General features: G+C 39.7%; 2 protein-coding genes across 4 annotated transcripts; one reads left to right on the top strand and one right to left on the bottom strand.

Annotated features, from left to right (window-relative positions):
* Window positions 1-56780: 56780 nt before the first annotated feature.
* APIP (APAF1 interacting protein) lies at window positions 56781-73967 on the bottom strand. Of its 2 annotated transcripts, none has more exons than XR_009484056.1 (8): window positions 73937-73967; window positions 68221-68321; window positions 65110-65158; window positions 63683-63800; window positions 62444-62579; window positions 59684-59851; window positions 59181-59595; window positions 56781-57539 (listed from the first exon to the last, which is right to left on the bottom strand). XR_009484056.1 is itself a non-coding variant. In XM_059819515.1 (8 exons), exons 1-7 carry the CDS (start codon window positions 73964-73966, stop codon window positions 59029-59031), a joined length of 702 nt encoding a protein of 233 aa, XP_059675498.1. In that variant the 5' UTR covers window position 73967; the 3' UTR covers window positions 56781-57539; window positions 59006-59028. The 2 variants fall into 2 exon arrangements, 1 of the variants encoding a protein (XP_059675498.1); XM_059819515.1 differs by lacking the exon at window positions 59181-59595 and adding an exon at window positions 59006-59128.
* Window positions 73968-74583: 616 nt separating this feature from the next.
* PDHX (pyruvate dehydrogenase complex component X) lies at window positions 74584-135891 on the top strand. 2 transcript variants are annotated; one of them, XM_059819729.1, is made up of 11 exons: window positions 74584-74671; window positions 86033-86116; window positions 90941-91041; window positions 104230-104435; window positions 106501-106599; window positions 111796-111979; window positions 113573-113720; window positions 120997-121055; window positions 125573-125731; window positions 129292-129356; window positions 131620-134240. In XM_059819729.1, the coding sequence occupies exons 2-11, from the start codon at window positions 86056-86058 to the stop codon at window positions 131882-131884; spliced, it is 1347 nt and encodes a 448-aa protein (XP_059675712.1). In that variant the 5' UTR covers window positions 74584-74671; window positions 86033-86055; the 3' UTR covers window positions 131885-134240. The 2 variants fall into 2 exon arrangements, with proteins under 2 accessions (XP_059675712.1, XP_059675713.1); XM_059819730.1 differs by having other exon boundaries at window positions 74643-74671; window positions 134201-135891.
* Window positions 135892-144179: the final 8288 nt, after the last annotated feature.

Genomic DNA, 144179 nt, shown 5'->3' with positions numbered 1-144179 from the left:
GTTGCAAAAATTAAACCTAAATTAGCGTTTACAAGTCTAATTATAACTGTAAGGAGAAAAAGAAATTAGAGAAATATGCCTATGTGCACTGCATAATCTTACGAGACTAAAAAAAATTTAATTATGAAAGTAAAATGACTGAAGCACTATTTCTGCTGAATAATTTCCCCCCTCTGTCTTCAGAATGGTGTGATATTCTCCTTTGCTTTCATCTCATTTTGAATTTTCAACAACGAGATTCAGTCTCAACACAGGGAATGAAGACGGAGGTGGATGATCTGGAATGCTGTAGCAGGTATTGCAAAACAAATAGGGAAACTATAGCTTCTTCTTCCTAAGTTTTTTGGTTCCTTATTCAGCATTTACACTGTCCCTGGGAACAAGGTGCTTTGTGTGAGGTTGGGGATAAATTCAGTCTAAAGACGTGATGTCACTAAAATGAAAAAGAAAAATAAAATTATTTTTAAGATCGCAAATGTTTCTTTTTCTACAATTGAGGTTCTAATGCATCTGCCCCAATCAGTTACTATACCATGTAGTATTATTTTTCTTCAGAAAAGACTGTTAACTTGACTAGCTAAATCTGGTTTAAAAGGGCTGATTATTTCTATAAGAAATTTGAAACACGCTCAAGTATTTACATTTTTATTTAAGTAACCCTGCATTTTTTCTGCAGGAAAAGACAAACACCAAGATACATTTTATGAGAGTATTTTCACGTTCAAAAGCTCTCATTAGCAAATTTTGTTGCTGAAAACCAAACAGATTTCTAACATATCAGGAAAAGAAACAACACAAAATAAATAATTTTATTTTATTTTGAACTTTTGAGAAAAGGTTATGCAGTAACCTTCCCTTTATCCTTTTGTTTCTGCCTTTTACATTATAGTCATTGCACCAGCAGTGAATCTGATTTAATGAATGGAGTCACCCTTTAAAAAATATTTTGTATTTTCTATATCCTATTGAGCAGATGAAGACACAGGGAAATTTTAATTACTGACAGCACCTGTTGACTATCTTTCTCTGTAAAGTAGACACGTACGTTTGGGACATATGCATGCTGACATATCCTGGATGAGATGTTCCCACAGGAACTGGCTTGACTAAATGTCTTAAAGAAACTGTTACATTAATACGATTCGACTGCAGATCTGTTAAGCAAACAATTCAGCAACGATAACGTAAATTCAAACCTGGTGAGAAGCCCCAAAAGCAGACAGACTGTCAAAGGAAGCTCCAAGCGGAGTGTTGGTGACACTTTCGTACTTCTCCAGTGACTCCCCTGTTTTTAGAAGTTACAAAGATAAACGTAGAGTTGTGAGCGACTTTAATCGCGAAGCTCGAGACTGTATGAAAATCCCATGCTCACTATGCTGCCATCAGAGCTCAGCGTTCAGCTGCGCCTCACTGCAAAATTTGTTCCGGTTTGAGGTTTTTCTAGGAGAACCCTATTAATGAAAATTTCTGGGTAAAAATCAGCTGCACCTGGCAGTTGGAATTATATTTTGCTTAAAGTGTTACAGCTCACAGCAGGTCTGACATAAGCAATTATATTTTTTCATCAAAATTAAACTAATTAAGGATCTGCCCCATGCTTTTTACATCCTGACGGATCATTGCTGCTGCCTTGCTTACCTTCCTTTCTACCACAGGACCTCCATCACTTTTCACTGTCATCCCCACTTCGAATGCTAGAGGAAAAGTGGGAAAATCTCGACACAACCTACAAACATCTCAGCACTGCAAATTTTTTTGCCTCTCAAATCTTGTTGAGGAACGGGGAGACAGGCTGTGCCAGAAGCGCAGTTTCTGTTCCTAGAGCTGGCCTGCAAGGCCTGCTCAAGAGCAACACCAAACGTGCTTTTGCCCCATGCCTTTACAAACAAGATTGCTGCATACGCAATACTTCTTGGCCCTGGGGAATTAGCAATGCTTCATAAATACGTGTCAGCTTGTGTTATACATTGTAGGTATGTCTTGTAGTTGATTTTTCATTTGTATCTGAGCCTGCAGTTTTATGCCACTCTAGATGTTGAGACAGATTCTTCTTCCAGTGCTTTGGTTCAAGTGATTTATTAAGTCAATTAGATCACAAAGTGAGATTAGCAGGTGGACTCCTTATTGCAAATATCACTCATTGTGACGATCACTGTATTTCCATTGGCAGATGCTTCTTGACTGATCCCGGATTTTTACGTAAGTATATGATATGTGCTAGGATGTCCTTGTTTCAGGCTATGGGTATTTCGGTGAGGAGTGAATGCCTTTTTAAGCAACGATTTCAGTATCAGTGACATCTTGTGAATTTTGCAGAGGAGCCTCCCCCTCTCTCCTCTAAGGGTGGTGAAGAGACTGTCATAGCATGGAGATTCTCTGAAAGCCTCCTTCTCGAAACTGAGGGTGTTCAGGGGCTGAACACAACACTTTATAAGATGCTTTTTAAAGCTCCTTTCTGAATCTTGAAAACTTCAGGCAATAATGTGACCTGCAGCATTGTGTGGCAAGGAGATTATTGTGCTTCACAGCTCTCTGGGGAAGGCTGCAGGATGGCTCCATAGCAACCTACGGGCGAGGAGAAGCACTGCGTTTATCAAGATTGCAGCCTCTGGAGACTGTAGGATTCACTGTGTACAGAGGTTTAGTGCCACTGGACACCCTCATCTCCCAGGCTGCAGGTCCTGCATTTCTCAGATGTGCCAGGCAGATGTAGGCTGAAGATTTTTAATATTCTTGAAGAAGCACCCCAAATGCCGTGACTGTGAGCCCTGCAGAGAGGTCAGGAGGTTCACAGGACTGTTGACGCTCCTGGAGGTGATGATGCCATGAGGATGATGAGACACAGCCCTCCGCTGGAGATCTGGAAGTGCTCTGGGAGAGTAGTCTGCACCTTCTGCTTCAAGTCTTGCCAGTTTTGCTTACAGTTTGTCAGCTCCTGCCTCCAATCTTTTCTTCCATTGCCTTTTCCCAAGTGGGGCAGTGATAACATTGCTCGCTGTACCCACGGAAACTGCTCTTTCCCTGGAAGGGAATGTAAAGAGTTTGTCCTTCAGCCCCGTGGTCTTCTGAGTTGGCTTTCATGGGCTAAGACCAAACCAACCCTTTGGCTCTAGCTCACACGGTTATAGGCTGTGAATTTGCCAAGTCAGGGAAATCTAAAAGTGCAAACCAAATCTGCGACCAGGGGCTCCAGGAGAGAATGGAGGATCTCACCACAGGTCTGATGTTGCCCCGTTTCCTGTGGACTACAGTACTTCTCCTTGACACAGTTGTCCCACCAAGCCTGTGCCCGAACACTGACATGAGGAGAAACAACATTCACCACCAAAGACTCACAGGCTGCAGTCTTATGCTGTCTAAGATCCCTGTATTTTCAAAGAAAGCTTAAATAGGCAGACAATTAATTAAAAAAAAAAGAGGGGGGGGGAAACACCTTGAATTTCATCCTTCTCATGGCAGATACAATCATAATGTCTCAGGTAATTATCTTTGCATGAGATGATGATCATTCATTTTAGGAGTATATAAAATCTATGAGTTGCGATGTGAGGCAACCTGCAAGTCTCCATGCATCCTTCTAGAGTTCCCTCTGTACTCTCATATCTCTCTCTAAATCGTACCTCCTCTCCTGGGGGAAGGCTCACCAGAGCTTATCAGATTCAATTACTGCTGTTTCATATCAATGTTCTCATGTGAAACCAGAATACGAATAAGCCAAGACTACCTCCATACCCCCAAACAATTACAAATGTCGATGATTCACCAGTTATTCATGCCAAACCAATATTTTTCAGTATTTTATAGTTCATGAGTGAAACATTTCAGCATGTTCAGGCTGAAATCATTGGCATGCCAGGAGGCATCTAATGGAGAAGGGCACAGGGATGCATGGCATATTCAGCAGCTGTCACGAAATCACATATGGCTTATGGACACTCTCCACTTTTCCAGTAGGTTTGGAGGGGGATAATAAAAGTTATATTTGCTTTCAAGGAAATTTAGAGTTAGATGATAAAGCTAATCCAATCTAATACTTTGCCCTTCCACCTCCCCAGACTTATCCCTGGCGCAGCCCGGCTCCTGCCCACTGCTGTCATCCCTGCCCAGCCATGCCGGTCCCCACGGCTCGGAGGCTGCCCAATGGCCCTGCAAGCTGATGCACTTCTGCAGAGCTCTGATCGAGCTGACGCAGGTGACGGAGCAAACCACCCCATTGTGTCAGCCCCCCTCATACCCGCCACTGTCAGCGGCTGCGGAGGACTGGCAGCATGTCAGGTGGAGCACTTCTTTAATTTTCCTATAAAAAAAAGAGATCAGGGTTGGCAGTGCTGAAAATGTGAAGAATTGGATGACTGCAATAAATTTTGGTGCTGACAATCACCCTTTGGCTCCCTAGAACCTGAGCTCACTACTTCAATGAAGGAAAGTAATTCACACGCTGGGCTGTGTGCTTGTAGCGGTGAGGAGCAACCCAGTGCTATCGAATTTAAGGGGGCAGAGTACAAAGACCCATTGTCAGTGTCCCAGGATCTGAGCAAGCACCAACTCATCCCAAGTATGTTCTGTTGCCATGAAGTTTGGTCTCCGTGAACAGTTGTAATGAGACCTGCCCTTTATCTTGGTTTCCATCAGATGTAATTTTTCAATACACATACAATGAAAAGTTATGTGCTGGAGTTTAAACCCCTTTTTTCTGGTGTGTAGAAAGAATTTAATTCACTATGCACGGATAACCCATTTGTTTATGCTCAAGTTAAGAACAAAGCCACTAATGAGCTTTGCTGTCACCTTTAATGAATGGTTTCACAAGATAATAACTCCATGCGGCTACGCCCAAGGGCCATCAGCATTTTTAAAGCCTCTTTACGTTTCAAGAAAAAGTCGCACTGTAACAGCCAGCAACACTGTGGGAGAAATATTACAAACTGATATTTTAGTCGGACATCAAGGTTACGAGTTACAGGGGACCTGTGGGCAGAGAACCTTTAAGCAGATTCCCCGCCCCAAGAAGGATGTGCACCGGCAAGCCTTTCCTCAGCTTGGAGGAAGGCAATGCTGGAAGTGGGGCCTTATCAGTAGCGTACGTTCCAGCTCAGCCACCATGTGAAACACCTTGAGCTTGATTGCAGATTAATTTAGTCATAGCCTGTTTAAGCTGATGTGAGATCCGTGCTGAAAGGGCAGCTCTGGCTCCCTTGTCTTGTCACTCTGTGCCTGTTGTTGCCTGGTGTTGGCACCAGTACTGCTGCATGGGCTGGCTCCGCTCACTGATAGAGCCCAAAATTAGCCTGAAATGAAAAAGGGTACATTTTTTGGTTGGATCTGCACATCCTGAGGTCACAGGATCATCAGTCACAACTCAAGGGAGAAGGTAGAAACCTGCAGTCAGAGGAGAAGGAGAGGGAGATGGCTTCCAACCCCTTTAGCAGCCGATTCTGGTTAGATCAGCGTAAGCCGGTTTGTGAAACCTCAAGTGATCGCCTGCTTCATGGAGAGGACTGGGGGGACCTGGCAGGTATTGATAGATATAGCAACACCTTTCCTTAAATTTTGTATGGTACTGAAATAATTTTGTGTTTTACTTTTGCCATGAAGTTCTCTGGCCTTAAGCATGCTTCTGTACGCCTAGCGAAGCACAGGTCTCCAGCGACTGGTGAGACTGGGTTGTGAAACTGGGGAACTGCCCCCCCTGCCCCACCACTTAACACAAAATGTGGGAATCCAGGATGATTGCAAGCCTCCTCTGCTAAGCAGCAAGGACGAGTTTGGAGCTAGTAACACAGGGTGTTAGTTTGGGAAAGATACCTCCCACCAGCGAGTGTCCTCACAGGATGGTGAGCAGGTCGTGTGAGTCACAGGGATCTCTGAAACTCTGACATCCATGCTGCCTGGGAGGGTATGCATGGCCCACGCTGCTCGGGCAGTAAGGGAAGAATGGGGATGAAAACTACTGATAAATGGGTTTGGGTGTCTGGGTTTTTTTGGGGGGGAGTGGGAGTGTATATCACCAAGATGAAGAGGTGTGTTGTAAGTGGTAGAATATAATTAAGAAAAGGAGAAACTGTGAAGATGAGTTTTGGGAATAACTTCTTGACTGTGCAGCTTGTCCTTCTGAAGGGCTGTTTGTGTAGCTGGAGGTGCTTGGGCTGCAAAGCTGCCCTGTGCTCACCGTGCTGCAGTGCGCGATCAGAATTAGAAACCATTATAACTGTAATGACTGAAATTGCAGTCTGATGCATCTACTCCTTTTGAACCATGGATGCTGCATTTGCATATTAATATCTGAGAACAATTACCTCATGTCTCCTAAGGGAAGTGGTTGAGGCCCCATCGCTGAGCACCAGTAGGGCCTGATTTTCAAAGGTGGTGAGCAATCACCTATCCCATGAAAAACCAAGATGGAAAATAAACTGCAGATAACAATCTGGTACCAACAGAGGGATAGGATAGGTGTGACCTATTATGGTTTTTTCCATCTCAAAATTTTATGATTTGGCTGTATGCATTCACTTGATATGCTAGTTAAAACAATAAAATAAAAAAAAAAATACTGTGTGATCAACCCACACACCTCAGTTCCTCAGTCAGTTCCCACACCTTCATTCCCCAGCCCATTCAAAGGGCTTGGTTGAAAAAAACCCAGAGAAACCACAAGTGGAGTGGATCATCACAACACTGCAAAGACTTGGTTACAGACAATTAATTTCTTCGGGCTAGATTATTCCCTGGACTTATGCATCTGTCCAAAGGAGCAAGGCAGAACAAAGCATCTCCCACCTGATGCTGAGCAGCGACTACATGTTTGGGTTCAGGTGTGATGCCCTGCTCAGGCATCTGTTCTGCACACGCCTTCCCAAAAGCAAGGGCGCAGGAGTCAGGGGCAGTCATAGCCATTCTTCTCTGTCTCACGCAGTGGAAAAGGGGAGATGGGAACTGCTCTGTGAGGAGTAAAAAGATGCTACTTTCTTCCAGGAAAAGTCAGGAAAGAAAATATGACTCTCACTGAGAAAATTTGAGGGTTTTTTTTCGAAGCAAGATAGCTACAAGTATCCTTTCAATCTAGCCCTACATAAGGACCTCAAGGTAGTATGAAAGGTCTATGTTCCAAATGTTTAGTTAGCAGAAAGTGGAGCTCTTTATAGCTAGGAAGGCTGAGATACTGCTGTAAGAGTGTGCTTCCTCCTATGCCTGCCATGTTCTGGTGAAAAAGTAGGAGAGTGCATTGAGGGTGCCTTACTATGGGAAGGGATAGCATTGAAAGGATTAAAGTTTTACTATTTTAAGATGTTCTTGTTTCTATCTACCAAATGCAATAAAGCATAAATATGATCTGGATCATTAGCTGTATGTGAAAATGTAGCCATGTGATCATACATGAGTGGTTTCCCAGAAAAAGCCAATTATCTTAACTATGAAGTCCAAACTCATTAATCACTCCAGCATGTGTCCTCTCATTTTCTCATCGGCAATGTGCGATTTCTTTCTCCAGCTGTTGTCTTAAGATAATGGAGCCGGAGGCTTCATTGTTTTTTCCTGTAGTGGAATTGTAAATGTGTTTTCCTAAATAAATCATGCTTTTGATAAACAGGATAGTGTGCTCATACCTCTGTGGAGTGCTCTGTGGTTACTTATTAAGGGACTTGTTATGTGTGTGGGACTATAAAATGTGCTGTATTGGTTTTGATTACTTGGAGGGATCGTGCAGTGGATGCTATCAGCCATTTCAGATGGACATTCTCCTGTTTATCACTGTGCCAAGTTGTATTCCAGACACAAATCCTTCTCAATGCCTCCAGTGATTGCAGCTGAAGCACTGCACGCAGAAAGCTGACTTATGACAAATGTATGTGTGTGAGATGTGAGGGATCTAGCTGCAAAACCTAATTTCACTAAATTATTTCTGGAGTGTGATATGCTTGAAAAGATTGTTTCTGCAATGCCTTGAAAATAAAATAGAATCACAGAAACACTAAGGTTGGAAAAGACCTGTAAGATCATCAAGTTCAACCATCAACCCAACCCCACCATGCCCACTAAACCATGTCCCGCAGTGCCATGTCCACATGTTCCTTGAACACCTCCGGTGATGGTGACTCCACCACCTCCCTGGGCAGCCTCTTCCAGTGCTTCACCACTCTCTCAGGAAAGACATTTTTCCTAATATCCAGCCTAAACCTCCCCTGGTGCAACTTGAGGCCATTTCCTCTTGTCCTATCACTTGTCACTTGGGAGAAGAGACCAACACCCACCTCACCACAACCCCCTTTCAGGTAGTTGTAGAGAGCGATGAGGTCTCCCCTCAGCCTCCTCTTCTCCAGACTGAACAACCCCAGCTCCCTCAGCCGCTCCTCATCAGACTTGTGCTCCAGACCCCTCACCAGCTCCGTCACCCTTCTCTGGACACGCTCCAGCACCTCAATGTCCTTCTTGGAGTGAGGGGCCCAAAACTGAACACAGCATTCGAGGGGCGGCCTCACCAGCGCCGAGTACGGGGGCACGATCCCCTCCCTACTCCCGCTGGCCACACCATTTCTGATACAGGCCAGGATGCCGTTGGCCTTCTTGGCCACCTGGGCACACTGCGGGCTCATATTCAGCCGGCAAATCCACGGCTCATTCATGGATGAGACAGCTCAGGTCTCTGGAGTTCTTTGCTCGTAAACCTTTAACTCTACTTTGGACCTGTCAGTTTTATTTCACCATGTAGAAGTCGTAGCCTGGGTACTGAGTATCAAAGGCATACAACACAGCTGTTAAATCTTGATACATGTAGCATGATATGGAAGAGGAAAATTGCTGCTAGTAAGTTTTCCTTGATGTATGTCCCAGGGAATAACAGAAAAGAAATACTAATCTTCTTAAATTAATCACAGGAGTTTTTTTTTTTCCCCCAGAAGTCATGTAGTCATGTTACAAATAAGCAAAAGCAGGCATGACTTAAGACTTCTAAAGTTTTAACATTTTTTTTTTTTTTTAATTCTCTGGGAAGTTTTTTTTAAAAGGTATTATAATGTAAAAAAATGTTATTTTTCAGTTTGGAATAGATTTGTTTTCTTTTTCCTTTTTTCACTGTCCCCATCTGGCTACTGAGAGCATTTTGAACTTTTGAAACTTTCCCCCTGGAAACTTGGTTGGACTTCTGATCAGTGTGCCCCCACAAATTAACATCAGCAAAACAAGAAAATCTTTTTTCAGACTGGAAAGGTAAAAGAATATGAGTTAGATGTTTCACATCAGCTGGTCTTTTCAAAATCCATTCAAAACTGCTTAGGAAGGTGGCTGAGGCAATCTTGGAGTTGTTAACAATGACATTCGAAAAAGAAAAGCAGAGATCTGGTAAATAGAGAAATATAAATACAGAAACTATGCTTTGAAAGGGGATGGTGAGGAGAAGATGACCAAGGCAAATATAGGTCAGGAAGTGTAACTCCAGCTTCTCCAAAACTATTGCTACAAATAATCGATCTATTTGCAAAACACCTGCAAAACCCACAATGGATTTCCAAGCAGCATTCCAACCAATTGTATTTTGTGATAGCATGACAGGCTGCCATTTCTTTGGGAATAGGAGAGAGAATGTGCTAGGTTCAATGTGCCAGGCTTTCGACTTAATACTGCTTCATAGGATACTTTCATAAACAGGGTATGGAAACACGGTCTTGATGAAATTACTCTAAACTGTGTTCAAACTGGTTGCAAAATTGTACTCCAAGAGTGGTTATTAGTGATTCACTGTCAAACTAAGCTGGATTTAATGTGGCTCCACTGTGATCTGTCATGAGCCAAGTACTATTCAATATTTTCATTAATGACTTTGCTCATGAAAAAAGAGTCAATTTACTGAGTTTGTAGGTCATGCCAGTTGGGAGATGCAGTAAGCTCTTTGAAAGAAAGGATGAAAATTCAAAACGATGATGACACATTACAGAAGTGATCTGAAATAAGTAAAAGGCCATTCCAGACAGACAAAAGCAAGATCAATCGCTCAATATGTTGCACAAATATGCAACAGTTGCACAAATACGCGATGGTAAATGACTTATTGGATTGTTGCTTTGTAGAAAAAAGGAATGTGAGGTTGCAGTGGATCACAGGTTAAACATGAGTTGGCAATGCCATGCTGTTGTGAAAAAATAAATGAGAACATATAAATAGGTGTGACAACTGTGAGAAAATAACACTGCCCTTCCAGCCTACTCAGCAGCAGTGAGACTAGCTTTAGCTACAGTATCGTGTCCAGCTTTGGACACTGTACTTCAAAATAAAATAACCAAAAAAACCCAAACCAAACCAAAACAGAACCAGGAGCCTGGTAGTGTAGCAAGAAGGGCTAGAGATCTAGTACACATGTTCTATGAGGAAAGATTAGAAAATCAGGGTTATTTTACAGAAAGATGGTAACAGTCTAATAGTCTTCAAACGTGTAAAAAGGTGCCAGAAAGAAGAAAAACCTTTCCCCATTTTGAGTGAGAAAAAACAAAAAATAACAAGCCTAAACTGTAGCAAATGAAATTCAGGTTAGATGTATGCAAGAGATTTGTGATGGTATGGATAGGAATCCCAACAGTAGACATTTATAAGAACAGGTTAGACCAATATCTTCAGGGAATTACGTAAGTGCAGCTGATCTTTCCTTTGGATGAGGGATGGACTGGCACAATCTTAGATCTTCTCCAGCTTGGTTTTTTATGACTCTGCAATATGTCTTCACTAGTCATGTAGGCTTTGATGAAACAAGAATGCCTCTATGGAAAAAATATTTTTTCAAAATCTTTTAGCCAAGCCGCATGCATTGAGAGTTCGTAAAGTTGCCTTTTGCTAGGATTTCACTGTTGTGTTTGGTCACTTCTTTCTGTATTCTGTCAGAAATTATAGGTGTTTCTGGGACAGAACAGTAGCATATGGACATACCATTTAAATTAGAGTATGTGCAAAATTCAAACTGGCCGCAGAGGACAAGTGGGAGAACAGATCACAATGACCTACTCTGAGCTATGTTTGAGCCTCACCTATCTAACCTGTTAGGTAATTGTTTACTGTGTACTGTTTCCCTGCAGGTGAGTGATAAAGCAAGTTCAAGTTTTAAAAGGAATTAAGAGAGGTTGTTTATGTCATTAGATTGTGGGAAGCATTAACCTAGATTGGTCTATACTTCTACACTCACAGCATCATGTGCAGCAAATAACTGCCCTTCTATCTACAAAAAGATAAGAAAAAAATTTCCTGTATGCGTATAACACTCATATGCGTATAACACTCATATGCATATAACACTTAACATATCCTGCTGTAGTATCCTAAAACACCTTTCAATCCTGTCCTTGAAATATCGCTGGCAGAAACAGAAGTACAATTACCCTCTTTTTACACACCATTTATACACAGAAAATAAAGTCACAATCTATTTGGTGTTTTTGAGATGCTTATGTACCTGTGTAGACTTGAGCTGAAGCAACTTCCTCTAAGTCATACAAATAGAGAGATCCTGAATGCGAATGCGTTTGCCAGATACAGGCAGCTGCCCTGCACTGGGATTGTTCTTTCCTTTCATTTAGCTGTCATGAAGCATGAACTGCCTAGTGGAGGCACTCTCATTTCTAGTGAAATGCTTTTGGTTTTGCTGAAAGTGTTAAAAAAAGAAGGTTTGATTATTTCTGTTTAAAAAAAAATTGTTATGAAAACTTGCCAGTCTGTGCAAAATGGACTGTGGTAAATGAATAGTGCAAGATTCTAGCAAAACAGTAAAAAAAAAAAAAAATATTACAAAACCTGGAAAATGCAAAGTAACATAGACATTTCTGATTTGACAGAAAAGCCCATCCATCCAGTTAATCAGCCTGCCAAGTTGGCTTTTTTCCCCTGGAAAATTCAAACTTTTAGCCAATCCCATTCTTCTTGTTGACTAGTGGGAGACAAAGGAATCCCAGTGGAAGGTGGATATGTGGAAGAAACAGTTTCAAAAGAAACAGAACAAGCTGAAGGAGTTTATGCTATTTTTTTTTCCTTTCGCATCCCATGTGTAGATCATCTCTTTTGCAACACTCTTTCATTCTCTGGTTTCATTCTCTAGTTGCAGTCTTCAGTTGAGTTCCCAATAAGTAGCTGACGAGAAAAGAAGCTGAGAAATCTTACCCCCCACTGAACTTCCATATCACTATCAACAGAACAACAAGAAAAGGAGACGTAGCCATCCAGAATAAAGCTGATACAAAGAAAATACATTAAGATCTATCTTCCAAGCTGAGTAATGCTTGGTATTTAGGAAGGTAGTAACAAAAGGCTGGCTGCAGCCTACTAAGACTAATCATCTGAGGATCGTCTGTAGTCAATGAAAGCTTTGTGTTTGCATTTGTGTTTGGGACATGCAGGATATGCGATGTCTATGTTGAGAGAGTCAGCAGACAGAGTCATCGTGGGTAAACGGCACGCTCTGCACAGCACACCAGGAGGAGTAAAAAAACCTGTGCAAAACATACGATGGCTCTGGTGTCAGACCAGATCAGTTTGTAGCAACTATAGACAAGTGCTAATGACTAATTTACTCAGTACTACCAAGTTAGTCCTACTACTTCAGACAAACCTCTCTCTACTTTGGTGTTCGGTGAATTTCAGCACAAAATCAAAAGAGAGAGGATGACCCAAGAGTTAATAAGATGGAAACGTCTTACTGAACTTGCCAGACCACAGCAAAAAAGATTTTGGATATCTAGAATGACTTGGCACCTGGTACTGTCATCCTCAGGCACATGAAATGATGTGGGATTTGGATGTGTCTGGAAGCAAGGACTGAGCCTCCCGCTGCTATCTTCTAAGGATAACTTGCTCTCTTCCTGATGCCTAGTAGGAACCGGGATATGCCTAATCAGACCAAACAAAAGATGTAGAGATTAAACTGCACCATTAGTATGCAGTAATGAGATGACTGGAGAAGATCTCTCACATGCAACAGATTCATTTCCATGCTTAAATGATTTACTTCTTTATTAAGTCCACTTGAATCAGCATTTCATCCAGGGAAATTAAACGTCTGTGGAAGAACAGTTGGCATCTTGACCACAAGCTATGCTATGGATGCGGATTTAAATACACAAGCCTGCAGAGTCAGATATTACTAATGAATGAAAGAGAGCAGAAAAACCACTTGCATATGCTTACTCTTGCCAAAAATGTTACAGAAATCCTGAAAGGTAAATGAAGAGTAAAAGATAGAAGAAAGCAGAACAATCACCAAATACAATTTCTCACAGCACTACTGTTTCTCTTCACAAGTAGACTACTGATTTCAGCAACATAGGAAATGTGAATGTAGAAAATGTAGGAAAGGTGGCAGAATTATCTGCTTATAATTATGATCCTCACAGCTTTAAGACTCTGTTACTTATTATCTGACCTTCTGGGAAAAAACATATAGCTTGTGAATAGCCCTGTCCTCCCCTGCTCCAGACCAGAAGCAGTCATGATATTTTGGAATGAAATGTTCTATTTCTGGAAACTGCTAATGATTGCTCTGTATATTTCATTATCATTTTAAAATCAGCTCCTGCCTCAACCCTCCTCAACCACAGGAGACAGGAGGAAGGCTGGAGCGGTGGTGCTGGAGACGGCAGTCCTGCTAGGCATCACCTTTGCGCACCAAGGATGATGGCACCGCGCTGGCACCATCCGGCAAGAAGTTTTAGTCATTCCTAACATGGGCTATGAATTGGAGTTGACTGCTGCAGATGAAAGACTCTGTATCCCAATTACTCACTGCTCAGCTATCCAACACACCCAAGGTTTTCGATTTGTAATAAAAACACATTTTGATCTTGATTCTCTGGAAAGAGGGCAATTCGTGAACCATGAACTGATAGGATTGCCTCTTGCCATACCGAACAGTTCAGCTGTGTTTTGAGAGCTTTGTAAATTCACTGTGGCACAGAAACTGGAAACTTCTCCTGATTAGAGTTTTCCCTTGCCTTTACAGGGAAGTCACCTGAAATCTAAGATGTGATGTAACTTTTCAACATGGATTTCAGTTGAATTGTCAGTGAAATGAAGATGTCAAGAAAAATAATAATTAAGAGGCATTTCAAGGTGGTTATGGGAGAAATCTTCACAAACAGCTATTTGCATTCATATGAAGTGCTTCAGATTAATATTTATTTAATTATGAACTGATAACAGATTTACTTTGCTGTTGTAAAACGAAGTTGTAGAGGCACGTGGAGAATCAGTCATCACAACTGACTGAGGAACCTTAAACCCTTCCCAGAAACCGACAAAAAGGGGCGCACAGGAACGCCAGGCGATGCGCTTTGATACTTGAACTTAAAGCAAACACCCTGGAATGAGCCTTATAGTTGGGATCTGAGCGGAGGACGACATATTTTACCGAGGGCAGATCTGCACATTCGCACATTTGCACAGGGGAGGACAGGGGCTGTCCCGGGCCACGCAGGCAGCACCAGGGCGAGGACGTTCCTGTGGCTTGTTTCTGTTAATACGATACGTTTCTGCTCATCATATGGAAGAATATAGTCTAAACAAAAAACCTGGCAGATGGGTGAAGTTTATGAGGTAGTTCAAACTAGCACTGGAAGAATTCTATAAACAAACGCAGGTGATCAAACATTTGAGTGGTTTTCACAAGAAAATGACAGCAAACCACTATTTTTGAAATGCCAGGAGGAAAGGTTTGGCAAAACAAGCACAGGTCACTGGGGAGCTGCCCAGGAATAACACATGTCTCTCTGTGGTCTTTCGGATGCCTCTGAATAAACTTCCAGCAGTGAGCGAGTGCCTGCTGGAGGCTGGGCAATTGCTGGTACCACGGCATTTGCTGCAGAGTCCCTGTGGGTCACACAAGCTTGTCCCCCTCCCCTGGTGCTTGTTTGGCAATGCTATGGTCATTTTTGAATCAGCTAGCCAAAAATAGCTGGAGCTTTGTCCTGAGGTGACTTTGTTTCTCTTGGTTTACAGGCTGTAGTGATGCATGCTCTCGGCGGTGACGGGGAACGGGTTTGTGCGGAGGGCATAGCTGATGGCTTTGCCTTCTCAGTCCCCCGTGTTCAGACGCTCCGTTTCCTTCCACGAAAGCTGTGAAATGTTTGGCTGCTCTATTGGTGGCTGGTGGCGTAACCCGATGGTTACCTTGAAATGTGGGTGCTAAACCAAGCACCTGGGAGGTAAACCTTTGTCCCCTAGTAATCGTCCCCTCTAGTTTCTGTCTATAAAAAGGTTCTTTTCTTTATATCTGTCGTTTTCTTGTCTGTTTATGTTACATGTGGTGATGCTAGAGCAAACTTAATAAGGAGACGGTGAAGTTGCAAAAGGAGTCAGTTTATCTGATTGTATTTGTTTTCCCTCACTGTTCTTTAAAAAATAATTATAAGTGATTTGCAATATTTGCTGTAGCCTGGTGATATGCATAGTGGCAACAGATCAGAGTCAATCTCGACGAAGCCATCATCCTCAGCTAATGTGTGTGGGAGAGGCATGCAGACAACATTTTCAGCCCATTTATTCAGTTATGTAATGGCCTTTTAAACATTTTCCATTTATGGTGTCTATTTAATTTACTCTAAGTCACAATGGTTTCATGTAAATCCAAGCTATAACATATACCAGACAGCTCAACCATAAATCAGACCAACCTTTGGTCTTTGTGCATTTCTTCTTTAATGAAATAATAAAATGTCCATTACCTGCCCTTTAAAACGAGACTTGAGAAAATAAATCATTTTGGTTACTGCATAGAACAAACCAGTTCAGGGAGACTAGGTCTTTGCCCATAACAAATGCAATAAAGGTTTAGGAACTCTTCCTTGTGCACTAATCTTTTGTGTTATCTGATTTCAGTCATGGTGGAAAGAGAAAACATGGTGGGGAAAATCATTCCTGCAGTATAGCTTTCAAACTCTCCAAAGTCAGGAGCTCTTTGGAAAAGCTCTTTTGGAAGGCTCTTTCTGCAAGATTTCCATGTGTCTCATTAAAGGAGGTTTGGACTGGTGTCTACATTAGGGTATTTACTGAACTAAGCAAAACCTTGGCTCTACTGTAAACAAGTCATAGCATGAGTTTCAGCAGTGTGTGCTTCCTCATTTATCTTCACTTCAGCGCTTTACTTTCTGCTCAGCTTTTCCAATCACCACGTGCCTAACATACTAATCGAGGATTTATCTTTTTTTGTTCAATGTGTCAATGGTGAGCTACGTTATGTGGGCTCCAGCCTTGGGAGTCAATGCTTTTCCTTCCATCCCTCCTCCTTCTAGGCTCTGCACTGGAGGCACAAACCAGAACGCAAACCATGAATATGGGAGCTGTAGGGAACATAATCCAAATTGTGTGGTTTCCACCAAAGAGAAGCACAGCCTAGCACAGACTGTGCTGGGTTATGCAGTGCAGTCAGGCCCCTCTGCAAAATATCCCCCATACGCCTCCCCAGAAATGAGCAGAAAAAGTGAGGGAGGAACCTGGTGATGCTGATAAGAGCTGTGTTTTTGAGAAAAGCATCGTGGTGCGCTGAGGCTCCCCTTGTGTCAGAGCCAGCAGGTTCAGCTCGGGTGCGGCTCAGGGGAGGGTGCAGCCCTGGGGTGCCCTGGGTCATCGTGAAGCAGCCAGGCTGGCTACTGGAAGTGGGCTAGCCCCCAAATTAGCACAGCCCCTCCGCTGAACTGCCTGTGCACAGCACCCGGTGCAGTGCAAACACATCCCGGGTGGTTTTACATTTGCTGCCCAGGGTTGTTGTAGCTACTTCATTAGCAGGGTTCATCTCTTACATCGTTAGGTGGATCACTGCTCTAAGAGTAATGTTGTTTCTGGTGTTTGGACTGGCTTGCACACTTTTACGTGGTGCTGTCCTGCGCTCTGACAGGCAAACTGATCCATCTGATCAGATCTTTTGTCCCTGTAACGGGACAATGAAAGCACATGGACAATTACTCCCCTAACTTGTCAACGTAGACAAACTATGCCATAACAGAATATGTCAGCTGGGCATGCAGATGGACCCGAGGCAGCTTTCATTTAGCCCGCTCAGGTACTGGTGGCATTTAAACCAGGAGTGTGTGGCCAACAGCCAAACCTACGTGGGAAATGGGGTAAACCCCTGGGCAATTAGCCCACACAGCGCTCCATGCAACCACAGCTAGACCTGCAAGCTCCAGGTGAAGGCAGCTGGGGTCCGTCTCCACTGTGTTGCCTGCTATACGCCCTCAGGATGCACCCCCGGTGTTGTCGGTGCTCCCGGTGCTGACACCCACGGCAGGAAGGCGAGGGATGGCTGCTGCGTTGGTGAGCCACCTCGTTTCAACACCAAGGGCCAGAGCTCAGCCCGACCCTCTACAACTGCTCTCCAACTTTTCCTGGTGGTGCACCCCACATTCTTTAATGTATTTCTTCCTCGTTAGAAGGGGCACATTAAACCGCGGCAAGGCTTACGGCGGACAGTAAGCCTCTGCTGGCTAACTGATTGTCCGTGTGGGTGCCTCCCTTTTCGCTGCAGGCAGAGCTGGACACAGAGGTCTGTCTCCTGCTGAAGGTTTCTGGAGAGGAGCTCCCAAGAAATCAAGACGCGGCATGGTCCTTCTGCCTGGGGGAGAGGTTGGGCAAGCCCCTTCCATGGCGTTTCTGAGGGCTGTGCACTCTGGTGAAAAAAGCTTTAAACTCCAAACTCCCGATGTTTCAGCCCGAGAGGGTGGTCCCCAAGTCTGTTGGGTTAAGAGCATGTTGCAGAGGGAGAGTGGAACTGCTGGGCCTATTTCTGTGTTAATGAAGACAGGCTGTACCCTATATTTCTTCTCTGTATTGACTTTATCAGATTGAAATCTGATGGGCCTGGTATATTTGCAAGAGGCTTGTGTGCATTGTTCTGCTGTTTGGTTTTGATAAAATGTGGTATTGTACTTGATGTTCTTTAGCTACGTCAAACCTTGCTTCATGGCTAATGCGTGGCATTAGTCCATACCACAAGTTGTGCAACACTTTGCAGCAAAAATATTGATGCTTCTTGGGGATTAAGAGTGTTATTTCAGTGTGAGTTTAATGAAAGAAGGGAAGGCAGACTTGGAGGAAGAATAATTTCACTGCAAAATGAATTTTGGCAAGTTGATTACAAGGAAAAAAGCCCCTCTTTCTTTACCCCTTCAAGCATTATGCAATCATCTATTTCTAGAAGCAAACCTTTTTTTTTTTTAAATTTTCAGTTTTAATTTCAAGCTGAAGCAAAACAGTAATGACAAAAAAGCAAAAATTTTTGACTGGAAGCCCTTCAGAAAGCACATTTAACCCAGGCTAGAGGAGAGAATGCTGAGAAATTTTACAGTAGCCTGTCTCTCTCCTAGTGGGTGTTTTCAGTAAAGTCTCAGGAATTGGGATAGTTCAAGCCAGTATGAACTGTGCAGTGTTTCTCTCACCTGACCAAATTCCTATAATTCTCGTGAAATGAATGGGGTGATAGCGGAGGTGGATTTGGTCCATTCTGCACAGAGGTGGCACTTGGACGTAATCACTCGGGGAAGCTCTAATGGGAACTAAATGCGTATGGCCTCTGTGGCTATATCTAAGCTGCTAAATTAAACAGTGAAGAAACACTCCTTGTTCGATAGTTTATGCCATTACATTCTCACATCCCCGGCACATGTTTTGCCACTTTCTCAAGCAGATCCCGACATGTTGTAGGACCAGCCACTCCCCACTAGCAGCCTGCATGGGACAAGGGACTCTGATGGCCCCAGGGACTGCAGGGTTTAGTTTGCCTACAGCAGCGTATTGGCAGGATCTGCAAACCGAGCGGGCTCCGCAGTCCCGGGGAAGCAGAGGTGACAAAACCGGCTGGCACTTGGCACCCCAGGCTGAAGGTAGCCTTTTTAGCTGAGCCCTTGGTGGGCTTGCAGCGCTGGGGTTTTGGCCTTTACGGCAAGAACGTGGGGTTCATTTCCCCTGCGAAGTCCAAAGCTCCTTCCTGCCTTAGAGGTGCCAAATTTATTCTGCTCCTTGTATTTCCTAGCCAAGGAGGCCCCTGCGCTCTGGAGGGCAAGGACCAATGCGGATGAAATGGTGCTGCTTACAGGAGAAATGCTACCTCCATTTCTCTAGGTAACAGCAAGATAATGCTCTCACATCCACCCTTTGGACTCTGATTCATGAGCTCTACCCATTCGTGCTGGGCTGATGGAAGAGATTAGCAGCATGAAGGGCTGCCACACCTGTCTGCCAGGGCTTATTGCCCCGCAACGGGGGCAACAACAAGGCAGAATATCAGCTTCTGGTGCTCTCTGGGTCATCGGCTGATAAATGCACACCAATTGCTCTTTTGCTTTTGGTTTGTGTTACTCTGCCTTGAAATGAGGTAGTGTGTGGCAGTGATTCATGACCCCTTAGCTGCAGTTAAATAAAATTTGAAATTTTATTTCCAGTGTAAATTCTTTGAGGCTGATTCTGGCTTTTAATATTTTTTTTCACCACAAAGCCCAGTCCCTACTGAGACTGGCAGTTGCTACTCTGATATTAGCACTACTATTATTAACCACAACAATAATAATAGCAGTGAGTACCTACATGAACCAGACAATGTGTTTATTAGATGCCACAAACACTTTTTATCATGCAATGCAAATGCCTATGTCATACAGCCTAAATGCCTTGACTCCAGCTAAAAACTGGACCTTTGGCTTTCTTCCAGAGTATTTCTGAGTATCCACAGAATAGCTTCAGGGTCAGAGTGTCTCATGCCAGCCCAGAGCCAAGCTGTCCGAATCCAGCAGGTCAAAGAGGGATGTTCCACACTTACGCAACAATTTATTCCAGCGAGATCACTCCATCTCACTCTAAAACCGACACTCATACATATTAGAGGAATCTCTACCCACCAGAGTTTGCATGTGGTGTTTTTGCTTATTAAATTCCCGAGTCCTCAGGTCATCATTTGCATTGTGTATCTTCCTCTCTTGGGCTGACGATGTTGCAGTATGAAAACATTGAGGCTAATTGTTCTGCTATTACAAAGGCTTCTTGAAACAAAGCAGGTTTGGAGGATAATTCGGAGCAGGTGCTCAGCACACGGGAAGTGCAGTTGTCCGAGTAACAGATACCAAACAAGGTTACCGGCTCTGGTATTGGTTAGATTGTCTCTAGACGTTTCAAGCCTTCATAAATAGAGAGCCAGCTTAGACAACCTCCATGATCATCTTCCATATCTAATGCAATGAGCATATCATTAATTTATGTTTTGCATAGCTATGCATGTTTTTCTGGAAGTAGGTCTGCCTTTATTTTACTGACACTGTTTTACAGCTGTTAGTATCTTTAGGACATAGATTCAAAACTGCTTTTAAGCACTGTGGATAAGTTGTGTTGAAAAGATGAAGGGAGGAAATCCTGCAGAGTCCAGTAGAAATCTTTTCAAGTCATGCATAAATACTCTCTTTTTTGGTAGGATGTTGTAAACCATCCTACTGAATCTAAAAGAATGCTATTGCTGTAGCAGAGCTTCATAGATTTTTAAATCTTTTACAGAAAGTTTAGCAGTGAAATTCTACAGAATTTCCAGGAGGAAAATAAGAATATACACCTTTATTACAACTATTTATTCCCAGGCTGTAGCAAGAGAAACAAAAACTTTAGCCAGTGAAAGGAGAGAAAGCTGAACATTCCCATTGCAGATTCCTTGCAAAATCTGTCCTTTTCCTTTAGCTGCAACCGTTAATTGGTGGCAAAGAAAAGCAAGCAAGGCTGCAGTGGAGTCAGGTATAGCAGCAACTGGAGGGCCACTGCATTTTTAAAAGTAACCTCTATGTTCATATGTCATCATAAAGGATTTTTAAATATAAGCTTTGATTTGTTCCAGGGGACTTCACAGTTGCAATCAAAATGGAACAAATCTAGGAATGTCAGAAATATTATTATAAATTGTTCATGAAATACCGAAGCAAACAAGATGGAAAATAATTGTAGAAATCAATATGAAGGGCTTTTAGATTTTTTTTTTGTGCTTACATATATTAAAAATATCTTTTTCTTCTTCAATAAAATGTGAGTAACGTAGGACGAAGGAAAACCTAACTACAATAGGGCAATTCCAAAAGAGATCCTGCAGAAGTTGTGCCATGATTTTACCCTGAAAAGCTGGAATATCCATGTTTAAGTTAGTCTGTGAAATTTAGTGTTTGATTCAGATTGACATTCCAGGAAAATTACTTCCACATAATGCCTGTATAGTTCAACTACAAATGCACTGGCAATGTAGCAATAGCCAATTACAGCATTCGATAGTCAAGCAACATTATTTTATGGTAATTACCTTTGATAGCAATTCCTTGGTGTTCGTTCTATGTTTACTTTAAAGCAGGCTCACAATAAAGCATGCTCATAATGGCATGACTTTTTATATGTATTTAGATTCTGTACCTCATCAATGCAAAAAAACCCCAACAAACCAAGGGAAATAGTCATACGTAGCAGCAGAGTGGGTAGGGGAAATTAGAAAAAAAAAAATTCAAAGACTTAACAAAAACCCCAAATCAGAGGGAAATGAACACTTTTCTCTCTTCCTGCTGCGATGCCCAGATGAACAAACAAGAATTACTTTCCACTTTTTTCGTTAACAGATTGTTTTGCAGAATTATGTATGTTTGGTTCATTACAGAATTGTGAGCTGTAATTAGGGATTTCCTAGGTGCTGTGCAATGACCTGGTGATGCATAGTGTTGTAGGGCTCTCACGTTAATCCCCCCATGTATATACGCTTGCAGTTCAGGCAGCGTTAGCAGCTAACTGATGGAGTAAATGAACTGCAATTACTGCATGTGAAGAGTTAATGAAGAGTTGTTAATACACTCTACAGTCATGTTTAGTGTCCTACTCAATTACACACCTGTGAAGAGGAGCTTTCAGCCCAATCAGAGGATAATTTTGTAGATAATTTCTCTTTTTTAAAGGCCTGCTAATTTAGCATTCCTTAGTTGATGGAGTTGATCTCCATAAAAATATGTAGTAAGAATTTGGTAGAAATTATAACTAATTGCATAATGCTTTTGGAATATACATTTATATTACACACATCGGTGCCTACTTTCTAATTGCCGGTTAGGAAACATATGTATGTATGTATATATATGTGCATTATGTGAATGGGTGTATTTATTCATGTTTTTAAGAAAGTTTTTAGAAAGGAATTCAAATATTTGTACTAGTTTTAGGAGCATCATAAAGTTAGGTTTCTTAATAAATAGCTTGTTTTCTTTCGGGTTATGAATCACATTTTATGTTTCTTAACTACCTAGGAGTAGTTCATGAATAATCAGTCATGCAAAGCTGTCACACTTGGATAAATAGCTCAGTCCTGTTTTTACTGCTTCAGTCCTTTATATCTTTAATTACGTTTACATAGCTGATATAAATCACCCTAGAACACATGCCCTCCTAAGCAGCCCTATTTCTGCATGTATTCTGCAAAGTACTGATTGCACGTCTAGTTGTAGTGCAAAACACAACCGTATCTCTTTTTCTTTGGCATGGTTACAGAAATCTGTTCCGTACTTCTTAACCCTTTTATCCAGAAAGAACTCTTTCTTTCCCCCCCTGCTCTTTCTTAGGCATATTTCACTGCATTGCTATTCTTGCTCAGTTGCCTTCTCATATAGGTACACACAGTTTTCTTTTACGCAAAGTCCGTTGTAAGAATATGACATTTTTTCCAGCAGCTTCACTACTGGGGCGAACTTCCTTGGATATGCAGCCCAAAATGCATTAATGGATTCTTCTCCCCTGTTTGCAATTGGATCTGCACTCCTCCGTGTCTAACGAGCTTTGACTCCAAAACTGCCCCACGCAGCCAGTCTCTAGCTGACAGCAAGATACTCTATATTTAAGAAAGCAGTTCACTCAGAAGGGGTTTGATAACTTCAAACATAAACAACATTACTGTCATAATAAATGCCTGGAAAAGCCACTTGGCAACCTAACCTATTCAATTGGGTAGTCGTAATGAAAAAGTGATGATGGGTTAAAGTCATAGTAACTAGAAAAGCCAGTCGATGGCTGCCAAAAACACTCTCAGGCTAATGTGAATGTCACTTTCCATTTATTTTCTCATAATCTATCCGTCACAGTGGACAGACAGATCTGCTATAATGGCTAGTGTCTGCAGATTAAATGTGATTAATTCTCCAAAATGAAAGGAGTGCATCTTCGTGCAAAAAGTTAAGTAGGCTCTAAAAATTGTCTTGCAAATCTCCAAAGGAAAGACAGACAAAAAACCAAAGAAGATAAACTAGCCATATTATTTCAGGATGATAATTTAGTTAGATCTATCATTTCAAATTCTCTCTTTTTTTTTGAATATGTTTTAACTTCTGTTCAAGGACTACAGCTGATTAGATATACATATACATGAATATAAATGAATGACTGTAGCTTAGAAAATTAAGTCAGGTGTCCTATATTTCTGATTCTGTAACAGGCTGGTGACCAAGGACAACGTATTTCACGTTCCGATGGTTTGAACTAAGTATATGTGAGGATTCAGACAAGCTTTCTCTCTCCCTTCTTCCCTGTCCCCTCAAGCTTTCATCCTGTTTTCAAAATTTTCCCTTGAAACTTCCAGCTCGTGAGTAATATGGCAACATCTATAAAAACAATACCTACTGTGAAAATACCTGCTAAGGGATAGCTGCATAATGTCAAACACATCAACAAGTCATTAGCACCCTAAGCTTCTGATGCACCATCTGACATCAGCGATTCCTGCAATCAGACTGGCAGAGGCTGCTGTTCTGGCTGGTCTTGCTTTTTCAAATTCCTCTTTGCATGTTCACTGCCAACCGTACAGAACTGATACGCCTTTTTAATGAAACAAAGGAAATATTATTGGACAAGCTGCTGATAACAATATGTTGTTATTTGCATATCTAAATGCCGGCTTGTGAGTAAGCGCTGTATGCCTGGGAACGGGTGGGTTTCTGTTAGAGTGACTCAAACTGTACCTCTGCCTAGTACAGGAGCTTTAGTGAATAATAATCACCAAGTATCCTCCCATTGTATGTACACAGAAAGGTAGGAGCCACTCTTTCCAGTCCAGGGAAACCTTCATCGCTCAGTATATATAGGAAAAAGCATGCTTTTGCTCTAAAGAGAATTTTTCTTGGTGTTCCATGAAAGCATCGATAATTTTCATCACGGAAAGTTCCATGAAATTTTCACAGAGGTTTTTAACCAGGTTTGGATTTTCTGATACCCAAAATAGCTAAGACTTATGACCCCACTTGAGTCCACTTCTTTGATTTTTCTATTGCAAATGTGTTCTCTTTTCCAGGCCTCAGACACTGCAGCTAACAAGATCATTTGTGCCCCAATCTGAATATATTACCACTTTAATTGGGATCTAGTTCCAATGTTTTCCCCTTCTTTCTCTTTCCTACCCACCTGCTTACCTTACCTGCCTTTTATAGCATTGCCCCTCCACCTTTTTAGTGATAAGTATCAACGTCCCCTCCAGCTGCACTTCTCCAGTTCCTGTTGTGCTTCCAACATTCGATCTATTTTGCTAACGACTTGATAAAGTTGTTCTCTTCCACATTATACTGGGTACACCAGCGCTAATAGTGCAGGGCAAGGGTGCTAAACACCTACTGCTTATTTATTCCCTCCAAACTAAAGCATGCACTTGGGAGTCAGCGTGGATAGAGCAGCTCCGGGTACCCACCCTTTGAAGGGAAAATCCCGGGTAAAAATCAAAATGCCACAAACTCTTTATGACCTGTAGACCTGTTCCTTGTATAACAGGTGTTTCCGACACTGGAACTTCAGGTGCTTTTTGCACTGCTCCAGGCACTGGAGATGGTCCAAAGCCGCCCTTGGAAGACCCTGGTGAGACATAGGCGTATTTTGCGTGCAGTGAGCCGTCATGTCACTTGTCCACAGTCTCTCTGAACTCCATCATTTCCTGAAAAAAAGAGGTGCTTCCTTCCAGGTCCTCTGAGGGATGAAGACCTTTCTCAAGACTTTACAGCTCTCTACCTACAGAAGAAATTAATTTGGAAAAATGTAGGCAGCGAGGCATGAGAGAAAACTCTCCCACCCTGTGTTTAGCTGAGGATCAGGTGCTCCCTGTGCCGTGCCTGGGCACAGGGGAACACGAGCCCCATGGCCCCCTCATGCCCACACCACCCCGGGCTTGTGGGACTGGGACATGGTGGTGATATGCCAGGGGCAGCACGTACCTGGGTTTCACCCTGGTGTGAATTTGTATGTGTGTAGCAGTGTCTGTAATCGGACTCGAGGGCTCAGAAGCTCCCTGACTCCCAGTTTTTATGTGCGTGTTTTACCTCCAGCAAAGCCGTCCAAGTAGGGATGTTATTAAGGAATCCTGGGACAGTGGGGTTTGTGCTCATGGTGATGAATACCAAGCCATGGAGATGACCCGCCTGGGACTTTTTAAGAAGCACAAGAAGCAAGAGAGAGAGGGATAAGTAAAGAATGGGGCTAAAGCAGCTGTGTGCAAATACTGAAGTCAGCAGCTGGACCTTCTCCCCTGTGTTTGTAGTTCATGCAACACCAAATCTTGCCACTGGCATGCTCACTGTAAAAACGCTACAGTAAAAATGGGACCTGGCTTGTTGTATGAGTGCTGCATAGCAGACACATTTATGATGAATCGATGGGAGATGATTCTTGCTCTCGGTCTAACAAAGCTAATCATCTTCACATGGTCTATTCAGCACTTTGTCTTTCCAAATCGCCAGGGCAATTTGGAAAAGTCACTATGTGAGCACTTTTACGGATAACCCTACAAAGAAGTGAGCGTATTAGGCAGTTGATGGATGCCTCTGTTTAGTAGTGCCATTTTTAAGAGATAGTTGAGAGGAGGCTGCTGTGCAGGGGTGGTTGCAAAGCAGATGATAGTTCTAACCAGGGGGTGAGTGCTCCAGGCTCCTCCGGTGTGTGTGTGCTGAATGTTAAAGGGTGCTGAGAGCCAAGTACTCCTGAATTCTCCTCTCTGCTTTGATCCAAATTAGGTCATTTTCATGGTGCCCTGCAGGTCCCCCTCTGCAAGGGCTGTGGGAACAACTGGAAAGCTGAGTTTTCAGAGCTCTGCAGAGGGCAATCCTACAGGCAGCAGCTTAGGTGCACCCATCCTGTTCCCTGGTAAGCTTCTGGAGGGTAGGGTATGAACGCTCTGACCTGGTCTGCAGGCAAGATTGAGTAGGTGATGATGCCCTCTAGTGAATTCCCAAAGAGAAAATAGGATGGTGTAAACAAGGGAATGGTTTTGATCTAGTATAAGACCTCTGATGATAAAGAATTCAGGTCCTCGGTCTTTATTTTTTCTGTCTGACTGAATGCAATTATTGTATTTATTGCCAGCAGCATGTTAAATTGTTCCAACATAACAAGAGCTTTGTGAGATGCTGGGCTTGGTACAGTTTGAGTTTTATCTTTCAAGCCTTTCTGTTAAAGAATTTTGCTCTACTAGAGTAGGGTTTGCATAAAAGAAAATACACAACTATACTAGTCCTCTTTAAATAAGGGAAGACCTTTTTATAATATAAGGGCTATGTTTTCATACAAACCTGCTTAGTCATACTATGACTGGTTCCTTGCCATGGGAATACTTGAAATGCAGGTTAAAAATATAGTAATTGCACCTATTCCCTGCACTCACTTAGTGGACCTTGCTTAACTTTTTGGGATGTCTTCACAATGTCTTTATTTTCTCCAGCTGAGTTAGGTGGAATTTGGATCAGACATTTTGTAACAATAGTGTTAGTTATGCAGGCAGTGTTTTCTGAATGGAGAAGGTGAATCACTTGTGAGGAGTGCAGGAACAGTGGATGTAAAATGTTGATAAACACCCATCACCAGGTTTTCATTCAAAGGAGCTTTGATCCACTCACCCCTTGCCTTTGCTATGCTCTTAGCTTTTCATGAACCCATCTGTTCTGCAGCGACGATCTTGTTTGCTCCCACAGTCCCATGTCTGTGCAGCTTTTCTTGTTTCCCCCTTAAATGAACATTACGATTTTTAAAGCACTGCTTCCATTCACTCACTACTCTGAAAGAGCCTCTTCCCTAAGATCTATCTACACATAATAGTTAACTGTCAGTCTTGGATTACAATTGGAGTTTTGCTGCTTGGTACCCCTTCTCTTGGGAAGAGAGCTCTTTGGTAGAAGGATGTTTTGGTTTTTTTTTGGTGCGTGCTCTTATTACTGAAAATATGTCAATGCTAAGTAAAAATTTCCAGATCATCTCAAGTCCAAAAACTCTAGTAGTTTCCCTGGTTGTTTCACCGTGGTTGTCCATAGCTTTGTTTAGCCTCAGCTTGATGTGAAGGAGTAGGAGAATGAGGAGGGGAAAATATATCCCCTTTGTGCTCAGCAAAGGAGCCACCCCCCTACATCTTCAGTGCCTCTTACTTGTTCCCAGAATGCATGAAAATGGCCAAACATATAGTAAACATAAATAATTTACCTTGTACCAAATCTGCATCCTCCTTGTTTGCTTCACTCCTTGTGTCTTCAAATACTTTGCAAGATCGCTAGGTGAGGACTGTCCTCCCGCTCCGTGGGTTATACCCAGCCCAGCGTGGCCCTCAGCTCGAGATCAGCACCGTACCAGTGGGTGGTGGACGAGTTTGTGAGAGCTGCGTGAAAAACCTACAGGCAATGTGAGTAGCAGGTAGTATTGGTGGTGGGAGAGGTGAGAAAAGATGCAAAAGGTGAAGGGACATGGAGGAGAACAGAGGCAATAAATGGAAAAGAGGGAGATACATTGGGCTTCCAATTCAGCCAAGTTCTTTGTATCTCAATATTTCTCCCAAAAGCTGGGAAGAAGAGGCACCATGTTCGCAAGGGGTGAACAGTAAGGAGGGAGATAAAGGAGGAGAGAAAGAGAACAAGGAAAAGTGTGGTGGAAATGGGGCAGACCAAGACCACGTACGTGTCACAAGGTACCTGAGCATTTTATCTTTGCCGTCACTTGCCAAATGACCATCTGAAATAATCAGAGGGTATTAATTAGATTAGCAACAAGAATTCAGTGGGTGGAAAAGTGGGACAATCTGCTTATATTATGCATGTCAGCACGTATGACTTCTGCGCTAATTCAAGGCGTCTGTTTTGCCAGTCCTGGGTGTTCCTTCAAGCTGACAGAAAAGTGCTCTGGGTGGAAACAGATGTACTTAATACAACAACAGATTGGCAGCACCAATCTGTATTTTACTATTTACAGATCTCAATTAGAAGAGGGTTAAAAATGTGCTAGACCCTGTACTAATAGGTCCTGTACGAACAGGGCATCATGCCTGCAGAACCTCCCCTCTGGGAGGATGAAGTGAGGAGTGAAACACAGGGAGGTGTCTCTATTTATTTGGTGTTTGGTGTCCTCAAGTAAGACCGTCAATTATCAAAGTCAGTCTTATGCTTTGATCATACTTTTTTTTTGGTGTAGGGGCTGTCTCTTTGTTATGTACACAAACCCTTTAAAAAACTAAGGCTCTACCTTGTTGGTACTACTCTAATTCAATTTTTTTTATTAGTAGCTTTTTGTGCACAGGTTATTTTTATATGTAGATAATGTTCCTGAAAAATGAGGCGAGTTCATGCAATTCTGGAGGAGGAGAAAGCAAGCCTCTGCTGATGAGTTTGAATGAGCAGGGCTCTTTAGGACATGCCTTGCACAAGCTTAGGACTGTGTTATATGGTCTTACTGGCCTTTCTGTCTGCGCTTGTGGACATCCCTTCAGCAATCGCTCTGCCCAATTCCCCCCTATGGAAGAGCGTTCCTTAAGGATGTGCCTCGCCATTAACAGAGAACTGGTTCAATACATCCGTTGTTTTTCCACATACACAGTTATTACAGAGGGTACAGGTGCAGGACCCTACACCTGAATGCCCACATGGGGTGAGGCAGAAGAAGAAAGGTTTTCTCCTTGTCAGACAGGGTGACACAGAAGCAGAAAGACTTTCCTAGACATGGGCTAAATATTGGAGCAGTGACTGATAACAGAATTGGGGAATGCCTCACTGTTATGTCCCTTTTGTCCTTCGGGGAAAAAATATTGAATGAATTAGTAATTGACTTCTATGAGGAATTGTTGGAGGAGGTGTTATTTGTTTAACTTATCCCAGTATAAGGGTTTACTGGGGACCTGGAAAATTTTATTTCTGAGTGCCCACAGTCCTCGTGTGTTAATGTGGTGGGGGTTTTGTTTGTTTATTATTATGTCTGTTTTGTTTGTATTTTAGTATCAAGTAGTCATCTTTGAAAATCAGGTCTTTAAAGAATCTCAGCACATGTACTCAAATCACAGGGCTTCCAAGTTCCCTGTTTTTCCTTGGTTTTCTTTGGTTCCTGAATGTTGTGGTTTGATGGATCAAAATCAACCCTCAGGTTTTCTTAAAGACCATCCGACACTGCCTCCATTAAGTTTTAACCAAAAATGCTGTTCACTGCAGTTCCAGCAATCAGCTAAGAACAACTCCCAGACTTCAGTTAGGAATTACTGTTCTAAAATAGCCAACAAAAATACTGTAAACTCACCAGATGATACTGCAAAACAAAACTATAACCTCTGCTGTTCTTGTCATCGGGCTTATCAGAAGTTCAGTCCCTGAGTTATCAGCACAGAATCACAGAATCACTAAGGTTGGAAAAAACCTGTAAGATCATCAAGTCCAACCATCAACCCAACCCCACCATGCCCACTAAACCATGTCCCGCAGTGCCATGTCCACACGTTCCTTGAACACCCCCAGGGATGGTGACTCCACCACTTCCCTGGGCAGCTTATTCCAGTGTCTCACCACTCTCTCAGTAAAGAAATTGTTCCTAATATCCAGCCTAAACCTCCCCTGGTGCAACTTGAGGCCATTTCCTCTCGTTCTATCACTCGTCACTTGGGAGAAGAGACCAACACCCACCTCTCTGCAACCTCCTTTCAGGTAATTGAGGAAGTCAGCTTCTTTTAATAAGGAGCTTTTGTTTTTATTTTTCCTTCCTTTGGTCCTTGGAATGTCAGGAAAGTAACTCTTTTTTGAATTACAGTCATTATTTAATTACCAGTTCCTCACAATTGCATCTTTTCCCCTATTGTCTATATTGTGATTATTTTGACTTGCTTACTTTTTGGGTCCTTGCTACTTCCTGCACAGGGTAACTTTGATATCAGTTTTAACCTTTAGCATTTTATGCTTTTGCATCTACAGTTACTTTTATTGGTGAAAGTTCCTTTGATTATTTCAGCCAAGTGCCGCACTCTGCCAAGGTAAAATAATATAGGAAATAAACTCAAAATTTTGGAAGTTAAGAAAAGTCCCACTGTCCGTTTTATTTATATAATACTCTACTTTTTCAGGACACACTTCACATACCAACTAGTCTTCAAAGTAATTCTGTTTAAAAAAAAATAAATTATTTCGTACTGGTTTTGCTCTGGTTGTAATGATGGAGGAATACAGAACGATATGATGGTGCTTGCATTAGAGAGTTCATATTCTAAGCCCGAGATAAGAAATGCCAGCGGGTCGCAGAAGAAGAAAATCACAAGATGCCAGCAATGTAAACATTATTTTCTTCAGTAGGCATTGCAGCTAAGGAAGATAAATGAAACTTTTGTGAATGAATGAATGTTTTTATTTATGCTTTTTCTTTATGCTGTAGCTGAAAAAGCAGAATAGATAAGAGGAGCTTATCACCTTTCCAAGGGAATCAACACTTGGGAATGGATGGCTCCTACATTTAAGCAAGTTGTTCTTTGCCTATTGTTGATATATCACAGAAAGATTGAAAGGAATAGGTCTGTGCAGGTAGAACTGGGAGCAGAGTTTGGCTGCAAAGCCTTGATGACTGGTGGGGGTACACAGAAGGGCAAGGACCTGTGTTGTATTTGCATAACTGACAGTTGAAAAAAACAACGCTTTCAATTATAAACTAAAAAGTGCACAAGAAACACTGAGATAGTGATTCCTTTAATCCTACACTTTCAGTCACATGATGGGACAGGACCACACTTTGAGGCTATCTGATTTTCTTCCCATAGATTTAGGATTCTGCTGCAGTTCCCTAATTGCTGTGGAATGTTGGTAATAACAAGCAGGGCATTATCACTCCATCTGGATTGTACAGTACTAGAATAGTTTGCATTTCTTTAGTCTCATTTACCATGGGGAATTTAGACGTAACCTGACTGGTGAACCTACGTGATTAATATTCCCTTTTTAGGAGTGCAAAAATTCAGATGAACGGTGCTGGTATTTTTTTTCCTCCATGCTGTACAGTCTAGGAAAGCCTGAGATTGGAACAGGGTCTTCAAATCCTTAAAGGGTTAATTGCTTTGACCCCTAAACTATATGTACAGCTTGCACAAAAATCGTCATTCTCAACTTCAGTGTCTTGGGCATACTCTGAAGAAATACAGAATAGAAATTTCTTTAATGGTGTAACACAGTACAAGTTTTCTAAGGCTTTCAAAATATATTGCATTTTAAAGGAATAAGCAAGAATTTATATGAATACTGAGAACAGACATAATCTCTTATTTCTGAGACCTGCTTTGTGAATACTTTTATGGCTATCATGGTTATTTGAGCGGTTGTTCGTAGTTCTACCATTCCTTCTAGGGTCTCCCTCTGTAACACACAGAATTCACGTGCTTCTTAGCTGACGGTTTTGACTACACTGTAAGACAGCAAAAGATTTGCACCAAGTTAAACTTTTAATGCTATAAAATCCACACAGATTATTTCTAAATACCAGTTTCTTTTGAGCAAAATATAGTAGGATCTTTACAACAAAATGCAGGCTTTCAGTTTCTCAGAATTAAGATGCAAGAAAGGTGTTGGCTGTTCCACTCTTCTGACAGGTGGGATTTACAATTTAAGTGAAAGTGTGTCATGCTGACTACTTTTAAATGCTTTGTTATTTATATCTCCTTTTTTCCTGCTCACAATGTAATAATACAACAGAGTGGTCTGGGTGGTGATTACCCAACAGTGGCAGAGAAAGAACTGAATATATTAAAGACAAGAGGACCATGTGTGTGGCTTGAACTCTTTCTGTGAAATGCTCTTACCATGTTAAGGTGCAAGGCATGAGAAGCAAAATGACCGTCTCTGCCCTGCATGCAAGTGTGCAAACAATGACAAACCCTGTATTTAGGAGGAGGAGAAAATGTCATAATTACATGGGTATTCTGTTTCCCAGTAGCACAGTTACCAATACTTCTAAGAGCGCATTATACATTATGACCCTAAAAGTGTAAAATCAGACTCGCAAAGAAGTAGCTTTTTGTCTGAATTAGCTAGTGAGAGCTCAGGACCCTGGAGGTGCCCATATTTTGTATCCCCCTCTCTCCTCCTTGTTATTCTGAAGGATGCGTACTGAAATGACCAGCTCATTTCCCACAGTCTATCAGCCATCTGATGACCGCTACTGACCTTGACTAGACTGGAATGATTATTTAGCCATTTAGCTGTGGGAGATAACGTTAGTCCAAGTTCTTGGACATACTTCATCGGTTTCCGGGCTAGTGCATGTAGGCATGATGAACCTATCACAGCTGTGGTTTAATGGGTATAAACAATTAAGTAATTATAAATCAATGACCTCTGTAACTCTGGTATTATAATAATTACATTTTAAAAAGCACTACTTAGTTACAACTCAGGGATTATTTACAGGCGATAATTAAGGTCAAACTGACTTCCTCCTGTTACACAGAGTATTTGTATGAGCAGCATGTCAAGCAATAATTAATTTAAGGCAAACCTAATTGCCTAGTGTACTGAAGTGTGTCATTATCCTAAAGAATATGCTCTTGTGTCTATCACTGGTTATATTTTAAAGAGAAAAGATGTCTTTTTTTAAAAAAAATGTAAATTGTCTTAATATGTTACTTTTCAGTTAGAATGGTATAATGTCCTTCAGGGTTTTTTTACTCAGCCCACAGGAAAGGGAATAAAGTAACAGGAAAAAGAGTATGGCACATTCCATGTGTGAAGCAATCCTATGAAGAAAGAATAGATGGGAAAAATTAGTGCAATCATTTTACAGGATTATTCCCCACAGTATATTTCCCAGTGCTTTGTCTGGTCTAGTTTGCAAAGATGCAAATGATGTCGTTTTTATTGCTTCCCTCGGGGGAGATTATTCCAGTCTAATAACACGTACAGTTAGGAAATTTTACTGATGTTCAAACTGTTTTTCTTTACCTGACTTTACCCCATTGCTCCCAGTTGTAAACTCCCCCAGGCAATTCAGAATAGTTCCTCTCCTTCCTGGGTGTTCTGAGCCAAGCAATACACAAGTATTTCTTTTAATCTTTCATCGAAGTCTATCTAAATGATGGACGTTTGGGCCTTGGAGAGCCTCCAAGTTTGAGTGCAGCCTGTGCCCTGTGTCCACCTGCATGTCTGTGCATGGACACATGCATGTGCAGAGACATGTGTGCTCATGAAATGCTTACCCCAGTCAATGCCCCCGTGATACCCACTGACTGATGAAGCATGCTCTTGCAAACGGATTTCTTTCCCAGTTAGAAGAAAAGTCACCTCCAAGGATGGTAGCCTTGAGTAAAGGTGAATTCATAGGGTCAGCACAGAGTCATAAAGCTGGGAAGGGATCCCTGTAGGTCTCTGGTCTGACTCCCATCGCAAAGAAGGGTGAACTACAAATGCAGACCATATTCACAGAATCACAGAGTTATTAAGGTTGGGAAAAACCTGTAAGATCATCAAGTCCAACCATCAACCCAACACCACCATGCCCACTAAACCATGTCCCACAGTGCCACGTCCACACGTTCCTTGAACACCTCCAGGGATGGTGACTCCACCACCTCCCTGGGCAGCCTCTTCCAATGTTTCACCACTCTCTCCTTTTTCCTAATATCCAGTCTAAACCTCCCCTGGAGCAACTTGAGGCCATTTCTTCTTGTCCTATGTTGCACAGGGCTTTGCCCAGTTGGGTCTTGGAAGCCCTCAAGGACACACGTTCTCCAGCCTTTCTTGGTGACCTGTTTGAACACTCCATTTTCTCACTAAAATACTTCTTCCTTTATACCCAGTCAGAAACTGATCTTGTATTTGGTAGTCTTCTGGGATTCATTTTACATTTGATGTACACTTTTCAGCAGAAACAGCAGCTGTAAAAGGTGGCAGCATGAATAGTGTCTCATGAGCTTTGAAAGGCAGCACAGACTTCTCCAGTTTCAGGTCAGATGAACATTGTCAAGTTACCTTCCTTCTCTGGGTTTTGCTTTCCTGTCCACTGCTAATTTGTTTAAATCATCAACCTGAAAAAAATAGTCTTTGGAGTAACATCTTGAAAAGGCATACTTAAAATGGTCTTGTGTTAAAACACTTTAGAATTTAGTCATATTATGAGAGCCATTTCATAAAATGTTAAAAAGTTTCTGCTGTTTGATGAAATACCTAACATTACACGACCAGTGCAGTCTTTCTGCATTATCCATATGAAAAGTGGAATCATCCACAGGAAATAACTTTCTTCCTGCTCATGATGCCCACATCAGATCACCCCAGTGACATCTCCCAGGGGGTTTCACTTTCAGACCCTGGTGGTACAACTAATTCTGTCTCCATGACCCCATGCTTCATTCCTGCTCAGTGCTCCTCTGTTTTCTCTGCACTCCTACTGCTGAACAGGCACCGAGCCTTTCCCAGCTCCATCTCACTAGCACAAAACTTCTCTTTTTCATCACTGTTGGCACTGGATAATTCAGTCATCTACTGGTGCCTCTCCCTGAAATATATCAATATATCTCACAGTTCTGGCAGACTTGATTATCACCTCGGAATTGCATTCCTCCCTGCTGGAGCTGTCACTGACAAAGAGCTAATACCTATCCTCTTCGCAACAGCAAGTGCAGCGAACATTTTTTTTTTTTTTTTTTTTTAGCTAACAAGCTCTAGTTCTTGGAGTCTTTTGAGGACCCCTGCCCCTTCTTGCCCCTTGTTCCTTCCAGATGCCATATTTGTTGAAGTGAGGTTCCCAGTCCTAGGCTCAGTATTCCAGCTAAAGTCTTAACTAACACTGAAAACAGCTATTTCATGTGTCTGCCAGGCCCATCCAAGGGTGATCACATCTCTCCTTTTTTTCTTGTGGCAGCGTAATGTTTACTCAAGTGCTGCCTGTGCTCGGATAGATCCCCTGCCTCCACGTACTCAAAAATATTTTCTGGACAGTTATTCCCCATTCCAGTTTTGTACAGTTGAACACATCTGTGTAAGTGTAGCATCTTCCACTTGACCCTGTTATTAAATTGTATTCTATTTTTCTTCCAGTTTCTTGAATTTTTTTATTGATAACTACAACAGTCAGCACCGTTTTCTGAAGCTGTTCCATCTGTATTTTATTCAGATGGAAGGGTTTAGTAAAATGTAGTTGCAGTACTCCAAAAACCAACAGAACAATTAGATTAACACATGTCAGATGTAATTCTGTTTTGTAAAAGCCACGTTATTTGTAGTGGGGAAAATAGGCATTAGTTTAGGAAGAGATATATGTGAAAAGGGAATAAAATAGCATGCCTGCTTTATAAATAGATGCAATGGAAGAATGACATGTCCTTACGATATAAAGTTTCCAAAAACCAAGGGTGAACTATTTTGTACAAAGGCTGCCTAGGAAGCCATTTCAAAAATAACAACATGAAAGAGTTGTGTTCCAAAGTGACTGCGTTTGTTTTTCATTTAACAAAAAATTGGGTTTACAATACGATTATTATGTAGAGATCTCCAGATACACATAGAACCCAAAATAATAACTGAGGGATGCTGTAATATTCTTTAGCAGAAATATTTCAAAGGGGACAGGTTTTTCAAAAAGCTTGGCTTCTTTTTAAGAACCAAAACAACTAGCAGCATTCTTAGAGACTTTCAGCACGCATGGCTTTGAGCACTTCTGAAAATTTGCCTATAGAGGCGGATGCCGAGCACTTGAAAAAATTATCCTTGAGCTCTTTGGAAAATCTGGCTACATTTTAGACAAATGCCTGTTCTATGATCTCTTGCCCTTTGATATACCAAAGCTTCACATTGCTATTTGATGAACTGCTTGTTGACAGATATTTATCAGTTTTTAGCTGGCTTAACAAAAAATAAGGGGGGGAAGGGGAATCTGGGATTTTGTAGAGATGTAGCTAAACTTCATATTTAGAGGGAAAGTCAAATAGCCAGTGAAGCAATCAATCAAATTTCTCAGTTGCTTGAGAGGACCTGGAGCACACAGTCCAAGTGCAGGCCTGGAGACTCTTTCTTGCACTTCGATCCTTAGTTACATCACGGTTTCATGGTTTTACTAATGTTACTGAGAAATGTTTGCACATATTTTTTCCACCACCAAATGGGGAGAAAACACAGCAACCTTTTATGCTCATGCAGGGAATGATTAGCCAGTTTGGAAAGTACGTTACAGGTAAGTACCATAACTAATCCCACTGCAGAATAAATTGTTATTAATAAAAGTAATGGTAAAAGTACGTATACTTGGATGCATCCAATATTTCACAAAGAGATGATTTTTAAATGTCACAGACAATTACAATATTAATCTAAGTTTGGTGTAGCACCCATTTACTAAGGTTTCTGGATTGCATTCATGTTTTTCGGGTATATATTTTGACACAATACGTCATTCCTATTTTCAGTCCTGCTAGTGCTAACATTACCTGGGAGTTCTTTTCCAGCCTCCCACCCTCTGAAGAGCATCTAAACTGAATGTACAGAATACGCGTTCCTGGAGAACTCCTTGTGTATTTAATTGGCAATTAAAATCTTGCCGTGGCTTTCCTGCATTTCTGAAGATATAACAGCCAAAATGCAGCCTGATGCAAATCCAGATTGGATAAGCAGGAATATCTTGGCTGGCCTGAAAGTGTCCCAGGTGAAACTGTAAGGCTACCTGTTGAATTATACTCCCAACTGCTACGTGGGCAGTAGACAATGCCTGACAGGCTGCCTGGAAGAACACTGTTGCATCCTTTTTCATTCATGTATATAAAAATGGCCCCTTTTTTTGAACATATGCCTCTCTTGCTGTACTCATGGACCTTAAACTTACAAGAGTAGTAATTATTCACAGCACTAGATGTTTAACTTGCTCTTGTATCAACTACCAGTCCTATCCTGATTAATCAGTATGTAATTCTGCATTCCACATCTCTATTGACCTTTAAAAATACTTTTTGCTACCTATCAGACAGTTGTATATAGTAGGAATTATTTTAGATCTTATTTGGACAATTAAAATTCTTTGGTTTTCAATTTGGTGGAAAGGGTAGACTTGTTCAATGCATTTCTCAAAATTACATGAAGGTAGTTTCCGAGCAACAGAAGTGGCAGAACTGTGCCATGGGTGCGGTAATCTGGGCTTCATGATAGAAGAAGACATTAATGCTTCTTTTTAGAAGTTATTTGTTTACTTATTCCCTGTAGCCTCTTCCCAAGATTGTACAAGAGATGCTTAGCTATAGCAGCAAGGTGAAGATATGATTGCATAATAGATATGGTTTAGGATGACTCTTAATCTTTACTGAATCTTCTCACTAAATAGTGCATGATATGTAGCTGATGGAAGAGATACAGGAGAGAAAGAGCAGCTGGTGTTTTGACTGATTCTATGATATTGTAATTACGTTTCTAAACCTGTGCCAGGCGCTTTAACAACTCTAGCTAGGTTTTATTTTATGTGGATGTAAATAAATAAAGACTGTGGTTAATTTTCCTGTTTCCTGAAAAAAGACTTTATAGGTGTCAGTGAAAACAATGTAATTGAGGCCTAGAAAAAATAGGAGACAATTATTGGAACTCTGCAACTAAAGTAATGGGGAGCTTGAGAGGTTGACTGGGTAGCTAGGGAGGAGGTGATTTAGCAGGCTATTTATAGTCCATCAAAGGGTCTGTATTTGTCTTTTAATAAGGACATGAAAGCCAGGAAATGACTGAACATAGCCTTCAAATACTTACGACATGAACACATGGTGTGGACAATGATTGGAGCTAGCATGGGTGCGTATTGTGCGGATAAGTCATAAACCAATTGAAAAATGTGTTGTGGATTGATGACAGAAGCTAAGCAGTAGGAAATACACGGCTAAATGTAAAAGGAACAGATTAGATGTAAATAAAGGGGGTGGGGGTGGGGAGAAGAGATTTGCATACACATTTTTTGACTCAGTTGCTTGAAAGCTTGACCGGTGTCATGCTGCCTTACTTACCATGCTACAGCGGTGAAGGAAACCTGCACAACAAATCTGGTCTTGATTTAAATATGTGGTTAAAGGCCACGAGGTGAGTGAAAGTTCCTGACAGGTGGGAGAGGAAGGCTCCTGCCAGGGATGCGGGGCTAATGGATGAACAGACAAACCTGGAATCGCATCCAGGGACCTTGGGGAGTCAGTGGTAGTGGGGCATGGAGGGGGAGAAAGGATTTGCAGCTGACAATGGCACACGTATCAATTTTAGAAGAGCTTAATTGTTATATCCTTAAGAGTTTAACTTGATTTAAATTTAGATGTTTATTTTAGTGCAACATAAATCAGATAACATTGATAATAATATGGTATTATCGGCACCCAAATAACTGTATTTAACACAGACTGGAATTGTCTCCGCTGAAAGCATAAAAGTAAGTGGGAAAGAAACGATCTTGTTCAACTCACAAAGGAAAAGACTTGAGATTTTTGTGAAATGCAGTCGTATTTTCTATTTCACAGAATATTTTTTGTATTTATTGGTTTAAAATATCCTGTAAAGCCATACGAGATTATAACAAATCTCATAATTTTCCCTTTAAGTCTCTATGATGATGGTTATTGTGCAATTTGCATTTCGACATACAGTTATGCTTTCTGGACTCCAGCCCTACTGGAGCACGATCAACTTCAGGATAAACAACAAAGAGAGGATATAATTATATGTACTCAGAGGAGATGAAAATTAAAACTGTTTTCCAGTTTATAGATGTTGAGTCAATTAGCAAAATCATCTTTCACCATAGGTTATAGCAATTAATTTATTAAAGTGAGGGGTGGTCACATAGTGCAACTTCTTAAGAAGTTGTGCCGCTTTCAGTGATAGGCAGAAGTCTTAAATCTTTTCTCTGCTGCAGCACCTAGCAGCGGAAACCGGTCCTTGCCAAAATCCATAAAGCTGATGCCTTATCCTCCTCTAAATCCCTCCTCAGAACCTTTTTCTGCTGTGATGCTCACGAACCACTCCCATCAGTTAGGCAAGTAGTGAGCTGTAGTGAAGTCTGTTTGCTTTACAGTTATTCAGTCTTTCCAATCCACTCCCACCTTGTGGTTTATCTGTTCCATCCGTCGCTTTTATCCAGGCCGATAAGAACGCTGTTAGATCTCTGATGCAGGAACTCTTTCTTATTATTGTTTGCAAAACACCTAACTAAATTAAATCCTTTCATTTGGGGTTTCTAGGTGCAACTATAATATAAATAGCATATAATAACTTTGTAAGATTAGCATTATCTCTAACCCAAAAATCTGAAAATAAGACTTCAGTGGTAGGTGATTTGCAGTGCGCCGACAGGAACTAAGCAGCGGAGAAGGCACTGGGTGCCACAACCAAATCTCGTCACCAGACAAATCCTGCCCAGTAATACAGAGGAGCACTAATAGGGTTGGGGAACTGTGCATGTGTAAGTCTACACAGCTTGCTCTCAAAGCACCATCCAGCCTAGGAAGTTAGAACAAAAAGTATTTCCATTGTAAGAGCTTTTTAGTACATAGCAAATTAATTTCTCCATACTTTGGTCTGATTTGTTGGTTGTTACTAACCTCTGGTTGACCACCTGCGCACAAAAAGCTTCCCACATTAATGGAGCTTAGGAATAAAATATAACCTGGGAGACCTCATATTTGAACCACAGTATGTTACATAGCTTGTCCTGCCGTGAAGAGTGTTTCATCACAGAAGTGAAGAGATCCTCAGTTTAACCCTACAGGAGAGGTTACATGTGAAAGTCCTGGGTCATAACCCCAGTGTGACTTGGCTTTTAGCATGTCTCCTTGGCTGTGATATCAATAATTGGGTCAAAACCAGCAATAAAAATGAATACACAGTGCATCACTAAGCCAGGAGGAGAACACTACGTCTTTTGAGACCTCTGTGTAACTGGTCATACCTGTTCTAAAATGAGTACATACTTTGAGAAGCATTAAAGGAAACTGACCTTACCTCAGTGTCTAATCATAATAAATGACAGGCTGGGTTAATTATTACTTGGCAATTCTTTATTTAAACTTTGTACTAGGATTCATTTGCAGTATATTCTTTCATGCAGAACATAAAAGATGTAATTGTGTGCAGAGTGGGTGTGGTGTTTCCCTAGGTCAGGTAAGGAATAATTTGTTTAGATACTTGCCCTGTATGAAAAAATCCATGCACGCTGTACACGAATATCCCAGTTTATAGGAATGTTTCTATTAGTTCGCACAAATTGAGGACAGTCACTTTCTTAATGCTTGGGGGTCGCTTTTCTTCCTAGCACGATACAAGGGAGCAAGATAGAAATGTGTTTGCACAGTGCAGCAGTGACTTATTAAAACCTTCCAGATCCAGTCTAGATTTTCATCCTTCCCCACTCTATACATCCGTATTCCTAAATTAGCTGGGCTGATTACTCCATTTTATAGTCTTGTAGGACTCGTCAAAAAGTCAGGTCCCAGACTTTGCTTCCAGGCTGTTGATTAGCCATCCCCAGGGATGAAACAAAGCAATTTGTACTGAACCCTTTTTACTCAGCCGACTGAACCTGGCGTTCTGCCTTCAAGAAATCTGTTATAGACAGTACCTCACTGGATCACTTTTTTGAACCAAAACATATGTGTAGCTTTTGTATGTGCTTCACATGTATAGTTGTTGCACCAAGGAATTTGTGTGAATTAACAGAGGCAGTGGACGTGTGGAATGAGACATGGGCAGGTAAAAGTAGAAGTCACTTTGGAAAACACCAATGTAATTTTTACAAAATAAAGCAGTATCTTGAGAAAGGGGGAATGCTAGCTAATCCTCAAGGGTTTTCCTTATTCTTTTGCAAAATAAGATTCTTTTTATTTAATCGCCCCCCCCCCCCAAAAAAAAAACCCCTCTAAAAGCTTCTGAACCTGACTTCCTTGGATTGCCGTTAGGTTTCTATCAAAAACAACAGGATCCTGTTGAGATTGAGACAATTCAATGTCAAAATTAAGGAACAAAACTAAGGAACGTGTGGACGAGGCATTGTGGGACATGGTTTAGTGGGCATGGTGGTGTTGGGTTGATGGTTGGACTTGATGATCTTACAGGTCTTTTCCAACCGTAGTGATTCTGTGATTCTGTGAAAATTGTAGCTAATTCCCAGCCAGGCATGAAAGACTTCTTCCAGCAGATTGCTCCTTACACCCTTTCTCCCAAAGGTGGCTCTTCTCTTTATTCCCTCTTCCTACAGCCCTCACAGATTTTTTGAGCTGGAAGCCCTTGGCCATTCCCTACCTCAAGAACTGGTGACAAACTGTACCACCTCCCTGTGCTTATTCTGGATTTTTTAGACTAGCATGAAGCTCACAGTGCATGAGGGAGGATGAATGAGCTGTCAACATCAACACAAAGGTTAAGAATGAAAAGTCAAAATCAGTCACTTCAATCATTGCTGGCTGACGTTTGTTCAGAGTGTCTGGGCCAGTACAGGTGAATAAGAGAAAACCAACAAAAGCCTGAACTCTATTGAACTGGTAACTTCAGAAGTTTCCCCAGAGAGTCAAAAGGAAGAAAAATAATTACCTTTGCTGCAGGGGATCAGGAATGATGTGCTAGCTGCACCACGTACACAGAAACAAACTGTAAAAGTAATCTCTGACCATCCTGTGGAAGACTGGAACCACACTTTTCAAAGCTGCTAATCAGCCACTTTAATTAGTGTTCAACTTACTAGCCCTCAAGGCAACTTTCTTTAGTAGTAGCACTTTTCTGCAAGTATTTTGGGTTCGCAGGCACCTACCCTGCTCTTTGGGGATCTCTGCACTGTGGAGCTCTCATTATCTCAAAAGGGTCCAGGGTGTTTGGCTATATCACAGAGAAATGCAAGCGATTACGGAGGAAAGAAACTTGTTCTTCCAGCATGGGGAAAATGGATGGTCTGCCACAGGGTACTCATTGTTTCATGACACAGCCACTGTTTTTTCTGTTATCAGCCATATTTAGAAAGTAAATGTTTTTCTAAGCTCTGCTATTTTTCTGCCCTTTAGATACTCTTGTTCTAAGTCCTTCATGCCATATTTTTTCTAATGTTTTCTTTTTTTGTATGTCGTAATGTCCCCTTGATATCTTTAAGTCTTTGTCATGTTTGACTTTTTCAATAGGCTTGCTTCTTCCTTTTTCATTTCCTTCCTTTATTCTTTCCTGCATATTCCTTCCTCTTTTCGCCAGTATTGTATTTATTTATTAACTGCACTTAAGCAGTTTCAACTGAGCATGAGGTCCTATTATGTTGGTCACAATCTGCAAAGCATAGCAGAAAGGAATTTTATCGTCCTTTCACAGATAAGGAAAACATGACTCTGGCCAGTCAGTGTCTTGAACTAAGCAATGTAAGGAAGCCAGATGCTTTCAGGCTTGAGACCATTTAGAATAGAATAGAATAGAATAGAACAGAACAGAACAGAACAGAACAGAACAGAACAGAATATTTCAGTTGGAAGGGACCTACAGTCATCATCTAATCCAACTGCCTGACCACTTTAGGGCTGACCAAAAGTTAAAGCATATTATTAAAGGGCATTGCCCAAATGCCTTTTAAGCAGTGACAGGCTTGGGGCATCGACCACCTCTCTAGGAAACCTGTTCCAGTGTTTGACCACCTTCTCTGTAAAGAAATGCTTCCTAATGTCAGTCAGGGTTTATCTATCTCTCCTGACCCAGCTTTGAACCATTCCTACGCATCATATCACTGGATCCCAGGGAGAAGAGATCAGCACCTGCTTCTCCATTTCCCCGCCTCAGGAAGCTGTAGAGAGCAATGAAGTTGCCCCCAGCCTCCTTGCCTCCAAACTAGACAAAGCCAAAGTCCTTAGCAGCTCCTCATAGGACATTCCTTCCAGCCCTGTCACCAGCTTTGTTGCCCTCCTCTAGATGCATTTGAGTACCTTAACATCCTTATTAAATTGTGGAGCCCAGAACTGCACACAGGACTTGAGGTGAGGCCGCACCAACGCTAAATACAGTGGGATAATCCCCTCTCTTGACCAGCTGGTCATGCTGTGCTTGATGCACCCCCGGATGGGGTTTGCCCTCTTGGCTGCCAGGGCACTCTGCTGACATATGGAGCCTGCTGCCAACCAGCACCCCCAGATCCCTTTCTGCAGGGCTGCTCTTCAGCCACTCCTTTCCCAATTTATACTTGTGCCTGGGGTTACTCCGTCCCAGGTGCAGAATCTGGCATTTGGACTTGTTTTGTGATGTTAATCATTGCCCAGTGCTCCAATCTATCTAGATCCCTCCGCAAGGCCTCTTGTCCCTCAAGAGAGTCAACAACAGCACCTCCCAGTTTGGTATCGTCAGCAAACTTGCTAATGGCACATTCAAATCCTGCATCCAGATCATTGATAAAAATATTGAACAGAACCGGCCCTGGGATTGAACCCTGAGGGACCCCGCTGGTAACTGATCGCCAGCCAGATGTAGTCCCATTCACTACAACCCTGCGAGCTCTGCCCTTCAGCCAGTTCTTCACCCAGCGCACCATGAACCCGCTCATCTCACAGTGGGACTTGTCCAGAAGGATGCTGTGAGGCACAGTATCAAAAGCCTTACTAAAATCCAGAAAAACTGGAGTTTTCATGAGTCCCACTGATACAAGGCTATCAGTCATCTCTCTTTTTTTTTTTTTTTTTTTTTGTAACACAACTTTTGCCTCTGTGTGCTCTCTCTTTTCTCTTTTCTTTTGTACTTTTCCAGAGAGAACAGTTTATTCTCTATGGTTACTAACCCTTGGCCACTTTGCTGAGCGGATATCTTTCCACCCAAATCAGTGGCAATGATCTCAGGTTACAGGATGTTTCATCAACTACAGAACACCTGTATTGCATAACTCAAGTTGAACAGTACACCCATCTTGAAATAACACTAGGCACACAAGTTAATTGCATAGTTAGTGTGGAAAAAAAATCAAAAATTAATTATTTGGTGGTAACTATTCAGTGACTCTATCAGCAATGGCAGTAACTTGCTTGTTTAACTTAACAGCGCTTGCTGTTTTCCAGTAATCATGTAATTGACTGGCGTGCAAACAAAACAACGTTTTGGAAAAAAGCTTGCACATAAAGTCTGATGCTAACACAGCGAGAAAAGGTTACTCCTACTCCCTCCATAAACATTACTGACAGCAGTTAGAGCTTATTCAAAATAAATGGGGAAAAAGAGAGTAAGTGCCTTCATTGAATTCCACCCTTGTTCTGCTGCAGGACAATGGGGAAAGATGCACAACTGGGGGAGAAGGAGGAAGAAAAGAGGGACTTGATTGACCTGTATAAATGAAGATCAAATAGTCTTTTTGGTTTTGTTGTCCTCCTCTCTGGTAATTGATTTGGGTGAGGGAAGGTTATTTGAGTTACATGGTGAAAGATATGCTTAGTTCTATCTCATTTACAAAGCAAAAGGACTCCTGTCTTGTCACTTTGAGTTATTACTACCTCTAACTCTCCAAACCTAAACTTCTAATTCTGAGAGCAAGATAGAACCAGCTTCTGTTAATGGGAGTGGAAATTAAATAATCAATGCATCTAATAATTAGATTCCAAGTTTCTAACACAGAAATGAATATTTGGTTGATAAAAGAGAAAATTGAACTTTAGTCTTTCTAAAAATTAAAGAACGAAACATTTTTTGGTCAATTTTCTAAAAGCAGTTTTGAATCAATAGGTTATCCTGATAGATTTTAGCATCCATGTTTGCATGTGGACAGAAAGAACCATCTACAATAAGGGTCAACATCATAAGGGTCAATCTACATAAGGGTCAACATCAATATAAAGTAGGGCATGAATAAGAGGTTGTTTATTCAAGTCCTAAAGTGGGTATTGCTATTCCAAGATAAAAACTTATCACTGTTAAGTCACTTCTTTAGACTAGAAGGCTCCACCAGTTACAATGACGCTGCGACACAGGTACAACAAACTCCCTTCCTCTGATATGACACACTCAGAGGGGCTTTTTCTGCTTTTATTTCAGTTGAGCTTAAGCCCTTTCTAATCAGAGCAACGTAGTATTTAACGCAGTAACATTACCGTATTCACAATGGCACGATGTATCTGTCTTACTGTATTGTCTTGAAATCGCATTTACTCACTTACATGCATGTCAGCATTTGAATTGGGCCTGTTATTGTTTTTCCTGGGTGTCTGGAAGATTGGGATGCAGTGTCTTGAGTGCTAATGTAATACAGAGATCTTGCAGAAATAGTATCTACTAGAAGTTCACAGCAGCTGTTGTTCTGTCTGTATTTCGTTAAGGTGTTTCATTATTAATGGAAATTCTAAGGGAGTTGTTATCCCATATTAACGCATAACAAGAGATTTCAATCTATTATTGAGTCATAATAGCTACTGGCATGGTGCTTTTTTCAGTAGTAACTGGTTGGAGAGCAACCTTTGGACATGTTCCTGCAGCAACACCCACTCTTCTAGGGAAAAGGATTATCAATGCAAATTACAGGGGTGTGTTTATTAAAGGTTACTAATTTGAAAAATGAAAAATTTGCCGAGGTGAATGATTGGTAAAAGCATCTGTCATCCATTTCAGGACCAAAAGAAGATTATAAGAACCATGGAAAGCAAAAGAGGTTTTTGTTAAAAGGGAGGCCTACAAGCTGTAATTGCTCATTTCTTTAGAAGTGTTCTAAAGTGCCTCCATTTCAAGCATCAAGGACTATTCTCAAGCATCTTAAGTATTTCTATCAGAGGTATCTAATCCATAGGTTTTTCCCTTGTCATCTAAATTTCTCCTAGAATTGTGTACAGGCACCAAAAGCCTCGAGTAACCAAGCACCTACATAAAACCTAAGCCTTTCCAGGAACCGGAGTCTTGATATATGTTTGGAGGGTGTGAGCACATCTGGCTCAGGCTCTGAATAAAACATTTCTCACAACTAAGTGACATAGAAAAGTAGCTTTTTATAACCCACGTTACATAAATGACACTCATTCAAAAATCTCCAATACACTTTAATTCCTCCTGCTGCTGCAGGGTCTCCATGTCTGTATCTCCCATGACAAAAGCTTTGCTGGGTGACAGTACTTTAACTTCCTTCTGCTGACTCATCTTTCTCTAGTTCAAGCTGAAAAAGAAGTGGGACACAGATTCAAGTACCTATCTATAAATTAAACACCGATTAGAATTCAAGACTCCCCTTCCCCATGGGGAATGGGGATGATCTGTTGGTTGCCTGAGGATTCATAGGTGCCCACTGTTATCTCTTTCTGAGCCAGTGGATAGTTTCACAGCACCTTCAGCAAGAAGGAATGAGGGTACTCCCTCCAAATTTAGAATAACTGAAGTTTTCCCTCTCTTTATGGAGATGGGAGATACTTGGTTGCACCTCCTCACTACAAAAAGGTACCAGGTTTTCAGCATTCTGAATGAGACCCTTCACTGCCTGGGTACAATTTGAAGGAGCTGGTACTTCCTTCTCCTCAGGAATAAATTAATAATCCATGGTTACATTTCTTTCAAAGGTAGTGCTTCGGCATCCATCTTTAGTAGTGGATTCTAGGCTGAGATTTCTCAAATTCTAGGCTGAGATTTCTCCCTTCTGCCCGGCAGAAAAGGACCTGGGGGTGTTGATTGACAGCCAGCTGAATATGAGCCAGCAGTGTGCCCAGGTGGCCAAGAAGGCCAACAGCATCCTGGCCTGTATCAGAAATGGTGTGGCCAGCGGGAGTAGGGAGGGGATCGTGCCCCTGTACTCGGCGCTGGTGAGGCCGCACCTCAAATGCTGTGTTCAGTTTTGGGCCCCTCACTCCAAGAAGGACATTGAGGTGCTGGAGCGTGTCCAGAGAAGGGTGACGAAGCTGGTGAGGGGTCTGGAGCACAAGTCTGATGAGGAGCGGCTGAGGGAGCTGGGGCTGTTCAGTCTGGAGAAGAGGAGCCTCAGGGGAGACCTCATCGCTCTCTACAACTACCTGAAAGGGGGTTGTGGTGAGGTGGGTGTTGGTCTCTTCTCCCAAGTGACTAGTGATAGGACAAGAGGAAATGGCCTCAAGTTGCACCAGGGGAGGTTTAGGCTGGGTATTAGGAACAATGTCTTTCCTGAGAGAGTGGTGAAGCACTGGAAGAGGCTGCCCAGGGAAGTGGTGGAGTCACCATCCCTGGAGGGGTTCAAGGAACGTGTGGACATGGCACTGCGGGACATGGTTTAGTGGGCATGGTGGTGTTGGGTTGGTGGTTGAACTTGATGATCTTACAGGTCTTTTCCAACCGTAGTGATTCTGTGATTCTGTGAAATAGGAGGAGGCTCCTCACTGCTGTGTTCAGTCTAACACCCAGATATGGCTTAAGATTAAAGACCTACTGTTGCTCATGATTGCTACTGGTTGCTTATTCTACTTCACGTACAGCTTGTAGTTTAAAAATGTAAATCTTCTTATACCTTTGAATACAAAAGTTTTTACAAGGAAGTCCATTACAAGTATCAAAAACCTACCTCCTTTTTTTGGGTAGCACTTTCAAGCTATAGGTGCTTGAAAGATGCATAAGGAAGTACATAACCTTCACAGAGCTCAGGTGGATCACAGACAAGTCAAAGGCCTGATATTACTTCTCTGAACAGGAATAGGTTTTTAGCCAACTGGGAAATCCCACCTTTATCCTCTAAGAACTCAAGCATGGAACTCATAGTTTGAGGGAGGTTGTGATTTTATACTGCTGTCGTGCTCACTTGAAGCTGAAATGACCAAATAGGATATTTTAGATAGTCCCAAGAGACTGGGTTATAGAAGCTAATTCCCAAGGACATCTACAAATCCTGAGGAAGTGTTGTACCCTCTTCTCCTGAAATCACTGCCTTATGCTCAGCCCCTAACGGAGAGCTTGCAAGAGTTCTGCAAGGAAGGCTTCAGTTGCTTACATTATTCTCCATCCTGGTGAAATTACCTCCATCCTGACCTTAGCCTTTTTGACATTTTAGTCTTTGTACCCAATATAAAGAGAATAGAAGACAGTGAGAATTTCCTCTATCGACATTAGCAATATTAAAAAGTACAATTTCAGTGCACAGCTGACAAGGTGTGAAAACACAACTCATGAAACTATCCTGACTTTAACCTTTCCTGGCTAACAGCATTTCAGTGACCCCTGCTGCACTTCAGCTCTCTGTCTTTTGTTTATTTCTTTGAAAACAAGTTTCTTCTCTTATTTGCAGAATTTGAGCTCTGTCATTTCCACTGGACCGATTCTCTAAAAAAAAAATACAGAAAAATAGAAATGAATCTGTCTCAGTCAACTGTAATTCAAAATGGTAGCTTAAGGATTTTTAACAAAACATGCAAATCAGAAATATCCTGAATCAATTATTACTATCTTTTTTTAAAGGAGAGAATAATTACAAGTGTAAATAAGGTGATGTTGGTGGGATGGCCCATAGTGTTCTTGGTCTCTCTTAGCTTCTGAGCACATTAAATTTGCATCTACGTCTTACAGCTTATTGTGTGATAAACTTAATCCTGCAATGGGAAATCTTCTTTTGACCTAGCTGACAGCTGTAGCACAAGGCTAAGTCTGGCCACTTAGCGATTTAACTTTGTCAACTTCATGACATTTCTCCTGAGCTCTTCGTGGCTGCTTTTCTCTAACGTGTGTCTTCTCTTCTTTTTCACGTGCAAGATTATTTTTATGTTACATTCCCTGGTGTGTTAATTTGAAGTTCTGGGATTTTAACACCCATTCCCTATGGTTTTTAGCTTTCCCCTTCCTGTTCATCTGCACCATATTCCTCTGTTCAGGAATCCTGTGCTCATTCCTTGTGCTCATGATGGAAACTTTTTACTGCATATGAATAGTCCGTATTCCTTCTTTCATCCTGAAGCAGTTGTCATGTGTGGACACTTCTTCCATGGAGAAATCTTTGTAAAACTATCCCCTGTGTTGTTAGGATCAATTTTGAATATGGTATGAGGAAAAAAAATCAGAGAGCTGTCAAGATAGGTAAGGCAGCTAGGAACGTTGCAGAGATTTAAAGAGCTTTGGAGGATTTCTGGAAGTGAAGCTGTGAATGGCCTAACATTAATAATAAAGGAAGGAAGCAACATAGTTTCGGGGATATTTTTTTTTTTTCCGAGACATTAAGCCTTCTGATAAATTTCTTCATACAGATTTCTGCATAGATTTCCACATACACAGACACATGATTAGGGAAAGCTCATGACTTGCATAATGCTGTTACATGGCATAATGCCACGACTTTGGTCTCACTGTTGCAGCCTGGGAACCTTTGTCAAGTTAGAGTTAAACATAGACTATATATTATGGAGAGACATTAAACTTAAGTATAGCCGGGTTGACTGTCTCCCATCCTTTGTCTCCCTATGGGAACAGGTTGCAATGTATTGTCATTTCATTTTATTTGGTAATTAATTTTGTGCAATGTGAGTTTCGGGTTACATTAAGTTATCGAGGATGACAGTACCGAGTACTTGATCGGCCATTGTTCTCTTCTGGTCTAGTTAGAATTAATTCCTCATCTTCAGTATGTGATAGTTTTGTTTTTAACGTTTCCAAAATTTAGGAGGAATCTGTGTTGTATTAATTACTTAAAATGTCTAGACCTTCTCTTTCAAATATAGCAGTCTTCCTTACTGAGGACTAGAAATTTCAAAGAGGACAATACGTCTTAGTGTAGGTTAGTATACGACTTTTTATTAATAATATTGGACTAACTATTCAGGCTACTAGGATTGCACTGTTTTAATCATAGTTAAAGTATAGTAAAGCATGGTACTATTTTCTAGTACAGTGAAAGTGTTTTATTAGTGCTTTGACTGCAATAGACAGTGGTCATCGTCCTATTCATTTAACTGTGCTTATCCACTAACGTTGCTACCATTGCTACTAAATGCTTTCTTATTTAGGTGTCTGTGACCTTAATTATATTCCCTCTTCTTGCCTGTACTAGAATTAAATAATTTGTCATCATAATGTTTGCCCTTCCCTCACTTGAAACATTATTCCCCTGTTGTGCTATGGCTTGAGGCTTGATAGACTGCGCTGTCACTGAAATGCCACTGAATGGGTTCTCCTCCCTCGGTTGCTTTTCAGCAACAGCAGCTGCCCTCTTTCTACTCCTACACACCTCTTTGTATCCCCACTCGTTTTAACTGTGGCAAGCAAGCATGACAGTAGGGTGGGTTTTGGTGTTTTTTTTTAGTTTTTTCTGGCAACTGGACTTTCGGGTTCAAATAACTTACTCATCCAAGTTGAGTAAAAAAACTAAATAACCCTTCAGACACCCCTACAGCACCCCAGCCATAAGCCTCTAAGCATGTTCACATGGAGGAAGTATCAGATGACAAGTGTGACAAATTCTTTACTTTGGCAATGGGATTCTCCAAATAAAAAGTTAAAGCATGCAACTGGATTTCAAATGGAAGTCAGGGACCTCCAGCCCTAAGTATTAATCTGTTCAGAAACATTTAAGTGCCTTGATTTTTAATTGCTGATGTATTTTCTCTCGAGGCCCTTCTACTAAACTCCTATGCGGACACTCCTTTATTTATATACAAGTTGAAAAAACTGCCTGCATTATGAAATCTCATTGGTTTTGGCTACGTTTTTCATAGGTGTAGTCCTGAACTCTTGTTTTTGTGGTGCATGCGATATTTCAGAAGTTACCATATCCTGAAGGCGAGGGCATGAAATAAAATGATGACCCAAGAAGATGCGGTAGCTTGATTTTGAACATGTGACACAAGTCATAAAAGGAATAATTTTTTTATTGTATGAATTAAGTTGCAGAGACTGTTAAGTTAAACTTAAAATAACCCTTTTAAAAGTTGTTGAGGATAATGAATTAGCCAGGAGGAGTTAGAGCCTGCTGCTGCCAACTAAAGTGCTTGGGGACTTGAGATAGAAGTGAGTGATAAGAAGCAGCTTTCATGCATTAAAATAAATTACATGTTGGGCTTGGCTTAATCCTGGCATCAGAATGATCTCTGGGGTTTTCCCTACATTATCTTAGTCTATGATTATGCAAATATCCTTTTAATGTAGCGACTCCTTAACAGGAAATTAGTCTCTCACTTGCTCATATGCTCTTGCAACCAACAGACATTTGCTTGCAAAATCCTAGTGCGTCTGAGGTACAAAAGGCACATTAACCCTTTAAGCACCAAAATTTTGCAAACATGCAAATAACAGGACATGCTACGATATGTCAGGGATGTAGCAGCTGAAGCAGGAAAGAGGTAAGTTTCCTAACACAAAAATATTCCTGGGTTTGAAAGTTCAACCAGAATGCAAATGGTATGAAGTTTACATTTGGTTTCAAGGATAGTAAGGAAAACAGGGGAGGGAGAAAAATCTTACAGAAAAGCAGGATTAAAACTGAATAAAACATGGAAATGAGACAAAGCATAAAGACAAAAGAAATGTAATCATTAGAGTTAAATGCACAGCAACCTGCTGAGCCCAGGTAGTCTGCCATCATCATTCATGCGTATAGACGTACTTACATTTATTGCAGTGATGGGTTTTTTCGGGAACTGCACCAAAATGGGGACTGTGAAGGTAACCTGCTTTGCCTGGAGAACACGAACTTAAGAATGGGAATCAGGTGTTTCACCTGGAAAGACAGATGGTTGGTATCCTTTGGGAGGGGCAGCACTGAAGTCACAAAAATTGTGTCGTGTTACTTGTGGTAGTATCAATGTACATCTCTGAGTAAGCAGGAAAGCTCAGTTCTTGATTTCTTGCTTTTGTAAATCTCTGCTAGGTGAAATTATCTTGGGTAACCTTTTTCTTAAACTAAAGGTTTCTAGTATAAGAGGTCATCTTTCTTTTTAGGAAAAAAAAATACCAGTTAAGCATTTGATGTCAACCTGGGATACACTAGTCGTAAGTTGGCAGCTAGTACTCGAGCTGCCCCCCACGCCCCTTTTCTTTTTTACCTCCCCGATGGACACACTGAGAGCTAAATCCTCTGAGTTACAGGGGAGCCTAATGAAATTAAGCACCTACCTTTCCAATGGGATTTAAGGTAGTATCTGATTCATTCAAGCTCTTTTGAAACTCCCATCAAAGTGAGCTGTTCAAGGCATGACCTTAAGGTAACACTTGAATCAGCCACAAAATCTCGACTTCCAGCTCTTTGCTTTAAATGTAAGACCTATTCTTTCTTCTATATCCAGTGTATTCTGTTTGTAATTACCAGAAATTACCATTAGAGAAATCGGAGCTAATCTGAGGCCCATTAAGGAGCGAGAATTTATGATTAACTATTTAAATAAATTCTTGTTGATCTAGTTTCTGGAGATTAAACTCAGTAATTTTATCTGTCCTAGATGGGAGAAACTTGCTAGTACAACAGCACAGTATCTTAGAGTAAAAAAACCCAACACACATACGTAAGTACAGAGAGAGTGAGTGTTTGCAAATGCTATTCAGGCAATATGAATTTCCATGATTCCACATTAAATCCCATCTAGTCAAACACGCTCAGTCCATTTTTGGTATTGAGCACTAGCCGGTCACTATTTTTTTCTGACTGCTCTAGCAAAATCTAGCAGATGCTAGACTAAGTCTGAAGACATATAGAAAAATTTAAAAATTTACTGTTTGGAATTGATTTTGGTTTCAATAGATTAAAATCCTAAGAAATAGCCAACTGTTGTGGTTCCACGAGAAGTTTCACCTCCAAAATAATTTCGCAATGGTGCACTCAGTATGCTGAACCACTAGCATTCAAATTTAGCAGAAACAGGTCCCTGTGCTAAGGATGTCAATCAAAAAATAGTGAGATTTTATTTACCATCTGATTTATGTAGTGAACCGTCGGGTAGTACCAGGATAAATGCCTGAGAGCTCTTTTTCAGACACGGGGACTTACTCAGAAATTTGCTTTTTTAAAAATCACGTCAGGTAGCATTCTTCTGGAGTAACATTAAGCTTTTAACATTAAGCTGACTTAAAATTAAACCGAACACACAGTTTCACTAACTTCTGTGAAAGCTTTGATGAGCTGGTAGCAAAGCGCAGACAGGGGCAGCTCTATATTCTCTGTTACAAAAGTCTATCTCAGCTCAGAGGGCTGTCCTTGGACACGACCGGCGTCTGTAAGGCATAACTTTCATTTCACCTTACACGTAGTGAAAGAAAACAAAACCAAAGCCCGCAAAGGTTCACCTCCCCTTATAACAAAAGGGAACTGCAAATCCACAGTGGCTTCAAAAATGAAGCATTCTCCCCATTTCTGTATTGCTTATGAATCTGTAGAGTACATGACTCCCTTCAGTAGGGATACCTTAACTTACATCAGCTCAGAGGCTTTTTAATGATTTTGAAATTAAGCAGCATTAATATCAAACTATGTATTTTCTTCTCTTCCTTGATACAGAAGTAAGCCATCTAAAGTGCTCCAGGTTTTTTTTACTGATTTGCCATCTTCTGTAAAATGGCAAAAAATTGCTAAGGACATATTTGCCAAAAAGCATGGAATAAAATAATCTAGAGGAAGGCAACCGGTTTATTTGTGTTGTTCCACTCATCAGTGGGCTTTTTTAGATGTTAATTTTTAAATGACAATTTCAGAGTTAAAGGAAATAGGATGCCAGTTGTTCAGGCATTCACTAGAGGACCTGTACTGGCATCGTAACTGCTTACTGTAAGTTAGAGCTCTATCTCTTCATGTTTCAAGATGCTGCATTCTGCAGTTTTATTTCCTTCTTGGAAAGCAAGTAGGATGTTTGCTAGGAAATTACTTTTATTGGGAAATACTGGAACTTAATTAGTATTTTGGATGACCCACTTGAAATGGGAATTATGTCATTTTTACATAAGCCTCTCTGGTGATACTAAACCTAGATAATCGGCTTCGATGGAGATCAAGTCTTCGATGCAAACGTATAAAAATATCTAGCTGGCTTATTAGCCTACAATTCACATCAGAAAAGGACCTAGACTTAGAAATGATGGGAGTTTAGAAGCTTTAAATCATATGGGAAATTGTCATATTTTTGTTCTACGTAATTGGAGCTGAACTGTAAGAGCTTTCTGAACACTTTGGGAAACAGTAATCATTTCTCAAGTTTATGAAGCCACCAAAGCTGTGAAGTCATTGATTTCTTTGCTGAGAGTTCACACATAAACAGACGTGAGAAGAGCATATTTAGCTCATTTCCATACCACTGAATGGGACTCCGAGCATCTCGGAATCCTATATGAAAGAACCTAACTAATCCTATAGAAATTTGATATTTCACACAGATTTTAGAAAGGCTACAGAGTGGCAAATTGTAGCTGGATGAGGAAGGAAGTATTTGTAATTAACATGACCCCAGAGGAATAAATTTGGCAAAAAATACCTTTCCTTGTGAGTGTTTTTTTTGTAGTTTTTCATTATACATGCAGAACAAAACAGCACCAAGTGTAAAATCATCTTTATCCTTACAAAACATCAGTATTATGGAATGATGCAATTATGTCGTATTCTGACAGCATCATCAGAATACCACAGGAATTTACTTTTTGCAGAAATCTAGCAGTTTAAATACAGAATTAAAGGTCACAATCAATAGATGACAACTAGATTTCAAGACTAAGTGGATTGTCACATCAAGAAGTATCTTCGTTAGCATGCCCATAGGGAAGAAAAGCTAACGGAAATAGAATCCGCTTTCCCTTCACGTCACTTGCACCTCTGAAGTCTTGAAAATACTTAAGAGATGTGTTTTGTGCTTAAGTGGCGCCGAGGAGTATGCAGCCTGTCCAAAGTCACTCTGATCTAAAAAACAACATTTTTCGCCCAAGTTCTTACTGCAATCCACATACACTCGCAAGATGTGGAGTCACTGCAAAATATTTGCCACTGACAAACAAGTCTCTAATAATGAAAAAATGTATCAATAAACATATAGTCAACAACCTGCAGTAAGTACTATTTCACAAGAATTAAGGCACCTTCTCCCTAAGGTTTAAAGGTTGCACACTGCAGGTACAGCACTATGTACAGTAGGGAAGGACAAACGTGCCTAACGGTCACAAGACACTGATCTTAGTAAAACCTGCCAGTCTGTCAGCATAGCACCACTACTCTTGAGGAATTTTAAGAATCAGGTAGCGCAAGCGTTTGGGGAGGGAGTTCAGAAATAAAGTCAATGGCATAAACGACAAAACAGTCAATGCTAGTCTTGTGTTCCTAAAATGTGTAAGGAAATCCAGAAAAGAACTAAATATGGTTATGCCTTTAATGTAAGAATAGAATGGCAAAGTTTTTGTTCAGTTAAATTCACTGTAATCGACGCTGGTGAGTCTTGCAGTCCAATCATCGGGGGAAAAAAGAGACCTATCTGAACTATACGGCAATTCCTTTAACAACTCTTAAGTTGATATCTGACTGACAGGGACAGGAAAATTTGAGAGCAAAGCTTAGGCATTTCCTTTTGAGAAAATTTGAAGCACCTCAGAGAGGTGAGGGCATGTTATCTTGGTAGATGAGTACTCAGCAAGTTTGACGGCAGATCATTCTATAATGAATCATTCCTGTGGAGTGGTAACTTCATCAGCTGAGGTCCTGATGTCATCTTTGACAGCTGCTGTTGGTCCGGTAGCAGCAGATGCTGAACATGCCCTCTTGTGCAGCACAGAAAGACAGGCTGTAGCTGCTACGAGGATGTGGAAATAAGAGCGATCTGGTTGCTGAAAAACTGGCAGCATAGCAGCAACAACTCTGGTGGCTACACCAGGCTGCCATGGCACAGGCGACCACAACCAGCAGGTTGGATCAGGTCAGCAGGCACTTGGCTTATACCATGATGCCTTATTGCAAGTGAGTTTTGTTGGAGCCCAGTGACAGACTGTTACGTGGGGACACAAACATCCACCAAGCCAAAGCAGGATGTTTTTTGTACAAGTTCAGTACAACGCAATTACCAGTAACTACAGAGACCAATGGCGTATGTTGTGCTATTATCAGTAGTCTGACCTACATAACTAAAGAAAAGTCAATGCTCATTAATGGGTGAAAAATATAATGAGTGAAAAATATAATGAGTTTCCTCCTGACTTCTTGGTTTAGAATACTTTCCACAGATTTCAGTTCTTTCTGAACTCTTTCTGAACACAGCAAATGTCTGCCCACAAGTAGCCGAGTAAGTCTGAATAGTCATCCCCATGGAATGGTGGAAGCGTTGTCTGCCATCTCTGGCTTCAGCCATCGCCTCTTTTGCCCCAGCTCTGGTTCTCTTTGGACCACTTCTGAGTTGACTCATTATTTTACCAGCGGCTTATTAGGAAACAATATAATAATTTCCCTCCCCCCACCTCCTGCAGTAGTTTTCTCTTAGGTTGAAGAGTTAATTCACCTCACGGAAGCTCAAAAAAGTGCCAGAGATGATGCAAGGGGAAGTGATGGGAATGCATGGCCCCTAGCAGAAAACCTGGTCAACTGGCGCTCACCCTGTCCCAGTTCACCCTTGGGACTAGAGTCTCAATGCTCAATCAGAAAGCTGGTCAATCAAGGCTTAGACTGATGCCACTGGAGGGCCATTCCAGGAGATTTTGAAAGAAGACACTAAGATACATAAATACATGCCACTATATTTTAATGAGCAGTTTGACTAAATCTACCTTAGACTGGCTAATCATGGGTCATTAAAAGCTGTTTTAAAGTTGTAATAAACAAAATCTTACTGAAAGTGAATGAATTTAAAGAGGTAAAAAACAGACAAGACGCAGAGCAGTCTCTCAGTAACAACTTCTAAATGCACGCTATAAAATTATGTGTTTCCTACTCATTACAATGACAATTAAGAGAATTTAAAAATACATATGCTACAGGCTTAATTAAAAAAACCATGCTATTAACAGGGCATGAATGAATCAACAGTTCAAACAATGCTTTAAACTTTATACCTAACTTCTAATTAAGGGGTCGTCCTCACTTTTTTGCCCAAGAATAAAGGCTACTGTGACTTTCAGAAATGGAGACCTAGAACAAGTTAAATGACGTAGCAGTAGAGCAGGATCAACAAATGCAGGTTGTTGAAACATGAATTTTTAAAGCACGCAGACAAAACATCACATTAGCTCTCCAAAGCTTTTTTCAAAATCTTGTTTTGCATCTGAATTTTCATTCCTCCTACTGCAGCATTTGACAGGATTCATAAATAGCAATGATCGTTCAGCATTTTTTCTTTGTTTGTTTTAACTCTCCTTTTCTTCTTGGATGTGTTCAACAGTCAAAGCTGACTGTGACACCTGTCAATCAGCCGAGTGTACCAGCGCCCCCTTCTGGTTTCGACCGCGTGAGGCAGAATCTGGAACTAACATCATCATGTAAGAAACCTGTATAGGAGAAACGAAATGGCCACAAGTTGCACCGGGGGAGGTTCAGGCTGGATATTAGGAACAATTTCTTTCCGGAGAGAGTGGTGAAGCATTGGAACAGGCTGCCCAGGGAGGTGGTGGAGTCACCATCACCGGAGGTGTTCAAGGAACGTGTGGACGTGGCACTGCGGGACATGGTTTAGTGGGCATGGTGGTGTTGGGTTGGTGGTTGGACCTGACGATCTTACAGGTTTTTTCCAACTGTAGTGATTCTGTGTGATTCTGTGAGATAAAAGTGAAAATATTCTAAAACCAGGTAATTACTCATAAGAACTCGGTAAAGGAACATTAATGCCACTACGTTAGCCCAACCTGTTCAAGTGCAGGGGCTGAGGAGCCATTTTAGAATGGTTCTCACTGGCCATGAGGTAGCTCTGTGCAGGTGTGGTAGCCAGCGTGTCTTCATCACTGTATGCAGTGGCAGCACTCCAAATACCTGTTCACACAGAGGCTCACTTGACAGCAAGTCTCCTGTCCCACTGCTTCCTCTAGTGTGGGCATAAAGGCTAATGATCCAAGTACCTGTCTGTTCTGGGCTCACCATTTGTCATCTCTTCTGATGCAAACGTGGTGGGTGGAAAGGTTTATCTGATGGGCCAACTCTGTGCAACAAGTTAGCCTATCCTGTTTAATTAGACCACCACTTTGGCCTAGCAACTCCTTTATAATCTCAGTACTGGTATCTTTAAACTTGCTTAGATTTCAGGAAGAAGTGTCCCAGACTGAAACATTACGCTACCACTTGTGTTTTGCCACACCAAGCTGTATATTGCTTACGTGAGAATTGTTTCAGGTAATCCTTCATGTAAAGTACTGCGTGATCATATTCTGTATGTGCTTTTACTTTAAAATATTTGTCACGAAAACATTCAAAACATGGATCATTGCTACATTAGAAACTCATGGAAATTGCTGGACGAGGTAAACAGGTGACACTAATTAATGAAACAATCAAATTGCAACCAGCCATTTCTGCTGAAGGAAGAAAAAAACCCAACAACTCACCATGTAAGTAGTACCACTGAGACGGACTGAAATCAAACCTGATCCTGCAAGCTGAAGAACAAAAGTGGGTGTTCAAGCATCTCTGTAAAGACTAGCTTACTAGGCTAGGGTCTTTTTTCTCCACTGGCTTTTTCTGCTGATGCTTGATGCAATTTAGTTTTAAAAAGCAATTGCACTCCATGATGTACATAGGTGCTAAAATATGCACAGGACACACTTAACTATTAATACATGGCTTTTTGTTGCATTGTGTGGTAAAGGAGCATTATTTCAGGCATAGATACAATTGCAGTGGTAATGGAGCAGAGTGGGGGAGATGTGTAAGACTGAAGCTTCCCGAGTGGGAAAGCAGACTGAAGTGACAGTGTCAGCTGTAGTCTCTCCCTCCAAACAGACCATCGCTACAGATAAATTCACACCTGAATACAAATGTTGTTGTCATTTACAAGATCCCGTTTTCTCCTGCTGGATGTTTTGAAGGATCTAGCCCATGCTGCTTCATCTGCACTGCGATATCAAACAAGTAATCGTAACACTCACACCTAAAATTAAAAGGAAAAAAAAGTGAAATGTAAAGTAAGGCTCAAGACTTACCAGGTTTTGTGACAATTAATCGTGTTCTTCCTTGAGCTTCACATCACCAATGCGACGGTCTGACTGGACAGCTCTGTTATCATTTATTTCCATTACTGCGGTATGGAAAGTGCCCAGCATTTTTGCCACATGGTCCTGATTTGCTGCATTTCCCTCAGCAAATGAAGAAGTGAATTACAAAAATGGGACTAGGGAAGACTACACAAACAGTATTGGCAGGTGTCATATAAAAGCAGAAATTGCCTGCAGGTTTCTTATGAGGAGGGACTTGTCTGTATGAAAGGAAAACGTTGGCAACCCTTTCGGCCAGCATTGATATGAAAGGCAAACCAACCGGTGGAATCATGGATGAACCCATTCCCAAAAGCTCCCTATACATTCAGCGAGGCCAGAACTTAATGTTCTGAATCATTGTCTGTGGGTTGGAAATACACAGGACATTAAGGTCATTAAGATTTTGAGGTACAATGGCAAAAGATACCATATTCCTAAATCGTACTCACATCGTTTTGGCTTTTTCCCACGTTTCTCCCCATACATAAACTCCATGACGTCTGACCAATACAGCACAGGAGTCTGGGTATTTTTCCACTGCACGTGCCATTCTGTCCTTGAGATCCTTCTCTTCTGGTGTATTCTCAATAATGGGAACCACTAGTGTATCATCGTATCTATAAGAAAAATGAATGTTCGTGTATTTAAAAAAAAGCTGTGTTTGGATGTATGAAGCTTTTCCCTACGAAAGAGATTCTCCTTTGACTGTGTAAAGATGTTAACAAATTCTCAGCACTAGTGATCTTACACTCTTCTCTTGTGAGTCACGCTGTAACATAACTCTCATGAACATCTCCCACTCCCAAACGTATGCTATGCTGGCAATACCTGAGCTACACTTGAGGCACAAAAAGAAAACACACTTCAATGTATTAGGTGTAGCTGTTTGTTCACTTATCACTTTGTAGTTGGGTCCCTTTACAACTTTTTCAGACTCTCTTCATCCTGTATTGGCATCACCTACAAGCTTTATCTCAGATTAAATTATTTAAAAGAATCACATCATGAAGAAGGAAATGAAGCTGTTTGCTGGAGAGCAGAAAAAAATTAATTTAGGTAGTCCAAAAAGCCCCTGGAAATAAGATTGTCCTGCTAAGGCATATACATAGAAAGTAGAGTCAACACATGAAAAATAAATTCTCTGTGATGGAGTCACTGGTGGGCTATATGTGATCTTAAGAGAGCCTGAGAACCCCGGTTCCAAAGACAAGATGATGCATGTTACTCAGTGGAACTTGCCTAAGAGTTTCTTCTGAAGGAGGACTGGGATATTTGGCATTGTTTGAACCTTAATTAACACTGGCAGAAACTTGTTTAAATAGTTTTAATAAGTCCCCAGTTCAGGTTCAGATTTATCATTGAGATCACATAGATATTTCATGAGTGGATGCTAGTAGTACTTACTTTTATAAAACACAGAGAGAAAGCAATGGTAAAAATAATACAGCTTGTACTTCAAATCAGATATTTAGAAAATTAAAAAGTCTCATCCCTTACAATTTTCAATGCTGATGCTTTCCCAAGGAAGTCTATAAAAACAGTGAATGAAGAAAAAGTGGTTTTTTTAGGTTTACTTTGACTCTTACATATTCTGATCACTAAAATTAGATTTGGAGTGTTTGCAACTAGTGAGGCTAGATAAGCTAAGGGATTGGTTTCCGAGGTTCTGCTTTCTACTTGGACGTGAACCATAACTGATGATTTGTAATCATAACCATAAGCTTTTTATCAAGAACTAGTATCTCTAAAAACCCAAGAAGACTGTGAATGAGTTAAATACTTGATCTCTCTTTAGTTTTATTGAAATATGAGCAGCCTACATTTAGTCAAACCTTCATATAAAATACCTTGGGACAGCCTGAGACTCTCAAAGCTATTTACTACAGATCTAGTTTTCCTTCTGCTGAAGTCAAAGGTAAAACTATTCTGGCATCACTAGGATCGTATTTAGGCCAACAATTATTCTGATTATCATATCTGTAGCATTTTCCTGGATAACTTCCAGAAAAGGTTTATGTAATTAGAAACAATATATTGTCCATCCTTTTTTTGAAAGATCCCATTCTGTACTATCAAATTTCTTTTGAATTCAACGGGGAGCCTTGTGTGAGGCAAGACAGCGGAATCAGTCTAGTATGGATGAGTATGTACTTAGGAACCAGGTATTCTGGAGCTTTGATTTCTTTAGTTTTTCTGGTAAATTAACAGGATGACACGGGACAACTTGGAGATATGGAACCCAATAAATACAATCTCTCCTGAATAACACTTAGGAATGCTTGGGAATTCAAAATGCATACCCAAAAAAGAAAATTGTTGTGGATTTTTTTTAAAACCAGTGTTGTTAGACAATTCAGTACAAAAGGTGTCTTTTGCCACATTAAAAATACAAATGCTAATGCTGACAAGAAGGTAAAGCTGGCAAGTCAATGAAAACTGAATAAAATATGCCCGGGCATAAAATCACACACCAGACATATGGCTTGCTCCCTTGCCAAAGGGCAATAGTTAGTTACAAAAATTAACATCAAAAAGTGGAAAGAATTTAGCATTTCAATTTTTCATCTAATTGTCACATATTATATAAATGTTGTTTGCAGATCCCAATTCAACACTCTGTGGGTGGAGTCCTCAAAACAAGCCATCACACATAATTTGGAATAACTCAGCACTTACCTCAGAGCTCATCCTTGAAAAGTAATAACATTATCTTTAATGAGCTGTTTATTCTGAATTTTCTTTCAAAGTCTGTCAAGTAAAATCTGAAATCCTCTACTCTCTTAACATGCCCTAAACTAGCACAGGCAGTGATATGTGAAGTCCACCCAAATGTAGTTTGTACGGTATCAATCCAACCTAATGTTGGTTGGTTCCAGTTTCAGTTTAACGTTGTGTAGATGTGTTAACATTTCTGTTCTTGAGATATTTGTCAGGACATAGCTCTTTATTCGGTTTGTTTCTGTAGCTCAACAGACCACAGTAGTCTTGACATTTCAAGATTTTATCTCAGATCTCTTCCATAGGCTTGAGACTTTCTTAGCGAAAGCCAATTATTTATTTATTTATTCCAGAGGTCTTTTCATTTCTTATTCCTAATACTTTATATTACACACTTTAACACACAAAACTCAAATGACTTGTCATCTATTTATATTGCTGAAAACAAGTGATGAGATAGCATGTCTCTTTTCTTAAATATAGAGAAGTACCGGTAATAGCCTCCTGAAGTACACTTCTGGATTCCTTTTATCATCTCCTGATGGGTAATACTGAACTCACTCCCCGGGTAAAGAAGGGTAGCCATAACAGCAGCCTTGGAATGAGTATGGATCACTGCACCTGCCCCTAAAAATGGAAAAAGAAGAAAAAAAAAGTATTTTTAGAACTAATTTTAAAATGTGCCTATTAAGAAAATTTTATTTACGTACTTGATGTAGTTCCTTTGGCTAGGTATCTTAGCAAATGGTGATCTACTGTATTTGAGGAAAAAACATACAGCAACCTAAATAAAGGTATGAGATAATTACTCATCTATAAAGGATAATTATGGATTGTCTTAGGACACTAGTATTAACTTTTAGTTAGTGACAAATTTCAGGAGAGAAACTACTTGCACAAATTCAAGGAGAAACACTACTTGTACATTTCTTTACATACTGCAATGACTGAAACACTCTGTTAATTTTATCAGAGTTCTGAGATTCTAAAGAATTTTCAAACTTATTTGTGAGACAAAAGTTAAAAGTCTTTCACTTTCTTTTTATGCTAGTACTCTTCTTTGGTTATCCACTGCTTCTCTGAAAAATTATTTATTGTTTTCTTATTGTATCATGATGGAAAGATAGGTAGACGATAATTATAATTTACTTATAAAGTTGCAATGTTGCCGAAAATATGAAATGAGTTTTCCTCAGGCACACATGTAAGCCTCTTGTGCAGGAAGATCAGAAGAGACTCCCTAAATCCTTTCTAAAGTAACAGATGCAAATCTTACACAACAGCAAAAGCTCTCTATTACTGTCCATCTCCAAAAGAAAAAAGTTTCGTACTTTTTTCACCTATCCGTAATTTAGAACCTTTGATGACAGCCAATGGTTGTGAAAGGATCTAAAACATAGTTGCTGAATAGGCAAAACTACTGGTATAAAACTGCTGTAAATCCCCCAGCTCCTCTGCAACCTACTAACATACTGCACTAAAAATTAGTGCCAAAAAGATGATCACAGGTATAGCTACATGACAAATTAAGATGTAAGTGACATTCGCAGGATGTTGCCACGAATTACCTTCCATTGTACATACTCCTTTGCAAATAAATTTATTTTATAGTTTCATGTTTATTTCACTGTAACTTCCACATATAAAGAATATGGTATTGAATTTCAATTTTGTTCATGTGCATATACAGTGTTTCAGTCATCGCTGAACTAAAAACATTTGCTACACACCTCTCATAGTGTAGGCATTCATAAAAAGAGGTGTGCACTGGCTTTTCTTTAGTTTCTTGTGCGGTGGAGGACCACTGATGTCCTGTTCGTTCATGTCGCAAACAAACATATCTTCTGGCTGTAAGAAAGAAGAAATTATTTTGACCTGTGATGACCCAAATCATCTTATCTTCCTTCTAGGGAGACAAATATATACATCATATATTTAATACAGAATGTGATTTTAACTTTGTAGAAGTGCTGTAATGCACTGCATTTATTATAGATTCTAATACTATTTACTGACATTGTGTAATGTGAATTATTACTAGGTACTCTTTTTATTCAGACTGCTGCCAAGCAGCTATTTGTAAAACTAAAATTTTCTCGGAAAGGAGACAGCCTGTATCTAAGTAACAGACAACAGATCAAAAAGAAAAAAGTAGTAACTGATTCAAAAAAAGAAATGTAGATGTACTTTTCCTTCCCCCCTTAAAGAACCAACAAAGGACATGAGTTAACTTACGTGTAATATATTTAACTTGTAGAACTATTTTTTTAAACCTTGCTTTTAGTAGCTTTACATGAACCTTACCTTTGCATCAATCAGCTACTTATAATAGTACAAAGAATTGTTCAGGGCAGCAATAAAACTTTCTTCTTTAATGTTATTTTAAAAATCAGCAGGAAATACAGTTGCAAGAGATTTCCTTACTCACTGCACTCAATCCACTGCTACTGCTAGCAAAGAACAGACCATCATGGTCTTGCCATGTTATGCCTTTGCCTGCCTAACTTACTAACAGCCCCAGCGAGCACTGCTGCGAAACCCCAGTTTCTATCAGTGAAGAGATTCCTTTCACTTCTCATTGTATTTACCCACAGATCTGTAAAACAACAAATCCTTTCCACACATTATTCTATTCTGAGGGAGTTCCTGATGTCATAAAATAGTTATCATTTACCATTCTCCCCTCCACTTATATTTTGGGGTTTTTTTGGAAAGGAGACAGATAAACAAGGTCACCTTTTCATGGGGAGAGCCCATCTATTTACTGAGAATATCAAGACAAAGATTTGTAATCACTCAGATGAAAATAAATAGAGATGAGGTGTTAATGCTTAATTACGTATGTACCACAGTAACTTGAAACAATAGCCATTCAAGCTTGGCAAAGAATAAAGCTGGACTTGAGTAATGTTCAAATCTCACAGTCTTCTGTGTTAATTTAAAGCAAAGAGATCATCAAGACTAATTTGCACTGGCCACTGAAACACGTTTGCTTGTAATGCTAGCGGAGGACTGGGTGAAATCCTCAGTTGTTTCAATAAGGCAGTCAATAGTATAACAAGTTTCTAACTTTACATAAGGAAAAATGAAAGTCTAACCAAAGGTACTTTCATCCACCTGAAGATGAGCTCCGAGGTAAACCCACAGTTAAACGTACCTGTATTCTTTCCTTTTGGACTCCTGAAGGAGCGATGTAGATTTCATTCCTAAGAAAAGTTACAGACAGGGAAAATCGATAAACACAGGGTCGTTCAACTGCACGGGCATTAAAGCTCTCAATCCACTGAAAAGGAAATAGCAAGTCTAGCCCCTCATAATTTAATAACTTTCCTGCTCCTTTCATAGATGGACATGTAGATGGTTTTCAAAATACAACCGAATCATACAAGGGCATATGAAATCTCTAATTTGCAGGGGTATAAAACCGTGCTTTCAACTTGACAAAAGATCTGGAACACACGTAGAAAGTGCAGCCTTATTTTTCCTACAAAGAAAAACATACAGCCTCCCCCTGCAATAATTCCAAACTTAAATCCCCAGAATTCAGAATAAAAATGGAACAAGAGGAATTGCAAGCAGATACTGATCTATGACAAAACAGATGACAACACTGTTACTTAAAAATTCACAGACTACCTACAAACAGTATTAATTATCTGTAGTATTCTACAATGTAAATACTTTTGGATTTTGTTATAACTGTGTAGTTTAGGTTTTTAATGCATTTATATATTTATTTGTATCAATAAAAACATAACACTAATTCAATGTAATTAAACGCCTGAAATTCAAGTAGAAGTGCATCACTTCTTGCAAGGTTTACATGAACAAAAACTATAAAAAATTGATTTAAATTGAAATGATTTTAAGATGGTATCTGAAGTATTTTCAGTAATAGCAAAAAAAAACCCCAGAGCACCTCTCAATTGTAATCACTGTTCGGTTTCAACATTAACATACTAAATTCAGGAGCACAGAGACATCTAGTGAATAATTAGTCAAGTTACACATACATTTCCTAAGGACCATGAGATGTTTATATTTCTGGACAAGAGCACTTAGAAGAGCGACGAAGCTGGTGAATTGTCTAGAGCACAAGTCCGATGAGGAGTGGCTGAGGGAACTGGGGTTGTTTAGCCGGGAGAAAAGGAGGCTGAGGAGACCTTATCGCTCTCTACAGCTACCTGAAAGGAGATTGTAGCGAGGTGGGTGTCAGTCTCTTCTCCCAAGTGACAGGACAAGAGGAAAAGATTGGATATTAGGAAAAACTTCTTCACGGAAAGGGTTGGCAGATATCGGAACAGGCTGCCCAGGGAGGTGGTTGCATCACCATCCCTGGAGGTATTTAAAAGATGTGTGCATGAGGCGCTTCTGGACATAGTTTAGTGGGGGACTTAGCAGGGTTAGGTTTACGGTTGGACTTGATGATCTTAAAGGTCTTTGCCAACCTAAATGATTCTATGATTCTAACTCTTCCAAAAATACAACTCTTAAGATGATGTACTCTTCATAGTGGTATAACAGCTGTGAAGCACATCAAAATATGGCTTTATCATATTTGTAACTTTTAACATTAATGAATTAACACTGCCAACATTGCATTAATTTAGTCTTAATTCCTTTGCATGAGCAAGATGGTTGAGAGCGCAACATACCGAGAAATCAAGTGGTAATTTGTTTACTAATGAAAGACATATGTTTTTTCTTAAAACAGATTATTTTCATTTTTAGAAATTAATCACAAAGGGAAAATCTGATGATGAAATACAGCCTTTGAAATACAGGACACCTGATGACAAAGTCTAGATCCAATTTTAATATTCTATCCCATGTCCAAATTGGCATTTTTATTCTGAGTAGTTGATACAAACTGCACAGTGAGTAATGCTGATTAGGATTAGCTGGTATGACCAGTTGTTAGAATTTCAATCACATTTCAATTGACCTTTCACTATTTCCTACGCAGCAACTCTAAGCAAGTCTGATCTCTGCCTCAGAGCTATTAATTTTGAAACATAGCTACTGTTATTGTAGGTGTAAAACAATATAGGCACATAGATTACTGTTCCTAGACCATGTAAAATAGTGGTACCAACTCAAATATGTATTTCGGTGTAGTCTGAGCAACCAATTTACAGAACTGCTGAGGAAAACTGTAGTACTATGTTAGCGTATTCTCTGTTGTCACCATTTGTCTTGCCACAACCAACATGAATCACACTGAAATGATGAAGAAAATACGCTACATTTAGTTACTGATGAGAAATTAGTGCTAGAAAGATCTTTCCATAGACAAAGAACTTTAAAAACAAGAATAAACCCCCTTATCATTCATCTCGTTATTATTATTGTTGTTGTTGCTTTGCTTGCAAAATCAAGCAGGGAAGTGAAATGACCTGCACAAAGCCATTAGAACAGCACAAATACTAGCATTTAAAGCCTTTACTGCATATATATATATATATATATATAAAAAAAATATATTTCAATAGCAATGGCTGTTTGTGTCTGCATGCAAGTATATGTCAGAAAAATGAGAGGTCAGACACTTTCAAGGTAGAGTGTCACAACAACCTGTGCCTGGGGACAGAATCACAGGCGCTGTGCAAGGTGTTTTGCAGAATGAGGACCTCTCTTTTTTCAGTGGCCACTGAGAGGAGCTCTGTCTCCATTAAAAGCTTGGAAAGTGCGAACAGGGGGAGACGAGCAAATTAAAAAGCAAAGTGGTGCTCCTTAGTAGTGGATACACACCAAAAATTGTTTTGCTGTTACCTGTCCTGCTTTAATTATATGTTAAGAATATGTCCTTAAAAATTATCTCAGTAGAACAGTAATTTCCTTCTTAAAGGAAGTGTCTTGCCTGCAAAACGGCTAGGGTGGGATTCACCTCATCTAACCACAGGCATTTGAAAGCCATGTGCCTGCTGTAACCCATTCTAAATTCCATGGTCAATGAAATGAAAAAGGGGGAATGCGTTGTTCCTTAATACAATTCATCTACCTTAAACAAAGATAGGAAAAGCACGGAAAAAAGTCCCTGTCTGAAGTTGGCGCTCTCCATTGAAGGGACTGCAGTGATTAATTCAGACTAGCCACCTCTCTTCTGTACGGTTAAATTTGGCATACTGTTCACTTCCCCCTCTACCTTCTTGCTCACTCCTGACTTTCAAACATTTTTCATGGAACTGAAATGCCCTCAACAACTACTAAACACAGCCAACCCCTCTCTCTCTAACCAGCGCATTCTTTCTCTTCCATCTTTACTTACCCATGTTTCAAGCTGATTCCTCCACCAGTTCCTGTTACCCAGCCTAAACCATAAAACAGTCTACACAGCTCCGGGATAAGATTTCTTGGATGTAACTTCTCCTAAAAATAAATTAAAGAAATAAATTAAAAACCATCAGAAACATCACAAACCTAAGAATTTCAATTCTGAAATTGAGGTTAAAGGGGTAGTACTTTCATACTGCAGCACGACAGTCTAATTTACGCTTATGAACTTCAGTAACAAAATGACTGTGTGTTTGCACAATGCCCTTTACACTTTGCAGGGGCCATTCACACCTTGAAATGAACAAACAAAACCCCCAAATAAAACGCGTGTCTGATTATCTTTCACAGGAAAGGTCTCATCTCAAATTTATTCAAGTGCAGTGGCCCACAGGTATTACACCAGCGAGATTAAGTCATAGACTATTGCCATAAAAAAAGAAAAAAAAATGCATCTAACATTACCCATTTTGAAAAGCTCAACTAATATTTTTTCCCATTAAATCAGTTTTCTGTAGGCTTACTTTGCTTGATTTACAAATTTCAGTAGAACAGACTTTATTAGTTCTGTTATATAATATTTTCACACAGCAGTCAAAAATACCACAGAAAACACAGGCGAATTATTTGATGAACTTCACATTCCTACAGTTTTACAATGTGAGGTTACCTCACATGCAGTTTAGCCAGAAGGCAAATGGCATTATTTTAATACTTCTTTCAGAAGGAAAAACTCTTAAATTTTGCCATATTCCATCGTTTATTACATCAATAAATATATCTACACCTATCTATTAATCAAAGCTATCTGTAGTATCAGAGATTCATTCATACTTAATAGAAACCAGAATGGCTTTACAGTACAAGCCAAAACTATTTATCAGAAATCCTAAACATTACTCTGCACTGAACATCTAAAACTGAGAATGCTGTACCTAGCAGGTAGCAGTCTTTGATAAGCAAGTGCTAGGTTGGAAAATTAAAACTTTTGAATGTTGGAATCATTTACATGAGAAATATAACCAGTATACACAAACTGTGAGATGCTACTTTAATTCCTGCCGGGTGCTTGAATTTATGCATTTGCATGTTGTCTTGAGTATTTTTTTAGCTTATCTCAGAGAATAAAAAGCCAAAGTCTTCCCTCATTTACCAGTGTGAAAATAAAAATCGCATGTGCTTTCACAAAGATCCTGATACAACTGAACCCATCAAGGAATTAAACAGTAGAGAAACAGAGCAGTAATTTTATTGATGTCAATTTATCTCCCTGGGATGAGGTAAGATTTTCACCTACACTACCACAGCAATACAGCTGGGTTTGTTTCTTATATGGGTGTGTGACAGAAATCAGCAATTAAGCACAACAGTTGCGCTCCTTGCATTGTTTTCAACTGAAAAATGGATTAGTTTTAGGAAGGCTAAACCCTTAGGTCACCAAATACAGTCCCCTGCTACTGCAGCCAACCCTCACGTAGTTCTTTTTATATATGCATTAAGCCTGATCAGTATTTTGAACTTCAACTAAATAGTGTAGCACCATTTTCTTCAGTGGCACTTGTTTCTGAAGCAATTATCTTTAAAGAACTGGGATTCAGTTCAGATGCTACTGCTGCCTGCTCTGATTCTGTTTCTATTATTTAGTCTCCTTTAATAAATTAAAAAATCATCTGTTTATTCATTTCAAGTGATAGAAACAAGACTCTAACCAACACTCCTTGAAATTTATGTAAGAAGTTAAGATTTTTAAAGCACCATGAACCTTCATCAGTTCACATTATCTGAAACAAACAGAACAGCACATACAAGAGTACATGAAGGAAAAAGACCCCTGGCCAAATAAGCAAAATCCTACATTTACAGTGAAAAAAATCTGAAATCTTCCCCATTCACACAGCTCAAAATGAAACCACTCCTTTCCAGCTCTTCGCCACTGAAAATAGTTATACATCAAGTATACTCTGACTAACTAACCATTCCTCAAATACTAATGACTCCAAAAATACTAATGCACGTGTCGTCTGTTTACAAATACAAAACAAGCGCGCAGTATGGGTAAATTATGGGTCCCCGTTTTGTTGTTCTGGTTTATTTATAGAGAATTAATGGCTGCACATAATTTTTATCTATTCACCTGTCACAAAACTGAGTCCACAGTATCTTGTTTTGACTCTTATTCAAAATTACATCACTGCCTATTTCTAACCCATGTACTACAGCAGTATTTTTCATTTCAAAGAACTATTATGTTTCTTCTACTTTTGATGGAATAAGCTTATATCAAACAGGTTTATACTGCTATTATTTATTGAATGTACACAGCCATAAACCCCCCGAGATTACAGCACTCCTACAGTTGTTTCATATTTTCCCTGTTTGATGAATCTAGACATTTACTGCAAAATTCATATTCAAGGGAGGACAGGAGTGCTTTTCACCACTTTAAATCATTAAAAAGAATTTTTAAAAGTTCAAATTCAGAAGCTACTTTCATCAAGAACATATGAAAAGAAATATAATCAAGGTATTTTGACTATTTTTCTGAAGAATTCCAGGTTTATAAATCAATCCTCAGAGTTTAACAGTATTTCATGTTTAAATTTACCGATAATAAAAATGAGAGTTCTTTCCGTAACTACAAAAGCATACTTGCTGTAATAAGTCTGGGAGCGAACATGCGTGAAAGCAGTAGGCAACTCAACAGGACTACTCTTTGTAAAATCTCAATTAGTGGTACTTTTAAGTTTGATTTTTAAGTTGAAGTACAGACGCCATTAGTTATCTCTTCCTTCACATCCCCAGCTCAGGATCTGGCCCACTACTTTTCTGATACAGCTAACATGAACAACCTCACTTCTCTGCTGTTACTGTCGTAGCCTAAGTTTCTACGTGCTGTTAGGTATAAAGGAAAACTCCACAAATTTCCATGAACTAGAAGAAGTGACTAATTTTTCAATCCATTAAAGTATTCTTTTGAAAACAAATTTGCTGCTAAATTTCTAACCAGAAACCGACTGAAAGTATTCACTGAAAATTTAGAATATTTCCAGCAGTCAAATCTTTGCAAAAAAATATTATTGTATTCTGCAAGACCGTGGTCGCTCAAGGAAAATTAGCTTTTTCCTATTTTATTCAAATTACTGTACCTAATATGATTTTAAAAAAACAAACCAAAACAAACCCACTCACCCAACCCAAAACCACAGAAAACAACGTGGATCTAATGAAACGGAAATCAAGGTGGACGCAGGCTACTTGTGGAACAAACGCATTTGTAAAGGTTTTGGGGATAATTTTCAAAAGGTGTAAAACTGAACTACAACGTGGCTGTTTTCAGACATTATAGTAAATAAACAGTGCCTGAAATATGCATCTCCCTTTCATAAATTGCTTAGAAATCATGTATTTTCCTCAGAAATAACCACAGACTGCACAGATGAAATCATAGTGTTAATATTTCATACTGATGGGTAGTAAATCATGATGAGGTTTCTCTGAATAGCCACGTAGTGATAAGTTTGATGTGGTAAAACAGATTTGTGCTACACTGTATACATAAAGTGAGAAAAGTACTGTTAATAAGCTGGTAGGTCTGTGTTTAAAATCTGTCCTTAGCATAGAAATGGATCAAATAAACCAAAGTAGCAAAAATAACATCATGATCCTTTAAAAAAAATTATTTTCTACCACACCTTCAGCCCTATACAAGGATTCTATGATGCAAAAGGGAGGTTTTTTAGGTGAGAAAAAGAAATAATTGTAAGGAAGAGATAGGAAAGCAATGTGGTGAGGATTCCTAGTCTACCTAAAAGCCTCAGACCATCAATTTTTATAGCAAGTACAGACCTCCAACTGAAATTGATCCTTTATGGTGTGCCTTTTTTATGCTTTGAAATTTTTTTTATTGCAGCAATTAGAAGCTTTAATAGCTTTTTAAAACTGACAAGTGATTAGCTGCTCTCCTGCTCAGCTTAGTCATTTATGCCCATGAAAGGACATTTCCAAGAGAAACGTTTGTTTAGCAGCAGGAACCCACATTAGGGCAGGTATTCTGTTAACACCCACAGAATAAAGAGAACAAAAGCACAAAATAAGTAGCACATACCAAAACTGGTAGGCAGGTAGTTACTTAGTACCAATACCTTTGCCGAAACATTAAGAAAAAAGCAGTTGTCACCATTCTCTCCCCCCACCCCGATACCACAGTGACTCTGAAGTTGAAGACTGAGTGATCCTCGATGGTCGAAAGTAAGACCGTAAGACTTAAGCAAAGGGGTACTGGGATTTTGTGAGCCCCTCAAGATTGTCTCCTGGCCCTGAGAATGACAGTAAGCAGAGGCTTTGTTTAATGCAGCCCCTCTGAACAGACAGACCGCTTGCATCTTGTTGCAGTTGCTGCGGGGGGCTGCACGCCACAGGAAAATGCTTCCAGTTGGTGCTGAACTTGCAGAACCGGGCGTGGGGAGGCAGTGGCAGCAGCATGGGAGAAACAGGCACGGGTGCAAGACAGCGGCAGTGGTTCTGAGGCAGGAGACAGGGAAGGTTAAGTGACAGAGGTGGCAGCCTGGGGCCAAGTTTGACGAAGTTTGGAAGCTCCTACTTTAACCTCATCTTTAAAACCTCCAATGACAGTGAGTCACAAACTCCTTAGGCAATCTGTTTAACTGTCCCAGGTTAAAAATATTTTCCTAATGCCTAACCTAAACCTTGCTTGCTAAAACTTAAGCTCGTTATCTCTTACCAAATGGTTATGGACATAAAGATGTTTTTCCCTTTGATTGCTGTAACAACATTTTTACGTATTAAGACAACAGCTCCATTTGCTCCTCATTTTTTTTTCTTTTTTTTTTTTTTTTTTTTGACTAAGCAGATTCTTTCCCTCTGTCCTGACAGGCCACATAATCTAGTCTGCTGATGATTCTCATCTCCCTGTTGTCGGTCCACACCGTTCTTGACGCTTGGGCTGGTCTCTTGATCAGTTCCACATACAAACAGGACAGGTATTTCAAGCCTTGTCCAGGTGATGCTCCCATACGCTCTAGCACGGTTTGCTTCGTTTGATAAAGCGCAGCAACTGCCAACTCATGTTCAAGTTGTGATGACTTATTGTAACGAACGGTTACCGAACTACAAAAAACCCCAAACAATCAAACACAGAAAAAAACCCAAAACAAACCTAAAACCCCCCAGTTACCATAAATAAAGAAATGAAAAGGGCCACAAGTCGTGTAACTGCAGGCAGGCTGTCAGCGGGCAGCGTTTTGGGAAGCGTAGTAGTAAATTTCGTAACACCCCTATACTCTCTGCTAATTAGTAACCACGAAGGTTACCAGCTAATTACTAAGGTTGCAACAACAGCCTCAACAACTGCAACCGCCAACTGCTATCTTAGAGCACCCGCTGAGGCAACGCGGCCCCAGCCCGGCGGCGGGCGGAGCGCGGGGCCCTCAGCAGCATCGGGCGGGGGGCCCGGGCCGCTGCCGCTTCGCCGTCCCGCCTCGGGCCTCCAGCAGTCCCTCCCAGCCGGAGCGCGGACCCTGGGGCCCCCAGCCCCGCCTGCAGGCAGCGGCTGGCCCACCCCGTACCGCTCCAAGGGCACGCTGCCGGGACGAGGCGCGCCCGCCCCGCTGCCAAGCCCTGCGCCCCTTTAAAGCCCACGCGGCCTCAGGGGCAGGCGCCGCCTGCGGGGTCTGCGCGTGGCCCCTCGTTACCTGCGCGGCGTCGTGGTCGTTGGCCGCCATGGCGCCGGGCGGACGGCGAGTGAGGGGTCCTTCCGCGGGGGCTTCTTTCAGGGCGCCGCGCGGGTGCCTGTCCCCGGCGGTGGGGCATCGACCCCCGCGATATCCTGGCGGGCAGCGATGGCCAGGGCCGGGGCGGAGGCGGACTGGCCGGGGTGGGATGGGGAGACCAGCCCCCCCCTCCCCGCGCCCCTCAGGTCGGGAGGGCAGGAAGGGGCCAGTAGCGGGAGTAGCCGGAAAGGCGATGCGGGGGCGCACGGGCGGGCAGGGCTGAGAGCGGTGCGGGTGCGGCTGTGGTAGGCATTTGCTCGTACCTGGGGCGATGGAAGCAGTCAGGCCCGAGCAGGTGAGTGGCTGAGCGCCCACGGCTGGTGCTGCGGGAGGGCTTGCCGCTGTGCCAGGTGCAGGCAGGCGGCCAGCGGCGGGGCGGGGGGCGTTGGTGAAGCCGCTCGTCCGCGCTGAGGCGGCTTGGCCGCGGGGTGGGGGGCGTGCCGCTTTCTTTCTGCTCAGGCAGCGAGAGAGACAGCCCCGGCGCTGGGGAGGGCAGGGAAGGGAGGAGAGGCAAGATGGCAGCTTCCTTGCGGCTGAGCTGCGGCGGCAAGGGGGTGGCGAGGCTGCTGCTGGGGGGGCGGCCCGCTCTGGGGGCTGGCGTGTCTTTCCCCGCCCGAGGAGGCTGGAGGCACCTGCACGGGACCCGAGAGCTGCTGGGTGAGCCATGGGCAGGGTCCTGCAGCCCTCGTTGTTAGTCGGGTGCCTGTGCCGTTGGCCTGCGGCAGGTCTGTGTGGAGGAGCTGCGGCCTTAAGCAAGGGGTGAGGGTAGGTGGTGCTGGGGGAGAAGTGACGGCTGTGCAGGGTGGTGGGGAGGTGCGAGTGCCCGGTGTTAGCAGGTAGGTGTGTGGGGTGGCGGGGCCGAGCAGGGCCGTGGGTGTACTGAGTAGCGAGGACCGGTTGGGAGGTGGATGAGAGGCTATGGAGGGGGGCTAGTTCGGCAGGGTGCTGTTCGGGTTGGTCTCGGGAGGTGCTGGAAGTACATCAGGAAGGGAGAGAATTCGGAGAGGGGTGTGAAAATTAGTAAAGGTCTAGAAAATGCGATCACTGGAAAAAAACTGGAAGAATTGGAGTCTAGAGAGGAAAAGAGATTGAGGGGAGATTAGGCCTTCAGATACATAAATATTCTGTTGTGCATAAGGAAAAAAGTACTTGCAATTGGAAATAGTTAACTGCTTTCTAGGCATAAGTATAGTTAAGTACTTAAAGAGAAAGGTTTTGGTTTTTTCAGTGTTTGGCGATTCCACCACTTTTCTGTCACATTTTTGTTCTACAAGTAATGTTTCAAGTAGCTGGAGAAGGGCATGGAAGCTATATTTTATGTGTTTTTTTTTTTTTTAAATGGGGAAATGGAGTTTGACTTTATTAATTGCACATCTAGCATATACTGCTACGTAGAAGTCAATCTATGGGGTTACGGCAGCAGCCTTTCAAGATACTTTTTCTCTTCTCAGGAGTTCTGCTTACCATCTCTATTTTCTTCTGTCTCGAAGAGATGTGGGAAGAGGTTTGGATGCCCAAATGAAATGCGATCTTTTCTTTCCCTACTTGATCTGTTAGTTACAATTTGTAAAACATTTAAAGAATAACCAGGTGCATTGTTACTGGGTACTGGTGTGATACGGAGCATAAAATACCTGAACTCTTTGTTTAAGTGCACTGATAAAGAAGTGAGCTCTTGCTAACCCTGTGTAATAAAACTACGTGCATTTTACAATAAAACTCAGTAGTAGTTTAGAGACTTGTTAATCATTGTGGTTTAGATCTCAGTATACCTTTTTTCCAGCACTGGTTGTCTTTGCTGCTTTGCAGTATGCAGATCTTTTACTTTGCAAAATCTGCTGTGTATGGTATAGGGAAGGCTATCCCTGTTCTTGAAACAAATGTTATTTCAAATTTTGTTAGAAAAAATTTGCTTCCTTCTTCATAAAATAATACATGTTTGTCTTTTTGTCCTATGCAGGATTAGCTACCTCTATATTACTCTTGTTATCTAACTCCTTAAAGACCTCTTGTCTCCAGTCCTCCCAGGCAATCTGTTGTAGTACTTCATATCTTTATGGTGAGAAAGGCTTGTTTAATATGTAGCTGGAGTTAAATTATTCATTTTGGATATGGAAATGAGTGAATTTTTTTTTCTTCCTTACAGTAAGCTTTTAGGTATTAAGGTGGATGTATCACACCTGAAACTTGTTCAGGGTTTCCTCAATGACTTGTTTCTTTGAACCGGCTTAGTATTCCTTACTGCATTTCAAGGTGGTGCGTATCTCAGTGACACCATTTTTCTTAAATACTTATTGTAGCCTCTAAAATGAAAACAAAGAGAAAAGTCATAACTTCTCTGGTAAAATACAGCTCTTTTGGACATAAAACTCACTCTTGGTTCCTAGTTTGAGAGTTTAAAATTGTCAGTTTTATTTTAGCATTAGTTTTATTTCTCCACTTTTCTGTTTCTGAAAATGTCACCATTTGAAGTATTGGTTCATGTGGATCTAGTTTTGTTGTGTCACTTCAGTTTTTTGCTTCTCTATGTGTTTCTGTCCCTCGTGGTGGTAGTAGAGGAGGGAGAATGTTGTTTTGCATAGTCAAAATGATTAATTCAGAGTTTGGTTCCTAGTTTGTCGGCTACAAGGAAGGAATAAAAATAAATGAACCTTCATGTTGGAGGTCTGTCAATTTTTCTTTGTTTTTAATGTTTCCTTATCTTATAATTGATGTCAGGTTGGAGTAAATCTTTCAGTTCTCTACTGACTACAGAGTATGGCTTAGGAAGCTATGAAATATCTCTCCGGTGGGCAACATTAAAGCATTTGTCTTCAGTTCATTGCAGTTTTTTTGGTTTGGCAATGATGTAGCTGTTTCCATATCAAAGGAGGTCAAAAAGAGGCAATGAACCTGTGTTATGCTGAATAAGTTTAAGTACAAAATTCACTGTCAATGGGATACTCAGATTGTGGTTAATAGGATATTATAGAGGTCTACCCGTCTCCTCTTCCCCTAAAGCCCTGCTCTTCAGTCTGTTTGATACACAGCCTAAATATGCATTGAATCGCTTCATGGAGAAGGAAGGAGGCAGAAAAGTCATGCCCAGACTCAACTTGATTCTTAAAATGTGTCACCAAGACAAATTCTCTTGAATACACAGAGGGTTTTCTTTAAAATAGCAACTACTGTTCATGTGAAGTTTTTTAAGTCTTCCTCCTTTTTTTTTTTATTACATATCAATTATCTGAATAACACAGTTGCTGTTGATAGCAGTAAAATTAATGGATGGTGACTGGGAGTTTGGAAGTTTCATATGCTCATGGCTCTAAATTCTGTTATGCCAATGAGCGCTGTCTTTGAGATTCTGTGCGAATTGCCAGAACTTTTTGCTTACTCATAATGAAAAAGCAATAATATTCACTTCCCAGAGTGCTTGTAAGGACTGCCTGTACAACGCAACTGACCTACATGAATGCAATGACTCCTTTTATTAGCATGGGTTTTTTATTTAATGAGGGACAATATTATTTGGTGAAGGGAATTGTTCATTGTAAGATTATTTTTTTTTAGAGACACATTTAAGCCTCTTTTTTGGATGTCTGTGGTCATTAACTGAAAAGTGACTAAAATAGCTTTGAAAGGAGGCCATTGTTGTAGCTAGTGTTCTTGTGTATCTGTTGCTGAACGAGGCTCTTAATTGCATCACTGCTGAACTTCTCTGAACATAGGCATCTCTACGCATGAGCATTAAATGAATGTGCAAGAAATAGGTAGGTTGGTGAGCTTGAATGGTGAGAAAGGAGTGGAGAAAATGGAGCTGAAGTACACCTCATTTCTTCCTTTCCTTTGCATAAGCAGTTAGATTGTAGCTCCACAATTGCTTTAACTGAAATTCTATCTGAGTTCCCACTGCCCGTTTTGGATGTTGATTTTGTTCGTACTGCTGTATGGTGAGCCAGATCAGGAAGCTAACCTGGCTGAAAATGTATTTGTTTTTGTGATCAAGTTAACTTACAGCAAAATCTATTCCCCAGTCTGGATAACTGGGCAGCAACATGAGTATTAGTACTGCTGGTAGTATGAATAAAGGTGTGATCATGAACAATTGGGGCAGAAGATTGATCAGCCTCTTCTGGTTGTATCACGGATTGCTATTAGGTTAACGTAAAACAAGAGGCAGTCATGCATGGCTTAAAGCTTTTCTCCTGAATTGGCCCCATTCAGAATGCAGTTATTGTGCTGCCTTGCAAAATTAGATTTGTGATACATGGTAGAGGGAAGACACTAAAAAGCACTTTGATTTTTGTAGCTATGAAATTAACATTACTTGGATGCTTTAAAGTAATAAATGTGTTTTCTAGGAAGTTTTTTGATGGACTTGCTGACTGCATCTGACCTCCAGACAACTGAAAGTAATGAGAAATTGAGTTTTAAAACCAGTGCCACAGCATTGCCAAGTCTGTTGCTGAAATCTTTTCTTGTGCGTTACTGTAATGGATGCTGTAACTATTATAATTTTGTTGTATAATTCTGCATAGTTCAGGTCAGGCTGCATATAAGTGAGGAGGAAAAGTAAGTTCTGTGCAAAGTGAAGTAATAGAAGCAAAGCAATTTGTTGGTATACTTTGTCCATTTTTTTTGTTGCCATGGCTATCCATGTTATCAACATTATTTCTAAAGATGTTCTTCCCTAGATAGCCCAATTTAAAAATGACTTGAGATAATTTATTACTTTTTTAGTGTTGTGTTCTCTCAAGTTCTCTGCCCCCAAATTTTCTCAGTGTCAGGAGTATTTTTCTTTCTTTGATATGCCAGCAGAAGCAGACTAGAAATAGATCTTGAATTTCGCTGGTGAGTATAGGAGTTGGGAGAGGGGCAAAAAACCCCCCCCCCCCAAACCCTGCATGCGATTTTCCAGTGTAGGGATAAAATCTTCTCAGCTGTCTGCTGATGCAGTTTGTATGTGTGTTTTTTCTGAACAACTTGCTTGCTGAAGGTGACTGGAAGTTTGCAATGATTTTCTAAATAATTCATGTTAGCTTTATGCTTAGTTGCTATTTAACAATCAATATTCGGCTATAATTACCACAAACAATAAAATAGATTAAAAATGTACATAACTCCCATGTGGGAGGATACAGCAGAACTTCAAATGCTAACACTTAGCAATTGTAAGTAAACCGGTATTTTATTTTTAATTTAAGACCTATGATGTATCTGTTAAATTCTTTTGGGTTTGAATCCATTTGGGAAACAAAATGTTTCCATATGCGAATTATTTTTTAATTGAAGGACTATGTTGAACTTTCAGCAAACAGTTTAAAGGAAAACATCTATGACATCAGCCATCATCTTGCAAAAGTCTGCAGGGACAATTCGCAGAATTTTACAGCCAGATAGTTCTTTTTCTGAATGAAATCACTACATAAGATAGTATAAAAATTTTTATGTAATTATGTTTTGAAGTAAAATGTTAGCAGCCTTCCAGGTAGCAGTAAACTTTGTTACCCGCAACTTGCAAGGTCTTGTATTTAGCATCTTCAAAGACAGTGGAGCATAGGACTAGTTTTAAAACTTTATTTTTCTTAAAGTTTCTAAATATACTTGCAGATTTGTGAGGATAGAATTACACTGAAGTGTTTCCATAGGTTGAGAAGGGAAAGAAGGCTATTTGAGTTATAATACTCTATTTACAGCCTGAAGCATGGGACTAGAAGTGGAAAGATGGACTATTCTGCTAGCACTCAGATTTACATCAGTGATGCGGAGGTAACGTTACCTCATTGAGAGGGTTTATATTCTCTTGCCTGCTGAAGCTGCTGAGCAGCCCTCAGCTCCCCATGTCTTCCTAAATAGGAGTAGCAGAACACTGTAGGTTTTTTCCAAAAAATAACTTTCCTTTGAGCTATATGATATATTGGTCTTTCTCAGGTAGCAGAAAAGTTCCTCGCCTTTAGTAGTTGCCTGGGCATTACACGTCAAATATTCTCTGTACCTGGTGGAAAGCTGAGGAAGGATGAAAGAAAGATTTTTTTTTTTAATTTTTTTTAAGTTACTGTTGTGAGTATTTGTCTTAATAAAGGTTTTACAAAGTTTTTATTTAGTGACACGTGGGTTTATTTTGTGTGGTGTAGTTGTGTTTTAGAGTGACTGTTAGTAATAAGTTGTTAAGTGCCTGAGAAGACTATTAGCCTACTGTATTGGCTATTAAAGGCATAGTCATATACCTTGTACGGTCAGTTTGAGCGCTGCTCCTCAATTACACTTACCATTCTTGCAGTGAGGCACAATAGTATAGAAAATGGGAGGTTCTCATTTTCAGATGTGACATGTGCCTTGATTTCTTGGATTCTTCCTTCTGCTTTGTATCCTGTTATTTTACTTTTTTTTTTTACATGCTTCATGTGTACTTGCTGCTGTATCTTCTCTCCTAACTTGATCAAAGAACCAGAATGGACTGTATGTTTTGTGGTAGTTGTTCATAACATGAAAGGGAAAATGTTACAAAATCGAGCAACAAATTTGTGCCACTGTATTTATGCCGAAGTATGGAGCATATTCTGGGAACTGGATCAAGTGACTCTTTACTGAAGTGAAACATGTGAACCACCATGTTTAAAAATTTATTTTTTCCTCATTAGAAATGTGGAATGCCTTCACTTTTTCAGTGAAGTATGTCCACTAGTTCTAGATAGTCCTAGATATTTATGGGATATGACTTCAAAATCGAGTTTTGATTGTCAAAGTTGACGTGTCAAGTTGGGCAAATGAAACAGAGAATACATCTTTGCATCCTGTAATGTATTATTTTCTGCCTGCTGTTATCTGTAAATATTTTTTTTTGAGTGAACATCTACAGTGTAAAGAAAATTTTGAACTCATGCTTTAATTTGTAGTATTTGAAAAATTATCACAGGCAAAACATGATCTGGTAAATGAAGACAGATAGGCATTTACAGAATAATACATATTCTTAACATAGTTCTTTTTTCTGTGTTTTGGTCCAATATGAGAGGTTGCAGGAAGCAGATTTTAAAGAAAATCCTTGGAGGTAATTCAGATGGGAATTGCCAGTGTTACGAGGAACACTGTCTGGATACATTTCTAAGCATTACAGTAATGAGTAATATTAAACTGGCGAGCATTTAAGTACCACGGAAAGGCTGAGACAAGTATGTGTATTTCCTCATGCAGTCTTCTGGGAACATGAACCATGCATACACTGGGCTCATTTCCACAGTTCAAGTGTTTCTGGGAGCATGATCTTGATTGTGTTGCTCTCCTGGGGATTTTGGGGAATAAATAATTCACTTTCTGCTCTTGGTGCGTTTTAAAATGTAAAGATGATTGATGGGTGCTGAGGTTATTAGCATTTTGCTACAATGTTTCCATTTCACATTAAAAAAAAAAAAAAATCATAGAATGGTTTGGGGTGAAGGGGACCTTTAAAGGTCACCTAGTCCAAACCCCCTGCCATGGCCAGGGACATCTTCAACTAGACCAGGTTGCTCAGAGCCCTGTCCAACCTGACCTTGAATGTTTCCTGGGATGGGGCATCTGCCACCTCTCTGGGCAACCTGTGCCAGTGTCTCACCACCCTCATCGTGAAAAAATCTTTTCCTTATATCTAGTCTGAATCCACCCTCTTTCAGTTTAAAACCATTGCCCCTTGTCCTATTGCAACAGGCCCTGCTAAAAAGTCTGTCCCCATCTTTCTTATAGGCCCCCTTTAAGTACTGAAAAGCCGCAGTAAGGTCTCTACAGAGCCTTCTCTTCTCCAGGCTGAACAACCCCAACTCTCTCAGCCTGTCCTCATAGGAGAGGTGTTCCAGCCCTCTGATCATTGTTGTGGCCTCCTCTGGACCCACTCCAACAGGTCCATGTCTTTCCTGTGCTGAGGACTCCAGAGCTGGACGCAGGTCTGCAGCTGGGGTCTCACCAGAGCGGAGTAGAGGGGCAGAATCCCCTCCCTTGACCTGCTGGTCATGCTTCTTTTGATGCAGCCCAGGATGCTGTTGGCCACCTGAGCTGCGAGTGTACATTGCCGCTTCTTGTCCAGCTTTTCACCTACCAGTACCCTCAAGTCCTTGTCTGCAGGGCTGCTCTCAATCCCTTCATCCCCCAGCCTGTGTTGATACTGGGGGTTGCCCTGACCCAGGTGCAGGACCTTGCCCTTGGCCTTGTTGAACCTCATGAGGTTTGCATGGGTCCAGGCTTCTCAAGCTTGTCCAGGTCTCTCTGAATGGCATCCCGTCCCTCAGGCGTGTCAGCTGCACCACTCAGCTTGGTGTCATCTGTAAACTTGCTGAGGGTGCACTTGATCCCACTGTCTATGTCATTGATGAAGATATTAAACAGTACTGGTCCCAGTATGGACCCCTGAGGGAAACCACTCCTCATCACCAGTCTCTGTCTGGACATTGAGCCGTTGCCCACTAACCTGTGGATGTGACCATCCAACCAATTCCTCATCCACCAAACAGTCCTTCCATCAAATCCATCTCCAGTTTAGAGAGAAGGATGTTGTGGGCGACCATGTCAAAGGCCTTACAGAAGTCCAGATAGATAACATCCATAGCTCTTCCCTTGTCTGCTGCTGTAGTCACTCCATCATAGAAGGCCACTAGGTTGGTTAGGCAGGACTTGCCCTTGGTGAAGCCATGCTGGCTGTCTTGAATCACCTCCATGTGCCTTAGCATAGCTTCTAGGAGGATTTGTTCTGTGATCTTCCCAGGCACAGAGGTGAGGCTGACAGGTCGGTAGTTCCCAGGGTCCTTCTTTCTACCCTTTTTAAAAATGGGTGCAATGTTTCCCTTTTTCCAGTCACCGGGGACTTCACCTGGCTGCCGTGACTTTTCAAATATCATGGAGAGTGGCTTGGCAACTACATCAGCCAGTTCCCTCAGGACTCTGGGATGCATCTCATCGGGTCCCATAGACTTGTGTATGTTCAGGTTCCTCAGGTGGTCTCAAACCTGATCTTCTCTTACGTGGGAGGGACTTTGCTCCCTCAGTCTCTGCCTTGAGGTCCATCCACGCGAGAGGTGTGGGAAGAGACATTAAATAATAATGGGAATAATAGAAATAGAAATAATGGAAAGACTATGTAATGTCTTTAACTCTAGCTAACCTCTGAAATATTTATGGTTGAATACCTACATTCTTTTACAAGTGTAATGATTTATTCTTTCAGAATCCTGTAGCAATGCGAAAGACAAGGTCAGATTTATTGGACGTATTAATATTCATGAATTGCAGAACATGGGTGGACACTTTTAATTCCCTTAAATCATTGTGTATTAATTGAAGTTTCACTTCTGTCTGTCTTCTCTGAGATCTTAACTGTGGTAACCCTTAGGGCTTGGAAGTAAGGATGAGAAGCATTCTCAGTCTAGGTGACATGTGCTTTTCAGCTCGAAACTCTTCTGTTTTTTTTCCTTTCCCTTTCTCTTCTGGATAATGAGGAAAAAAAAATTAAGCTTTTCCTACTTACTCTAAGCGGTACAGCAACTGGGAGAAATGTGGTGTTGTTTCCTATTGAATGATAATAAGCCTTAATGTTGAGTATTAGAGAAAAGGGAATATGAATCAGAATTGATTCTTGCCGTTGTATACTATGTACTTTTTACATGTCTATTTCTGTTCTCTAACTGAATAGAGATTCAGATATAATAGTTCAAGAAAGAGCTTCAAAAATCAGGCAGGTGCTGGAAAACTACTCTTAAAAAATAGTATCTAAAAAGATACATTTATTTGGCCTCATAACTATCCTTAAAAGTTCAGAAAGATAGTATCACTTGTAATACAAGCTGTATGTCAGAATACTACTTTAGTATACTGGATTAAATGACGAGATGTAGTGTGCTACGAAGCCGAGGAATGTGCTGTATCATGAGCCCTGTCCTCAGAAGAATCCCACTTCCATGGTGCACAGCTTGTGTATGGGTTTACTAAGCAGATTCAGTCAATTGGCAGACTGAAGTGATCTGCTAGTTAGCTGTGTCTAGTCCATGGTGTTGCAGGGCCAGACGGGTTGTGGTGTTGTGTTGCTTAAATATATTGGACTTCTCAGATATTTGTATTTGGCTTGTCACAGTAAAGAAGAGGCTAAGAATTTACCGGATCTCTCTATATAGACACTTACCCATGAGAAGGATCTCTGTAATGAGAAATCTTTCAAGCTTTTTAACAGAGACATAAGATCCCATCACTGAAACTTAAAATTAGGCAATTTCAGTCTGCAAAGTAGATACAGCTTCCTAGCAGAAAGGGCAAATAAACATTGGAAAAGTTTATCAGTGAAAGAGATGGATCATCAGTGTCTGGAGTACTAGGATCAGGGGGGCTTTATTACTTTAAAAGATATGCTTTAACCTGTCATCTGGAAAAAATTCCACAGCCTGTGGCAAAGAGGAGGAGGAGAGGAGAAAGGAGGGTGTAGTGTTTGTGGTGGATTTTGACAAGACCAATGAAACTTCTCGTCTCGGAATTCAGGACTCTGAATTCCCATTTCTTTTTATAATGTTTGAATTTTGGGAGAATGGGATTACATGCTTTGCCTTGGCGTGCTCTTAATACTGCAGTTCAGCATTAAGACAGAGATCATAATCACGATATAAGTATCTAGCCTTTGGTTAAGAGTCGGAAAGGATTCTAACAATTGGCTAGATCTGTCCTGCACATTTACACCTCACTCTGTCCTCACACTTGCATGCCTCTGACTTAGAAGCCTGAGGATGGATAAGGGCTCTGAGACAGAAGAGAAGATGCCTGCCTGGCTGGTACTCTGGCTGTACATTGATAGTCGTACTGCTGACATACTGCGTGACTAGGAAGAAAAACTATGGTAAATACCACTGAGGGATTTGTGGGTGGAGTTATATTATCCTCTGTAGCACATCATGGTTTATCGGCAGGGAACGTATCAATACCTCTCACCCAATTTCTCGTGATAGCAGCAGGTTTGGTCTCTCCGGAGGACTGAGATATGCATGCACGCATGTGTCCGTGTGTGTGTTCTCTCCTCTGGGCTGGCTTATATCTGACAAGTCTTGTGTTCAGACTTCCTTTCCTGCCAAGCAAGCAGGAAATGAGAGGATGAGTCTTTGAGCCTCGTCTCATTCACTTCTGTCCTGGAATAAATGAGAGGCTGTGGCACAGAATTTTAACCAAGGTTTTGCTCAAAGAAGCCCTGGCAGGGGCAGAACTAAGCATACGCAGGGCCATGTGTGGAAAGCCCCCAAAAGTCGAAATGTGGTTTGGTTTAGTACATATGCCCCTGCTACACAAGAGGCAGGGGGTATTAGCTGGCTCAGCTTTGAAATTTATGGCATTTCGGGGCTGAGGGGTGAGTAAAAAAAAAAATATAATCACAACTTCATGCTAGCTGCTGATTTTTTTTTTCCTAATGTATGTTTGTATTTTATAGCTGCTTTCTCATTCTACACACGATAGCTTGTGTGTAGTTGGAGCTCTAAGCAAATTGTAGATTTTTTTTCTGTTTAGATTTCTGTTGGACAAAAGTTGTATAACCCTGTTTCACTTGCATCCACCCTAGGATTGTTCAGCAGGTCAGGCTGAACTGAGGGGTACTTGAAATACTGGTTTGTGTATTTTTAATAATGCAGTAAGACTTGGTCGTGGAGAACATTTCCATTAAAAATTAATTAAAGCAAAGCTGAAGCAGTGTGACTATCTAAAGTCATTTTCATCAGATCTGAAGTTTCTATGTCATATTTTTACTTAAAACTGAGTTTAATTTGCTTAATACTTTATGTTATTTATGACTTCATACTCGAGTTGGTCCTTGTTCTCTGTGTAACATATAGGTTCTATACTTAGTGCCTTGTTTTCCTCAGTGCTCTTGGGAGTGCATGCTTGTACATAAGCTTAAAAAAAGAGCATCGTAGTGAATCTTCTGTTCAACTGTCTTTCAGATTCGTGCACTTGTAGTTTAATTTGTGTTAAGCAGTTAACTGAGAAAATAATTATACTGAAAAAGTATTTAGTCTAGATAACCATGTGCTCATTTTGCAGGTACGCCTGGTATTAAAGTTCTCATGCCTGCACTTTCTCCTACAATGGAAGAAGGAAACATTGTGAAATGGTTAAAAAAGGAAGGTAAGATAGTGTTTTCTATGGCCACATTTGTTGTAATTCTTCAGCTCCATAAATCTATTCTGTAAGAATAGGATCATTCTTTCTGGTTGCACCTTAGTATTTTGAAGCAAAATGTTGGTATATGGATGCTGTCGTCTTGAACAATACCCGCTTTGAAATTGTTGCTTCTTGAAACATTTTTCCTTTAGCTGTCTTCCAAAAGGATGCATTGGTTGTATTTTTGAAAAAATTCCATTAGTCTGTTCTAGGGTGTGAGTGTGTGTGCGTGTTGTTTTTAATTCCCAGTGCTGTCATGCTGATCGGCAACTTTGGAAGTCTGAGAGCCTTTGACTTTGGAGAGGGTCTCTGTTTCATTACTTCGCTGCATTACGAAATAACATGAAAGATACAGTATTTTCATAGTTGCTATTCAGGGCTTACTTTTTTTAATATCTAAATTATAGTCTACCGTTAAAGCTGATAGAAAAATTTGAATTACTTTCATAACCCAAATTCCAAATGGGCAAATCTCTTTCCAAAAAAAAAACCAAACCCAAGAAAAAACCCAAAACAAAACCCAAAATACCCCTCTATAAAAGCCCTAACAACCTTGGTTATCTTAGGTTCTCTGTGCTCTGACAACTGAAAAGTTATGTACTTTTGTTAAAATACGTTGGAGCAGATAGAAAAATAGTCTGAGTGTATATTTTGTCTTCACATAGGTTGTATGTAAATGAAAAACGATCTGCAGAAGAGTTGGCAGTCCCTGTTCTGTCAGGAGACCTTTCTCTCTTTTCCTCCTACCCTTTCCCCTCTCCAATTTAATATTAAAACGGGTTTTTGACTGTAGTTTTGGATTCCAGGTAGCAGTTGTCCATTGGTATAGGATGCATTGCAGAGTTTTAGATGACTGTAGGAATATATCTCATATATATTCTCAGACATTTTTAGATTTGCTAAAGAGATGAACACGTTTGGAGAAAAGAAAACCTGTTAAAGCATATGATCTTTGACAGACACAATTTGGTGAGCTAAACATGTGTTTTGACTATTCTGCCTAGATAAGCCATTTCCTTTGACTTACCCTCTAAATGTTGATACAGCCTCCATCATTGCGTAACTGGAGTACTTGCTTTCATGCATTTTTGAGGGGTGGCTGGCAGGCAACTCGTTGCTCCAGTAGTGGACATGACCTTTTGCTTATAAAACTTCTAGTAAGAATTTCTGCAGAATTTACTAGGAACAATATGTCAGTCTGTGTCCGTAAAAAGGAACTGCACCAACGGTGTTGAAACTTGAAGCTTCAGTTCAAGTATCAAGTCCAAGATTCTGCAGAGAGAAAGGAACAATCCAAAGTACTTTTTCTATTCATGAGTTGTCAACAACTGTAAGACATTAAAAATCAACAGTAGTCTGTTTTACAATAAATACAGCGTTCAAAATTGCAAGAGAAAACAAAGAAGAGAGCACGATAGGAGTTGAAATAGATTCCAGTTTGTTCCACACACACGAATGAATCAATTTTCCTCGTAAAAAGGTCTTAGGACACAACAGCTCTACAATGGTTTTTCTCAGTCTTCCCACTATGATTCCGCCCCAACACAAAAGGAAAAAAAAGCTCCACACCTATTTTAATTAAATTGAAATAAAATCTTAATTGAGAGAAAAGTGTTTTAGGATTTTCATTGCTCTACCTTCTTTTTAGAAACAAGACCAAAGCTGAATATAGTATATTGTCTTATTTGGCACATCTCATTATGGTCACAGTTCCTACGGATATTTTTTTTTTTCCTCTTGACAGTCTGGAAAATAAACATAATGACAACATAAAAAGAAAAAAAAAGAAGATAAATTTTGAAGAAAAAAGCAAAGTGATTTAATGCTTATACTCCTGTCTGCAAGGGATGCTCACAACTACATAATCCTCCAGTGAGTTGGCCATCTAAAAGTAGTGGCATTACTGAATATAAATGTTTGATAATCTCATCTCCAAGAAAAGAAGTATTTTAAAGCGCTTGCCAGAAGAAAGCAGATGACTGTGTGGGAAATGTTTTTCCCACTGCGTGACCAGCAGGGGTCAGTAGAGTACCAGCGTGGTAATTTTTCTGCTCTCTTTGTAAATCTCAAATGGTTTCGTTTGAGGTTTCCCAGGATGGACAGATGATTTCAGTGCTGCAGAAGGAAAAATCCTGAATTTCACTGACAGCTTTACTATTTCCTTCTCATTGTTAATGCAGTTTCATATTGATTCCTGTGGGTAATAAAGTCATTTTCATAAAAATAAAATTGCGTTTCTAAAAACTTGTATTTATTATGTACGAATTTAATGTTGATGAAAGATGATAGACTGACAGCTCAGGAGACTGAAATCCTCTTGTTATTGTGGGCAGGAAACAGAATAGGCAACAGTGCTAGCAGTTTCCTCATGCGGTGTAACTCCGCTGCCTTCTGAGACATCACCTCCAGGGACTTCAGTCTCTATGCTCAGTCAACTTTGATTTGATTTGCAAAGAGTACATCAAGGATTGCAGTTTGTATCTTGTGATTTGGATACTTGTCTGTCAGTGATTGAACAGAGCACATAGGCTATCGAATGCCAATTGAATGCGATCGCCTAGAGGGAAACTCAGCTGCAGCAGAGATCCTAATCATTCAGCCTGGCTATAAGAACTTAATAATTTCTAAAAAACCCAAACAAACCTCACCCAAGATTTTTCAAGGACATTCTATATACTTTCAGAGAGCTGCCAGTCAGAAAACTTCTGTTGCAAATGCTGATCTCTCATTAGAAAGCATAAGAGCGAAGATACGCTCTACAAAAGTGTTCTTTCCAATCCTATCTGTTGGAAAAGTTGATTTGTAATTGACATCAAAGTGGGCATAGATTAGGTGCTACCACAAATTTTGCAATCTCTAGTGAAAATAACTATGATCCTTTCTATTGTGCTTGGGTACTGAAACACACATGAGATTTTTTGAATGCTGCTATGAAAGATTCTTCTTAAAATTGCATTTAATCAATTGCCTTCCAAACTTATGACCACTTCTCAGCTACAGCAGTGAAGGGAAAACAAAAAGAGTAGTGTAAAAGTGGTTTGCCTGGGTCTCTGAAGACTTTTCCTCTTGCCTTCCCTGTGCAAGGGAGTCCTTAGCTTTCTGTGAACAGCCTCACGTACCCAAGTTAAGAGATACGTCATGTGTGACAAACACATGGGTGAAGGTATTTGCTTTGGCTAGCTTGCACTGTTAGAGTTACTGCTGCAGGTTGCTTAGCACTGAGATTTCTTTTTAATGGTGCAGAACACTTACAGTCTCATTGCAGGGTGGGAGAAGAGAATAGTTAAGATAAGGAGTTAAGCTCCTTTCTGCTTGCCTATCTTAGCTCTGTAGGTTACAGAATTTGCCCAACGATTTGATTTCTTAATATCTATGAAGTGCTTACCTAATGATCTGATGTATGGGATACTTGAATTAATGATCTGGTGGAATTAAAACAGTGGTATAGAGTCTGGAATTTTGACTTCCTTTTATAAACTGTTTATGCTCTAGTTATTGCGAAGTGCAGTGTGGCAATTAGATTATTAAATTAAAAAGATCAGATGTGACTTTGTGTACTCCCCTGCCAAGTTCCGTAATAGGAACATTTATGACTTATAGAACTGTGTAAGTGACTGAGCTTTGACTGTTTCCATTGTTTACTACTGCAGAGATCACAAGGATCACACAACACTTCGTTTTCCCCTTCTAATTCAGGTAGTCCTGAAGCAGGAAATAATTATTTTTTATAAAAAAAGAAGTGTTTATCTCTTACCTAAATACAGGTGGTAACCTGCACTAGGTTTATTCTGATGCTTAAGTACAACAGAGAGTGATATCAGGAATTACATTAAATGCTTAGATAATACTGTTGCAGCATTTCTGGTACTGGGGAAATATTAAAATTTTACTTCATATAAAAATTGTAGCCATGTGTTAGGCTTGCATGTATTGTCCCTATTTTTCAGTGCTCTGTAAGGCAAAGGTTCTCATATTTTGTTGGAGGCCAAAACATTAACTACCTCAAAGTTTTTCAATGTAATTTTAATTTTGATCATCTAGGCAGTATTGATCTGTTGAAAGGATCCAGACCTGTAATATCTTTATCATGAGCTAGCAGATACAGATATTCTTCAAAAGCAGAGGAAGAGTATACTTCAGAATTAATCATAGGTTTGTGTAATGTAGCGAAAGCAATTTCTAACACTTGTGCATATTTTTATTTCACAAAGTAAGTATGTTTCTAAAAGATCTTTTTTTAACTATATAGGAGATGGAGGAAACAAGCTTGCAGACTTGCTTTCCAAAGGTATTAAAGTTCCTGAGGTTTTTATTTTACTATCTTTAATAGTGTAGATACAAACTAGACCTGTGATACTTAGTTAAAGGTGTTGTTGCCTGTGACCATTGTCTTAAAAAATTACAGTTTTAAATAGCTTGCTTTGAATTATGGCTAGCAATGAATATGGAAGGCTCAGGATTTTATTCAAGGCAGTCTTACTGAGTGATGGTGTTGTGGAAATAAATTTCATTGTGTGTGTACTTCCTCATGGAAAACCTACTGTAAACATCAGTGTTTGGAATACAGTAATGTTGTGCTGCAGCAGTTTGTGTCTCTGAATCTTACTGTTTTTATTTGGAAATGAAAGATACAATATGATCAATAACGATGGGGGATCCACTAGCTATAGAATATACTAAAGAATGTGAAATGGCTGTATTATGTGGACAAATATCTATCTTCCATGATTAAATAGATCTGAAAGAGAGTTCAGGCTAAGTATTCTTAAATTCTGTTATATTTTGCAGGTGAAACAGTGAATGCTGGAGATGCATTGTGTGAAATTGAAACAGACAAAGCAGTGATTACCATGGAATCAAGTGACGATGGCATATTGGCTAAAATAATGGTAGGGATTCTGCCTTTCTGAGTAGGATGATACAACTTCTCTTCAGACTGTCGTTTATCATACTGCCTCAAAAACCAGTTCAGATAGTTAAATTTCCTTCTGCTTAGCTTTCAGAATAATGCATTTACTTGCATTGCTAGTGAGAAATAATAGTTCTATTTATTTCATACACGTACCAGACTACTGGTACATGGTACACGATTCTATATATGTTTAATGGATTTTCAGTTAACCTGATTTAATTATGTTGTTTTTGTACATTTTGCACCTTGTCAGTTATGTCCATGAAATATTGCAGTTCGCACCATCTCTTACTCTGAGTTACCGAAAAACGAGTTACAATCAGTCAGTCAGAATATGGAAATTTGGATGGTACTTTACCCAGGATTTGTGATCTTCGTGCTAGATTATCTTGTGCTGACCATTGAAGATGGAACATTATACAAGACGGGCTGACCCAGAGGACAATTCTTAGAATTATTAATTTCTCATATTCTTAAAACTAGATTGATTAGGCTTAATATAAAGAATGAGAACTGGGATGAATGTAAAGTTCTCTGAACATAATTTTGGAGTATTTGTGTGTATGTGCGTATATAACAGAGATAATGCTCAGTTTGTTTGGGTTCCTTGTTTATGTTTGGCTCTAAATCCTGTTTGGTACCAAGGTGGAAGCAATAACAACTGGACTGCAGAGATCAGGATGAAGGACTTGGTTCTAACCCTGCATTGCTTAAGGTCTGCTTGCAAGTCCTTTGCTATTCTTTACATACTATATTATAAAAACACAAGTCAAATTCTGTATCTTTTCCTTTCTCCTCCTGCTCTTTTCTAACATTTTTGAAAAATGTTTCTTATTTCAAATGTTGATGTTAATTCTCATCAGAATTTAGAAGAGTGGGACTATAATTCTGAGGCCTTCTATTGCTGCTTCTGTGTAAAAGTAAATATTGCGTTTTCTGAAAGCTTATATATGATATTTAAAAATTAAGGGAGATTATATTTTTCTTGTCCGTTAAATATGTATAATAGGAAATGTATTTTAGAGTTTCTTATCTTTAGGGAGGGGAATGAAAGTTGTTATTAATTGTGTATAAAGTCAGGGAAAGGATTTTCCTTCCCTTTCAATATTCACCACTCTTTCTAAATTTTTCCCAAACAATATCTAAATCTGTGGAGTTCTCTTATTTATCCTGTGAAGGCTTAAACTGTCAGCTAGCCTCTAGCACTTCCAACAAGAACACTGGTATATTTTCTTTTTCTCTTTTAGAAATTGGGTAGATAAACATGGATAATCTTAAATACGATTTTGCAATTAATTTGTAGTTTGGTTAAGATAAAACAACTTGCTCAATTACAATGGTAGAAAATCTAGTTGAGCAGTCAAATAGGTATCTAAATGGGGAAGCAAGGTTCTGCAGCATAATATTTCTGCATTTAATGCGTATACTGATATGTAAAGAGCTTCTTACGCCACTTAGATGTGCTACCTATGAGCTGGTGTCTCCAAGAAAAGTTATGAAACACTTTGTCATGTTCGAACTTCAGGATACTGCAGAAATCTACTTGAGTCACTGTGCAGCTTCTTAGCTTTTTTGGTGGTAGACATGATAAAATGAATATTTGTACTGTTATTTTGTCTTTAAGAGTGTTTGACACACACTTTGGCTGTCTTGGTACACAGTGTGTCAGGTTTGGTTTTTCTAGGACTACCAATTTAGCTTGTATTCCTTCTGTCAAAGGATCCTTTGTGTCTTGAAGCATTCCTTAATAACTTGGGTTTCCAGCACTGTAGTGTTTGCCTTTCTGTGGCTCGTTACCGTTGCACACCACTCATTTGCTTGGCCAACCAATTGCATCTACAAAGTGCTCTTGAACCTGGCGTGAAGTGAACACGGTGCAGCAGGCATGGATGCTTGCCTTCACTTAGGTGCAGCCCAGCATGATTTAGTGCAGAGGGGACGCATGGCTATGCAGCTGTGGGGTGCCGCATTCTTACCACCGTACTCTTATAGTGAATGTAGAGTGCTTTTGTCTTAGTTGGGCTTCATATTTAGCTACTGTTGTAGCTTCAACGGCAAGTTTTCAGAGTTTCAACTCCTGCATTTAAGATACAAAGAATGTGCCATTAACGTTCATATGAAAAGTCTGTTTTTAAAGGACTTGCCTCTGTATTGTGTGGGAACTTGGTAACAGAAAGGACTACATTTCAGTTCTCCAGGACAAGATTCAGTTGTCTTTGATACTTAACCTTTCAGTTCTTTGTCTCATTCCCTATATATCTTTTATATAAGAAAAAAAGAAACCAACCATAAATGAAAGGCTGCAAAAAATGATGAAGCAGGAATGTCCTAGAGATGAAACTCCATCTCTTTGTACAGTCTTGATATAGCTTCATAGAAAATGGAAGAAATACAAGTGAGCATGTTACTAAAGACTAAATGACACATATACAGAAATTGTGCTGATTGACTGTTTGAATTTCCAGCGACACAATAATGGTCTTCTGCTGTTCTTGTGTGTGGAAATAATTAATAAAGATGTAACATGCTTTTTGTTGCAAACCACGTTTTCCAAATTTTCATGGTGCTTATAGGCTAGCCTATAACTCATTTGAAAGAAAAGAGCACATGTAAATTATAGTCTGTGCTCCTTACCCTCACAAGACTCCATCCTTGGGGTTTGCTTAAGAGGACTAAAGTTTTGTTTCTTCATTTCTTATGGTTTTCTCTCCCAAACTCCTCACGTCTTGAAATTTTCAGAACAGTCTCCTTTCCATGCTGGTGGAGTATTGCAGCTGTTTCTTCGCTCTTTCCACAATAATTAAACAATAGGATGAATTGGAAGAACTTTGAATAAAATAAATAAAAAACCTATGAGAAACTGTTTTTTCCATATGTGTAATAGATTACAAAACCCTTCGTCAAAATGTTTAGTTCGAATTGGTATGTTGGGAGAGAAGGGAGTCTAGAGATTGAGAAGTAAAATGTGACAAGATGAGTGGAATGAACTTGAAGGGGAAAGGTCTTGGCTGGACAGAGATGGTGGTTTAGGGTGAAGATACTGCAGTTACAGAATTCTCCACTAGGAGAACAGTCCAAGACCCCAGTGAAAAGCTGTGTTGGACAAAATCCTTTTTGTGATAGGAAGAAGGGTAGAAAAAAAAGAAAGGACCAAAAAAAGACCCCCCTCTTGCATCAACAGTAAGTCCTGACTGAGAGATCCAGACTTTAATTTGAAACTTTAATTGACAAAAGTAATTTTTATGGAGCTATAAATAAAACTGAATTTACTATATAGATTTTCATTAACTGAATGCTCATTAAAGTGAACTAGGGAGACACTTCTTCATTGACTTTTCTTCTCTTCACTGAGATCCTTTATGTTCTATGGTAGAAATATTTTTACCATTTTAAACTGGTAATATGAAGGGTAATACTCTTAAAATGGTTATTTTTGTTTTGCGTGATCTGCTTAAGGGGTTATTAGCTCATAATCTGTGTACCAGTTTTGTTAGTGTTTTCTTAAAACAGTTTTTCAGAATCTGTTGATAATTGGAAAATAAGATTTCAAAATTAAATGTGAGATTCCTTTTAAGCTATAGAATCTTTCCCCTTCCTAACGTATAGGGGTCAAATATCAGATTAGAAGTATTTTGCAGACTGCAATGCGTTTGAAGTGCAGGAAGAAATAATAGGAATTCCAATGTGTTTAGGGTGAAATAAAGTTAAGAGTATTTCTAGTTTTAGTATGCAAAGTTGTGTAAGCACAAAGCAACGATTTCTTGAAGATTAAATTAAGATTTCAACTAGTCCCTTCTTCTGGAAAAAAAGTTGTTCTCTACCCATTTTAGCTCCATGTGATCATATAGTTATTTATTGATCAACAGATAAGAAGTCTGAAACTTTTCTAATTCTACTCAGTACTCTGAATCCCTTTGTGGAGATGATAGCCACTATTTCAGTCATGCTTCTGAGCATGAATGCTTATCTTTACAACTCCATGGAGCTGTTGTACTCTATCTAAAAGACGCGACTTTTTGTAGTTCCACACTAAACAAAGTGTATCAGATGCTGCCCTGCAAACGTTGCTTTATATACATGCACTTGTTAATAATCAGACTATTTAAAGCTTAATGGCATTCAGTCAAAATTGAAAAGGATTTATGAAGAGATTCTATCATCTGAAAAATGAAATAGGCATGAAATTTAAATGTCTGTTTCCTTGATGTTTGCTATGTTTCATTGTTTCACTGCGTTTAATACAAACATCTCGCAATCAAATTAAGTTTAGCTAAAAAGTGAGCAGAAGAATTAAAAATTGGGGGGTGTGTGGCTTTCCACAGAACTCTTACGCTGTTTCTGAAGGCTGTAGTTATTAAATTTTGTTGTGACCACAAGTATTGCTAGTAAAATTTCCCCGGAAGATATTGCAGTTTTTGGTCTTAGCACTTAGCTATATTTGTAGTTCTAAAAAGGGTGGATATTGACTTAATTAGTTAACTGCAAAAACCTGGAAGAGAATACAGAAGATCAGAGTGGGATCAGAATGGTTAAAAAGGGGTGAAATTTGGCAGTATAAGGTGCAGAGTTAAGGAGCTATAGATAAGTAGGTTAGAAGAGGTCAAGTCATTGATTACAGCAGCGACCTGTACTGACAGCAGCTCAAATTTACCTAGATCATTTGCTGGCAGAGGCTCTTTACATGCTATGACATCATTCTGTATTTGTATTTAGAAAAAATATTTTCTCAGTCATCAAAAAGAAATCATTGTGCAACTGTCTGTCTTACTCTCTTGATGCAGTGGCCACAAATTGCAGCTGATAACTCTTCCATTTATCACAATCAGTTATGTAGTGGAAGACTCTAAACATATCTCTCCAAGGTATTGTCTTTTGCAAGTTTGAAAAAGCTAAAGTTCTTCAACCTCCAAAGGATTGTTTTCAAAATTTGCTTTTGTTCTGTTTAATCCTTCAAGCTCTCTTTAACAATTTGTCTTTGAAGTATGGTGCTCTAAACTGGATTAAATATTCTATCTAAAGCCTCATCAGGACTTTATAGAGTGAAATACTTTGAGTATTTAATGGAACATTTCCCAAATGAAATATGCTATGCTTCTCTCACCCTTCCTTTCTTGTAGCAGTGTCTTTATTGACTCATGTTTAGCTAGTAATCCTGTGTAATCTTGGAGCCTTTTCTGCTTAACTAAAACAGTGTTATTCTATTAACAGTCCTACAGTCATTACGAACTAAGATTGCACTCTGAAGGAAAGTGCAGTCGAAGGCAAATTTTTATAGTAAATATTATGTAATTTGGTGAGGGAGGTCTCATCTAGGGAATATCCACACAAGAGGTGTGGATCACACAATTATATGTAGGCATACTGGTATTAGTTGCAGTCTAGCTACTTAGGAAAAAACAGAATGGGCATAGGTACAAACTAGTTCCTGGAGCCATGAGTGTGCAAGAGAAGATTCTACCTTACGCCCAGTGAGTCAGGTTGCTGCTGCTATTCCAAAAGTTATTTGTGTTGGTATATTAAGTTGCCTATCTCTGCTACAGTTGCATTTTCTTACAACAGCATGTATGTGCGTAGTTACCCTTTGCAAAAGAAGGGAGAGTCGTTTCCTGTGTGGCAGCATTTAAGAAGTGATGGTCTGTTTAGTATTGTCCTTTTTTTGTAGAAGCAAAGGGAACATCCTTTGCAAAAATGAAAGCATCAAAATAGGTGGGGGGCTGGGTGGGGAGGAGAGGCGATGTAAGATGGAACTCAGCTGCAAGCGAAGTCTGTCAGGGCTTACGAGAAATCGTCATTAGCATTTAATTTTGACAGGATAACTTACATTTTAAACGCTAGTTTATATAAACTAGTATGTTTTGTAAATCTTTTCTTTCTTTTAATTTACATTGCTAAATAGTAATTTTTCCCAGATGTTCCGTTTTCTTGTAGCACTTTGAAACTTCTGAGATTTAGTGTTCAACTATGGAGCAACGCATCTGTCGTGGTTTAACCCCAGCTGGCAACTAAGCACCACACAGCCGCTCGCTCACCTCCCCCCCAATGTGGGATGGGGGAGAGAATTGGAAGAGTAAAAGTGAGAAAACTCGTGGGTTGAGATAAAGACAGTTTAACAGGTAAAGCAAAAGCCGTGCAGGCAAGCAAAGCAAAGCAAGGAATTGATTCACTACTTCCCATGGGCAGGCAGGTGTTCAGCTATCTGCAGGAAAGCAGGGCTCCATCACGCGTAATGGGTACTTGGGAAGACAAATGCCATTACTCCGAATGTCCCCCCTCTTCCTTCTTCTTCCCCCAGCTTTATATAGCTGAGCATGGCATCATATGGTATGGTATATCCCTTTGGTCAGTTGTGGTCAGCTGTCCCGGCTGTGTCCCCTCCCAACTCCTTGTGCACCCCCAGGCTACTCACTGGTGGGGTGGTGCGAGAAGCAGAAAAGGCCTTGACTCTGTGTGAGCCCTACTCAACAAGAACTAAAACATCCCTGTGCTGTCAATAGTGTTTTCATCACAAATCCAAAACACAGCCCCATACTAGCTACTATGAAGAAAATTAACTCTACCCCAGCCAAAACCAGCACAGCATCTAATAAGTTTCAGAGAATCTACTCTGCTATCTCAGGACAAAATCTCACATCAGGCATATTTTTAAATACGTTCTTAGTCTCCATATAGTTATTTTAATAATTGCTGGGTTAGTAATGCTTTCACTATTTTTAATTCTCTCCTCTTCAGTTTTGAACGTTTCTGAAAATTATTTTGCATCTAATAGCCTTGACAAAAACTGGTGCAATCTCTTCATTTTTTTCTTAATATGAAGTACCTATTCTGCATTTAAAACTTGGTTAGTTTATGTGAAGAGGAGATACGGGGATTGTCTCTGTCAAAAGTATTAAAGAATGATTCCCAGAGAGACATTAAGAAAAGAGTAGCAGACTCCATTATTGATTTTTCAAGTTTCTTTACTAGTAATTCATGTTGACTACAAGTAGTACTAGTGTTTCAGAAGCTATGTTTTTTCCTGTTTCCTGTCTTGTATTCCGAATGCATTCCAAATCCCAAAATTTCTTTGTGTGTATTGCTGTTGTGGCACGTTGTTTGATAAATCAAATGCCAGCGCTCCAGCAACTATGTGATATCAGTATCACAGAGCAGTGACACTCAGCCTTAGCCAAGATATCCATATCATCTAATAACAATCATACGCCAAAAGCCCAGTCTGAGAAGGAGATGCCAGGAGGTGGAAAATACATACAATGACTTTCAGATTAAGGGAAGAGAGGCAGCTTTATTGGAGTAACATGAACAGGTCATTATGCAAACCTAATCTTTAATGGATTCCTTTAATCCCCCTTTTTGGAATCTAGAAATGGTGGTCTTAAGTATTAGAGTACAGAAAAGATACACAAATAGGCTTTTATTCCAGTCTCCTAAAATGTACAGAAGAAACCTGATGTTTTGGAAACTGAAATAATAGGCGAGCAATAAGATCAGAAATTTTCTGATTGTTTTTTTTCCTAGCTCAAGTAGGATCCTTAGGAGTCTTTCTGCAGTATCCTGTGGATATTTCTGCACTATATTGGGTGTTCAGTAGACATTTGTGGAAGGTTTATAACATGAAGCTGTCTCAGGTTTGTGGATGGGGAGATGTTTTCTTACTGAAAAGACTGTCTGTCCAACAGCCTCTCAGAAGTTTCAGATGTGATGTGGTTGATGGGAAATTAAGAATGTTTGATGCATCTGAGTTATCAGCGTCTGGCTGAAGTTTACTTGCTTCCTGAAAGAATGAGGCAACAATTTTATGTTCTTTGATGTCAACTATAATTCTGCACCATCTTGACTGAGTTCAGTATGGAAAACTGAGTCAAATAAACACACTATCTGCCTAGCACTTTGGTTTTTACCTTTAAAGGTAGAAGGTTCGTTAGATTAAATGAATTCAACTTCTGTAACCCTTCTTGTTTTTTCTGGACTGTATAATGAAAGTATGTATGGTTTAAGAAAGAGCAGGCTAACAGTAAAATAGATACTCATGCATATATTCCTTTTCTGTCTGAATAGGTCATTTAATAATCACACCTCATTCAGTGTAAAATGCAGTAAAGTTTAAATGACTGAATGAAAGTATTAGAAGGGTAATTTCAGAATGGTGATTATTCTTTCAGTAGAGTTGCTTCTGAAATTAACACTGACTTTTTTGCCTAAAATACTTATTAGTTCAATTTGGACCAAAACCAGATGATGAATGTTTAAGAACTGGATTTAATATCCATTACCATTTGCTCATTCATGACCTAAATGAGAAATGGTATGAACTGAAACTACTTTGTAGAAAACTTCCACTGCAGAGTGAGCCAGCGTAAGCTCCAGCCACCTTTCTTCCCAGCGTGGGAAGTAAACATTTACTTCGGCATATGTGTGTTAGTGACTAAAGCACTGTGCTGCAGTGACAACAGCTCTGAGGCGACTTTACTCTGTGCACTTAATCTCCTCCAATTTTCTCTCCCTGTCATGGCTCACCTGTGCTTTGTAGGTTTGTCAGCAAAGTTAGGATCTTTTTGACTCTTCTTGGCTACGTGTACACACAGTAATTGTTGCATTAGAGGGCAAGGCAATTTGGCAGAAAATAACCCCCCTTGCATTCCAGCTTGTCCTCGGATATCAGAGGGGCTGGGGGCAGCTGGGCTTCGATTCTGAGTGATGCCCAATTCTCGGTGTTACAAGTCCGGTTACGTTTAATGTATTGAACTCTCACAATTACACATACACTCATAACACCGTACACTTTCAGTCTAGTCGTGTTCCATGAACTAGCACGGCCACACTTAAGGGATTTGGTGGCGTTCAGTGAGAACTCTCATGGCTAGATTAACAAATAGTGCAGTTTATTGAAGCAACAGATACACAAGTTCTTTTGGATTGCTGGTGATAGAACTACTGCCTGCAAAGCATATGCAAATACCAAGAATGTGGGTAATATAGCCTGGCTACAAACGCATTAAGTTATAAAGTAACTGTAGAGTTTTCTAAGTTTCCTGGGGAAGCACTCAGTATATCCAAGTGTTCGAATCTTACCCAAAGGCGTCCCTGCGGGGGGGAAGAGAGGCTCAGCCTGTCAACTGATCCCAGGTGTCAGAGGTGGTCTGCGACAGTATCTTCCCCTCTCTTAAGCCATTTTTATATTATCTGTCCTTACAGGTGGAGCTTGAGTGACTCTAGTCATACATACCTCTATTGTAATTGGTGTAAAAGTTTCTCATTTTGCTTTTAAAGGTATAGACTAAGAAAAATCCAGAGCACAAGCTCAGTGAGGGGTGGTCGCGCCTTGGAGGTGGGTAGCTTTGGGATGGAGGTGTGTTTTTTGGTATTATAATGAGTTTATAATAAGTAAAGTTCACTCAAAGGCTAGTATTTTGTCAAAAAATGACAGACTGTTGGCTCAGGGTAGGAAATATGCAGCTTGTCAGTTCCATAGCACCTTCCAGTTCCCGTCTTATCACAGAGCCTGGCCACGGTGTCTTTACTCCGCTCCACCCTCCGTACAGTTTCTCTCAGAGTCAGCACACCAAGCTCCCCTGGTGTTGCCAACATCTAAGTTTGCCTAGGGTCCTGCTGTGGGACAGATCCCTTGCATATCCGCCACACTCCACCCTGAAGATTTCTTCAATGCTGTACCTTTCCTTAAAATGCGAATGCGAATATAAATTTAATTCCTGTTACCGCCAGCAATTATTCCACAGTGACAGAAGTATTGTGAAGCTACTTATTTCAGCTCTTTCTACATCTGAGATTCTGGGGTTCGTTGAGATTTATGCAGAGAGGTTTTCTGGTATTGTGAATTATGAAAATGTAGAAGTGACTCAAAAATCCAGGAGATGAAAAATTAAGCAAAATAGTAAGTTTTTCTTTGTCTATTCTAGTTCTGAGCTGCCAAGCTGTGTGTTTAAAAACATGTTTTTAAAAAAATACATGTGTACACTTTTAAAAAGTATAAACTCTGCAGTCATCTGGGCTGGAAACTTGTATTGGAAAATAAGGAATGCTGGAGTTTTCATGTACTGTCTTGGAGTGGTGAACATGAGAAAGAACACATTTGGCTTGCTCTGAAGAGGGAGAGTTGACAGCATTGATGGCTTTGAATGCTCATATAATGCTGGGTTATAAACAAAGCCTAACTAGTATAAGTGTAGTGATTCTGTGATTCTGTTATGTTTCTGAAGGCTCAACCATCCCTGTTGGATTTCTGCATGTGTTATCACAGCACCATTAAAGCACTCTGACACCAAAACTGTGGTGAGGACTTTGACACCACAAGCAGTGCTTCTTGGTCTATTCATTTACAGTATGCAGACTGCTTATAAAAGTGAAAGTGTTCTCTGTTGTATGTGCAAGCCTTTGTAAAGGGAAGAAACGATATGCCAAAAAATTCAGTATATACTTATTGTGGAAAAAAAAAATGTTAACCGCTGTGTATTAATATGTTACAGGGAGTATTTTGAACTTGGGGGACGTACCTGTTTTGCATCATCATTAGCATGGATCAAACATCTGAGTATTATGCTGATAAGCATAGTTTTTCTAAATACCTTGTTCAGTGCTAAGTATGATAATGCTGTAAAATTAGAGTGCGTAACTTCAGTGTTTTATATGTTTATAGCTTTGTTTTCTTCTCTTTTTCCCAGTTTTTGTTTTGGTGACTAGGTTAGGTAGGTTGTCTTTGTACTGGCTTCAAGATGCTGTTTTACTTGATTATGAGTGGTAGTAACATTGTAATTATACATCGTTTTACAAATCTGTTTATCAGTGGGTCTTTCTGTGATAGGATCTTTCAGCCTTAGACAAATCAGTTCAGGACTTTTGGCTGGCTTCTGTCATCCCCAAGTACTTTAAAGTCATCTCAATAAAAATAAACTATGATCAAGTCTTGATGGACTCTTCAGACTTTCTTCCCTCAAATGAAGCTTTTCAGAATATTAATGGAGAAGAATGCATCAAGAGATCAGAACAAGAAATACTGAACTAAGTCTTAAATAAATTCTTCATGTAATAAATACTCTTAAAGAATCACAGAATCACTACAGTTGGAAAAGACCTGTAAGATCATCAAGTCCAACCATCAACTAACACCACCATGCCCATTAAAACATGTCCCGCAGTGCCACGTCCACACGGTCCTTGAACACCTCCAGTGACGGTGACTCCACCACCTCCCTGGGCAGCCTCTTCCAATGCTTCACTGCTCTCTCAGGAAAGAAATTTTTCCTAATATCCAGCCTGAACATCCCCTGGTGCAACTTGAGGCCATTTCCTCTTGTCCTATTCACTTGTCACTTGGGAGAAGAGGCCAACACCCACCTCACCACAACCCCCTTTCAGGCAGTTGGGGAGAGCGATGAGGTCTCCCCTCAGCCTCCTCTTCTCCAGACTGAACACCCCCAGCTCCCTCAGCCGCTCCTCATCAGACTTGTGCTCCAGACCCCTCACCAGCTCCGTCGCCCTTCTCTGGACACGCTCCAGCACCTCAATGTCTTTCTTGGAGTGAGGGGCCCAAAACTGAACACAGCATTCGAGGTGCGGCCTCACCAGTGCCGAGTACAGGGGCACGATCCCCTCCCTCCTCCTGCTGGCCACACTGTTTCTGATACAATAGAAGTATTACACTAGAATTTACCTAGTGTTCATGGGGGAAAATAAGCAAACTGACAAAACTGTAAAGGTGAGATGTTTTATCAGAACACAGTGAGAACAAATTGCCTTTGCTGTTCCTTCTTAGGTCTAGTGTTGGTCCTTCTAGCGAGAGAGCTGGGTAATCCTGTGAGATCCGATACAGTCTGTCCATGGAGTTAACAGTGTGCAGACAACAATCTATCTGAGTAATAACTTTCTAGTATTTGCATCTGCCTAGTACAGTCTTTACAACATTCTGTTTTCTTTATTAGTCTTTAAGTGCCTAGAAAACCCAATTAAAGTAGGAAGAACAGTGTGACGCCTGATACTGTGTATATTTTTGTTTTGTGTGTCTGTTTTTGGGCTTTTTACATGGTAGCGATTTGCATTTTCTTGGGTAAAATGGCAGCATTGCAGATACAAGTACCAGCTCCATTTGAGGCAAGTGTATGTGCAATGTAGCTTTATGGTGGAAGTATAATGTCCTTTTCCTTTGTTGGGAAATCAACTCTATTGGGGCTGGTATGGTCTTAAGTTGGATTTGACTACCTGTGGTCCTAAAGGGCTATCTTTACGTGTGGCCTGATGCCCTGGAAATGTTAAAGCTTTTGAGAACCTGAAAAGTTGTACTTCTGCAGCCATTTCAGAGACGGTAGGAAGGGCCCTTCGTTAGGTTGTGAGGTTAACACGACTGCCGTGCCTTTATCTGCCAAAGCATCAAAGAGATATTTTGACTGTGATACAGATATCTTGTTCTTTTAAAAGGAACATCTAGAATAGATTGGCCTCATCCAATCTAATTAGGTTATATTTAGATTAGATTAGATTGTATTTATCTTTCTGTAAGATTTCTGTTCAGATGTTCTTTGAAACAGTGATTTACGTACCACATTAAGTGCTATCTCTTTCTTGGTGGACAGGCTTGTTATTTGCACCAGTTACGTTAGAATAGACAAACTTTAGAGGTGGAAGTTGGTGGAAAGCAAATGTTATTTTTTTCAAAAAGAAGTAATGGGGCACTGTTGTTGTTGTGGGGGTTTGGTCTCTGTTTGTTCCCTTAGCTTCTGAATTTACAAGCTTGTGTTTTAAAAAGTAACACCGCTAGATACAGGGTAGATACCTCAAAGTACATCTGCTCAATGTGTCCAGCAAAATTTTCAGCCTCTCTTTGCAAGGATTAGGCATCCACATTTGTTTTCAGCAGCTAACGTGACTTTTTTCTTGGAGGTACTCAGTAGTCTGTAATTTGTTTACTTTGATGTCTGAATGCTAACTTTAGATGTATGGGATTTTGGGGCATAAGTTAGTATTCCTCATCTTATAATAGAAACTGTAATTAATTTCAGTCATGAGTCATCTTATTAATAGTAGGAATAAAATGGGATATATATATTAATGACACGTCATCAAGAAAATGCCCGAAATTTTCACATCTACCATTTTTAGTCATACTAGTCTAGACAGCGCAATATGTAATTTAATGTTCTCGTTGCCTTAAATTTAGGTGGAAGAAGGAAGCAAAAATGTACGCTTGGGCTCACTAATCTGTCTGCTGGTAGAGGAAGGACAGGACTGGAAGCAAGTTGAAATACCAGCTGATGGTAGTGATCCATCTTCTCTGGCTCCTCCAGCACCTGTGCTCACCTCAACTCCTGCAGGTCCTTCAGTTTCAGCCCCTCCTAAACTGGAACATCAACCTGGAAAACTGCAGTAAGTTTCTATGTTTGTTATTAAATCAAACTCTTATTTAGTTAGATCATTAGAACTGAACCAAGAAGAATCTTTTGTCCCTTTTTACCTAGTATGAAGCTGTTAGTTTAAGAGAGTGTTTCAATATGTGTGAGGTAATACAGCTTGCCTGCCCAGAATATGTGTTTGCTTGTAAGCCTAATAAGTCAATTTGCACAACATAGTTTTATTAGAACACCTTCTATGGATGTGCTTTTATTCTGATACTGCTTTATGAAGGATTCTAGGCTTAGATTAGGAAGAAGTTGTGTTTCTATACAATGGACACTAATGCTTATGCATCATATGTTCAGTTTACCTATAACTTGTTTTCTATTTCTTTTTCAGGAGAAAAAATAAACAAACAAATGGCACACTCCAAAACCCTTCCAAGCTCTTGTTTGATAGTAGAAAACATTTCTTATTATTTTCATAACAATGGAATGCAAAAAACTCAAAACTGTGGGCTTACATGTTCTTTGTTAGTTTTGTTTAGTTTTGATCCCTTAGGGTACTTGAAGCTTTACAAACATCTTAGAGGGGGAGTGAATTAACCCCAAAGTGTTATCAGGTAACAGGAATCTAAATCACTGGTTTGTGTCTCAGGATGTACCTTATTTGGAGGTATCACTCTTTATTTGGAGTGAATTGTGACAACACAAGCTCTAAAATTACAGCCTATTAAAGAAAAGAATAGGAAACTGCTTCTGGGAGCATGTGCCACGCAAACTGTTTGGTTTTCGTTGTTTGGGGTTTTTTTTGTTTTCTGGTTTGTTTTTTGTTTTTTTTTTCCCCAAACCTCATTACCTTTTCTATCTGTTTTGCTATGTTTACTTTTGCTGTCAGCATGTAGGCTCTTCTCATGCAAGTGGAAGACAATTAAATGAGGTCATTGCCCAGATGTTGCCTGTAATAGGAGGATGATCCAAGGGAAGGATCCTTGAAAAGATTAAGTCTTGCATTTTAGTACCAAGGAACATCAGAAGTGCATCTGTTTCACTGCAACTGTTAATTAGAGATGTATCAGCATCTCTGGAATCAAGCGATCATTTATGACATGGGTTTTTTGGCAAGGGATTATGGACAGTTCTTAAAACTCAATGTGGTGTAAATATAGTATCCTTTAGGAAATAATGAATTGGAAATTTTGTGGAAGCACTTGAAACCAAATATTTATTATGTAATGAAAATGTTGCTGCTTTTATATCCAAGAATTCTGAAATCTCTTCTCTACATGTTGTTTTTTTTCCCTCGTTTCAGAAAGCAAATCATGCTAAGGTGCTCTATAGCTATGTTCTGTGCTTTGTAGTTGATCACTGTTTCTGTTTCCAGGCAGAAATGTTACTATTGAGCATAGCCCATCTAGGTCAAGATGGCAGGTACAGGTTTACTAGTATTATAGTATATCTTAGGTATATGCTGATTAAAATGTTTGAGTGGGCTTAATATTTAGTCTTCTAAAGCAGATACTGAATTATGCAGCTACATCTGTATGGCTTTTGCTTTCCGAAAAAGTAGCCTTTTCATTAAATCAATCCTATAAAATAAAATTGAAGCTAGGGCAAAAGTAATGTTATAATTAGAATTAAGCTGCATTAATGATGCAGTTACACCTAGCCAAACAAATACTAGAGATGAGCAACCCTCTTGTTTGAGCTCCTAAACTGCATTTTTTAATGTTATGATAACAGGCTGGTCCTAAAAAATGTATTTGGTTCTTCACTGATGACCCTTTTCCAGAAGAATCCACAAGTATATTGCATCGCTGCTGTAAGAGGAAAGTTTGGAGATGAGTTTTCCACTCTTTATTTTGATCTCTTTAAGGTCATTATTGTGTTTTAAAGTTCAACCATGCATTAAAGCTTGGTGAAGGGGCACAGCACAGTCCGACTTCAGTGTTAGGATCACGGCTTTTGTACAGAACTCTGTCTTCATCCCCAGCTGTTGTTTCTGAAATAGAGCATATATTATGTAGTTTGTTTTGATGTACATTAAATGAAATAAATTAATCTTGTTCTTTAAATAGTTTTTCTCCTCATTTCTTTAGGGTTCGCTTAAGTCCTGCAGCTCGCAACATTCTGGAGACGCATGGGCTAGATCTAAGCAATATTACGCCTTCTGGGCCTCGAGGAATCTTCACTAAAGAGTATGTAGATATTTCACTAAAGCTACAACCTCATATTCCCTTATTTCTTCCTTTGAACTTAGAGCGATCTCCGTGAACTTGAAAAGCCCATTTATTTAAAAAGCCAACTTTTTGTTCCAGTTTTTTTTCTATGAGGGAATGGCTTAGTTAAATGTGAAAATCCTGTTGAGAATATATGGAGAATAGGCTAGAAAATATTGTAAGAAGCCTTTCATTTAAAAAAATAAAGTATCTTTTGCATCCCATCTGAGCTGCCTGGTACTGCTGTCACATTTCCTGCAGCTCAGCCTAATGGTGGCACCACTGTTAGCTACCATTGTGGATCTCAAGAATTTTGCTATTCAGAGATGTATTCAGAGCCAAAATAAAATACCAGTGGCCTGTTGTCTTCAACTCCTTTTCTTTGGGGAGTTCAGATCTTTTGCTTATTTCACTGCAGTTCAGTTATGAAGTGTGTCAGGATTTAATATGTTCCCTTTTTTATTAGGCTGGGGAGAGCAATGGAGTGTAACGGTAAGAAATCCAGAGCTCTGGTTTTCTCCCCTTTTTGGTTTTTTCCCCATCTTTGATTTAAAGAATGTTTGTTTACAAACCACAGGTTTGTAATGATCAGGCTTCTAGTAGTTTACTGTACTTTTTGAGTATTCTGATGTAATGACTGGCACTCAAGCCTTAGAGTGAGGAACTTGCGTATAAAAACATGATGTGGTAGGTCTGGAGCCCTTAGCCTTGAAATGGTGCGTGATCTTCACATTAGCGTGTATGTTATTGGAGATGAGGACTTTAGCAGGAATACTTATTTTTGTTCTCAGCAAAATTATTCCTTTTGACAAATGCCATCATTCACCTACGCAGACCTTGTTAGCTGCTGTAATTTTAGTTCCATTCAAAGACAACCAGGTCAATATAAATTGGAATTGAACGCAGAGAAGCAGAGAGTGGAAGTCTGCTGTTTTTTCAAAACTCTTTTTCCTGTGGTCTTGGCTGAGTTGAGATAAAATAAGGAGTTGAATAGATATCATATCCTATGTAACAGCAAATTATCAGAGAGAGTTATATTATGTTAATTATGTGAGTGTAATGGTAATTGATGGTGTGTTACTAGGCTATGGCAGGTGGAAACCCTCTAGGACTTTGAGCTACCTAATTAACATTCCCTAGTTGTCATGGAGATGTAGCAAAGATTTTTCTGTAGCTGTGAGAATTACCTAACAAAATCTTCTTCTTTTTTCAAACCTGCTTTCCGCCATACAAAAGATTTGACTTTGAAATGTCATTTTAAGATACAGACTGTCTGGGGTTTTTTTAACCATTCTTTTGAAATGGTGTTAATCTTTCAGATGCCTACAGGCTCTGCTATTATGTTCTGTTTGAAATGAAATGTTTGCAGATTTGTGTAGAGAGCTGCTGCAGGTATTCAGGGAAATATTTCTTTTGGTAACTTGAGATTACTGTTAAAATACGTGCCATACTTTATAGCCGAGTGGCTCATGGTCTCTTTTCCATGTAGGCTAGCGACTGATTATTTGAGGGAGTGTTGCAATTTGACTTTTCACTTTTAAACTCTGAGTTTCCTTATTGAACAGGGCTCCTCCTCACCAGATTACATGAAACAAAGAAAGATAATGAGTTATGTAAGCAAGCAAGAGTCTTTCCCCCCAACTTTCTCTCTTTAAATTCAATTCACTGTAAAACTTTTAACAGCAATAGGAGCTTTCACTGAATAGCTTTCTCTTACTCCCTTAGTAGGCTGATACTTCATTTCTCTTATGTATCTGTGCAAGGCTTGAATTACTGTTGTCTTCTTCCTACTTGTTTTTGTTTTATGGAGTGGCAGTTTTTTTATTTTTAAGCGATATCCTCTGCTTTCTTCAGAAAAAATACTAAAAATTGATGTGTCAGTACAAAGTAACTCACAACTTCGGTCAAAGATTGCACCATGTTCCTAGTCATCAGCTCAGACACTGTTTGGGAGAGCTATGTTAAAACTGTTGATTGTTTCAGACTACTTCTGCCCTTTTCTTTTCCTATTTACTAGTGATCTAGTGATTTATAAATGCAACCATTCAAAGGTGGGGGGGCTAGTTACCAATAATAACTGTGTTTTTCTGAGGCCGTGTTCTTCCCATCTGTACCTTCCTCCCAGCTGTCACTAAGTTTGCGTGATTTGGGATCTCAGAGCTGCTCAGGCATTTGTGTTTTCAGCTTGCAAGTAAGGCACAGTGCACACATGTGGTGCTGGCTTTCCAGAGAGTCGTTTCATGTGTACGTGTCGAGTGCAGACTTACAGTGGGATCTATGCTACGTGGGATCTATGCTACGTGCAGTTTGTCAGCTGCCGTTATGAAGGAATGAGTTCCTTCTATCATGTTGATAGTGCAGTAAGTCTGATACATAGAAGCTTCTGATGTGTAACATTCTCTGCTCACCTTTTTCCTTCTTCCAGGAAATCCTCTATGAATTGAGTAATCGGATGTTCAGATGAAAGGGGATTGGGACAATTTAGTAACAATAACTGCCACCAAAGGAAGCTAGTGTCAATCTGTGCATCTCCTGTTGCACCACTGGATCCTTAGTGATTTTTAGGTGTGTGTATAACCTCTAACTTGTCCATTTCAAACAAAGTATATTTTGAGCACAAAATACTCTGTTTACTATTGTCATTCTTGGGTTTTAGCTAACGTGAAGTGGAAAGACTACACACCCTGTAGTAGTGGTAAACTGAAGTGTAACAGAGTTGCCAGAATCTGCATACTTCTAATAATAACAGGCACATTTTTGTTTAATAAATGTTTACCAAGCTCTGGTATCTTTTCTGGGGAGCAGACTGCTCTTCCATGTTTGTTACCTCTCTCTCTCATCTTTCTCTATTACTATGCTGTGTTGATAGAGGTTTATAGCGTAGTTGGAAGGATGTGTCCAACCCTTCCTTTTCCAGTTCTAATAAAATATCTGTTTGCCTGACTTGTACTGAAATCTGTTTAATTTGATTTGCTTTGGTGCCTCCTCCAACTCTATTTATATGCAGGCTCGCAATCTTGCACCCATGACAGTCATAACATTGCTGTACCTATTTTTCTTAATCAGTTAAATCATGTGGAATTGGGGGGGGGGGGAATAATTTTTTTGTGTGTATAACAAATGTTTTTATAATGTATAAAATATAAATATATATGAAATATGATTTTATATGTATATTTTATGTATATTTATATCTCACACTCACGTAGGAGTTTCAAAAATTCCTGAGTGAATCTTCTAATCTAAAAATAAGCTCAATTTTGGCAATACATTTTTCAGTTAACACGCTAAAAGCCACCAAAATGATTAAAGCATTTTGACTTGGCTGTGATAGGTAGGACCATCTGGTTTTTTCATTTGCATAATATATGGAAGTAATTTTAAAGCATTTCCTTAGCCTTAAAATATGTAAGAAGCTATAATAGCTTTATTTTATGTATTATGGAATATAATGAGCAGATGGTCTGTCTTATGACTGCCAAGTTAAAACCCTTAAGTAATTTTTGGTAGCTTCTAATACGTTAACTGGGAAAGTTGCATTATGTCATGCAGTTACTTTTTTTTTGCCTCAAATTATAATGCTAGGGGATGATTTTCATTCAATGAAATCTAATTTTTCCCCGATACAGTAGTTATGTTCAATACTAAACACTTATTTTTAAAACAAATTTTGGCTAACATGTTAATTTGGGAAAACAAGTAACAACTTCAATAATGACAAATTTACACCCTGAGCTCAGGGTTTTTTTATTTTTAATGTCATTTGCTGAAGTATGTATTGAAGCTAAAAATAAATTGAAGCAAGTCAGCAATCGGTAAAAGGCATTATATAGAACATACAGAGCTTTTCTGTTCTTGGTTCTGGAGTGCTACTTTGTTAGGAAGAACTAAGAACACATAATGTTGTTCTGAGGTTTTGTCCTTTCTACAAGAATTTAATAAGACGTAAACTATTGACCCCCACTCAAGAATAGACTCTCACTTGAGCAGTAATCTAATGCAATTAGATAGCTTTGTTGTTTAGTATTTATGGCTTATGGTTCGAAGCCATGGTATGGTGGTAAGTATTCTGATTTTTACATTTATTGTTAATTTCCTCTGCCAGTTTATGTAATAAAACTTTGCATACATAAACCTTTGTGCACATGCTGTGGCAATCGCTTCATGAAATGGTAGAGATTTATCTAGAGTATATGGTACCGACTTTTGTTATCAGATCTGGACCATAAAAAGAGGAGATCTATGACTGATACAGCTCTTCTAACAAGTTGCTCGTACAGGTGCAGTTACAAATGCAAACCAGAAATTTTACTGTAGCTTATTTCCCTTGCAATTGGCAGTGGTGGTGTAAATGCAGTCTTTTCTGTTTAGCCTTGTAGGTGCTAATCTTTAGCATGTTGCTTTATAAATACAGTGCACCTAGGGTAGATGTATTTTAGCTTAAAGATGGCAGTTTGCTTATGTCCGTCATACTGTGCCCACAAGAGGGAGATTTTGTGGTGGTAGCTACATCAGTATAAAGACCCTGGGAGAATGCTTCTAGAATAGATGATTTTCCACCACACCTGGGACTGTTAGATGTTACTCTGTTTTTGGCTTTGGTTCTTTAGTGTGGTGCTGTCTTTCAAACTGCTTATGAAGTATGGAGTTGTGTATTTCCTACGCCTGTTTGTGCATATTTATGTCAGAATGGTACAGAGAGATGAATGATAAATGTACTACTCAATTTTCTGTGAGTACTAATTAGTTACATTCAATTCAAATGATTACAAATATAACAGATGAAACAGCTTTTATTTGAGACTTTACAGCCTGAGTAAGTGTTCTTTGATATCTTATTTAGAAGAATTGTTTGTGCAATTCACAAATTACCTTGTACACTCACAATTAATGATGATGAATGTTATGCTTCTCTAACACAAATGTTTTCTGTTACTGCATATTCAAGCCCTTTTCTTCACAGAAGTTAATGTGAATTTACTAAAAAGATACCACAACAGAAACACAAAATTCGGATCAGTTAATAATAATCACCTTCTTAATATTTGGTTTGACAACAGAAATTTAAATGCACAGAAGTGGCTAATTAATTAAAATAAGTGATGGAATAGTAATGCTTTGGGAATTTTTGAAATAGTTCTTTGTTGTCAGCATTTCACTGTGTTTAATCACCAGGGATGCTCTCAAACTTCTGCAAGAGAAGCAGAAGGGCAGACCCAGTGAGTTGAAACCTGTGGTTTCTCCAGCTCCTCCCCAGCCTACTGCAGTGCCTTCTGCTTCACAAGCAACAGCTGTGACTTCTGCTTATCCAAGGCCAGCAGTTCCACCAGTTTCCACACCAGGACAACCTGCTGCACTGGTAACGTTTCTGCTAAGTCCTCAACATTGCTACAGCTAAATATTGCCCTGGCTACTTACGTAGCTATCTGAGATTTCCAGAACTGGAGAGACAAAGGAGACTGAGGCCACCCAGATGCTAAGCCCAGTCGTGTGCAGTTTTTAGTATGTTTGAGTGATCCTAAAGCAGTGTAATTCAAACTGCCGAGCTCTTGAATTATGGTCTGCCCACTACTTTGTGTAACTTGCAAACTGATGCCATGAAAAAGTTTGCGTTGCAGACCTTGGAAAGGGGAAAGTCAGAGAGGCAGCAGTTTTATTTCAGTCCCCAAACAAGAAGGTTCCACTAGTTTGGAAATCAACAATACACCCTTTTCCTCAATCCCTGCAGGATCAGTATGTCAGTTTGTATTTCCAAACTCAGAGAAATTTGAAATTTATTATGAAAATTTATTTTTACTGTTCTTCATTGTTTGCTTTCCTGTAATATAAGTATATGTAAATGTTGATCGATGAGTTGTCAAGAAGTGAGGAAGGAAAGGGCTTAGTTGTTGCTTTGAAGAGTAATTTCACAAACTCTAGCACCTAAATACAGTTTCTATGTTAATTTGAAATGTTACAAATACCAGAAATTATTTTTTGAAGAATAAATGCCCGTGCTGAAATGCACATTAGTAGAAATTGAAAAGCTTTTGTGAAAAATGGGGGGGAAAAAACCTTTCTGGCTCTAGAATGAAATTTGAAGTATCTTTACAGGCTGAAGTTTACAATGTAGCTACAATTCATAATATTCAGAAAATGCTGCTTTTTTGCACTGTACAAAGAACCAAACAAAGCACAGAAAGCTCAAATGTAGATATTTTTCCATTACAGAAAAAAAAGTTTCTCTGATGGCACCAGAACATACATATTGCAATTTGTTGTGGGTTGGGTACTACTCAGTATGTAGTATACCTGCTGTAGATTAGGTATACAAAATAATGTTTTACAGAATCACTTATTTTCTTGCTTTCTCTAGTCACTGGTCAAGAGATTCCTTGAAACTTGACTTGCTTCTATGAAGAAGTTGGGAAAACTTATGCATTGAAACATTACTGAATATATCTGGAAGGAGAGAGAAGAATAACAAAAAAAGATATGCAGTAAAGTCTGTCTTAAGGAACCACTCAGGGAAATGAAAAAGCAGTAGCTTACTGAGCAAATATTCTATTATAATTTAAATAGAACAAAGCATATTCTGAGCAATATGCTGGTCTGGCAGATGGAACAGTGCTTATATACTCTGGCTGAAAATTAATGCCTGAATATTTGGAAATATTTTTTTTAAGCAGTCTGCTAGAATAGTAGGATTAATTCTACACTGTAAAGTGAAACTAAGTTTATTCTGTAAAACCTGTTGTGTTGATCCAAGTTAAATGGAATAGACTAGGACACTCAATGGTCTTAATCATATTAATTTCAGTAGTTGGAACATACTGCTTTTTGATATCTAGGGGATGTTTGAAGTGAGCAGGAGTCACTGATGATAACGCATCAATGCTGGAGTCCTGTCTCAGCAAAGGGGAAGTATGTTTGCTCTCTTGATATTTAATATGCAGCATATGATTTCTTTCAGGGCACATTCACAGAAATCCCAGCTAGCAACATCCGAAGAGTTATTGCTAAGAGATTAACAGAGTCTAAAACTACTATACCTCATGCATATGCTGCTGCTGACTGTGACATTGATGCTATTTTGAAATTAAGAAAAGAATTGGCCAAAGGTTAGTGATTAAACTGATTTACTATAACAAGTGGTACTAATGCACAGTTTGCCTTGTTTACATAATCTTGCCCAGGAGGTGTAGATTTTTGTATAGGCAGGACTCTATGCATTCAAATAATATTTTTTGTTATTCTGTATGTTGGACTCAAGCTGTAGTTGCCTGTGATTATTGAATTAGACAACTTATCAAGATACGGGAAGACAGAGGTGTTACTTTTGGCAACTAACCCAACACTCTGTAGACAACTGGAATTTAACACAGGACTACACATTGTCCAGTAGGTTTTTGTTTCCTTCCATCCAGATGCAGCAATATTTAGCTGCTTGATGGTTAAAATCTCAAATTATTCATGTGAAAGATAATAGGGGAAGCTTCAAGTTAAAATACACTCATGCTCGCTGTATTTTTCTCAGCAAGGTCATATCTCTGTCACCAATCTAGTAATCTGTGGGAAAAATTAATGAATCAATTTACTGTCCTGTTTCAGTCACATCTTCCATCTTCACTTATCTCCTAAGCTATGTGCAGAGGTTATAGATTTTTGGAGATATTTTTCTTCACAGAAATGCTGGATTAAACAGTTGAAAACCTGTGCTGCACGTTTCTGCCTCTGTAGCATCTTCATTCTCTCTGATGCCAAAACTTGAGTTATAGAATCATAGAATCGTTTAGGTTGGAAAAGACTCTTAAGATCATCAGATCCAACTGTAAACCTAACACTGCCAAGTCCACCACTAAACCATGTCCCGAAGCGCCTCATGCACAGGTCTTTTGACGACCTCCGGGGATGGTGACTCAACCACCTCCCTGGGCAGCCTGTTCCAATGCTTGATAATCCTTTCAGTGAAGAAATTTTTCCTAATATCCAATCTAAACCTTCCCCAGCGCAACTTGAGGCCGTTTCCTCTTGTCCTACCACTTGTCACCTGGGAGAAGAGACCAGCACCCACCTCTCTACAACCTCCTTTCGGGTAGCTGTAGAGAGCGATAAGTTCTCCCCTCAGCCTCCTCTTCTCCAGCCTAAACAACCCCAGCTCCCTCAGCCGCTCTTCATAGGACTTGTTCTCTAGACCCTTCACCAGCTCCGTCGCCCTTCTCTGGACATGCTCCAGCACCTCCATGTCTTTCTCCTAGTGAGGGGCCCAAAATTGAACACAGTATTCAAGTTATTTTAAGCTGCCCCAATCCACTGATACATTTTGGCATCAGACCTGTAAAACAGTTTTACAAGCACAACTGAGGTGATGTTGCAAAGTAGGAAGCAGTAGCTGAGGGGAAGGGAGACAGGCCAGGGTGGGAGCAATGCGTGCCTTCAATTTCCTGCTTGTCCATGGAGCTCTAACTAATTCTAATACATTGAGAAATGAGGTTTGGCTGCAGCTGTTCAGGAAGAGTAGCTGCCTCAGGAAATCTATCTGGTCTTAAAGCAGAACTTGATAAATTAGTCAAGATCATGTAGTATGATTGACTGTAATACCTGTAAGTGATTCTTCTGGTCTTAAGTATCTATAAAATGTGGAATGTTCTTCACAAAGAATGATACTTCAGTGTCTGGGGTTACCAATATTGTTTATTGAATTGACGATATCTTATCTCTGTCTAAAATGCCATCTGTTGCATTTTATCTGCTGGAAATCAGTTGAGATCAGTTGATGTCTACTTTATCAGTTGCAGTCAAACTAATTAAGCATAGCTTTCAAAATTAATTTTCATTCTTTTAGAGGAGAGATACATTTTCAAATCAAATTGGGAAAATATTTATTAGTTTTTCTTTTGATAGGTTTAGCTAATTACGGTGGTGAAAGAATCATTTATTTGTTTACAAAACTTGGCTTTCCAATACCTACAAAGTTTAGATACTATTCCAGGCACGCAGATTAATCTCTGCCACTTTATAAATTTAATTTTCGTTCATCATTCATCCCATTTTACGAAATCTCATGTTCCACACTGTTCAGACTGCATAAGCAAGTAGTGAAGTTCTGTTTGCTGAAGGAGGCATGCACACATATACCTCATAGCCTGGTACTAAGTTTGTTACTTGGGCAAGTAATTCTGAAGGCCCGTTACTTTATAATGAGGAGAAACAGGTTTTGTTTTTTTCTCCTACTATACCTTTTTTTTTAAAGACCAAAGTTTGTTTCTAAAGACTAAGGACATCCATGGGAGGATACAGCTGTCTACACAAGAGGAAGGTACACAAACAATCACACACGAATTCTTTTTGGTGTTGTTCAATTAGTCCTTTTTTCTGGTACCATTTAAATAATTTGTTCTCAATAGTTAAGTTTTTAGATGTGTATCCTCATTATTACATCAAGTAGTAGAAATAGAGTTAGTAGTGTATGCTGTTTTAGACATTACCCCAATAATGAAAAATGAATATTTGTAGGTCTAAGGCAGTGACATGTGAGATTTCAAGTTTTGTTTTAAAGCTTCATCATTGCTATCATGGTTTGAAACCTTATAGGTTCAGGTTCAAATTATAGTTTTCCGAAGCCATGTGAACTCTACATTCAGTATAGCATAGCAGAGTAGTTTTAATTTACATTTTTATTGCTGTACTGATTGAGAAACCGAGTGCTTCCTTCTCCTTTATTGAAGCATTTAGAGAAGACCGTGAAAGCTGGGGCCACCTATTGCTGACGTTGCTGTTAGTTTATTTAACCTGCTCAACTTAGGTCCGGTTCTGAGAAATGCTGCATGTTCTAAGGTTTAACTGAAGTCTGTGAAACCTAGAGACTTTTACTCACAGGATCAGGCCACAAATATCTTCACGCTTGTACAAGCCAGTTGGAGGGTTCTGAACACTAGCCAAGAAAACTGACCCCAAATCACAAGGATCGTTAGGCTGTAAAAAGAGAAACACTGTTAAACATCAATTATTGCACATTCATTCAACTTGAGTCATAACTTTTTACTGAACAATTTTTTCAGAGACTGCATGTGGTAGTAATACTAAAGAAAAATCTACCATTTGGTATGCTAAATTACCTTCACCATTTATGTCAGTTTTGAGACTTTAGTTATCATCAGTCAGTTACTACTTTCAAAGCAAAATACAGTAATGACTTTAAAAAGTCATGAAAGAGTAAGAGGACCTTTTTAAGTTAAAGTTTTCTAGGTAGTAAGTAAGGGCTATGTTTAACAAAACTTTTGGAAGGATGAAGAACCTAGTCCAAGAAGAGAGCTTGAAAGATTGACAGGGGAGGAAATATGAGTTTTACGAAGTATTGCTGTACATCTGAAGGCTGCATTTCTTGAAAATAACAATGAGGAGGAAATAAGACTACAGGAAGAAAAGATGTCAGCTCAGAGGGCTTTCAGTGTAAGTAGTTCTGGAGTTGGGAGAGTGAATTTGATGGCTCCCACAACCAGTTTTTGCGGTCTGTTCTAGAGGGTGATCCTCCTGATGTGTGGTTCTGTCAAATTGCAGTAGCTAAGCAATGTCTTAGAGAAGCCTTAAGTGACAACCTGGAAAAAACGTGTATCGGGTATATTTTTTTTTTTACATTAAGTTTATTCTTTTATACATAACTGGAAACAGAGTATTTTAATCAATATGGTTTTTGAAAATAAAGCTTGTTTTTCATTTGAAGCTTTACTGGTAATGGAGATGAATTAAAGCGAATCTAAAAGAAAACATAACTGGTTTCACAGAAACAATGAGTCCAAATAGTGTTTCAGGTGATCTTTTCGTGTATCTGCAACTTGAAATGTATTTGAGCATCCTAGACATAGAAGATTCAGTTTGGACTGATGTCAAATAGGAGAAGAAAGGGAGAGGGTGGGGTTTTTTCCTAGCTAGCACTGAGCAGTAATAAAACAATTTGTGGTTTTGTGAATAGATATCCTGATGTCACATCCCTTTTCAGTTCTTGAAAGAAAAGAACTGGGTACTGAACTTCGGAAAATGGATGGGTGTGAGTCTTTCATTGTTGAGACACTTGTACAAATGCACAGGGAGGTAAGAGTAGGCATTTCTTGGTATCCCAGGGAGATACACGCTTTTGTGTGCCTCTTTATTCTTAGGTGCAAAGTACTCATTGCACAATGTGCATTAAATAACTTCTCTGTAATAAATAATTTGGTAGAGAGCAAAATATATTTGCTGTCACTTAGGAGACAAATGTCAGTTTTAAGTCAATGAAATACAGACTCCAAAGTCACATAAATACTTCTGACCAGTGACAGATTGTGAATTGGTAATCTTAAAGTAATATTTTTATTAATGTAGCTTTGGGTGATGATCCACAGTTTGTTGTTTTTCAAGCAAATTATAATGAAATCTTTCAGTGATTTGACCAAAACGTTCTTGGTGCTGTTTACCTGTCTTTATTTCTTTGTATGAGTTTTTTTTTTTGTTTGGAGTTTTTCTAGCATGATGAAGGAGAATAGCAGTAGAACAAGAGTTGAAATATATCTTTAGCCTTTATGTTTTTTGTAGGGGTGTTTTTGTTGTTTGTTTTCCAAAAAAGTGTTATTGTAGTTGCCCTAGACAGAGTGCCTAGGTCTTCAGAAGCTTTCTTGGTCCCATCTGTAAATGTTTCGTATGATGAGATTGACATAATTCAAGTAAGTAATTTTCCTCACTGCCCCCCACCCCGGAATGATACTATAGCTTTTATATGTGGCATGTCTTGCAGCTTAAATCTTTAATAGGGTTCCCCCACTTGGGTCATCTAGATGCTGGTGCCCAACAGTAGAAGGATTTTTGATTTACTGAAAGCTTTCCCTCTGGGCAAGGTTAAAAATCTTTGTTGTTATCACAGTGCAATATCAAAAAGCATCTTTAAGGTCCAAGTTAAATTTCTTTACATGAACGGGTTATCGCATGGATGTGTAGAAAAAGGTTTTCAAGGTTAATCTACTGAAGTTAGCCTTGAGAGGTTCTGTATACAGAGGCACCAGCTAGGTTTTAGACACAGGTAAGTAGGCATGTCACCGCATGAACATCTGACAAAGAAGTTGATACTCTTTTCTCTTTCCTTGACCCATGTTTTTGTTGATAGAACAAAAGATCTGCTTGCAACCAGGTATTTCTAGCAGTTTAGACTGTTTTGTTTTTCCTGGGGATATCCCAGTATAGAGATCTTTTGATGTGGCATTATAGCACAAGACATAAGCCCTCCAGGAGTGTTAGGGTACTTCATAGTCATTTGCTGTTCCCGAGGCTTTACCCTGTGAGTGAATTTTCTCTCAACTTAGTGTCACAGAGCTGTACACCTAAGAACTAGGATGTTGACATTGGAGGGCTACTGTTCTGTACTTGTGACTAGCCCACGCTTGTTTATCCATTTGTGAGGTCCTAAATTAAATTAGACTGGTAAATTCAGATTTTCTAGATGATGATACAGGAGCTGCTTTTCCTTTCATTGACGTTTTGAATGACTACTTTTTAATGCAAGAGTACCCCGGTCATTTTTCTACAGGATTTTTTTTTTAGTACTATCTTATTCACAAGTTAAAGACAATTTATGATGTTGATATTTTCTTTAAACAGCAGCGGGTCATAAGAAATGCAGTAAAAAATGATCTTAGGAATGCTCACTTAAATTTTTTCACATCTCTTCTGCTGCTGTGGATTCTTAAGGAAGATTTTTTTTAAAATGTAGGAGTGGGAAAGAGCCGTATGTCTTTGCAAAAAATTGAATTGCAGAGATGGTCCTGGGAGATTTTTTTTTTCTGATGGAGATGATGGTGGTTTCTACTACATGATGAGACATAATGTGAAAGTTTCATGCAGTATTCCCTATGGTAAGCTTCTTTGTTTTGGGGGGTAAAATATAGCCAATTATCCCTACTGTAAACTTCAATGATTGAGAGTAAAATATTATCAGACACACTTCATTTAACTGTACTCCTGTATTTTCGCTGTATTCCTGCCCCCCTAGTGGACAGTGACATTTTTGCCAAGGGTTAGGAATGTAACACATAGATCAAAATATAAAATACCAAAATATACTTGATGATCAAGATACAGGTTTGACTGATGTGAAATTCTGTCAATGCAACCTAGTACTTGCAAATTCCCTTGTGTTACATTAGAATTCTGACTCTCTTCTTATATATAGATTGCTAATTCATGGCAAACGTTGGAGGTCAGTTATGTGGTAAGTGGATGCTTGATTCATTCCTCCAAATTTATGATCGCTTAAGAAGATTTCACTTAATATAATTATCTATAAATAATTTTCCCTTTACAAAAGCATTTCTAAAGATACGTGTATTACATGCCATAAACCAGACTTGAAAACAAAGTAGTTTTGCTTCTTGATCTGTTCACCTGACAGCAGTGATGATGGTGGTAGAGTAACATAGCTTTTTTATTGTAAGAATGACGCATTTAATTTTGTGTAAATATCATGCATCTTCAGGATAATCTTGTAGCAACTGTGGCATATTCTGCATTGTATCTATAGTCTTCGCTTCTGCTGCCAGTCCTGATTTTAGTTAGTACTTTCGATCTCCTAAAACTTGGAAAAATATAATGCAGAGCAAATATAGCCATTGTTTCCATCCCTCCTTTCCCCTGAGCTTTTGGGGAAAGGAAGCAAATGTACTAAGCGTTACACAGTATTTCTTAGGCTCACATCAAAAAAATCCAGTCCTCCCAAGGTTGTTTTACCTGCTTGTGGCTAATGCTGCCTTTTTTTGTGTGTAGCTTTGATTTTAAATTAACAGCTTCGTCAGTCTCATATGGTTTTTCAGCCTACTTTAGAATATATTGTTAACCCATTTTAAGGATTGACAGATGCCTTCACTTTGCTAATTCTTACATTATAAGGCTCCAAAGGTCACTGGAGAATAACATACTTCTGATTTATAGCTGAATAAAAGCTGATCTATGCAATTATTCCAGTTATGCATCACACTACATAAAGAATAGTAGTCTCCAGTATTGTCTCTGTATATTTAGATCCTACAATAGATTTCTCCATAGACAGTGAATATATAAAGCATAAAGCACGTATGGGCTACTACTTACAAGAATGAGTAGTAATACTCAAGTTTGCAGCTTTTTTGATCTTCTAGTAACAGCTGGCAAGAATGTCTCTGGTCAGGAGACTTTTCCTTGGTGATACTCCTTTTGTCCCAAGGGGGAGAAAAGTTTTCTTGCTTTTAAGATTGTAGTTTGAAGACGAGTTACTTCCTGGCAATGTTTCAAAGACTCAAATCTGCTGAATCACTGGAATCTTGTCACCACACAAAAGCTGATAAACAAATCTTATGAGCAATGATTGTTGTCTTTTTTTTTTTTTTCTTTTTGCAGATGACATTAAAGTATCTGTAAATGATTTTATTATCAAGGCAACTGCAGTTACTCTGAAGGTAAGTGAATAATTTACTTAAAATATATAGTAAACTGCCAAGGAGACAAGAGGAGTATTTTGTGAGCCTATATGGAGATACGAATGCGATCATAGCAAAGCTTGTAATTCTTTATCACTTATTGTCAGGTTTTTTTAAGCTCTCCAGGTAAAATTCCCTACACTGTCTATGCTGTGGACTGTGAAAGTGAGAACTTCTTAGTAAAGATCCACTTACTACAGTTATCATCTGCAGATAATGGTAGATGCTTTGTCAGCAGACTAAAGCCATTGGCAAGATAAGTCTTCTATTCTTTGCTGTTGCATCTTATTTTCTCTTACAGTTATAAACAAATGCTTATCCCAGTCTTATACCAATCTTGTGTATTACCTCAGATGTATTCTGATGGCATATTCAGGTAACTAATCTTTGCTCACCGCTAAGAATTGTCATTGTTTCCTTTATCAATGTAAAAGTTAAATGTTTGCAATACATCCTGAAGTTAAGATCTTAACTTTCAGTACTTACTCCATGCCAAACTACAGAGGCTTCACAGGCTCCATAAGCTATTTGCCTGTTCTCTGGGTAGAACTGGATACATTGCCTTACAATTTGTGGCAGTTGCTCTGCTTGGAAGACCCTCCCAATGTCACTTAATTTTTTGAAACTGAAAGGTTTCAGAGATCCTTCTTTAGGAAACTCCCACTCTTTGGACCTGTCTCTCCTCTTAGTCCAGAGTGTCTCAAATATAATCACTTGGAAAACATAATGTGAAATTAATCTTACTTCCAAACTTGTGAAAAGAAAGAACTGTGGTGGTTTATTAAACTTAGATGTGGAGTGCTTTTGGTTTAAATTCAGTTTGCACTTAGTTTTAGAATAAGTCATAATAGGCGGGAGTTCTGCCCAGCCTGAAGGCCAGTATTTTTAAGGTTCAGGAGAAAATAGTGTCTTTTAGTGATCACTAACAGCTGGAGAAGATCTCAGTGACATAGGAAGATAATTAAGGGGGACACATGCTTGATCCCCAAGTTATCCTGTGGAGTTTGCCCTCATCATCAAGCCAATGTACTTAAGTGTGACAATGAATGAATGCGGATTTTGAAGCAGTTTGGTATTGCGATGGATTTCTTGATTGCACATATACCTTCTTGATTGCACAGTGACCACACCTTCTAGCTATATTATAAATGCCTAGAAAAGCTAAACTTTTCTGATATCATTGCATCGTTTGAGCAGCAGGTTTTAAAAGCTACAAACAGACAAGATAAAGCAGAACAAGGATCCAGACTAGCTGCATTACCTCACAACGTAAAAACATCAGAAAGGGAGTGAGGGCCATTTTTCTCATTTGCAAGGATTATTATAACTACTCAAAAGCTGAAGGAGGAAGTTACATGTTAGTTGGGAACTATTCCCATGGATGTACGGGATTAAGAGAGAACACTGCACTGGAATGGACTTGAGAAATTTCTAGCCAAACATGATCTAAATATTAACGTATAATTGCAAGAGCTACAGATTTTGACAGAAAATAGACAGGATTCTAAGCAGTTCCATAAGCAAGTGCCTGAGAGAAATTCTGGGCATTGCATAGACTGGCAAAAACTTCCCAAGTTATTCTAGACCAGAAACAGAAGGAGGAGCTAAATATGGTCGCTATGCATCTGTTAGATGTGAACATAGCAAGAAGCTTCTTTTTCTGGCCTAATGAGACCTTAGGCGAGGAAGTGGTGACGTCCAAAATTGCTGTGAACTCTTAGCTGCGAGCACGGGATAACAAATCCCTGCACCAGAGAGCAGGTGAAAGGAACAGGAGGGAGAGAGAGAGAGGAATGAAAGATTACGTTTTGTGTTTTTTCTCTTCTACACAAAGAAACACCGGTCAAGAAAGCTAATGGGATGTAATCCTAGTTTACAATTCATCTATATGTGAAAGAATGACTTGAATACAAGCATTCAATGTACTTTTTATTACTTCTGCTTGTATAATAAAAGGTTTTTGTTGTTATTTGTGGGGTTTTTAAATTGCTGCCTGAAACTTAAAAGACAAGTAGCTTCCTGCCCATTTAACAATTAGGCTGCTTTACTGTACTTTGAAGGAGCATACATGTAGATTACGCATGTTGTTTGTTGCCGTTATTTAAAACAAGATTTCCTTATCTGCCACCTCAAAATAACCTAACTAATTAATTCCATAAATATGATTTTTCTTTCTGATATACAAATAAAAATATGTAGTCTGTGATGAGATTTGTATTCTGTTTCCTAGTATTTTCAGCTGACGCTTACAATGCAGAAATTGAATCTTGACCTTAAGGATTAGATAGTTCTATGCTGCAAACATGAGAAAGTAATCTGTAGCGTGTCATTTTTAACTTTCTTAAAGGAAATTTAATAGAGAAACCTAGTAAATGATAATGCATACAGCTTTGTAAAGTCAGTGCATCTTTGGTTATAAATGGCTTGGTGTTCCAGGTCTGATTCTGAGAAGCTGGTGTTCTCGTGCATTTGGTTAGAGGAAATTGAAGTGGTTTGTTTTCTGGGTTTTTTGTTTGGTGTTTATGGGACATTAATATTGTGTTTATATGGAAGTAATCACTAAACTATTCTGTCCTATCCTATTGCTTGGTTACAAATCTATGCTAGCATTTGTTTGACGATTAAAATAATAAATTAAAAAAACAACCCAGATTTAACTCCGTATACCAGGAAATAAGTTCATGATCAAGCTCATGTCTCAACTACTTTCTGTCAGTGGTTCAGGAAAATATGTGGACTACTAGTTTAAAAAAGAAACCCCACCTCTACCTTCTCCTCCCCACCCTGGAATTCAGTGGTGTGACTACATTTGCAAGTTTAAATTCAAGGCAGTTTTATTGACTCTCTTCTAGGCACTGTGCAAATAATATTTTGTCAATATTTTCTTTCTGAGCAATGCAGGACATGATCTTCTAGCTTGAATGAACTGACAGCCGCTGGTTTGACAGTTTGTGATTGGTTGGCAAACACCTCAAGATACTGCTTGTATCAGAAATTTAGCATGTTAAAGAACTCCCTCACGGTTCTTAGGATCACAGATCCAATTACGAATTCTACTTTTCGGCTTGGTCTTGCCATTTGATAGCCAGAGGTTTGTGAATGCCAGTGGGCTCACCAGATGATCGCCCATTAGAACAATTCTGGCTTTCTGGAACAAGGAGGGAGGAGTAAGGCTGGAAGAAGGAAGGAAAGCTTCCAGGCTAATATCCACAAGTGGTTGGGCTTAGTAACAACAACACCTGCTATAGCTGCCGCCCTTTAAAAAGAAACAGTTTTTCATTGCTGAAGTGATGGGAGAAGTAATACTGTCTGGTCTACATCAAAATTAAGACTATTCTAATCATATTGAAGTTGACAGGAGAAACTTCTTGTCCCTACCATCTCTTTTGGATACCTTATACAGAGAGTCATACTTGCACAACACCCACTTGAAGGCATCTTACAACTGTGTATACTGTGGGACTTTCCTGAAGTTTAACTTGCAAAGAGGAGTACTACCATCCTTTTTTTCCCCTCTCTTTTTTTTTTTAATATACATTCTGGTGTTGAAGAATAGGAACTGAGAGTACTGTTACACCACTTTTTCTAGGAGTGGAGTTAGTTTAGATAGAGGTGTGTGTCCCTCCCATATTTCTTTCTCGAATACCTTCTCCACTATGAAGTCAACTTCCTAATTCCATTAAGGTCACTAAATACTAATCTTGGATTTATTGGAAATAGTACTTTCACAGTATCTGTGAGCAGTTACCTGAGACTTCACCTATATCTTGGGGTTTTTTCCCCCAGATCTGTTTCAGCTTTATATGGTAAACTCAAAAACCTCATTATCTCAATTTTAATTGAGTCCACACACAAAAAAAAACCTCAGATGCATTTTAGGAGAACCTCATCTGAATAACAGTCAGTGTCCCTGCAGCATATTTGATTTGTAGCTTCCTTTGCTGAGGTCATGCTTGAGACATGAGTGGAAAACAACGTGTGGCTATAGTAGGATGTCCGTTTCCATGCTTTTTAAGTCAATATTCTGTGATTTATATTGAGGGAGAAGTGACACTGCTTTGTAGCTTTGCTACATCCTTAAGGTGGTATCAGTGACTCCTGAAGGAATTTGTAGCCTTTTGTTAATTTTTTTCCAGCAGCACCAAAAAACCTCTGGCTGCCCTGCCATTTTCAGTTCCTGGAGCATACGTTCATGCTTTTTGACAAAGTAAGTTAAAACAAAATAAATGCAAGCTAATAATGTACATCTATTCTTAGACCCTCACAGTGATAATTTTTTTCCTCTTTTTTATTTTGGTCTTGCTCATGGCAGTCCTGATGACAGATGTGACCTATTCTTTTGCCTTCATTTACAGACAGCAGTCTGTGATACACTAATTAATCCGGTGAATGCCTGTATGTAGCTATGTGTCTTAAAGGATTTTCCTTTTTCTTGATAATTGATTGCACCATTGTTCTTTTAACAGCTGTCTTTTTTTACTTGCTCTCTCTTCTAGCAAATGCCAGATGTGAACGTAACCTGGGATGGAGAAGTCTGCAGGCAGCTGCAGTCCATTGACATTTCTATTGCTGTGGCAACAGACCGAGGTCTCATTACACCAATCATAAAAGATGTTGCTGCCAAGGGAATAAAGGAAATTGCTGCCTCTGCAAAGGTAGGTCTTAAATGTACAGTAGGCTGAGGAATATAGTAGCCATATAGGTTTTTTTATAGCAAAAAATGTAGCATGACCCAGATACACATCAGTAATAACAAAGGCAGTTTCAAAATGGATCTAAAACATTTTCAGCATTCGTTAGACTTCAAAATTATTATTAATGTTGCAACTCTGTTCATTTTTAATTAAAAATAACTTAGCCATCCTGTTATTTAGTTGAATGCTGGCTAGACTGTTTGAAAAATAAACCTATACAGACTTCGGCAATTTAATATAATTGTATTTCTTTAATCCTCATGAGTAAGCTAGATAATGTTAATTTCTTTAGTATTTCCAGTCTTTGGGTTTGAGATTTTGTTTGTTTGAGAGGTTTCCCCCCCCTTTCCCAGAAATTTGCTTGTAGCTGCTCGTGTTACTTTCTGTGCAGTTATATTATGTCAATTATTTCTGTCTGCATTTTTTCAATATGCAGTTCAGTTGAGAATGTCACCCAAAAAGTAACATTAAACTCCCCAGGTTAATGAGCAGTATTTTGCACAGACCAGGTGCCAGAGTGACTTGAATCTGTGGCAGTTGTTGCCAGCCACAGCAGTATTTTGTGGCAGGCAAAAATACAATGAATGATGAAATGCCCCAATACAAGCCTTTTTTTGTCATTTAATGAGTGCTAATCAAAGGCCTACAGTATCTGAGGAATACAATGGGAGTAGCTGCTAGAGCATAAAACTGTCCAAAACTAGACACAAGCTGCACTTTGTAAATTTTTGTCTTTTACCGAAAACTACAGAAATCATAATAGTCTGTGTTGGCAGAGGGGAACACCCAACAAAGTTGTAGCAGAAAAAGGCACCAGTGTCATGCCACAAAACATTTATAATCGGATGTTTTTTATATTTTTACCAGTCCATATTGCTTACTTCATGTTCCTTTTCACTAATATAATAGCCAGCCGAGGAGGAGGGTCAGCTGAGATTGTTATTCCGTGATTAGCGATAGAATGACAAGAAGAAAAGCATTATAAGAAGTGAAGTGTAGGTTGTGCTTTCATTATCATCCCCAATACCTATGATACTGTGATGCAGTATTACAAACGTCTCGTACCATAAATTAGTGTCCTGCAGTTCCCATGATGGGAATGGACGCTTGCATTATGTTTAATAGGGCTTCCCCTTTCATTTCAGATGGAATGTGTGTAACATAGGTCACACTACTCAATATGAAAGTCATTGGGTCACATTGCAGGTGTCCACATCAACATAATTTTGCTTTTCAACTTCTTCACTGAATCACTGAAATAAATATGTACCTGACATGCACATGTGGGAGGCACAAACTAAAACTGCAGCTGCTTCTCCACTAGTCTCCCTGTCGTTTGGCAGGTGCTTTCTTTGTATAGATTGCTTATATGTCCCCTTCTGCTGCATGTTAATTTTATCTTCTTTCCAGGACATGTGCATCCTAGCACCGTATTTTGATCATTCAAATAATGCAATTGCACCTATGTATTACACTTATATTGACCCTATTGTGTGAGTGCTGTTCCCGTGGCTATTGTCTTCTGGTTCACTAATTATTCAGAGATGAATAGAAGCCTAAAATAAAATTCAGTGTATCCCTTTAACTTTTAAATTCTTAATAAGGGTGTCAAAGTTTCGTAAAACTTGGTGTAAGCTTGAATTATTTAGGGGGCGATTCATTAGAATGAGATTCTCTTAAACTGCTTGGTGTTTATATCTAAGCTGAAGTCATTGCAGTTGTTAAACTACCGTGGCCTTTCAGATCCCATGCCAGAAAGTTGTTTAGAAATGTAAACAGGGAAGACAGTTGTTTACCGTGACCAGTGGAGTTATATTACAACATGAAAAGGGATCATTCCATGTCACAACTATAACTACTAACCAATGCATTATCTGTGCAGAAGTTTATCTTCTAATGACTCTACCTCCACCCACATGCAAACAAAAAGAAGTCAATTCAATCATAGTTTCCACTCATTGACTCTGGTCATTAAATGCAGGGGTGAGGTTTCATAGAAATTACCTCTTGGTAGATTGAATTGAGTGCTTGATAGGATATTCATGGAACACATGTTGAAAGTCCCTGGAAAGCAGAACAGGTAATTCCTGGAAAGCTATCTAGAAACTGAAAAAAAAAAAAAAAAAAAGTCAATTCCTGGAAAGAACATGGAAAAAATCCTATAAAACAGTGGTAGACTTTCTAAAAGGGAGTGGAAAATTCCTAGAAAACAAAGGGGATTCATGTGTTAATCTTCTCCAAGAAAGTTTCACGAATGTGATATATCACTTTTTTCATGTTGTGATAAAGTAGATTTTTTGGGTTTTTTATTCACTTCCACCAAAATTTCCCTAACATAATTAAATGATCGGAAACTATCATTAGTTTTATTATTTTTACCAGAAGAAGGAAAATATAAACAGACTGTGTTGCTTTTCTCAGTCTTCCCAGAAGTAGATCTGAGTCTATTTCCCTGACTGTGCTTTTGGACAGTTATTTTTGTCTTAAAATGTCACAATGCTGCAGTTGTCACAGTGTGACATTTTCCATGTGCTTTTCCACCTGCAGAATAAATATGACACAAGCCAAAAACACTAAATGTATTCTGTATGAATAGGATAGATCATCTGTCCTGCATATATTCCCACTTCAGTCTCTGCTGTCAGTTGAAGAGCTCCTCATTTTGAAAAAGTTGCTACTAATGGAGAAGTCATCCAACACGTTTCCAGTCACCGCCTTTGCCATTGGGTACTCGCAGGGTGTTAGGAACAGGTTGGTGCCTGAGAAACTGACCCACTGATGAGTGCCATTTCTCTTGAGGTCCATACAGTCTTTTCTTCCTTATGTGACAACTACTGTAAGAATTATTCATCCTGATTCCCATTGCTTCCATCTAAGGAGACCACTGAGCTGGAAACATCCTAGGTGGGAATAAGGTTCTTTTTCTCTGTGATCTTATATTAGAGCATAGTGTGAACTTCTTGCACTGTATTTTGAACAAAACGTTTGTGGATAGCTGCTTCTGTTGTATTTAGAAGTAGAAAAGTCTTACAAATGAAATGGAGGTCACAGGAAGGGTGGTCTTTAAGGTAGTTGAATGCTTAGTTGGAATAAATACATTCTCTCAATCTGCTAGAAAGTTCTGAAGTGGTACATGGCAGTTTCTTTAAACAAATATGTTAAGAAGAATGCTGTGAATTTGTCTCATCAGTATTTTGCTAGATATTTTTATCATCTAAAAACACCAAGGAGAATGGTGGTTCCATTGTGAAAATGGGATCAAGGTTTTTAAGGTGAGAGAACAGCTTTTACTGAACAGCCAATATCATTGGGGAAAAAGAAGTTTTGTGTCTTAGTCTCTTTGCCAAATCATTGCAGCTGCAACAACAATGTTGCTGAGGTGCTTCCCTAAATCCAAAAGCAGATGACTTTTTAATGGCTGTATGGTACTTAAGTCTTACTGAAGTAAAAAGAATTAGACTATTACAACACTTTAATGTCTTTCATCTCTCCTCTTCTTTTTCTTATTTCATTTTCCTTAGGCTCTAGCAAAGAAAGCAAGAGATGGAAAACTGTTACCGGAAGAGTATCAGGGAGGATCTTTTAGGTAAAACTTCCTAGCAGCGTTTAATACATGCAGTGTGGGTTCAGAAGTATTTTATTCTCAGCTATGCCACTGTGTGTTAGTGCATTGCCTTTTAAAATCCTGCTCCATTTAGGATGAAACTCCATGTGATGATTCGGAGGGCCAAATCTAGGCCAAGTGTCCTGTATTGGGGGGAACAATTATCTTGGTATAGGTTTATTTGATGTGAAATTCGTGTTTTTTCATACTGAGACTGATCTGACTTTTATTTTTGCACCTGATTTTTCCCAGTTGCAGAAGGATGTTGTTTTGTTTTGCTTTTTAAGTTGCATTCTGTAGTTAGGAATCCCCATTTGATAATAGTTTTTAAAATAAATATTTTTAAAAGGAGTTGTTTGGCAGAGGTATCGCAGCAGTGATGTCCCGTTTGTCTTCAATGCACTCTTCAGAGGAAAGTCTCTAGAGGGGCAAAAAAAAGTTACAGCAAAGCTGTGATGTTAACTCTTACGGTTTACTTTTAACTGAAACATTAAAAACTGAGTAGATCAATTTTAAATAGTAGCATATATTTAGTAAGTATTTTTTTTCTATAAAATGTGCTCTGCAAAAAGAGCTAGTGAACTCAGTGATAAGAAATAAATGGCATGTGTAGAACACTAGCATAAATGTAGTGACACAGTTGCACAATTAATTTCTCAGATTAATTTTTACACTCCCCGAGTTTCTAAAATTCTTAATGTACTGTATTTTATGACACAGTATCATCAAGCAACATTTCTTGTTTTATAAACTTCAGCTTAGCTCACTTTTTGTCAAATTGTTAAAAGCTAACATGCCTGAGGGACGGGATGGCATTCAGAGAGACCTGGACAAGCTTGAGAAGTGGAACCATGCGAACCTCACGAGGTTCAACAAAGCCAAGGACAAGGTCCTGCCCCTGGGTCAGGGCAACCCCCAGTATCAACACAGGCTGGGGGATGAAGGGATTGAGAGCAGCCCTGCCAAGAAGGACTTGGGGGTACTGGTAGGTGAAAAGCTGGACATGAAGCGGCAATGTGCGCTCGCAGCCCAGGCGGCCAGCTGCATCCTGGGCTGCATCAAAAGAAGCCTGGCCAGCAGGTCAAGGGAGGGGATTCTGCCCCTCTACTCTGCTCTGGTGAGACCCCAGCTGCAGTCCTGCATCCAGCTCTGGAGTCCTCAGCACAGGAAAGACATGGACCTGTTGGAGTGGGTCCAGAGGAGGCCAACAACAATGATCAGAGGGCTGGAACACCTCTCCTATGAGGACAGGCTGAGAGAGTTGGGGTTGTTCAGCCTGGAGGAGAGAAGGCTCCGCGGAGACCTTACTGTGGCCTTTCAGTACTTAAAGGGGGCCTATAAGGAAGATGGGGATAGACTTTTTAGCAGGGCCTGTTGCGACAGGACGAGAGGCAATGGTTTTAAACTGAAAGAGGGTGGATTCAGACTAGATATAAGGAAGAGATTTTTTTCCACGATGAGGGTGGTGAGTCACTGGCACAGGTTGCCCAGAGAAGGTGTGGATGCCCCCTCACTGGAAGTGTTCAAGGCCAGGTTGGACAGGGCTCTGAGCAACCTGGTCTAGTTGAAGATGTCCTTACCCATGGCAGGGGGGGTTGGACTAGATGACCTTTAAAGGTTCCTTCCAACCCAAACTGTTCTATGATTCTGTACAGATTAAGCTTTTTTTCCACTGTTTGCAGTAACTATAACAAATAGGAGGAGATGGTGGGACAGCTTTCTCTATAGACAATCTGTCACAAAAGAGTCCAAGCCTTTCCTAATGTACCACTTCCCAGTTGGTGACACAGACAAAAATGTTCGAGGAAGGATGGCATGACGAGGCTTTCCTCTGCCTGATGCTACCTAGATGCTGAAATTCTATCACTTAATTGTCAGCAGTCATTGTAACTTAAACTTGTGAGGTTCAATCTAAAAGACATTTGGCTTGGAACAGGAACAGGCAAAGTTTATTTGAAGATACCACTTTCCTGTCCTACTTTCTGCCTTTAGTGTGTGCAATGCAAGGATATATTACTGTAAAGAAATGGGACTTTTAAAAAGGTGCATTACTTGTAATTGCAAAACTGCCAAACCCTTGAGAGTATGAATGTGCCCAACTGAAATCCAGTTCAGATCTATTTTAAAGATTATGGGTTTGGCCTTGGGAGAGAGTTAGTTCATAGTAGTCATTGAATATAGATGATTTCTTCTAGGGGATATATAATTTCTGACATTACTGGTAACTCTTTTCTCTTTCATTTAGTATCTCCAACCTGGGCATGTTTGGCATCAATGATTTCACTGCAGTCATAAACCCTCCACAAGCCTGCATCCTAGCTGTGGGCCGAGCAAGACCAGAGCTCAAGATTGTGGAAGATGAAGAAGGGAATGAGAAACTTAAGCAGCATCAACTCATGACAGTGACTCTTTCAAGTGATGGTCGGGTGGTAGATGATGAACTGGCTTCAAAGTTTCTGGAGACCTTGAAAGCCAACATAGAGAATCCAATGCGACTCGCCCTTTCTTAAACTTGGTGAAGATTGCTTCTTGTTTTGACAACATAGATAACTGTTATGTACTTGTTTTTGTTCTTCTATATAGAGGAGTAAATAGTTACTGTGAGATGGACAGTTAAAATATTTAACTTATTGAATTATCATGAAAAACTATTAATTTTTGTGCTTTTAGTCTTTTGCGATGACCAGGTTTTATACTGTAAAGCTAAAAGACTTTAAAGTTAACATACTACATTTCTTTAAACACTTAGTACTAATGGCATATAGCGTTTGTGTAGAAAAGTCAATTTCTTCTGTAAAGGAAAATTCAAGAAAACTTTATTAAAGTTCAAAGGGAATCATAAAATAGTTTGGGTTGGAAGGGACATTTCAAGGTCATCTAGTCCATTCTCCATTGCAGTGAGCAGGGACATCTTCAACTAGATCAAGTTGCTCAGAGCCCCGTCCAGCCTGACCTTGAATGTTTCCCGGGATGGGGCATCTACCACCTTTCTGGGCAACCTGTGCCAGTGACTCACCACCTTCATAATAAGAAATTTTCTTCCTTATATCTAGGCTAAATCTACCCTCTTTCAGTTTAAAACCATTGCCCCTTGTCCTATCGCAACAGGCCCTGCTAAAATGTTTGTCCCCATCTTTCTTATAAGCCCCCTTTAAGTACTGAAAGGCCCCAGTAAGGTCTCCCTGGAGCCTTCTCTTTTCCAGGCTGAACAACCCCAACTCTCTCAGCCTGTCCTCATAGGAGAGGTGTTCCAGCCCTCTGATCATTGTTGTGGCCTTCTCTGGACCTGCTCTAACAGGTCCATGTCTTTCCTGTGCTGAGGACTCCAGAGCTGGATGCAGTACTCCGGGGGGGGGGTCTTGTGCTGAGATGGAATGCTTTATTTAAGAGCTTAATATCTAGCTTTTCGAGTGAGGAAAGGAAGAATCGTAATTGACCAAAGTGCTTCTGTGAGTCCTGGTCAATACTGAGATAATTGAGTACCTAAATTATGTTGCTGCAGTAGAAAGTTTTTCAGTTTTCAGAAGACTTTTCTGGCATGTTGTGACATCCAAATTAGATTGAAACAAGGTTTCTAAGATTTTTGACAGATATTTCAATGGCTTCCTACATAAGAGCAAAGACCTTACAAACCAAAATTTTTGCTTTAATTTCATTTACATCACAGATTTAACTGTTACTTTCTCCTTTACTATAAGCTACATTGAAGAAAACAAGATGACTGTGGAGATGAACAGGGAAAAGAAATGACAGGAAATTCTGAGACTAAATTAATCATAGATAAAAAAGTAATTTCTCAAAATATTAAGTAATCTGTTAAAATCCACAGCTTCATTCGTATAATTAGACCTCATTAAAACACATTTAAATTTTAGGTGCATCTGTTTTTTTCTGGTATTTTAAGATAACTGTGTGATTTAATGCCTTGCAGAGGGGTAGAGAGGAGAATAAACTTGTCTGAATAAATGCATTCTCCGTAAAGGATGGAACGTCAGTGTCATTGATTTCCAGTTTTTGATGGAACCAACGTTCAGTGAAAACAACATTTTGTGGGGAAAAAAAAATTAATTAATGATAGGTTTTCTTTGACTTAATTTGGAGACTATTACATTTTTTGAATTTAGAAGTCGCCCCAACTCAGATATTTTCTTCAGTACCACAAAATATAAAAAAAATACTTTTTTCAGGTGCTCTGTGATATGTTGTGGTTAACTTAAAACCCAAGTTAACTGTGCCAGCAGTATTGTGATGAAGAACTGGCCTCTTAATCTCGTAGAGGTTCCAGTATGAAAGGTCATATTTTGCACACTGAATATTTGCTGATTAATGCTGTTCTTTGCATGGGTAGAGTAAAGATGAAAGTAGAAAGTGTTTCATCATATGTGTATATTGAATCATAACTCAGAGGCTTATATGCAGTGGCCTGAAGTTTAAATTAACAGTAGTAGATTGCTTTTTTTCTTATATATAAATATGGAACCATGTATCGTATGTCTCTGTAAGGAAATAACTGCATTTACCGGACTTGGTGAGAATATAAATTGTCAGTAGAATTCTGGGAGTTTGTCTTATTCTAGTTTGTGCAAGTATTTTTTTTAAAGATTTGGAGGACTTGTTTGCTGAGCTGCTGCCATAATTAAAAAAGCTAATTGCAAGACAAAACCTTTAGCTAATACTGAGTTGAGAGTTTTTGCTAAACGAGTTTGCTTCTTTGTCTTGTTCTGATATCATAAATTTCGTAAACTATTTCTAACAGTAGGGAGAGATTTTGATTACCAAATCTAATTTACTGTGCAATAATGGACATATCCATTCTTTATTTCTAGGAGTATCACACTGATAAAATTATACTCAAGATTGGATGCTGAAGATTAATTTGCAATTTTAAATGGTTAACCATGAATTTTTGCAAAGTTGTTCGTCTATCCCATATTACTTTGAAGGGGACAAAACCCACCGATTTATATATTGTCCTTAATAATGTACAAGAAGTTCTGATTGTTTGCATAGCTAAACCTGTTCTGCCCAAGAGAATTTGCAGACTAATTTAAAAACTGATATACTGCTCTTCATTTTTGTATTGGGTGCTGTAGTGTTGTTGCGTGCTCCCCAGCATCTGTACGTTCTACTCTTTAGCTGGCCACAGTTACGGGCTGTGTGACTGATGCATACAACTAGAGTTTTGCGTGTATGTGTGTTCATGTAGTACGAGTCGGTACGTTTTGCTTTTGGAGCCACTGGAAGGCACTGTTGTATGTAAGAATCAAACATTTATCATGTCTCATTCGTGCGGGTACTAATACATCCATTATACTTTCCCTGTTCAACACAAACAAGTGAAGACAATGCAACGTTTTCTCCAGGTTAAATAAATCTTTACAACTTTTGGACTAGGCAAATCTCAGTAAGGCTAATACAAGCTTTAATTCCAATTTCTGTACATCTGCCTGCTTGCCGGCATTGTCATTTGACATAAAGATTGGATGTATGTGATTTGTCAGTCATCAGCCTGTGAAGGAAATCTCTGGAATTCAGACACATGATAGCAGTCAGATCTCCTTAATTCAGAGTAATTGTACCATTTGGCAACACCTACCACTTTAGCAGAAGTGAGACAACAAATAGTTGCCCATACAGATTGCAATAAAACATTGAATATCTTCCTGAAGAATTTAGGGATTTGGGGATGGGGGCAATGGATAAAATGGCCCAGAAATGAACCATATGAAATGGTTATGCTTACATTTGAAGCAAATTTGCCTTGAAGTAAAAATTTCACAGAAGAAAAATACAACTTTACATGTTTTATTCTTTCAAATGTCTTCTGTCAACATCTTTTTTTACATACCTAAGTAAGAAATGCCATGAAGACATCTACTTTCTCAAAGAATTAAAAAACCAAAAATAAAAATTTAAGGAGTATGCTAATGTCTGCTGGAAATGTCTGCCTTTAGGATATGTTTGGGGAAAATTACTTTCTTCATATCATTTTCCTTTGCAAGAGGCATAGTTAGAAAGAAATAAAGAGTAGCTATTTTGGACTTTGTGATTGTTGGCAAGTAATGAACTGTGTGTTACACTAATCCCTAATTACGCTGTCAGAATATTTGACTTTTTTGGATCTTTTTTCCTGCCATGTATTCCTTATGAAATAAAACTTCTGTAATTACTCTTCATACATGTAATCCCTGAAAGAACCTCGCTCCTGCAAAGTGAATGCTCAGTGCTATTTTCATCTAATCCTTTTGTTAACATGCTCATCTCCATCACACAAAATACAGTAGACACTGTTATTTCAACTAATGATTAGTCCCATCGGATACAACAGAACTTTAAAGTTGAGTAGGAAGCCGTAAATATGACAAATAGTCCAAGAAAGAAAGTTTGAACACATGCTTTTATGTGCTGTGGTGTACAGAAAGTTGCATATTGATCGCATTAAAGTATATGCAATTGCAGAGTCAGTTAGGGGGAAACCAATTTGGAATTGTTGGAACTGAGTGTCATGCTTGATGTGTTTTTTGTATGCAATAATTTGTGCCATAAGGTGACAGAAAATAAAGAAAAACGTGCCATTAGGATTGATCGTGTAATAGTCTTATAGTAGTGACCTGTAGATTTGAAACTGATTTTTATTTTTTTATTTTTTTATTTTTTTTCTTTCTGGTGTTTTCTTGTATGACTTCTCATTTTTCCACTGAGTTTTTGTCCGGGAATACATCAGACCATAACAAGTGCTTTTTCCTCCCTAAAATCTGCTGAAAATTTTATGTGTTACTGTAATTTCTTTGAAAGCAGTGGAAATAAAGCACATCGTAAATAACGGTTGCACAATGACCGGTACTAACGGTCAGATGGATCAGGCTCTTTCTGTCGGAAGTACTCATTGCAAGCCCCTTTCAGTACCACTCAGTTTATCCTGGCGCTTTCAGTTATGGGTTAATCAGAGTAAGGTTAATCTGCTTGTATGTTAACCAAAAAGGGGCAAGATCAGGAGCAGCTACTGGGAAGCTTAATTTCTGTAATTTGTGCTGTAGACTTTTACAGAGAAGAATTTTGCTCTCACAAGTGGACAATCCAGTATCTTTCACAACCGCTGTGCTTCAAGGATGTGAAAAGCTGTAGCATGGATTTAAAAACTTTGCATAGGAAAAGGCACGGCTGAGATGTGGCAAACATGACAGCATACACATTTAAAAACTTTGGTAACTGAAGAGCTGAAAAGTATCCCAATGTTGTCTTTTGGCAGAAATAAGCTGTTACAAGGAGTCCTCTTGCCAAGCAGGCAGTTTTCCATAAGCACCAGGTTACATGATGCTAAAAGATGTATAGGTTACTGAACTGGTAGCTCATACTATGATTTGTTTTTTAATTCAACTGTTTTTATCTTTGTTTTTAATTAGGTCTCTTAGGTTTCTGTTGTTGGTGATGATTTCTCCCCACCCTTTTCTCAAATGTAAAAGTAGTGTCTTAAGAATTCACGTCATTGACTTGCTTATCAAGGAGTGTAATGTCTATGTGTTCAAAATCCTCTTTGATCTGTTTCCAGACCCCATGCAGTCCCTACAGCTGCGTAAGCTAGAAAAGAATGCAGGAGGTGGATTGTCATGAGAGACGGGCTCTCTTCTGGTTTTCAACCAAGCTGCCCCTTTCTGTAACCCACAAAACTGTTTGTTGTGGTAGTGCTAGATCAAGAGCAAGCATTCTTTGAAACGTGTGGTAGTGTTGGTGTCATTTGCAGACTAGTAGATACAATGGCTCTCTGCCTCACACAGTTGGATGATCCTATATAACTTGAATGCAGGATTGTAAATGGACGTTGAACGTCACTGCAAGTTAGGTGCTCTTTTTTAGAAGAAAACTACTAGGACTCAGACAACAGGGGGAGTTTGAATGGAACTGCTGTGACTGTACAAGAGTGACTTCCAAGAGCATAGCATAGCAAGAGACCATCCTTCATGGGATTAGGACATCTGTTGTCATCTGTTTGGACTTCCGTAAGGCCTTTAACATGGTCCGCCAAAATATTCTCTCTAAATGGGAGAGATACGGGTTTTGATAGACTGTTTGGTGGATGGGAATTGGTTGGATGGTCGCATCCAGAGAGTAGTGGTCAACAGCTCAATGTCCGGATGGAGATCAGTGATGAGTTGTTTCCCTCAGGGGTCTATTTTGGGACCAGTACTGTTTAATATCTTCATCTATGACATAGACAGTGGGATCGAGTGCACCCTCAGCAAGTTTACAGATGACACCAAGCTGAGTGGTGCAGCTGACATGCCTGAGGGACAGGATGCCATTCAGAGAGACCTGGACAAGCTTGAGAAGCCTGGACCCATGCAAACTTCATGAGGTTCAACAAGGCCAAGGGCAAGGTTGTACACCTGGGTCGGGGCAACCCCCGGTATCAACACAGGCTGGGGGGTGAATGGATTGAGAGCAGCCCTGCCGAGAAGGACTTGGGGATACTGGTAGGTGAAAAGCTGGACATGAAGCGGCAATGTGTGCTCGCAGCCCAGGCAACCAACTGCATCCTGGGCCGCACCAAAAGAAGCATGACCAGCAGGTCAAGGGAGGGGATTCTGCCCCTCTACTCTGCTCTGGTGAGACCCCACCTGGAGTACTGTATTCAGCTCTGGAGTCCTCAGCACAGGAAAGACATGGACCTGTTGGAGTGGGTCCAGAGGAGGCCAACAACAATGATCAGAGGGCTGGAACACCTCTCCTATGAGGACAGGCTGAGAGAGTTGGGGTTGTTCAGCCTGGAGGAGAGAAGGCTCCGGGGAGACCTTACTGGGGCTTTTCAGTACTTAAAGGGGGCTTATAAGGAAGATGGGGACAGACTTTTTAGCAGGGCCTGTTGTGATAGGACAAGGGGCAATGGTTTTAAACAGAAAGAGGGTGGATTCAGACTAGATATAAGGAAAAGATTTTTTTATGATGAGGTTGGTGAAACACTGGCACAGGTTGCCCAGAGAAGGTGTGGATGCCCCCTCACTGGAAGTGTTCAAGGTCAGGTTGGATGGGGCTCTGAGCAACCTGGTCTAGTTGAAGATGTCCCTGGCCATGGCAGGGGGGGTTGGACTAGATGACCTTGAAAGGTCCCTTCCAATCCAAACCATTCTATGATTCTATGAAAACTACTACTCTTGAGCTATTTGTTCAATTCAGGCTTATGCTGATGATTGATTGTACTGCTGCAAAGTTAGTAAATCATTTATTAGACCATTGTACCAGTTATTCTATTGGCGAGAGTAATTTCTGCTGCCTTACGCGTAGGTAATATGTCAACTTATGTTCTGTACCAGTTTCATGTTGTGGAAGGGCTGTTTTTCAGGCTCTTGTTCGTGACTGATTTGCCTTAACTGCTCTGATGCATGCTATTTTGTTCTTGAAATTAGAGAATGATTTTTGGTTTTTTCAAGGCTTTGAAATAAAATACCACTACACTTCTTAGGAAGTACTGCAGCACAACTAATAAAATTTAACTAGCCGTCCACCTGCTCTTAATATTTTTCTGAATTTTCCAGATCAGGAGAGATGCTCATCTAGTACTATAGTGCATCATGGATCAGAAATAAATAGCTGTTCTTTCCTTTACCCTGAAGGTTGCTAATACACAATCAAGCATTATCATTTGAGAAGTGCCCTAGCACCTTCAGTTTCCTGCTCCCCAATGTAGACTGCTGTTTGCGTTTTCTTTCTTTTTTTGTTTAAAGAGGTATTGAATTACATGTGAATAGTCACATAGTGCTTTGTAAGTAAGAAAGATGGAAAAATATGGTTGTTCAGTGTATGTTCTTGTTTGTATGCTTATGATGATGATGATCTTTCGTTTTCCCTCAAGTTTCCAAGTGCTAGCTAAATGATAGTCCAATAAATTGAGATTAATGTTTTGATAACCCTTCCTTAAGTAATTTAAACATTCTGATCCTTCCCTTTTGGTCTTTGTGTTAAAGGCTAAGTTTTAGAAACTTCTCATTTATGAATGTTTCCTTTTTTAATTCAGCCAAATGACAGAGTTTAGTAGAGATTTCTCTGTTGGTTTTGAGAGGCAAGGCCAAACCCTTTGAGAATGTGTCATTTAAATTAAAGTCCTAGCAATCATTGAAAAACTATGCTAGCTAGATATTGTTCTTGCAGAAGAAGGAGCGTATCTAAGATGAGCATGGCATTGATCTCAAGATGTAAGGAAGATGAGCATTGCTGCAGTAGTGTTAAAGGATGTTAACACGATAGAGAAATATCTTCAGTGTATCTCCTATCAGTTTCCTTTCTGACTGTAGTAATGGAGCAAGAAAAATGAAACGTTGTTCTACAGGAAAGTGCATGAAGTGCGCTTTTTTCTTTTGCTGTATTTTGTAAATGACCAGAAATATATGCATATTTATCCAAAATTTGTCTCCAAGAAAGTGTACTAATCAGCCTGTTAATCTCTGCACATAGAGCTGTTCACGGAATCATTCTTCAGAAACGAGACTCAAGGTACTGATGTAGTCCTCAACGGTGGATTTGCTGGGTATAAGCCTTGATGGTGTCACTGTTTCCGATCATTTCAGGCAGTGAAAGACCCGTTTTAAAGGAAAACGTGAAATAGAGGAAGGGCAGCAGAGGGCAGGCCACGCAGCCCGATTTCTGACTTTCTGGATCTCTTTCAGTGTGAATACAGTCACCCAACTATTTTAGTATGTAGATATTCTTGAATTTAAACTATAGCTCAATGGTTTGGTGTTTGGTTTTGAAATGTTTCAGAAAGCACCTGACATGAATAAAGAAGGAACAGTAAACATTAACTTGCCTTGATCTGTTGGAATTAGGATCAGATGGAAACCTTGGTCATTGTATGGCACTTCCTGCAGAACTGGATCATACAATCATAGAATATCTCAAGTTGGAAAGGACCCATAAGGGTAATTGAGTCCAACTCCCTGCTCCTTGCAGGACTACCTAAAACTAAACCATATGACTAAAAGCTTCATCCAGATGCCTCTTGAACTCTGACAGGCTTGGTGCTTCCCTGGGGAGCCTGTTCCAGTGTCTGACCACCCGCTCGGTGAAGAATCTTTTCCTACTGCCCAATCTGAACTTCCCCTGCGGAAGCTTCATTCCGTTTCCTGGTGTCCTCTCTGGTCACCAGAGAGAGGAGATCAGCACCTCCCCCTCTGCTGCCCCCCTTGAGAATGTTGTAGCCTGTGATGAGGTCACCCCTCAGTGATGAGGTCACCCCTCAGCCTTCTTTTCTCCAAGCTGAACAAGCCAAGTGACCTCAGCTGCTCCTCCTAAGTCTTACCCTCGAGACCTTTCACCATCTTGATCACCCTCCTCTGGACACACTCGAATAGTTTGATGGTCTTCTTATACTGAGGGGCCTGAAACTGCACCCAGTACTCGGGGTGGGGCCACACCAGTGCGGTGCAGAGTGGGACAATCACCTCCCTCGACCGGCTCGCTGTGCTGTGCTTGCTGCACCCCAGGACACGGTTGGCCCTTTTGGCTGCCAGGGCACACTGCTGACTCATATTCAATGATGTTTTATTCCATTTGTCCCTAAAATGTTGAAAGCATCGAGAGCAGATTCCTCTAAGTCAGTATGGCAATTACATCCGTAATAGACTAAACAGAGAAAAAACTGCTCGGTTGAAAGTACCTTTCAATACGTTCTTAGTTAAGCATAAGTTTTAAACTTATAACCCCTTATGATTTCTTTCTTTGTAATCATGCTTGAGTAAAGCAGGAGGATGTTCATGGTAGCCTGCTGGAGATTTGTAGAAACACGCTAAGCAGTAAATGTTCCAAGCAACACAGAAACTTAGGATTTGGGTGAAGACTTCTGTGTTGATTAAACTGGAGTGCAAGTCATTGACTGGCTACTTTGCGTGGTTACTTTACAAAATCTGCCTAACCTGTATCAGTGAAAAGCCATCACTGTTTGCTTGAATTCAGTTTGCACTCCTTCCCTTTGACATCAGTTTTGCTTTGACTTGTAGGTATCACAGGGGATAATTATTCAGATACAATAACCATATTGTTCTTCCCTCTCACCACAATAATTGTCCTACCTGGCAAGTTAAACATTTGTGTCATTATGAGAAATAACTAGCTGGAAAATGACAGGCTTTTCTGTTTGTTCATTACCTGTACTAAGGAAAATGATTCATGCTATGTTAATGAATACCACTATTTATCTCCTTAAAGATTAGAGATCAAGAGAAGATTCTCTTTTATACCTTAAAAGCTCCTCTCATGTGGCCTAGACCTAGATAGAAAGAAAGGGCAGCTGTGAACATTTTTATTTCTGCTCACTGTTGTATGAAGAATGTACTGAATTGCTGCTGCAGCAGATCTGTCTCCTACAGTTTCCTGATTTTTGCATCGTCTACGTGACATTCATTACAGCGTGCAGTTTGCTTCACTTTGCAGGGATCCAAGCAACTGAACCTTGTAGGATACTCTCTGTTGACCTAATCATCAACTGATTCCTGTTTCAGTTGCCTATCTTAAGAAAATAGGTGTAATTATGTTTCATTTTGCAACTTCGGTGCACTTTTAATTTCTTCCCTGCCAAATAAATTATAAGCTTAAATATCCATGGAGGCTGTTTGCTTGTGCAGATGCTTGTGCTTGCTGTGTCATGTCCCAGTCTCCATTACCAGCATGCACTGAGTTTCTCTAGGTTTCAGCAGACAGCATCACCCTGTGTCCTCTTCCTTGCATGGAAAATAGGAACTATAACGGATCCCTTGGTTGATCCAGAAAGAAACTCTCCTTACACTCTTCTGAAGTGTGAGACTTCTGGCTTATACTGTAAATGTCAAGCAAATATTCTGAGTGCAATATGTTGCTTACTCCCTTGCTCATTTTGGCAAGGATTCTAGAGCACCTTTCCTGTTCACTTTGTAGTGCAAGCAAGACACAGATTCAAATGAAAATAATATCCACACTTCCCCCCCCCCCCCCCCCCCCCCCGAGAGTATTTAGAGAGACAAGTTACATGCAGAATTATTTTGGAGTCAGTTCACAAATGAATTGGTTGTGCCTACAGAAATTTATCAGATAACATCTTGCATTTCCCTGCTGACAAGTATAGGAGAATTACAGCTTTTTCAGGCAGATTAGGAGTCCTTCCCCTGTCCATTCGTATTTCGAACCTAGTCTAGCTATCATAGTCTTCAAAGCAGGTGATGTCCTGCTCAACCTCATAACAACGGCTAATGATTCTGAGTGACTCCCAGCCTGGAGCAGAAGAGGCATTTTGGGATGGGCTAAATTATCCTAAACAATGCTCTAAGGCACCTCCTCGGCTGCTTTTCCTATATGTTTGGATGCTATCTGACAGGCTTCAACCACTCTGACAGCTGCAGAGGAAGGCCACGAACAGAGGGGTTAGGCCCTCGCCTTGCAATGGATAATACTAATAAAGGAGAAGAAATGTGATTATTGGCTCCTTTTCACAAGAGTTTTGTTAATAGCTCCACTCCAATGCCTTTAGCCACAATGCAGTTAGTTTCTTTGACTGTAAGCCGGAGGAAAGGATTGCAGTTTTACCACAACAGAACTACTGCTGTGTTCATACTTCTGTTTTCAAGACGAGACAGCTTTTCCCTCCTGCATGTTGACATAATGACTGCGTTAATCATTAGTCTGTGACACCCTTAGCTGTATTAGGAGGGAAGGACACTGCTTATGAAGGTCAATACTCACCATTTACCTGGAGATTAGCAATTGCCTTTTTACCAATAGCACCAATGCTGCTACAAACTTACGAAATGAAACTAACCTCTCAGGAGTGTCTTAAATATTATTCACACGGCTTAAATATTAAGTGAGATCTGAGCTGAGAGAGGGATGTATTTTGGCCAAAGACTACATTTCAGCAATTGCAGCAAGACATCTTTATTTTGGAAGACAACCCCTATTGTGTGGGGTAGAAAGGACGAAAGAAAGTCAAAAGAAAGTAGTCTTTTACACCTGTACTTAAACATCTTTCTTTGGATAGCATTATATCTATTTTATTGATTATCAAGGAATGCCTGGATTTCTTTTCAGCCATAAAGTATATGCAGATGATTTCTGTCCGTGCAATTGCCTTAAGCAAACTCTGAAGGAAATAATAATTCAAAACTTTAATATTCCATAATGCACTTAAGAAAGGGAATTTTACTTCTCGGACCTCCTGTTAAAGCATGAGTGCATACTTTGCATGTGTGCCTGTGCACGTGTGTATCTCTGTCTGTGCTGAGATGGACTGGCGAAGAGGGCCGGCTGCTATTTCAACCACATTTGTTAAAGCCTCTCAAATTCGGGATGAACAGAACGACAGGCTTCTGAATCCCCCTGATGAGACTTCAACATTTCTGCTTTAATGTGTGTCGATGTCTGTGTGTATAGGTACAGCACTGGGGAGGCCTAAGAGAAACCTGCCCTGCTTACATCTGAAGAAAGTAATTGCAACATCGCATCTGTTGCTCAAACACAAGTGGTGAGACAGTGGAAATGATAGCTGGGAGCAAATACTCTTGGCTAAGAGAGATACCCTGAAGAATCTATGAAGCAATCCTTGTGTGAGAAGGCAGCTTTCCCTTAGACATACCTCATCACAGTATTTTGTGGGGATGTGGTAGTGGAAAGAGTTGTCTTGGGCAAGAATAATGTGTCTAGTGCTCTGGGAGAGTTTTTAAACATTTATTTTTCTTAAAAATATTTTTTTTTTTAATTTTTCTTTAAAAATAAAAGGCAATGAACTAACCAAGCAAAACCTGCAACTGTTGTGGAGTACTTTATTAAGTTTGTTGATAAATCTGTGAA

This window comes from Gavia stellata, chromosome 7 (assembly GCF_030936135.1).
Source record: "Gavia stellata isolate bGavSte3 chromosome 7, bGavSte3.hap2, whole genome shotgun sequence".
NCBI classification, from domain to species: domain Eukaryota; kingdom Metazoa; phylum Chordata; class Aves; order Gaviiformes; family Gaviidae; genus Gavia; species Gavia stellata.
This window is presented reverse-complemented; position numbering and strand designations above follow the sequence as displayed.

Excerpts from the sequence above, each read along its gene's own strand:
- APIP (XM_059819515.1), bottom strand. The coding sequence starts at position 73,966 with ATGGCGGCCAACGACCACGACGCCGCGCAG. Across the intron at positions 63,801-65,109 it reads TCCAAAAGGAAAGAATACAG|CCAGAAGATATGTTTGTTTG; the intron begins GTACGTTTAACT and ends TCTTTCTTACAG. Across the intron at positions 59,129-59,683 it reads TGGGAAAAAGCCAAAACGAT|GTGTGAGTGTTACGATTACT; the intron begins GTGAGTACGATT and ends TTTTAATTTTAG.
- PDHX (XM_059819729.1), top strand. The coding sequence starts at position 86,056 with ATGCCTGCACTTTCTCCTACAATGGAAGAAGGAAACATTGTGAAATGG. Across the intron at positions 91,042-104,229 it reads GCATATTGGCTAAAATAATG|GTGGAAGAAGGAAGCAAAAA; the intron begins GTAGGGATTCTG and ends CCTTAAATTTAG. Across the intron at positions 106,600-111,795 it reads CGAGGAATCTTCACTAAAGA|GGATGCTCTCAAACTTCTGC; the intron begins GTATGTAGATAT and ends TTTAATCACCAG.